The sequence below is a fragment of the Maylandia zebra genome, linkage group LG8, assembly GCF_041146795.1.
Source record: "Maylandia zebra isolate NMK-2024a linkage group LG8, Mzebra_GT3a, whole genome shotgun sequence".
NCBI lineage: Eukaryota > Metazoa > Chordata > Actinopteri > Cichliformes > Cichlidae > Maylandia > Maylandia zebra.
Window position 1 is genome coordinate 22,272,853 of NC_135174.1, and position 103,647 is coordinate 22,376,499.

Genomic DNA, 103,647 nt, shown 5'->3' on the forward strand with positions numbered 1-103,647 from the left:
CACATTTCCCACTCACACGGATGGGCTTACTGTCTTTTCTGATTTTAATCACCTGATAAGGACCCCAGTGTGTGCCATCAGCTCGGCACTGTGCTGTAGTCAAACTTGATAATGCCAGTAACACAGCCAGGTTTTATGAGCCATAACCAGTCATCATTAAAAGTCATTAGCAAACATCAGCCTTGTAAAAAGGCCGCAGTCGGTCTCGAGAGCCCCACAAGAGCCATGAAGAGAGAGAGATAAAGATGCATCAGTAAGCAAGACAAGCAAGCAGTGATGGATAAGTGTGATAAGACAAAGGAAGTGGGAAATGTCCCGAGTTTTTACGGGATCCTTGTTGGCACCGCGCTCTCGCATTCTTCTCTGCGTGTGCGCAGAGCTGCGTGCCTTTCTCTCGTGTTTTGTTTCCCTGCGAGTGCCTTCCAGCATTCCTTGCCTGTGCATGAGGGGGAGAGAGTGGTGTTTTGGATAAAATATTGAATTAGAGAAAAAGAGGCAGAGAGGGAGAAATGAAAGAGAGGGAGAAATATTGACTCCTTCTGGGAAGGAGCGAGACGGCAACGCCTTTCCAATAACCATAAACCCACTGGGCTGAAAATAGATGGGCCGAATGAATAAACGAATGTGTTCATCCCACATGAGCTCTTCTCTTTCACGGACGGCAGAGGAATGGAGGTGACCCCCCTCCCCGACACCACAACAACCGCCACCACCACCACAACAACCTCCTTCCCTCTCTAACTATCTATCTATATCTCTCCTCTTTCATTTATTCACCATGACGAGAGATATTAACTGGAACAAAACAGGTGTTTATGGGAAGCCGTCACTTGAATGATGTCTTTCAAACACACACAGACACACTCTCACTCAACACATACCTCTTTCTGTAAAGGTGTCGACATCAGTGCCTGTGAAACAAGAGTAACATCTGTTTCACATTTCACACTACTCCCCCCCACTTCATATGTCACGGGCCATGTGGACATGCTTTACTTCACACACACACACACACACACACACACACACACACACACACCCTCCTGTTTCCTTGACTTTAGAGGACATTACATTGACTTGCATTCATTTCCTGGAGACTTACCGTAACCAGCACTTTCCTAACCCTTATTACCGAAACACTAACCAAGGCTTAACCCTTAAATCTAATGCTTTCCATCGTGGGACTTTCTTTCTGTCCCCACTGGGGGACTGTGTAAACAACCTCTTGTCCCCACTACGCAATTTAAAAAAGAACATGTTGCTCTTAGGAAGCAGGGGGAGCGTGATGGTGTAAATTCTTTCTTTCCTTTTTGTTTTTTTTTCTAAGCATTTCATCGGGGAGTCCTCTTTTCTTGTTTCTTTTCTTAAAGCGTAGCTTCTCCCATTTCTTCTCTTCTACCTCCCCTCTCCCTGGTGATTTATCACCACACAGTTCCACTCCGTGCTCAAAAATACACAGACAGCTGAATATTACAGCCATATGCGACAGCTGAACATCTCATTCCTGAACTGTGGGCATTAATCTGCTCCTATATCTGGTTTACTTAGAAGGGTTGGATTTGCGGGTTCAGGCACTGATTGTTATGTGGTAAGGTCCGACTTGTAGGTGTTAAATGGACTTGAGGTCAGTGCTCTCTGTGCAGGCCTGCTCCGCTAAACTTGGAAAACACTTTCTTTTAGGGGGCCTGCATCCTATGTGGGCAATGATGTGTTGAAACCTTCCCACAAAGCTGGGAGAACAATATAAAATATTACGGCAGTCTGAAGCAATAAGAGCAAGTCACTGGGCCTGAGGGGCCTAACCCAAACACTGTACAGGGGTGTCTGCATGCTTTAGTCCCATACTGTTTACTTTTGGTTGTATTTGCAAAGTTTTGAGATGTCCTGTCTCCACCCTGGTTCTACTGAGAGAAATGGAATTTAGTTTGCGGCTGAAAAATGACATCTTAAAAACTCAAAGTGCATCACAGTTTATTTCCAGAGAACTCGCTGTGAACAGTTTTCATTGGGAATGTTGTCGTGACCCAATGAGTACCAAAGAAAACCCTTAAAAGTGAAGCCCATTGATTGGATTGTTTCCACCGTAGCTTAAAATTGACATACCTTATCCAGAAATGATGATGTAAAGAAGAAGATATCTTAGATTTTCTGTGTTTTGTCATGGGTGAATAGTCACTTCATGCATTGTGGTGAGGATAGTTTGACAGTGTGAGACGGGGTTAACCAGACCATCAAGATTACCCACTGTAGTAATCAGCTGCAACCACTATCGCCTGTGTGTTCTCATTCATCTGATCCTTCATTCAGCTGCTCGCCGGCTTCTCGTTTCAGTCAGTCATTTCTCACTTTGTTCATTCAGCTGTAATTACAGACCCCGACCAGCCTGCACAGTCTCGCTTCCGAGAACCGTCGCGTCGCTCTCTTTTTTTCCTTCTGCTTTATTCATTTACCAGACCTTCAGCTCACCCCTCGCAGCGATCCTGTCACCCTCCTGACCCTCTTTTCACTCCTCCTTCTCCTCAATCTCCTTTCCCACATTGCCCACTCCTCGCTCTCCACCTCGCTCGCTGGGAAGTCATGTGACTTCTCTGAAGCTGAGCCCTATAAACCAGCAGTACTTGGGGGGCTCAGTGTCTATACTGCTCTGTGATTGGCTCTTGCATTCACACGCTGTTCACACACACATACACACTGCAGACCCCCTGTGTACCTCTTTCAGGAACAAATGTGATCCTTCACATTAAGGAGTGGGGGTGCTGCCGTGCATCTGTGTTTGTGTGTGTGCAACGGTCCCTTTTGATTTTTGGTGTTTAATGAGTGGGAACTTCTCACAAGGTGAAATTAAGTATGCACACACATAAGCCCGAGCAGTGCCATTTGTTTTATGTTGGGGGTGTGCGTGCTGCAGCAGGCCAGTGGCTGAATGGAGTCGATTCAGAGGGCTCGGCATTGGGGCTTTTTTAATCCAATTGGATCCTTGTTGAGACAAAACAGAAGAGCCTGTCAGCTATTGGCAGAAAAGTGCCACTGTTCATATTCAAACTCCTCGGTTTGGATTGAAGGCTCCTGTCGAGTTTAATTTGCAGTGAGAGCCTGTAAAATCTAATGTATACTTTGAAACGAGCCACAGAGTTGTTTTGGGCTTTTCAAGATCCCAGGTTTTTATCCCGCTCTGATATTCCATCTGGCACGGCTGGTGTAGTTTCAGGAAGTGACATGAATGGTTAATGATTTGAATCAGTGTTGAAACAACACTAAAGAGAGCTGATAAAGAAACAAAGGAAATGTCGTTGATGGTTTAATGCCTTATTATGTAACTGACTGACAGCCAGAGGCTGACACCTTTTTGCACACATTTCCTTAAGCTGTCAGTTCATTCTCTGCAGTGCGTGTGTGTGCTGGCAGGTAAGTGCTGGTTGGTCCACTTCTTTTGGTTCAGACTTAAATCTCAACAGCTTTTGGATGGATTCCTTTGAAATCTTCATCGAGAAATTCACAATCACTGGAGGATCAATAACAACTGCTGTGGTGATCCCCCTGCTTTTCCCTCTGTACCACTGAATGAGTCATTTATCCCGTGAAGCGCAATATCTGCATTTACAAAATGAGTTGGCATGCATTTTTGTACAGATGTTCATATGCCTTAGAGGATCGATCCTAATCACTTTGGTGATCCCGCTTTTCTGAGAGAGCTTTAGCAATGACACATTTTTGGCTCCGGTGCTGCATTTAAAAGTCCCTTGCTATTTTCCCATATGCCATCTACTGCTTGCCGCTTTGAGTGACAGAAGAATGAAAACCATAATGTGCATTACATTTTCATTATTTTCTTTGAAAAGTCCCATAAAGAATTCAATATTTTTGTTTGACTACAGATATCAGAACTACGTCTTTGTTCCACCTTAATTTTGGTCTTTTTAATCTCCCAAGTTTTTCGCCAGGGACAAGTGGTCTGTTTTTGTTTGTTCTTTTGTTTTTAACTTTATCCCCATTTAATATAGAGAGCACACTTCCATGAAAGATGAGGACAGGCCAAGTCCATGAGGTTGTCTGTAAAACAAAGCCCACTTAAAAACTGCAGTTCCTGGTATGGCCACTTGAGGCTACCCCAAAAGGAATCCCTTCAGACTCCCCATAAAGAAAACTACTGAAGTTTAAAATTTGATCGACAAGTGTCCTGTCGCAAGCAGCTGTAGTGAATGACTGACTGTGCTCCTGTTGCATTTTAATAATGTTAGCTGATAATTGCTTGCAAAAACTTTGTGCTCCGGTTTTGGCAAATTCGAATCTAGAAAGCGATGCATAACTGGGAAACCACACCTATCTCTTCATGCCTTGTTTATTGTTACGTCCCCTGGCTAGTCTAGGGGGTTGAAGGGACGAACATAAATGTGGATAGAGAAGGAGGAGCCAAGATGGTCAATTTAAAAGGTTTATTTAATACTGGTGATGGGACGTGGGTTCAGACCGAGGTGTAACGTCAGGGAGAGCCAAGGCCAACATAACAAACAAAACATCCCTGATGTAGAAATAAAAGAAACTTACCTAACTCCAAAGAAACAAAATATACAACCTATAACCATAACCTACCTAACAACACATAAACAGGAGAAAACAGGGTGTCAAAACAAAAGGCAGCTCTCCCCTACAAGCAGTCTAAACATGAAACAATAATGCTCACACAAAATACAAAGGCATGCAAGCCTGCACCAGTATGGCAACCAAAATGGCCGGAGGGCCCAGAAGCACAGCTCCACAGGCCTTAAATAGTGCTCTGCTGATTACCAATCAGCCGGACTCTGCACAGCATCCAATCAGGACAGAGGAGGTGGAGCCTGGACAAAACAAAGGGTTAATAGGGAGAAGAGACATCCTCCTGGGGGATGTAACACCCCCACCCAGAAAAACAAACGTATAAGTTTGTTAACCTTACACCATCACATTCTTGAGAGGGCATCGGCCACAATATTTTCACATCCTCTTTTATGCTTTATTTCAATGTTGTAGTTTTGTGAAATTAAAGCCCACCTCATCAGTCGCTGATTGTTGTTATACATACGAGAGAGGAACACGAGAGGATTGTGATCAGTGAAGACCTCTACAGGTTGGGAAGTAGATCCCACATACACGTCAAAATGCTGAAGAGCCAGAAGCATGGCCAGAGTCTCCTTTTCAATTGTCGAGTACCGCCTTTGATGAGTATCGAACTTCTTGCCAAAGAAGCAGACAGGATGACTCACTCCTTGTCCATCATCCTGAAGAAGAACAGCTCCAGCCCCCACCTCACTGGCATCCACTTCAAGCTTGAAAGGTTTAGAAAAGTCTGGAGCGACAAGAACAGGTGAACTCGACAGAAGACCTTTTGCACATTCAAAAGCATGTTGACACTCAGGACTCCAAATGAATGGTACCTTCGGGCTGCACAGGTTTGTCAGTGGTGTTACGACTTCAGAAAAATTCCTACAGAAACACCTGTAGTAACCAACCATCCCCAGAAATCTGCGCAGCTCACGGCGTGTTGTTGGCACAGGAAAGTTAAGAATGGCATTAACCTTTGCACTGATAGGGCGAACCTTGCCCTGCCCAACTTCCTTTCCAAGGTAGGTCACTGTAGCCTTACCAAACTCGCATTTAGCCAAGTTGAGGGTCAAGGAAGCATCAGCTAAACGCTTGAACACAGTGGTTAAGGTGTCAACATGCTCTGACCAGCTGGAAGAATAGATGACCACATCATCAAGATAAACATTACAGTTTGCCACACCAGATAATACAGTTGACATTAACCTCTGAAAGGTAGCAGGAGCATTTCTCATTCCAAATGCCATAACTGTATATTGTAAAAAGTGATCAGGTGTTACGAAAGCTGAGATTTCTGATGCTCTTTCTGTCAGAGGTACTTGCCAATAACCTTTAAGAAGGTCAAGCTTACTCACATAAGCAGCAGATCCGACGCTGTCAATACAGTCCTCAACACGGGGCAGTGGGAAGGAATCAGGTACTGTTACTGCATTTACCTTGCGGAAATCTGTGCAAAAGCGAGGTGTTCCATCTGATTTTGGCGTAACCAGGCACGGAGAACTCCATGGACTATAGCTTGGGATAGCCAATCCATGCTTCAGAAGGTAGTCTACTTCTGTGTTCATCATTTCCCTTTTTGCCATATTCACACGGTAAGCATGCTGCTTAATAGGCACGGCATTCCCAACATCAACGTCGTGCTCTATTACAGTAGTACGGGAAGGCATGTCCCCAAAGAGTGTTAAATGAATGGTGACGAGCCTTTCAATGTCCAACTGTTGCTCACGGGTCAAGTGAGACAGATATATAGACAACTGGGACAGTACCTCAGAATTAAGCATTCTGGCAGCTGGCATCACAAAGTTTGAGCCCGTCTTCATCTAAACTTGACCTCAATCCTGAGGAAGAGTTCAACAAGAGAGGTTCTGGAGATGAGATTGGCTCGGACGGAGATGCCACAGACTTATCTGCAGGACCACAGAGAGAGTCAGCTCTAGAATGAAAAGATTTGAGCATATTGAGATGGCACAAGCGTGTTTTACGCTTCCTGTCTGGAGTTTTAATCACATAGTCAGTGTCATTTACTTTCTTATCCACCTGGTATGGTCCATAGAAGCGGGCAGACAATGCAGAGCTAGCAGTTGGTAGAAGAACCAAAACCTTGTCACCTGGATTGAAAGATCGAGGAACGGCTTTCTTATCATACCAACTCTTCATCTTCCCCTGAGCAGAGGAGAGGGCTTCTGCAGCTGCCAACCTGGCCTTATGGAGGCGCTCTCTGAACTGTGAAACATAATCCAGAACATTAGTTTTCACAACATGGTCTGTTGACAAGAACTGTTCTTTCAACAACTTCAAAGGTCCCCGGACAGAATGACCAAACACTAGTTCATTTGGGCTAAACCCAAGGGACTCTTGCTTAGCTTCGCGCATGGCAAACACCATCAGAGGTACTCCCTCATCCCACTCTTTTGCAGTATCCAAGCAGTATTTCTGCAATGTTGCCTTGAGTGTCTGATGCCAGCGCTCCAATGCTCCTTGAGACTCAGGATGGTATGCACTTGACACAACATGCTTAATCCCCAGAGTCTGCATGACCTGCTTGAAAAGTTTAGACAGAAAGTTAGTTCCTTGGTCTGTCTGGACTTTAATCACCAAAGGTGCAGTTATTCTTCTGAGTGGGACAGCTTCTGGAAAACGAGTCGAAGTACACATTGCAGTCAGTAAAAACTGATTACCATTCTTTGTCTTGGGCAATGGACCAACACAGTCCACAATGACACGTTCAAAAGGTTCACCGAGTACTGGTATAGGATGAAGAGGAGCTATAGGAACGGTCTGGTTTGGCTTTCCTGCAATCTGACATGTTTTACAAGTGCGGCAAAACTCAACTATATCAGCCTTCAATCCTGGCCAAAAGAAATGGTTGAGTATCTTGTTGTACGTTTTTGTAACTCCCAAATGACCAGACAGAGGGTGCTCATGTGCAAGGGAGACTACGTAGTGACGATACTCAAGAGGCACAACAATCTGATAAGTAGTGCTCCAGTCACAGTCATCAGAACAGCTTTCCTCTACGTCTGCTGTTAGACTTGGGTGGGCAGTCCACTTGCGCATCAAGACCCCATCTTCCAAGAAATAAGAAGCCTTTTTATTTCCTGTTTCAGAAAGAGAAGTAAAGCATTTAGTCAATGAGGGATCAGACTTCTGAGCAGCAACAAGGCTTTCACGTGTGACTGGCAAGTCTAACTGTGGAAGATGTAGATCCTTCCACTTCTCAGTAGTATCCTTTGAACCACTTTTAAGATCAATCAGGGTTTGCAAATCATCTGTAGCCAGAGCCTGAGCCAACGAAGAGTCTGACAAATCAATTTCTGCAGCTTTACGTCTTGCTTGAGCCCTGGTGAGAACACAAGCAGGAAAAACAGATGGGAAACATGTTGCTAGGTCGTTGCTCTTCAAGTTTGATTCTGGATCATTTATTACTTCGGGAACAGGTTGCACTTTTCCACCAGCAATATCATTTCCCAAAATGAACTCCACCCCTTTTATGGGAAGTGAGGGGCGTACTGCCACAGAGAAGATGCCATTAACCAACTTTGACTTGATGTGTACATAATGCAAAGGAGCTTCGACATAGCCCATTTCAACTCCTTGAATCAGAATACTACCATGACAAGAGGAATGGTCACTCAGGGGTAATACATCAGATAAAATCACAGATCGTGACCCTCCCGTATCTCTGAGTATTCGAATGGGTTTTTCATCCTCAGGCTTCCCAGTCAATGACACAGTGCCATCTAAGAGGAAGGGTTTGAAGCAGGGATCAACTCCTTCACTTTGGTCCCTTCTCTCAGCACGGATGGTTTTAATTAAGCCTACTCCTTTTGGTGACTGGTTCTTGCGCTTCAAAGCGGGACATTCAACAACAACATGACCAAGTTTATGACAATAGAAACATTCCCTTTCAGTCCTTGGAGCAAAAGTCTGTCGTGGGCTTGAAGGATCCTTTCGTGGGGGAGGTTCTCTGGTGGTAACTTCACGTTTCTGCACAAAAACAGTTTTATGAGTCAGCACAAATTCATCAGCTATCACAGCTGCTTCTTTCAAAGTGGAAACCTTCTGTTCATTAAGGTGTACAACAATGCGTTCTGGCAGGCCATTTTTGAACTCTTCCAGCAGTATCAGTTCACGTAAGGAGTTGTAGTCAGGAACTTTACTTGCTGTTATTCATCTATCAAAAAGAGTAGCTTTTTCACGAGCAAACTCTACAAAAGTCTGATTTGCTGTTCTTTTGTGATTGCGAAAGCGTTGCCTATACGCTTCGGGAACAAGTTCATAAGCAGCAAGGATAGCAGACTTCACTACATCATATTTCAAACTTTCTTCCAAAGACAAAGCAGAACAGACTTCTTGTGCTTTGCCTACCAATTTGCACTGAAGAAGCAATGGCCAAACTTCTCTCGGCCAGTGCAATGAGGCAGCCACACGTTCAAACACATTGAAATATGTATCAACTTCTGATTCACGAAATGGAGGTACCGACACAATGTTTTTACTCACATTGAAACCACCTGGGTTTACAGGGGAGGAGGTTGTTTCACCAACAGATGAATTTGCAGAACTAGGTTGAGTAGTAGTACTTCTTGAAGTCTGTGCCTGTAACTCCAACTGACGCAGTCTGACCTCCCTTTCAATCTGCAACTCCAGCTCCAACTTTTTCCAGCTTTAACACCTTTTCTGTCTCTGCTTCCAACCTGCGAAGTTCCAACTCTGCCTGACGAGCTTGGGCTTTATCCTGAGCCTCAAATTGTAATTTAGCCAAACGTACCTTGAGTAATACTTCTTGTCTTGAACGAGGAGAAGATGGAGTAGCAAAAGAAGGTGAGCCATTAGTGCTTAAATTTTCCACCATTTGTTGCTCCACAGCAGCAGGGTTTTGCCCTTGGTCCTTTAACACAGCAGGCTTCAGTCCTTCATTAGGGGTCCTGTCAAGAGGAACTGGCAAACGAGGTGATTTAGAAACAGGAAGCAGGCCTTCTTCCACAAGTTTGTTTGAAACAGCAGTTTTCAAGTCCTCTTTCACCATTTGCCTTGATACATTTAACTCAAAGTGTGCTGCTATAGCAAACAAATCACGTTTTCTACACGCATTTAGCTCCTCCCAAGAAGGATTACTCAAAAATTCACTCAAAGCGAAAACACCAGTTGCCATACCAACTACCTCTGCCAAATACACCAGCAGAAACAAACAACTCCAAACCTTCACCATCCACAAATGGATTAACCAGGACTTTTATCCCGGACGAGCCGCCAATTTATGTTACGTCCCCTGGCTAGTCTAGGGGGTTGAAGGGACGAACATAAATGTGGATAGAGAAGGAGGAGCCAAGATGGTAAATTTAAAAGGTTTATTTAATACTGGTGATGGGACGTGGGTTCAGACCGAGGTGTAACGTCAGGGAGAGCCAAGGCCAACATAAACAAAACATCCCTGACGTAGAAATAAAAGAAACTTACCTAACTCCAAAGAAACAAAATATACAACCTATAACCATAACCTACCTAACAACACATAAACAGGAGAAAACAGGGTGTCAAAACAAAAGGCAGCTCTCCCCTACAAGCAGTCTGAACATGAAACAATAATGCTCACACAAAATACAAAGGCATGCAAGCCTGCACCAGTATGGCAACCAAAATGGCTGGAGGGCCCAGAAGCACAGCTCCACAGGCCTTAAATAGTGCTCTGCTGATTACCAATCAGCCGGACTCTGCACAGCATCCAATCAGGACAGAGGAGGTGGAGCCTGGACAAAACAAAGGGTTAATAGGGAGAAGAGACATCCTCCTGGGGGATGTAACATTTATATTGGTTATGTGTCATGTCTAAAAAGAAGCATAATTCACTATATGCAAATTGTGATGCCAAGTTTGAGAGACTGCAGAGGCTACGAAGCACTAGAATGGCTAGGGATGAAATTTTCAGGTATAGTAATGATTTGTTTGCCGTATTATCATTCAAATATTCACACGCTAGCGCACCACCTAGGTAAATAACCATTTGCACAACACCCATCGTTTTCCCGTACCAACTGCACTGATGCATATCTGTGCAAACAGCAGTAACTAGTATCTATGTATATTTATCTGTGGTTCACAAAGTCATTGTGCATGTCAACGCAGGAATGTGGCTCAGTGGTTAGCAGTGTTGCTCGACAGCAACAAGGTCCCGAGTTTGGAGCGAGATGAGTGCAACACCTTCTGTTCCGTTGCACAGGTTTGCTCGGAGACTTTTGATACAGTTTTTGTCCCTTCTAAGGTTTTACATGTCAATAAATAAAAAAATAAAAAAAGATCTAGTCCTAACCAAGTCACAACGATGCATGGCATTACTACTCCATGTCATTATGTATTAAGCAAAAACAAAGCCACAATGTAGAAGCAGTGTGTGGAAAAAAAGGATTCACCCCATGATTCATTAGCATGCAAAACTGTTTTTATCAGCAATAACTTGGAAATGTTTTTCTTTACAGCTTTATCAGTCTCTCACATCATTGTGGAGATAAGTTGGCCCACTCTTCTTTACAGCGCTGCTTCAGTTCATTGAGGTTTGCAGGCATTTGTTTATGCACAGCTATCTCAACGTCCCACCAGGACGTTGCAACACCTTTATTCTTTTCTTTTTTTCAGCCATGCTGTTGTATTATTTCTGGTGTTCTTGGGGTCATTCTCCTGTTGCATGACCCATTTTAGCTCAAGCATTAGCTGTTGGATAGATGGCCTCACTCTGACACTAGAATTCGTGTCAGTGACTGCAGGGTGCCCAGATCCTGCAGCTGCAAAACAAACCCAAATTATCCCCACCCCATTATTGTGCTTCACAGCTGGTTGAGCTGTTTGTGCTGATATGCTCTGCTTGCTTTTCACCAAATGTGACTGTGTCTGTGTATGATGGCCAGACATCTATACTTTGGTGTCATCCATCTAAGAGACTTTGTTCTGGAAGTATACTGGTTTGTTCAGATGTGTTTTGCATATCTGGCAACCCTTCTAAATAAGCCATACCTGTTCGGTCATTTTCTAATTGTATTTTCATGAACTTTAATATTTAACTGAGGCCTGTAGAGTCTGAGATGCAGCTCTTGGGGTTTGTTTTGCAGTTCTTTGAGCACTACAGTGATCTTAGGGTGATTCTAGGAAGACTGGAAGACTGGGTGTACTTAGTTTCTCCACACATTCCTTCATTTTGGGTTATTTTTGTTAAATAAATGATGGCACAGTGTCAAACATTGCTGTTCATCTGAGGCGGATTTTACTTGTTTATAAAACCTTGTTTGTAAAAATTACAGATTATAATTATCATGTCTTGATATGTAAAACCTTAAAATTTAAAAAGGGTGTAGTTTTTTCTTCTTCTTCTTTTTTTTTTTTTTTACCATGACTGCAAGGCGTCAGTCCTTCTGCATTTCATGATGGCTGCTGCTTTACTTCAAATACCGCTGATAGTTTCTTTATCACATCTAAAGCCGCCAGTCATGCATGCTGCTCACTGTTGGCATTTTGAATGTGTGTCAGTGCCTACTTAAACATTTCCTACAGTTGTCTTTATCACTCACTCCGTTAATGGCTGGTAAAGTATTACTAGTAGTCACAAGTATTCTGGGAGGCAGAGGCCGCAGGTAAATACTCAAGTATTCCTGTCAGCTTTTCCTACCTTTATATGTATCTTTTGGTGTGTGCTTCCTAAATTCCCTGTAGGCGTAAATGGGAGAGTAAATGGTGTTCTGTCTTTATGTAATAATCCTGCGACTGACTGGTGACCTGTCCAGGATGTACCCTGCCTCTCACCCTATGACAACTGGGATAGGCTCCAGCCCCCTGGGCCCCCCAAGTTAGATGAGCAGAAGAAAATGGATGGATGGATGTTTGCCAGAACTAACAACAAAAACTCTCTTCTTGGAGAGCATCTGGGAGTATAATAGATTGGTTTGTATGCCTTAGGTAAGACTGAAGTTCATAAAGGAGATAGACCAAACGCCCTAGACAAAGAACGACCTCTATACACGATACAGATACAAATATACAGCATTATAAATACTGTGCCACTGCGTGGGGAATGCCTCAACCTTTACAAACTAAACATTAGACATTTTAAGAGGCACAATAGCATTGTCAACAGGAAGTTGAGATTGAAAGCAATGGTGCAAAGGTCTCAGGAGTTATTGGACCCAAAGGGTGCATCCAATAAGCAAAAGAGTCTTATTTAACTGACTGTTACTAGCAGACACACTGAGATTAAATATTCAACTTGACATAAACATAAGAAAATATGAGTCATTTGTCCCCCCCCCCCCCCCCCCCCAAAAAAAAAAACCCTGAACTCAAGCCCAGCTAGCTTTTTTTACAGCCTTCAGCTGCATCTCTACTTTAGCACCATAAAAGCAACTATAATCAATATTTTACAGCAACAGTGAATTAAATGGGAATGTGAAAACAACTCATTGTTTAGCCGCCAAGTGTACTCTTTTAGTTTGCTCTTATATTGGTGTTGTTGGCCACAGCAGTGGGCTGTTTTCAGTGGGAAAAAAATCCTGTTCCACACAAAAGAGAGTCAGTCGAAGGAAGTGAAGCATTTAGCTGCTCAAGAGCCGCATCACATTTTGTCTGCAGCAGAGAAGTTTTATCAAAACACATCACCATAGACACTTTTTGAAATAACCAGGACAAAGGACATGACAGAATTTGTAAAACCTGTTCAGTCCTGCTCATTAAAAGGTTTTTGTGCCATAAGCTAAAATCATAGGAAGAAGATTTGAAGATCTAACTCTAGGCAGATGATTGAGAATCAGTATGTGAACACGTGGCTCAGACTGACAGCTGGTGCAAACATGTGAAACTTTAGCCACGTTAAAATCGATGTAATGAATGCACGAAATGTTTGGGAAGAGATCAAAATAGAGCCAAAGACATTTATTTTTTGTTTGCGTCCAGAGGGAAACACTTAAAAAATGAAATTTTAATGAATGTCACTTATTTTTTGAGGGGGGGAATTTCACAACGTGACACAGAGAGGCAAAGTGAATCCAAATCTAATCAGAAAACAACACAAGGTCATTGACAGAGTGATCAGTCAAGTGGAGCAAACAAATCCGGTAAGGGGCAGGCGTAAGGCAAAAATCCAATAATAACACCATGAGAGAACACGAGGAATCCCACAAACTGCAATGCTCACCTTTAATGCTTGAAATGCAAGAAATACAAAACAAACTGGTAACTGAGGAGTGCATGGCAGGACGTATCGGTACAGGCGAAGGTTATTGGGTAATTGTAAACAAGTTTAAGGAACAACACGGGTGAGGGGGAGGTGTACAATCACAAAGAAAGGAAAACTAACCAAGACAGGAGATAAACATATAGATGAAACTTTACTCTCTGTATGACTTGATTCCTGATTCCATTAATTCCAGCCGTACAGACCTGTACTATAACATTGCCTCCACCATGTTTGACTGATGATGTGGTATGCTTCAGATCATAATCTGTTTCCTTTTCATAATTTTCTCTTCCCATCAATATGTAACAAGTTCATCTTGCTTTCAGAGAATTGTTTTCAGAGCAGTTCGGGCTCTTTTAGATGTTTTCTGGAAAAGTCTAATCTGACCTTCTGGTTTTTAAATGTACCCAGTGGTTTGCACCTTGTTGTAAACTCTCTGGGTTTACATTCAGGAAAGCTTCTTCTGATTGTAGACTTCAACGCCTGCTTCCTCAAGAAGAACCAAGAACCTCCAGAGTGTTCTTGACTCGGTGTTGTGAAGGTATTTTTGTTAACCATGGAAATAATTCTGTGATCATCCACTGTAGTTTCTTTGGTCTTTTCAGGCCTTTTGATGTCACTGAGCTGGTCAGTGCATTCACTCGTTTTAAAGATCTACGAAAGTAAATGATTAAATTACAGATTTAACCACTCCTAACGTTTTTTAATACCTTTCTGATATGTTCATTTAGTTTTTTCAGCTTTTTTTGACATGTATTTGGACGTCATATTGAGAGACGTTGTTCAACACTTATTTTATGGAAATAAAGCAAACAGGACTTACCTGACCATGAAACTGGTCGTCAGGCAGATATTCAGTTACTTTTGAGCCTCTGAAAATGGGGGGCTATTTATAAAAAGCTAAAATCTTCAATTACACCTTAGCTATTTGATTTAAAATCCATTGTGACCATGTACAGAGGCTCTACTACACTAATAGGAAAACAAATGCATCATTGTCCTTAAACTTGGACTTTTTAATTAAAGTTTTTTTTTTAATATTTCTTTAAATAAAAATGATCGTTAGGAGGAAAAAGAAAGAGCTGCATCACTTCTTTCTGGATTTTGTAAAGACCAAAAACACAAGCTAAAAGTGGCCTTAACTACAACAAATTATAGATAATGTTGCTCGATAACCGATGTGTAAATAAGGAACTGCTGGCTAACAAGTCTGTCACATGTTCCACTGCAGAAGAAGGCTTTGATAGATTGTTTAGAAAAGCCTCATAGGAGCTTTTTTTTGTCAGGAATGCTTTCTTCTCCTTAATCATTTCTTAAAATCTTCCTTCCTTCTTGCATGCTTGCTTTTCTTTGTTTGCATTTCCTTTGCATTGTGTCTTTGGCTTTCTTGTGTCGGCAGATCTTAATGAAAACACGAGGCTTTTAAATGACACACACAAAAAAAGAATTCTGCTCTTCCCTTTAACATTTTACTTCCAGTTAAACTGCAAATGCTGGACTTTTATTTTATTGCAGCACTGCAGCGAGTTTGTAGGTAGTTTACAGGCGTTGCCATTCATTCGTGGCCTAAAAAACCCCTTACTCACCACATATGTATGTGCATATGGTAATGTTTGAACTCATGTGCGTGTCTGCTACAGTCTGAAGTTCAAATACTGTGCAGTCCTGTTTGCTGGCTGAAGGGACACGGTGACACCTGAGAGTGTTAGAGGGTTTGGTCCGAGTCCACGCTGTTACAGTAAGCCATTTGGCATCTGAGCTTCTCTGCCGGTACGCTTGTGCAGCTGTGAATGAAGAGAGAGGGGGGAGAAAGTACAAGTTAAACAATGTGCCTAATACAACGTGCCTTTTACAAACAGTTTAGTTACTTTGGGGTAATCTCAGTTAGCCATATGAGTATTTCCAGTCAGTCAGAGACACACCCAGGATTTCCAGGGTGATAAGTGATGATTTATGCGAAAGTAAAGATCATCACTAGAGGTTTTGAGTGCTGCAGAGAGCGTAACTGTACAGCACGGATGATTGGTAGTAGGCTTGGAGGAATATTGTGTTTGTTTGGATGTGTTTGTGATGCGTCACTGTCAGTGAGTACAAGTGAAGGCACTTTGTGCACACACAAACAAAACACATACATGCACTTGTGCATTTAACTGCATGTATTCTTACCCATATGGTTTTTATTGATCCCCATCGCTGTTATACCCCTTCTGCTCCCTCTGCTTCTCTCCGTCTCTGTCTGTGTGCACTGATGGTGAAGGAGTGATGGAATGCTGGAGGGTAAATCTCTGGTTTCCTGGAAGCTGGTCTGGCTTTATCAGAAGCGGCTGTGACAATACTCGAACTGATGGGCCAACCCCAACGCCTTTCCTATAAGCACCGATCAGGCAAGAAAAAGCCTTACTGGAAGAAATAATCAGCAGTCCAAGGGGCCTTTCCTGGAAGATGGTTGTGACTTGCTAGTTGTAGAGTACAGTCCTAACCTTTTAATATTCTTTCCTCCTTCTATGCGTGTTGTGGCTGACTTTGGCAAGAGCGCAAAAATGACATAAAACACAAAAGAAGCTGCAGATAGCACACTTCAATTTTGATCAGGCTCCAGGAGTAAAACTGGCTTACATTTTGAAAAGTATTCCTCTTATTGCTCAACTTGCTTCTCACTTCCTTATGCTGCATTAAAACACAGCATTAAAGTTATGAGAGTGGACAGCTTCAAATACCTCGGAGTTCACATCACGCAGGACCTGTCATGGTCCTGTCACATCAACACCGTGGTGAAAAAGGCCCGACAGCGTCTCTAACACCTCAGACGCTTGAGAGACTTCCAACTGCCCTCCAAGGTGCTCAGGAACTTTTACTCGTGCACCATAGAGAGCATCCTGGCGGGAAACATCTTAACCTGGTTCGGGAACAGCACCATGCAGGACAGACGAGCTCTACAGAGGGTTGTGCGGTCAGCTGAGCGCACCATCCGCTCCGAGCTCCCTGACCTGCACTCAATCTACAGCAGGCGGTGCTGGACCAAGGCCAGGAAGATCGTGAAGGACCTCAGCCATCCCAACAACAGACTGTTCTCTCTGTTGAGGTCAGGAAAGCGATTCCGCTCCCTGAAGACCAACACAGAGAGACTGAGGAGGAGCTTCTTCCCGCAGGCGATACGGTCTCTCAATCACACCACCACACAGTACTGACCCACACATATGGTTCTTACACACACTGGACTTTCTGGACTTTGGTTTTGCACAACACTGGTCACTATATTCTTCATTTCCAGTTAATACTTGTACAGCTGCTGTTATTGTGTATATATTTATTTAGATTTAGATTTCTTCATACATTCTTATATAGTTCTATATTGTGTATTTTGTTGTACAGTTATTTTATTTTCAACTTTAATTTATATATTTTATCTTATTCTTCCCAGTTAAATTTACCCTTCATTCTAATTTGTGTTGTACAGTTATTTCATTTTTAACCTTAATTTATATTTTATTCCTTCCTAGTTAAATTTACCCTTTTTAATTTTTCATATTTATTTCCTATCTTATTCATAGCCTTTTCCTTTTTTGTTTTCTTTAGGTCACGAGCAGTTGTCCAAGCATTTCACTACATATCGTACTGTGTATGACTGTGTACGTGACAAATAAAATTTGAATTTGAATTTGAATTTGAGAGGCAATGCCCGAAACGTTGGTGCGAGTGTTTTGATTGTTGGGTTGGGGGGGGTTCTCCAAATGGAGCTCAGTTGTTTGAGACCCGGGTGTTGTGTTTGGCGGGGACACTGTTGACAACTGTTGAGCTGGACACAGCAAGTCATAACCCGAAAAAAATGAATCACGGTGGAAAGACTTTCTGTGAGTGTGTGAGATTCACGACGCACAGGCAAAATATTCCAGCGCCACTCACTAGGCAACTATGGGGAACATAAGATGAGTCACAGCGAGCTGAGCTGGCTTATTTGAACAATGTGTTGTGTGTAAAACTGGATTGTTCTGGTTGGATTTTGGGAAGAAGGCTCACTCATTTTCTGTTTGTCTCCTAACCTACGTCATCCTTCTCTCCAAGTGCCCACTCAGTTTTCCTCTCATAAACAAATAGTGTCATCTGCACTCGCGCACAGACGCACACCAGCGTCCAAACAGCAACCCTGGATGCGTTTTTTCCTGGAAGTGTCAAGGCAAAAAATGAGGAACCGAGTTTTTGAATCATTGTAATTACCTGTACTGAGGTGAGCTGTAAAAACAGTTATTAAACATTAGCCTGTGATTCCCACAGAGGTCTTAGGTTGGCTCGAGTCCAGAGAGATGTGTGTAGCACTGGCGGCTGGCCCAGTGAGGTAGACGAGGTTACTCCTCTATTTTTTAAGGGATATGAGGGAGATCAAAATATAACTGCTTAATCTCATCTTGAACATAGGAGAGAGGAGATAAGTAGAGAAAAAATAATGTTGGTTTTAACCTTTTGGACTTGACCAGAGTCGCTTTGCATGACTCATAGTTCAAAATAATCCTCGTTTATCTTACACTGGGCTGTGGTGCAGTTCCTTTAAGCCACCTTTCAAACAAAAGGTTTGAACAGGAGAGCAGAAAAGAGTCTGAAGCCTTCAATTTTAGCTCACAAGGCTTAAATGTAGAAACTTTGGCCATATTAAAATGAGGATCCACCATTTTTACAGCACATGTATGACATTAAAAAAAAAAATCAGGAAAATCTCCCAGGTCCTCCTTATCTGATTTTAATATTCTCTCAGCATCTTTTATTTCTTGTTTTAAGCAATTATTTCCTCTTCAGGACTCCCCTACCTCACACACTCCCTCCTTCTGAAACACACATTAACACCAGGCAAGAGCCGTAAAAACTCAACTCAATTAAAGGGCCTCTTTCCTGGAAGCCAGCCTCAGACAGAGCACAAGGTATGCAGGGAATGGGAACCATATCTGTGTGTGTGTGTTCGGGGAAATGAGGGGGGGGGGGGGGGGGGGGGGGGGGGTGTAGAAATGAAGAAACTCACCTCCTGCTTAATTTTACCAACAGGCGCAATCTAGCTTGACCAACCACTTACGCACACACACACTCTGCTTTGGCTGCGCACTAAAAGACAAAAAAACTAAAACCACAGACGATCATAAATCTCCTCCACGTGGACCCTTTCACCTATTTGACCTCAAACACACACACACATATCCATACACACTCCCTGGAGGACACCATCCTCTTTCAGCCCCTCAGGCAGGATGTATAAAACCCCACTGCATTCCTTTCCAGTTAGGTCCAGCCCAAAGTGAGCTCTCCACACAGTGACTGCTGTGTCAAAGTGTGCATGCATGACGTTGACCTAAACCCTCTCCTTCTGGGAAACCCTTTGTTACTGTGCCATGTGCACATCAGCTGTGCCCTCCCTCCATCCTTTCCTTCCATCCTTCCCTATACGTTCTCCAATCCCTGTGGAATTTATCCACAATCCTCTGGCAAAGAAACGGAGAAGCGTGGATCGGAGCAACTTTAACCCGGTGATGAATGTGCGTCCTCCTCGTGTGCTGCTGCTCACTCTTTTTCAAAGTGTGCCGACTGAATAAACACTGCTTTGTTTAACTAGGAAATCCCAATTGTAAGTAAATAGTCTTGCTGTGAGGCCAGGAATTGCTGGAATAAAAACCATTTTACAATTTATTAGAGTAAATTAAAAGTGTGTGCAGTCAATATTGAATTGGTGGAAGTTCAAAAGAAGAAAAACAAAACAAAAACAGTAAATTAAGACACAAGGCAAATGCATTGACTTTTGTAAAAATAGTGCTTTTTAATATAAATTATTGAAATATTTTAGAAATATAAATATGTGCAACGTTCCTTTTCATTTATTTCTGTAATGCTTTGTCATTTCAGGTATTACAGCTTGTATTGCCAGACTAGTGGCCAGCCTGTTGCGAGAGAGTCTTTATAAAAGACAATATGATTCACATACACGTGGTCCACCGGTGCAACACATGTTTTTTAAAAAAAAAAAGAAGAAAGAGTTGGTGTTGATGTGACCCAGATTTGACCAAAAAAAAAAAAAGTGTGCCGCCCTCACCTCGAGTGGCCATGTGAGCTCAAACAGACAAAAACATAAAAGGCTGCCACTCCAATATGGATCACAGGTACGGGTCAAACAGCAAAAGCACTTCCTTTTTTTGATCAAATCTAAGTTTTGAATTCTGGTTTACAAAAGGCTGTTTTCTTTTCTTTTTTAAGAATCACTTGAGGGAAAAGTGTAGTGTATCCTTAACATTCAGACAAGTCCAACTGTTCACTTCTCCTCCTCCAGAGGTTATGATGGAAAAGTAGACAAAAAAGTAAAAAATACAAATCCTTTCTGAAGTTACAGGAGAAGGCAGACAGATATTCAAACACACTGGGGCATTTTAACAAATAGAAATGAGCCGGAGATGATAATCCAAGACAGAAATAAGACTCAGCTAAAATCTTTTTCCCCCTCACACAGGGCAGTTATATTTACAGGAGCGGCGTCCTGTTGTGCTCTATCATTTCCTCTTATCGGAGTTTTTGTTTAGCTGTATACCAGTATGTCTCCTCCCACCTTTCTCCCCCAAGTCTACCCCTCATTTTCAGTTTCCTTCTCCCAATCCCACTCCTCCCTCTGCTTTAAAATCCTCGCCCTCTCCGCATCTTTGGGATCATCACCATTATCATCATTCCCCCAAGGAGCTTTACAGTGTCGCTGACATTTTTCCAGCCAGTCGGGATAAAAATAAGGTCTGCTGTTTTGTTTGGTCCCATGCCAGGGCTTTTGTCCCGGTAAAAAAGCTTTTGTCTCGGCAAGAGCGGCCTGTTTTCTGTCACTGTCAAAGCATACATGCATCTCTGAAACAAAAAGGCAGGGGGAGGGGGGGCTGGGCAGTCAAATGGTTATGGATCAGGAACAAGGAACACATAGGAGAAGAAAATGCTTAGTAATTATTTTTTTAACCTCCCCCCATCCCCCCAAAACTCCCATGCTAACAAAACCTTCATGTGGTCTATATACCTGTGCGTGTGTTTGAGGGTGTGGGTGTGTGTTTGCATATGTGGAGCTAGAGTGCATGACCGTCCCACTCCCCCTCTATGAGGCAACACTTGCGGGAAGCAGCAATGGAAATGTGTGCACCACCACAACACAAACACACACACACTCACGCTCAGACAAACAAATCCTGTGCGTTCTCTGTACAGGGCCCCCCTCGTTTGGACTTTGCCTTTTCTCTGAAACCCCCCACCCCCCACTCTCTCTACCCACTGCCGTTTGTCTGTCCAGTTGTAAATGTCACGCAGACAGCAGCAGCTTTGAAGCACATTAAACCCACCAAAATATCACTGGTGGTGCATTGATCATGCCTTTCGCTGCCATCGTTAATATTGACCAGTCAGGTTAATCTTCTACGAGGCACTGCTCTGCGTCTCAGTCAGTCATAGGAAACGTTGACCTTTGACCTCAGGCTTCATCTGCCACTCACTTGAGTGGTCAGTGTTTTTGTTTTTGTGTGTTTTTGCAAAGCAGGACGGACGAGGTAATCGTCGGTTACCCAAATCACACTCCTCATCCCCAGAAGGTCAGCGGGTGACCCAGAGTAGATCAGTGATCAGCTGATTCTGGAAAACTGACCTCATGTTAGCACTTAAGGCTCAGTCTGGTCAGTTTATGTCCACACAGACAATCTCGCATTCACCGAGAGCTGGTCCGTGCTGTAATCCTGGCACTTGGTCCATGCAGTAGAACCTGTCGCAGTTCCTGTCAGTCATATAGGAGCATCATACTCCTCCAGGTAGTCTCTAAGTGTGTCCGGGAGCTGCTCAGTCCGCTCAGACGCCCCCAAGCCCTGATTGTTCAGCGTCCTCCTGCACATGTGCTGCAGGCTGGAGAGACAAGTCGAGAGGGGTCGACGCAATTCCAGTGGGATTTTCTCCCCACCGGTATGGATCAGATAAACATTGTGTGCCTTTGTTTTTGTCTCTCCTGGATTGTCCCCACTCGCCCGTTCCTTGGTCCCTTCAGTATCTTGCCCCTTCCCCATGTAGTGCGCTACGAGTTTCAGCACACAGTCAAATTGCGGGAGCTCCTGGGTATTTTGGGGGTCTGGCTGTAGGAAGAAGCCTCCTCCCTCACTGTGGATTCGCAGATTCTTGGTTCCCTTAGTTGTCTGGACAGAGAGTGTGAAGAAGTGGTGGTGGTCTGAGGAGTCACGGACCAGGAAAGTGCCAGGGGGTTGAGAGCGTAGCAGGGAGCTGGCTTCCCGGCCTCCGACAGCTCCCCAGTAAAAGCCACTCTGCTGAAGCTTATGCAGTGCACGCATCACCTGAAACGGGTAAAAAAAAAAAGAAAAAAAAAAGCCATGTTGAATTTCCAAGAATGCCAAAGAAACCACACACACAAAACGTAATAGTTTAGCTAACTCCTCAGATGTGACTGACCTGCTGGTAGTGTTCATGCGAGCTGAAGGGCTTGAAATGATGCGGGGTAAAGTTCGACCCCTGAACCCTGCCCTCTGGAGAGGTGATGCTGCTCATGGCAAGGGGGTTGTGTCCTGCAAAGGTTACCATGGCCATGCCATGGCCCCCTGCCTCTCCCTGCTGATCGAGAGGCAGGGGGCCCAGAAAAGGAGCGCGGGATTGGACAGGTGGAAGAGAGTCGGCAGCAGAGCGAGAGGGGAGACGAGGGGGGGAGCGGGGTGAGGATGGCGGGGTCACACACCGGGTCCAGGGCCCCGGGGAAGAGGAGTCTGATGCATCCAGAGAGGGGCTGGTAGAGAGCACCTATACACAGCTGGAGGGAGACAGTGAGCAAAGATTAAGCACTTCCAGCTATATATAACCTCATCTTGGCTTGCAAATATAGAGCCATAGAGCCTCATTTGAATTTCACTCCTGCATAGGCAGTGAGAAATAAATGGCCACTGTGCCACACTGAAGCTCTCAGTTTACCCCCATAAAAATGCAGTTATGGCGACTGTAACAAATGCATATGGCATGAGCGGGCAGCGAGCAGGCAGGTTATATTTAGTTTAAATGAATGCACTGCTTACTCGTGCTGCTGCACCGTGCAGCCAGACAGCAACTGGATCCTGATTGCTTTCAATTGTCTTCGATCGGGCGCACCGCAACAAGGGATTTCTGAATCGGGGTCACTGTGAAAGAGTACAGCCAGCGCAATTTTTTTTCTTCTATTAACCCCCTCCATTTCTCTTTGCTAAATAGCTGTATTCCTGCTCGGAGGCCCCGTTCTCCGGTTTCACGATGACTGAAAAGGTGTCCCGTCTGGTTCTGGTTTCCCAAGATACCCTGCAGGCTCTACGGGAATTGGAAGTCGGCTTCACCGGACAGTGCAGGCGCCATAGCGACTCAGAACTGCTACGGAGCCACTGGCGTTAAACTCGGTCCACTACTGATGATACTGCGAACCCCCCGAGCATTAACACTTTTAGGACCGTCTTCAGCGAGAGCCCGAGCTGCTAAATAAAACCACAGCGCTTTAAAGTGCCCCATACCCCAGTTTTCTGTCATTTTGCCTACTTTAAGACGATGACCAGCGAACCGCTTTTAAATGTTTTAACTTACCTTGTGGATACACTCAGCCCAGCGCCGCAGCCGCTCGTCGCCAAAAGAAAAGATACGCAAACTACCCGAAAGTAGTGCTTGAAAAAATATTAACTCAGGCATTAAAATCCATAAAAAAGTATCCAAAAGAGCGTGTGGGTTTCCTTACCGAGCAGAGGAATGTGTCGGCAGCGGTATCTGCCGGAGAACTCCCCGTGTGTGTGTGTTGGGGGAGGAGGGGAGGGGAGGAGGTTTACTGGAGGTTGTTTCCAGTGAGTAAAGCCGATGTTCGTAAAGCTCCGCCCCCCTCCGTTCAGAGGTTCTTCCAGTAAACACACGAACGCACGCTCACGCACGCAAAAGAACACACGCGCGGGCTCGCGCCCGCTCTTGGCGGATCGCCAATAAATAATCAGCGTGACCTTTACCGGGCTGTTTCCTGGTACTGCTGCTGGATTCCCTTCTCGACAAGGTGAAAAAGTTAAAAGCTCCACATATGGCACAATATAAAACCGCAGCTATGGCTCATGTTTTAGAGACATACTCCACATATTCTCGCTATAATAACTAACCATAATATGCTTGTACATGCACTGCAGGACCCTTCTTTTTTTCTGCATTCATCTAACACTCAGATCTGCCGTTAAAGCATTAAAAATCCTCAGTTCCATATAAAATAATGCATCCAAGTGTTGATATCTATGTAGAAATCAGCATTTCCCCCGAAAATATGGGTTATATAAACATATTCACACCCGTAGAAGACATTTTGTTCTTTCTCCCTAAAGGAAAATCAGCAGGATTGTAATAAAAATCTTATTTACTTTTTTTTGTTTTTAGCAGGGTTACTTTTACTGATGCAGAAGATTGCCAGGATTACCAGGAAAATGCACAGACTTCTGTTAAAGACTTAAACAAAAAATATCTTAATGTATGCAAATATTATTCTTAGTTTTAATACATATCAGGTCTCAGTAATCCCAGATAGGTAGGAGAAGTATTATTATTTTTTTATTTTTAAAAAAGCACCCCTAAATTTGTATCTAGGTGAAAAGTTGTCATAATGCTGTGAATTAAAGTACTCGTATCTATTCAATATTTAATCTGCTGAGGTTGAGTAAAGACTCAAGTATTTTAAAACTGTACCGCAGTGAATGTTACTCTACTATTTATTAAATTTGCTGTAGTTTGTTTGGACAAACACAGAATACAAAAGCACATGTGCACAAATTAAGAAAAAAAGCACAGGTAGAATTTTTTTTTAGGTGTTTCACTGAAATAATCAAGTAACCTACTTTCAAGGTTTATGTCTATTTCCTTGTGCTGTTACAAATCTCTCTGCTGAGTTTCCATAAACAAAGCCTTACCTTAAGGTCAGATATTTTCAAGCTATTCAACATCAACATGGGCTGTCATTGCATTCTCCCTTCTGTTTCTGAACAGCATGAAGGATAAATAGCATCTGACCTACAACAAACTGGCTTATGTTTAAAGATAGGGGTCCCTCAGTCCGCTGTGTCGTGTCCGTGTCAGGAAACATCTGACTTACTGCAAATGCTCTTGAGCAACAGCCTACAGTGTTGCTTGAGCATGCAAATGCCCTATATGTAATGAAAGGTTGAAAGAGTGACTCGTTTTAAATTAAGAGCCAAATCTGTAACTTTAGAGGAGAAAAAGGTTTAAATTTACTCTGAAAAATAGTGAGAATCAATTACAAATGCTATGATTACTGGTCTTTCTTTCTAATATGTTCATTAACAATCCAAGAACAAACATAGGCTGTAAGGCCATAAAAGATATCAACTCATATTTAAAGTGTTTTGAAATCAATAAAGCAGTAAAGTTAGATAGTAGTCCTGATTGTTCTCCATATCATTCTACTGAAACGTACTGCTGCGAGTATTGTTGTTATAAGACAGCAGTAAAGAAGATTCTCATGTGCTATGAGCCTTCCAAATATAAACACATACACACACATTTATCAGTCGGCTGAAACAATGCACGTCATGCATTGCATGACTGAAAATCTTCAAGGCACACCTTTAACAGGTAACTGAACAGGAAGATGTGTTACCAAAAATATATCTTTAAGCTTTTCTGTGGTCACATATGTCTTTTTTAAAGAGTGCCTTGGTGGTTAATTTAAAAATGGAGCATAAATAATTTGCAGGTCATTAAAAGACACTTAAAATCACCCCCAAAATCACAGAAAAACAGATCCCAAACCAGCGATATTTAATTTATTTAATTAAAAGAAAAGCACCTTACCTATTACAGTAGGGTCTTATTATTGTAAGGTCTTTACCTTTCAGTTTAAAGCGCCTTCAGGCAAATGTTGTTGTGCTTTGAAGCAATACAAATACAACTGAATTGAACTGAATTGAAGTTGCTTGGCACGGTTTGAGCTGTTACTACAATCTTGTGTACTGCACAGTGTAGAAAGCGTCTGTGTATGTGAACTGAGAGGGGTGTCTATAAAGTTTTTTCAAACTCGCAGTGCTGCAGCAATGGCGGCTCCCATGTCCTGGAGGAGGCTGGTGTACTCCGTGTACTCACCGGCCATAGCTGGGGTTTTTACCCGGATATCTGACCGGGTGTTCCGTGCACGGGACCGGCGAGGAGGGTAAGACACACGAGGACAAAAGTGCGCTTTTTCTGCCGCTGTAGTGTTACTTCTCTTAGCGCCTTTCTCACCTCTAGCTTGCCTTGCTAGTGTAGCTCTTGCTAATGCACCCATCATCGGACACGAATATTTTGACCCTCTGTTTTCACGAAGTCTTAAAATCCTTTATACGTGAACATGTCTGGCCACCAACCCCGACTTATTTCGAGTGAAAATAACACGTTTACAGCAAATGATAACCATAGTTAGAGTCACATTTAGCGCATCAATATCCAGTAATGAACTTCACGAGACTCAGCAACCATATGGGGAAGTTTTCATAACTGACACGCAGTGCACCATGGGAATGAATAAGAAACCAGCTATGTTTTATTTGTTTTTTTATTTTGGAAATAGCAGTTGAACTTATGATGTAATAATGATAGTCTTTCGGCCTTAGGGGTTGCCACAGCGGATCATTTCCCTTCATCTCACCCTATCTTTAGCATCGACCTCCAGCCCAGCTTTGTCTCCCTGTCTTCACACTGCTCAATCCGAGCTGTCTGTCGGATATACTAATTTCTAATCTTGTCCATCATGGTCAGTGCCAGCTCGGCGTCTTGTCTTCATCTTTTTTTTGGGTCAGTGCCACAGTCTTCAAACCACACATCACAGCAGGTCTCACTACCACCTTCTAATCCTTCCCTTTCACTCTTACTGCTATCCTCCTCAAAAATCACCCCAGGCAATCGTCTCCACCTGCTGCACCTGTCTCATGCACTGACTGTTGCTTTGGATGGTTGACCAACTCATCCACCTTTACCACCTCTACTCCTTGCATCTTCACCTTTCCATCTGTCTCCAACTCTCGAGACACTCTGTCCCCCAGCTGTTCCCTGCTCTCCCTGCATCTCAACATGTTTTGAAGTTCTCCAGAGGCCTGGTAATGAACTCATGTGATACGGGTGTGTTGACCCAGGGTGAGATTTAAAACCTGCAAGGACACCGGCCCTCGTGGACTGGGATTGGGGACCCCAGCTTTAAAGGCTCTGAGCTTTGTGATGAAGTAGAACTAGCTAGTTAGATTTGGGAGTAACAAGACACAGCAAATTATGTCCTCAAAATCCAGTAAGATAAAGTTATCTCGCTTCAGTTATTTTTGCTGTAAAATAAGCTTGTAAAGCATATGAACATTGTCACTAAAACCTGTCATAAATGTTGGCATGAGAGAGTCTGCTATCAGTGTGCGATTGAATGGGGTCTACTTGGTAATTACATGCAATCTGCTTTTGATAATAGAAAAATAAATGGCAGTTGTTTATAAACCTTCAATAATCTGTCAGAAAAACTGCAGTTAGTTACACTGCAACTGTTTGCAGACAGTTGCGTCCGATCGGGCGACCTGTGCAAGTGATCATGAGTGCACAACGTCCTCAAACTCTGGGCAACCATTAGTCACCAAGAGTTGCAATTAGTTGATTGCTGGATAGTTTTTCGGTTCAGTTCATTTAAGTTTCCTTGGCTAACGTTATTGCAGAATGGTTAGCCCTCTAATAAAATAAGTATATCTAGTGTGCCTGTAGTGACACAATATTTCCACACGGAATATTGCAATATTATGTTGTCTTTTTCTTTTTTCTTTTTTGGCACCCACCACTGCTGCTCTTCTCTGTCTTGTTTAGAGCCTCTGTGTTGGGCTTCCAGTTCAGCTTGTTATTGATGTGGAAACCCGGGCGCACAGGTACTCCTCCACCACATCAACAGGATAGACAGGAGTTGTATAGCCGTACTCATCCTTCAGTAGTCTATGTGATTTTATTCACATTCAGAAGCAGATGATTCCTCCCAGAATACTCCACAAAATAATATCCTAGTGTTCTGTGCTCCCACTCTCTCCCATTAGTAATAACATAGTATATTGAGTTTTACTGAAAAGCCTGAGGTGTACAAGGCAATGTGAAAAAGCACAATTCCCTGTGGAGCTCCAGTATGGCACCTCAACAAATCCTAAAGTCTCAGATACTGCAGACTGTGTGTCAGGTAGTATGCAATCCATGAGATGGTGGACATGATTACTTACATTTCCTGTAGCTTCTCTCTCAGCCGCAGTGGATGGATCATGTTAAATGGACTTGAGAAATCCATCTAGATAGTAACCATGCAGCCGTTACTATCTAGATCAGAGGTCGGCAACCCACGGCTCACACGCCCTTCTGCGTCACACGCTAGTACAGAGGGTGAAGCACTGTTTTCACCTGTGGTGTTAGGTTAACTAAGACAAGCCTTGGCTGTGCTGTGGTTGTTTTGTAACGTTGCGTGTGACTAATACTAAACTACTACACCTTTCTGACAACCACCTTCACTCCAGTCTTGTTGTGTGACAGCTAGCACACAGCTGCAACTAAACTCAAGCAGCTGTTGGGGTCTATTCAAATCAACACGTGGAGTGACACGCCTGAGTCGTCTTTAGACTTCAGAAAAAAGAGCTTTTCACTTCAGTCATTTTTCACTTGACAGAACAGGAAAAGCTGAGAAATTAAAAACAACTGTATTCCCTGTAGGGGAGGTAAACAGGTTTTAGGGTGTCCCAGCAGTCATTCATGTTGACTTAGTGGCTTATAAATAGTCTTTGAGGGATGGTTTCAAAAGAAGATAAAAAAGAAAATTGTACCATGTGAAGAATTCAGCCTGATTACTTGGCTGTCATCTTCGTGACGTAAGACATTGACTGAAAAAGTTGGGGACATTCTTCTTTCCATCCTGCTATGATGAGCAGCTTGCCTGTGTACAGTTTTTAGAATAAATCTCTGGATCTGCAGGATTCTCATGGGGAAGACGATTGCGTGGCATATTTGTCACTCTTGTGTACATTATACTGTTCGATTAAATGTGTAAGTGCATTTAAACACCAGATCTATAAGTGCACTTATAGATGCTGCTTGCTTGGCATGCTTAAACTCCACAGCTTACAGATACAGGTACCCAGCTAAGTGCTACAGGGCACCTGTCTATCAAAGCCATGCCTTTAACTTTAAGCCTTAAAATGATACAGCTGTACAGTGATATGAAGGAGTAACTACAACCCCCCAAATCATCTTTTGTGCCAGGCTTTAAATTTATTGTTGTGACTGAAGTTAGAAAATTAGAGCAACTTCTCTGCTGGTTTCATTTTTTTTTAACCCTGAAGGTTTACAACTTGGTGTAGACATTCATTACTTTTTTTTTTGGTGTGAACTGTAGTTCCTGGGTCGAGTCTGCTTCCCAGAAGGAAATAGTTTGTGGAATTTAAAAACGAACATTCCATAGTATATTGCTTTCATGCTTTCTTGGCAGCAGTTTGGGAATGGCTCTTTTATGAATGCTAGAACTTTGGACTTTGTGCACACATGCTGTAACAAGTCCCTAGTATTATAACCAAAACATAGATGGGCTCATTTTTTATTCTTCTACTGGAGTGGCTTTACTTGATTTACAGTTTAAAAAAATAAAAAAATCTCTATTTATCCTATCTGGGTCTGGGTGCTAAATCTCAGTTTATCCTGTTTAAAACGAGCCATTTCAGCACGTATACTTTTAGGGTCAGAGCCTTTCTTCTGATTGGCTGCCCTTCACAAACACAAGGTTTGACAAGAGGGGTGGAGCTCTGTATTCACACAGAGTTGTGTACCTGAGAGATGTTTCTCGCTGTGGTGCAATACAGCGTTAAAAGTAGAAAATAACAAGTGCTTAGGGCATTCTGAAGCCTTCTTGAGACTTTTTCATTCACAGGGATACTCTGACTTCATTATTTGAAACGTTTGGCATGTTCAACATTTTTAGGGATTCTTGAGGACCTACAGGTTATGGTTAAATTTGAATTCTTTTCTTTTTTTTCAGGACTTGTCACTTTTCATAATCACAAGCGTTAAAGCTGGCGATGTGACTGACTTTGACAGGTGTGCCAACAGTGGCAGCTGTCTGCTTGCATCTTTAGTAAGAAGCTTTACCCATGCATCAACTGGACCTCCGCCAAGTTTATGGTGTTGGTGCATTTTGTAAATAAATTTGTGCTTCAGTTTCACTTGGATGTGACGAGGATCTGGCTGTGAAACCGCGTGCTCATTGGCTAAGCATTTATCAAAGCATTTCAGTGTTGGCTTCACTGTTGTGATGTGGAATCCGTGTCTGTCTTCTATACTGTCAAAGTTGTTGAATTCATCTTGCTGGTATCTTACAACCTCTCGACCAGTGGTGTCAAACATAAGACCTGGGGGCCAGTAAGGACTTCAATCTGCCCCACTGGACGGCTTTAAAAAATGTCAAGTAGAGCATAGATTTTGAAGTTTTTACTGCATTTTCATACGTTTTACAGCTTTTCCTACCGATAAACATGTCACCCACGGCCGTTAATACTACAACAAAGTAATTAAGTAATAGATAAACATTTAAATGACCGAAAAGTTCCTTTTTTGACTATTGACTATAGAAATGTCTGGGTTTTTTTTTTTTTTTTTTTTTTTAAAAGGGTCCACATAAACATATCTGTGAATAAATCAGTTTTGTAACTATAGGAGAATCTGGAAAATGATCTACCAGGACCTTTTCTCTAATTTTACAAATCTTTGTTAACCACAGCAGCATTTCTTTATCATGTAGGAAAAAAAAGCTGTGCTATTGACATCGCACTTCTTTTTCTTATATCGAATGTGTGTAGTTAAATGTCTTTACACTTACAGAAAGGGGATTTTCACTGGTCCGACCCACTTAAGAAGTGGGCTGTATGTGGCCCATGATGTGAAATGAGTTTGACACCCCTGCTCTAGACCAGGTTTAAGATATGGAGCCCAAAACCCATGAGTGACATCATAGTGGCTATGTCCATCTTATACTGTCAACTGTGGTTGGTCATCCCACCACGTCCCATTTACGCTAAGTTGGATTAGTATCTGTGGCATCAGTGCTCGGAGCTCTTCGTCTTACTCATCTCTTCACCTTTCAGTACGTTTAGTGTTTTGGCTTCTGCAAGTTCTGGATTTACATCTTACGAGGTCTAAAATATAACAAGTAGCATTTCCTGTTTGCTAAATGAATAGGCTGTGGATCAGTTGACAAGAATGAGGATGTAAGTCCTTTAAAATTACAAGGACTTTTAAGTCACATGCTTTAAATCAAATCAGATGCGGTGCATACACATGACGAACTGAACAGCTCCTCTGTTCATTGAAGTCAACAGCTAAAGCCTTGCATTGCTAGCATAGCCTCTAATTCTGTTAAATCAAAGGGAGTTAACTCCATCGTTTGTTTGCTTGTTTTAATCAATTTTAAACCATGCTTTTTATTTGTTTTTGTTTCTAATGTCTCTGTAAAGCACTTTGAATCACCTTGTTGTTGAATTGTGCTATACAAATAAACTTGCCTTGCCTATAGTCATCAGATGGCTTATGTAATTCTTTTATTTAGAAGACATGCGGTGATTATATGCCCCTCCTATGTCTGCCCTTTAAAATAAATCGACTTTGACTTTGTTTATTTTATTTTTGTAGACTTTTATGTCCCCCTAACATGAGTTGAAAGCTAATATTTTTATATGACGCTGTTGGAACATTAATTGTAAAGTGTGATCTTTATTTCCTCTGTCACACCATTCTGTCTTTTTACAACTTACAGAAAACTGTCAAGGCTTCCTGTCAGCTGAGTCACACAACAGAGCTGAATCACTGAGCTTGATGTGCTCTGTTTGATAACGTTCGTAATTTGCACCGCTGTAAAAGGAGGGAGATAATTTGGAGTAAGATGAGTAGAAATGAGGAAGTTATGTTTCTTGATGTTTTTTATCACTCTTGTGTGTTTATGATTAGACTCTGTGTGACTGTGATGTGACTCTGTAGCTTTTATTGATTATTATTTATTTACATAAAGTCAAATGCCAAAAGCAAGACCGTGTATTTGTATTCTGGTTAATATAAGCTTGTAAACAATGTAAAGGAATGCCAGGACTTCTGACTAGCCGATAAGAGTTGCAAGCATGCCTGAGGTTAACACTCCACCCTGTAATTATTTTAATGTGGTTGCATTGTCAGACTGCATGCTTGTGTGAGAAGCACAAAAGAGCCGCATCTTTGGGATGAATGTAGGATGCAGACAAAAGAAAAAAGCACATGAAGGGTTCCATCTTCCCACAGATCCGTGCTCCTGAATACAACTCTTATTTGAGCAGCCATGAATTATTTTCCGTCATACTCAATATTTTCATCAGATAAGCATCTGACATTTTTCACATGTTTTACGGGTTTTCTCAGATTTTTATCAACAGTCAGTGATTCATTAGGAAAAAAACAATCTTGTTTTTCATTTACAAAAAATCAGACTACTAAGGGTTGTAAAGGGCTTTACAGTCAATCCTGAAATTTAGCTTTGATTAGTCATGTTTGACTGATTTGTTCCTAAATTGAGCTATTCTTAGACACAGTCGTTCACAGAGTGGCCTTTGAGTACCTCTCAAAGACTCTGCCTCCTTTAAAAAAATTTTTTTTTATACACAGTCGTGTTACTAATTTACCAGATTAGATGGTTGATATTGCATGTACTTTCAGTTATGCCAAACATCATAACAATAACATTTTTTAACTTACTTTTATTCATCCATAAAATATATTACCAAATGTAAATAAGTGCAAAGTGTACAGTCAGAAAACTTATTTGAACCCCTGCTGATTTTGTAAGTTTGCCCACTAACAAAAGAAAGTTCAGTCTATAATTTCAATGGTAGGTTTATTGAACAGTGAGACAAAGAACAAAAACCAAAAAATCCATAAAGATGCATTTCAAAAAAGTTATAAATGAATTTTTTATTTCCATGAAGGAAATAAGCATTTGCTCCCCTATCAATGAGGAAGATTTCTGGCTCCCAGGTGTATTTTATACAGGTAACGAGCTGGCAGCCTTCTTAACTTGTTACCTGTGTAAAAGACAACGGTGCGTAGAAGAAACAAATTTCTCCAGATTTAAAACTGTACCATGGCCAAGACCAAAGAGCTTTCCAAGGATGTCCGGGACAAGATTGTGCACAAGGCTGGAATGGGCTAGAAGACCATCGCCAAGCAGCTGGGTGAGATAGTGACAATAGTTGGTGTGATTAATGGCAAATGGAAGAACCATAGAATAACTGCCAAGCTTCCTAGGTCTGGAGCTCCACGCAAAATCTCACCTCATGGAGTTTCAATGATAATGAGAACAGTGTGAAACCAGAAGGAGAACAACTCTGGAGGAACTTGTGAGTGATCTAAAGGCAGCTGAGACTGTAGTCACCTAGAAAAGAGTTGGTAAAGCAGTTGGTAACTGCAGTGCCTGCAAGGTCCCTCTGCTCAACAACTGCTTTTTTTTTTTTTTTTTTTCTTTTTGACCCTATGCGACCTATATCCGATCATGGTATGACAGTGTGAACGGCACAAATCCAATATTTTCAAGTCCGAAGTCTTTATATTAAGGGCCATCAGTCAAACAATGTTGTGTGTTCTGGGTCTAAACAGAGCGTGTTGTGTGTGACGTCTTCTTTTGTGCATGCGGGCCGCTTTGAGCGTTCACAATAGAGCGCGTTTGCTGTCGCATTTTATTTGTAGTGTGAACAAGCAGACAAAAAAATCGGATTTGATCAAAAAATCTGAATTGAGCATTAAGACCTGCAGTGTGAACGTAGCCTAAGACTTCAGAGGGTGAAGCAGATTTCCTTGAACTGGAATTTGCACTCAGCTGATTAAATGGAATAAACAAATGTGAAATGAACTCGTCATTCCCCAGCCTGGCTGGAAGCAAATCTGGACTCTAATGAAGTAGCAAAAGTATAGAAAAGGGATTTTGCTGAGATGAAATGCAAACCAGTATGTATGGCACAATCGTTGTAAGTCCTGGATCCACCAGGTGTGTTTTGACATTACACAAATTTTCCTGTGTGTTGTTCCAACCTTCTTGAAACAAGCTGCTGGCTTCAACTTCAAAATGAGCTCTAGTTTCCAAAAAACACCGACACTGATACGTTTCCTTTTGTGCCGGTTTCAAATGATTCTGGAACTGAAGTGAATTTGAGCCAAAACGTTTATTTTGGCAAGCTGCAAGTTATACTTAAGTATATTCTCTGTTCATATATTCCACATTTTGATGCCATCACTACAAAAAAAATATTTTCTTGGCCCTGAGAATGTTTTAAAAACATTAAATTGTTTTAAAAAAAAAAAATTTTGGCCTTAGAATTGTGGGAGGTGTCCACTGGAAAATAAAATGCTGATTGGTGACCCAGTTTAAATAATAAAGTAGCAGTCCTTCTTACTGACAGGTGTTTCTATGATCTCCTCTCCATATTTTATGGCTGTGAAAAAGGCTAACAGAAATAACTGTCTGTATAATGTGACAGAACCCAAAGACCCTTTCACAAAAGTGATGAAATCAGTGAAAAGTGATTTCAGCACTTCTCTGAAACGGATTAAAAATGTAACTTCTTGTGCTCTTTAATTAGACTTGACCTGGTGTACCTAATAAATGGGGACTTGGGCGTGCTCTGAGTACTTGTAGAAGTGAGTCTTACTACTCAGCAGCCACCTTCATAACAACTTTATGCACTTAATGAGCAATTATTTTGAAGCATTATGTAAATTATCTTTATTTCAAAGGCCACTGGGACATAATAACTCCATGTATAATATCATGAGTTAAACCTGATTTAAAAAAAAAGAAGAAGAAATTTGCTGATTTTGGCTTAAAATAAGATTCTTTGTTAAACTTTTGCTCCCCTGGATCTTATACTTGTACCGCCATCTGTGCTGCTGCAGAATTCTCTGCTAGATTTCAATTAATCATTTATCGAGTGCCATGTCCTCTCTTGTCTCAGGTGTAACATCCTGGTTATTCCTAATTTATAGGAAGTTTTACTGTAGTGTGTTTGTGTGCTTGTAAAAAGCTCTGACGTCATTGACACTTGAGATGCTGAAAGACGGCACAAAAAGACAATACCTCCAAAATGATTCTCTTCCTGTGATCGTCTCCACAAGTAATCTGGGCCACAACAAGTAGATTTTCCTTGAAATCCACATGTAAAGCTCGATTTTCTTACACACTTTTAAAGGGAAGAATGCAAATGGATTGACAAAACTTTTCTAGTGTTGCTGACTAGTCACTTGCTTTAGACTACAAAACATTACACTGAGATTAGCAATTTTAAAGCTTTTAATACAGATTGGGTTAAATAATTTTATAACCTCGATGTTGACACCGTTCTGTAGCTTGATGGAAAATACATGCTGTGTAACTTTCATGATGATTTCAAAGTTCACCGTCATTCCTGGAAGCAGCAGCTTGCATAACAAAGTCACCATAAGGTCCACCTTCAGAGGAAGAGTTTGATAAATGATTGAACGTTTCAGCTGCTGGATGAGATTGTTGCGTCAGCCACTTAACAGAAGAACAATTCATCTTTAACTCATTTTGAAATATAACTTCCTCTGTAATTTTGGCAAGCAGAATTTATATTCACAGTGGTGTTTCTAAAATTTTGTACAACCCAAGTGAATAGTATTCAATTTAAGTACTTATTAAAACACAGATATATTAAGAGTAAATTAATTAATTTCGCTTTACTGGTTGATCCTTTCCCAACCTCAGTTAAGGTCACAAGCTCTGGGTAGTGAACTTAAGAGGTGAGGAGCTCACCTACTCCATCTCCAAGCATGAGCAGCTGATTAGCCTCAGCATCTGACTAGGATGCCTAGGTGTCTCTCACCCCACCTGATGGCCCCCGCGGAGGTTTCTTCCTGTTAAAAGGGATTTTTTTCCTTCTCTCTGTCACCAAAGTGCTTGGTCATAGGGGGTCATGTGATTGTTGGGTTTTTCCTCTGTATGTATTATTGTAGGGTCTACCTTACAATATAAAGCCCCTTGAGGCGACTGTTGTGATTTGGTGCTGTACAAATAAAATTGAATTGAATTGAACTAGGTGGTGAGCTGTTTCAGTTATGTCCTACCAGGAGGAGGCCTTGGAGCAGACATGTTGAGGGATTACATCTCTTGGCTGGTTCGGGAACTTTGGTGTCCCTGCCCAAGAGCTGGAGAGGAAAGACTCGGCGTCTCTTCTTGGATGGATTATATTAATTATAAATCTGTATGTTATTTAATAATCAAATAATTGCTGTCTATCTGTAAAATGGCCGTCAGGTCATTAACATAATCCTTTGAAAGCGATGGGAAATTGTGCAGATTTAATGTTATGTTTAATATACTTTTATGGAAAACAAAATGGTGTCATGAGTTGCCAGCCAAATAATATTCAGTAGGTTTGTTACAGGTTATCATCAAAAGGAAATGATAAATCCTTGGATGTGGGAAACTGTTCTTTTTAAAACTTCTTTACAAACTTTGTGTGTGATTTAGGTTCCCTACGTCACTACAGCTCTCATTATGACGTCATCTATTTAGTTATGGTAAAAACATTACTGCAAATGCAGCCGCCTAATTACAAATCTTTGCTCGAGGGATTCTGCTATTGATGATCACCTGTAATACATAAATGTAATGGAATGTGGTGGAGTGTAAATGGGAGCTGAGTTATTAATTATTGATAAGTTATTATTCGAGTCATATGGATTGCCTTGAACTGCCAGCTGATCGAGGCACCAATTGAAATCATACAAGAGCTCTAAGCTGTTATGGAGCGTCTGTTCTTTGATAACTTGATTTTTATGCCTTTTTTTATTTTTCAGTTTTAACCCGCCCCTGTGGGGTTGAAAGAAAATTGATCAGACTATTTTCTAGTTGCTTTGATTAGATCATTATCAACATGAAATGAGTTTCCTGCTCTACTTTCCGTGTTTCCTGCAGGTCCTCCGTGCTCCTTCTTGCCCCTCTTCTGGCTGAAACCGACCCAGCCCCTCATCGCGTCTCCAGGCCCACCAGCTCAGCCGGAGCCCAGCAAACAGAAGGTCTTTGCAGCCACTTCCGATGGATGGCAGAGCATGTACCAGCCTTCCGGGTGCCAGGTTCCCACATCCACATTCTGACGTCACCTGACCAATTCTACCAGGCAATGAAGGTCTGTCTCAGAGCATGTTAGCTGGTTTGACTACACAGGATTTATTTTAAAAATGAGAACAAAGCTCTAGTCTGTTCAATATGAAACTTGATAGATGTGTGTTGACTTTTAATACACGTATCACTATGAAATTCCACAAGGTAACCAAGGAAGCGTTATTATCACAGTAGACTCTTCTCTGTGTACTCTGCTGCAGTGTCCACATTGCAGGTGACAATGATTAATTGTTCAAACATGTTTTAGTTGATGCTGACGAGAACTTGAGGAGGAAACTGGCATCCAGACATAATTTTTCTGGTATAAACAATCTGGAAAAACAAGGTACTTTTTAAACACTAAAATAAAAACTTGAGGTCACATGTTAATTCCCGTCTTAAGAAGATGATATCAGATTCACGTGTTCCCATAATGTGGTTTAAGTTTCAGTTCTAAATACCTCACATTCAGTGTTCCCTCTAATATTTCACGTGTCTGAGCAAACACACAAACTCCCTGAGCGGTCCCTTGGACCACTGTGAGCAACAGCAGACGTGTACACTGTGGTCACGCCAGCATCAAATCCATCCAAGTTACATGGTTTATTAAAATAATCAAATTACAGCATTTATGTTAGACTACTTTTAAGTGCTTTAGCCCACTTACAATGAAAATTAAAAAAAAATCTTGTTCATGACCTGTGTAGTATGTTAACACTATTGGAAGTAAAAATAACTCCAATTTTGAAAACAAAACTTTTTTAAATTAATTAATTAATTTTTTTTTATAAAGCGTCTGTAGTCTGGGAGAGAGTCCTGTAACTCTGTCTGCAAAATACAGTAAATAATGACCAATGTTGGGCAATTAATTATATAGTTACTTCTTCAAAAAAAGTAACTGAGTTATGCAAACAACAAAGTTTTTTGCAGCTGTTTACCTAAATATTCAGCCAAAGCATTTTCTAAATAAACATTTCAAACTATTTACAGAACAATCAGAATCAGAATCAGAAAGGGTTTTATTGCCAAATGTTGAGCAGGTTTACAACATTAGGAAATTGCTGCGGTGCTTCAGTGCAAACATACTGTCATAAATTGCGCTTAAATAGACATGAAAAAATAAAAGTAAGAATAAGAATTAAAAGTGCTACGTAGAAAGTAGAGATGGACCGATCCGATATTACGTATCGGTATCGGTCCGATACTGACCTAAATTACTGGATCGGATATCGGAGAAAAATAAAAAATGTAATCCGATCCATTAAATATCACGAAAGCACCTCACAAAACTTGCAACACGCCGTAACTCACCTCAGAACGTTAGCAGTCGGAGCAGTATGCGTCACGTGATAGAGCGGCTGTGGCATGCGGGACCTGTCGGTGGTCTGGATAGCATTTGGAGCTTCGCTAGCAACCTGGCATTTCATCTCCGACAAAGTTATCCCCGAGAGAAGTAAAGCAAGTGTGTAAGTCCATCTCTGAATGTTTGTAAAGCATTCCCACGTTAAGCTTAACGAGCGACTGCCTCTCGCTCTCCGGCTGCTACTTCAATCGTGAAACTGCTTAAATGATCAGCTGATCGGCTTTTCTGTCGCGAGTCTGTCTCTCTTGTTTGTTTTTGGTCCACTTTGCACCAGAAAGAGGAAACCAGCGGCTGAACAACAGCAGCATGTTTAAGCTTGATCAGCTGTTGTTAGAATGTATTTAATATTACTTTCTACTCCAGGATCTTTTTCTACGTAGCTGACGGCTGGTAACTGTGCAGGGGCGGATCTAGCAAAGTTTAGCCAGGGGGGCCGATAGGGCATTAACTGGGAAAAGGGGGCACAAAGACATACTTTTCTTTCTTATTCTCATTTAAAATGTCGAGCTTTTAATAAATAATTATCTGACACCCAAAGTTTTAATTTGATGTAAAATGAATAGAAGTCAATTACTGTATATAGTAACTGTTAAGTCTAATATATATACCCTAGTAAGCTATAGTACTTTTTACTTTGGGAAGGTACCATCTGTGCAGTCTGCAATTTTGTTGAAGAAAGATGTTGAATCTATTTAATATTTCTTGAAAAAGAATTGATTTCTGTGCATTTTTTTTCCACACTGCATCAAATTAAGGTTGATTACGTCGATTAAGCATCATGAGGTGGAGCGTGAGGGGTGGTTCCCTATTTTTTATTTATTTATTTTTGTTGTTGCTGGGAGTTGGAACCCTATTAGTTAGGTTGCTTAATATTTACGCTAAGTACTCTTTAAAATACCAGAATAGGGAGGATGGTGTAGGTCTAAGTTTATTAGATTGATCAGTATTGCTGAACTATGAAATATTTTTTTTGTATACAGGTATAACAGAATAGCTTTAGTGTAGTTGTTGTTTTAAACTTGAGTATGAACTTGCAGACTTGCAAAATGCAGCAAGATATTTTAAAAAACAGTTTTGTTGATTAAAAAACACTATATCGGATTCATATCGGTATCGGCAGATATCCAAATTTATGATATCGGTATCGGTATCGGACATAAAAAAAGTGGTATCGTGCCATCTCTAGTAGAAAGATATATGCATGAGTGCAGGTGGTGATCAGTGCCAAACATGGAATGATGCAGTGAACACAGCGTAGGGTCATGTGTTAGTGGTGGGAACAGTCGTACGTTTATTGTTCATGTGTCCAACAGCAGAGGGGAAGAAACTGTTCTTATGGCGAGAGGTTCTGGTGCGAATGGACCGGAGCCTCCTGCCTGAGGGGAGCAGGTCAGCTGTTCTGCATCAAATTTGATGCCACACAAATTATTTGTGCCACTCCAAAAAATTATTTCTGTCCACTATGAGATAAAGGAGGACAACAGCCTGATACCTGCAGGCCTGACAACAGGAGATATATCACTCCTGTAACACCTGTAACATTCAGCAGTCGCCTCATTGTTCTGACACACACAACAAAACTATTGACTACACTACACACTAACTACACAAGATTTGCGCTAAACATCGCAAATCTCTCACATCTCAAAACACCGCCGTCACTCCTAAAACTTCCCTCCTTCCTAAACAACTGGTCATGGCCATATTGTCATATCATTTTTTTGATTGGTCGACATGGTACATTTTTCCACCAATAGGAAAGGCTGCGGAGTTTTTTTTTTGGTTTTGTTTTTGCTCACAGGTGGAGAGTGCTTTCCAGCGTTTTCCTTATGAAACGCCATTTTTACCGTTTCTTCCCGCAGTAAATATAAACAACGATAGTATTCAGGAAGAAAACCAAGCATTTCATATATTTTTATCATAACTCTGATTTTACGTGGCCTATCAACACAATTTAAAAACTGGTATAAAGTCCACACTTTTCCCGTCAATTGTTCCGTCTGTCCTGCTCACATCTCCAATGGTTGTACACGTTGTCATTAACGTGGCTTCACTCCACATCAGCCACGCCGCTTTGCTAGCCAAAACACCGGTGTCGGCACATAAGGACGCTGTCATAGCCTGTCAACGACGTTGATTAGCTGCGTATATACGAATGTGAATCACATTGGCTGGACTATGGGATAAGGTGGCATCGTTCTAATCCCATACGGGAGCAGCCTGTCACTTACTAACACTGCAAAACAGAATTGTTAAAGTATTAATTTTAATTTCAATTCAGGTTGGATTTTTTTTTTGTGCGCAACGCAGATGTGCCAGCAGTGCGCAATTGCGCATGCGCGCAGATTAGAGGGAACATTGCTCACATTGTTCATTTTTTATTCTGGTTTTAACACTCTACAAATGGATTCTTTTAGTTTCAGTAGTTTTAAATGTAGATGTCGACATCTTTCCTTCTGCTGCCGTGTGTAACTTTTTAGAAGTAACTATTTATTACACAGCGTGCTGCGGGGAAAAGCCTGTTCTAACGTTTGAGTCTAAGGTTTATTTTTTAGCACCTAGGCCCTATTTCAGGAAGCCGGTTTAGAAAACTCAGAGTGAAAAACGATACTCAGGGTTGAGTAACCCCGAACTGTCCAACTCGGAATATTCGGTTTCAGAAAGGCTGATAACAATTAGTTCAGTCAACGCGGAGTTGCTTTAACCCCAAGTTAAACGCGCGCACGAGGATACATAAAGCCCTGATTAGTGGAGCACAGATTAAGCGAGTCACCATGGAGACGGAGGGAAAGAAGGCGCGGTCAATGTATTTTACAGCACTTGAGGCCGAAATTCTGATGGCAGCATATGCCGATAACATGCAAATTTTGCGGAAAAAAAGTAACACAGCCTCAGCTGCAAAAGAAAGGGTGCATGCATGGCAAAACATAGCCGACAGAGTCAATGCGTGAGTGTTAATTTAAACATTGATCTAGGGATTTCCACCCATTTAACACGTTATTTTATTATATTTTATACATTTTATTTTGTGATGTGACGTGAGCGCAGGTGCAACCCAACAGGCCCCAAACGTTCCTGGCAGCAAGTAAAAATGAAATATAAAAATATAGTCCAAACAGGTAAGGTGTAATTGTATCATGGGCCATAGTGCTTGGTCTGTTTGTCCGATGTAAATCAATTGCAGTTAGAGGCTACATTAATTTCCCCTCTGTAAGCACTTATTGAAATTATCTGAGCACATTACAAGTACATATTTGCTTACTCTGTATGCTCAAATGTGACCCGTTATAGCCAACAGAAAAAAAAGCGGAGGCCCGAAAAACAGGTGGAGGTCGTCCACCACAGAGGCTGAGCAGTTGGCTTCCATATTTGTGATAATGTTGGCAGCATCACATATGATCTTCACAGTGCAGAGAACACAAATTACCATCCATTACTATGATGAAATAATTTGTTAGTTTGAAATGCTACAGGGAGCTATGTACCTGTACATTAATGCTGTGGAAAGACTTCCTGTTCACATAGTCTCCTTCATTTACTGAAGGAGCAATGATTGGAATGTGAGTGCCATCTATACAGCCAATCACGCCTGGGAACCGTGAAAATAAATGTAAAATTTAAGTAGTAGTTCAAGTATCACCACATCATGAATTAAGTTTCGTTCATCCTGATACCTGCAATTTTGTGGCATCCCTCTTTGATAAATCTTGTGGGTCTATGACCGGGGAACACCACAGACGAGTACAGGAGACGTTTCAGTGTAACTGTAACATTCCTGACTGCCCGACAGACGGTAGCCTTGGAAACGTGCTCAGCGTAACCAATATTATACAGAAAGCTCCCGTTTGCAAAAAACCGAAGTGCAATACAAATAATATGTACAGAACTGAGAGTCCGCGATGTGTCACATGAGCAATATTAGGCCTGAGGATGTTATTCAAATAAATTATAGATTGTGCTGAAAAACGGTAACGTTCACACAGGAAATCATCAGGAAATGATAAAATGTCCAAACGCGCTCTAATCACTCTCTCCCGGCGGAGAGCTCTGCGGAGAATTTGGTCTTCAACATCTACTGGCTCTTCAAGGAAGGGGCACGCCATGTCTGACACTTCCTACAGTCAGGTTTCTGACAAAGAGGCGGAGAAGGTCAGGGTTAGTTGAAGTAAACCTGCTAGGGGGCAGGTTAGCTTCACGGAGTGTGTCGTCATAGTAACTCACTCAGAATTAATCTAAACTCGCTTTGTGAAACCGAAAACCCAGAGTTTTCGTTAACTTAGGGTATACTTACTCAGAGTTTGCACTAAACCCGCTTCCTGAAATCGGGCCCTGGCGGCTCTTTTTTACTTCTCATCCGTAAACGATCTGCTCTCTTTCACGTGATTCAGTTTATTTTGAAAAGTCTCAACAGGATCTTGAGCTTTATTGTGAAAGGTTTATGTGGAACATAAACAAGCGGACACTCGATGGTGTTACCGTCGTTGTTGCTAACCACAACGCATAAAAACAGGCGCTTGTCCGTCAGTAGTGTGGTTATATAAAATATAAGAGAAAGAGAAAACTTTAAGAAATGAATATAGCCACTACAGTGACCATCAAAACGATGAAAAAATATTTTGCCGTAACCAGTTTATTTTGTGACACCACGAAACAAACGATAGCATAAAATGAAACATAGACGTTTTTATATCGTCATCCGATATATATCGTTATATTGAACAGCCCTAGTTGGCTACTTCGCGGGTTTCACCTGTCGTGGGTTATTTTTAGAATGTAACTCCTGCGACAAACCAATCAGCACTGTATGTTTTTTCAGTCTTAAACGAAGGATTACATGCTGGAGTAAATGGTGCCATTCAGTTATAGTGTGAGAAAGACGAGATGTGTGAGTTGAGTTTTTTTTATTTACGGCTATAAGTAGGCTCTGTGCCCAAACTTTATTTACTTCTGAGAAGCTGAGACTCGTCCAGGAAGTATATTTCACACATAAAATCCACAGTTGCAGGCTTTGCGGCTGAAAAATGAAGCTAACATAGAATTGCCAAAAAGCGGTTTCTGGAATTGGTTTCCAAAAGCAAACCGATCCCCACCGATTCTCATCTTAGAATATCCCGACTACAGCTGTAACTAAAACAAACAGTTTACAATCTGGTACAAAAATGTTCTATCTTTTATAACAAATTTACCCGTCCATAAACATTTGATTACTTTATTTTAAATAACTTGTCACTTTACATTTTGTTAAAATTAAAGTTGGTATTGCGAGTGAATTGTCAGCTTAATTAGGAACTCTCCACTGTGTTTGTGGCGTTGGTGCCTTTTTGAAGCATTTTAACATAATTGAAGATAGAAATATTAGGGGTGCAACGATACACAAAATTCAGGGTTCGGTTCGGTTCGATACTTTGGTGTCACGGTTAGATATTTTTTCGAAAAAATGTTCATGCTTTTTTAATTTATTTATTAAAATGATAAATATATATTTTAACTCAAACATAACAGTTTTTTTTTTTTAAATGTAATGTTGCTGAAACAACAAAAGGATAAAATAATAAATCTATCTGATTGAGAAATCACTCATCTTTGGAAAAGAGAGTTTATTACAGAGAAATGGCTCTTTCCAAAATAAAAGCTATACTATACGCTTCTTCTGGGCTATATTCTCAGCAGCATATTAAACATCTCAGGTCCCCATAAGGAGAATCATGTGCTAACGGCTGTCTAAATGACTCTGGTGAAATTTGTAGCATGCATGCTTGTTGTTTTTGTCTGCTTCCACTTGTCTTTGCACTAGGATGATGTCGGCGTAAATGTGCAGTCATATTCGTTGTGTTCCCACTAGTGCTGTCAGCGTTAATCTGAAATGACGTTAACACCACAACACGGCAAATCTCCGTTAACGAGCTACCGCGGAGCGCCCCGTGCGTGGGGCATCAACACGTTAACAAGCAAACTGCGCTAACACACTAGTTCCCACCCATGTAATTGAGCATTGCGTGGCACATCCGACATACTGTTTTACTTTTGTCCATGACGCGCTTACCTTCAGGGTCATACGTCACATGAAGACTAAAATAGTTCCAAAGACTAGATCTGAATGAGGGTGGGGGAGATTCAATTTGCCATGTTGCAACAAGCTTAGCTTCTGTCTTGCTAGCTTGCGCTGCGCTCGACAGTGCAGCTTAGGCGGAGTAGTCGAACGCAGATCCACTGAGCTGTCAACACAGACAGCATCGTCAGAAGAAAAGTTGATAAAATAAATTAAAAATTTTGTATTGTTTGATACATATGCGTACCGAACCGAAAGCACTGTATCAAACGGTTCAATATCGATATCGTTGCACCCCTAAGAAATATAGATTACTGTGCAGAGAAGTTTACTAACAGCACTTTCAAAGTCTGTACTTCAGTTTTAGTGAGTTAGATTGTGCTTGTTACTTAGCACTGATTATCCGGTTTATGTATTTGTTATGTGCAACTATTCAATTTATGGATCCCGTTTGCTTAAGCAAACAGCATTGGTGGCGGTTCTTGCACGTTAACTGATAACTTGGTACTCGTGTTCCAGATGCCCAGTTCCATCTTGTAAAATCAAACTCGGCGACAACCACAATGGCGAAGTTGTAGTTTCAAAACAGGATTTTACAAATCGATGGGTGACATCACAGTGGCTACAGTCTGTACTATATAGTATTTGGTAACATCCCAGTAAGTATAGTTTACTTTGCTCTTAGTTGAGACAGTTTAGAGGGGGAACTGCTTTGAAGAAAATGTGCAGAGATTTCGATGATAGTTGCAGACTATTATTTACCCGATGGTGGATGAGGAATGATAAATTTAAATGCCTCAGTCTCTTAAATAATGAAATAAAATAACTGAAACACCTTTTAAAATGCTGACATTTCTGTATTTCTGATAGGATAATCCTGAAAGAAAGTCTGACTTTTACAGTGTAGTAAATAGATAAACCAAAACTGAAACACTGTGTGCAGAGTCACAGTGAGTAAACGCATCAAAATAAAGCTCAACTATTAAAAAGATGTTTTTTTTTTTTAATGAAATAACTACGCCACCACATTGAAGTCCTTTCATATTTCTTAGAACAAGGGGGCATTTAAAGCTTCAAAGAACAAAAACACATGATTTTCTTCCAAGTTACACATCACCCATGTGACTTTCAGGCAGGATCCTCCTTCATGCAAATCCACAGTTAGACTTGAACAATAAGAGATTTGTTATATGCAAGAAATTGGCTCTTAATTCTACTTAGGAAGAATTTCTGTTTCATTTTATTATCACTTGGAGCTCAGATGCAATCACAGTGCTTCTATAAATATAAATGTATATTAGAAGGTTTGAAAACGGTGCATGAAATATAAAGCATTTTAATGGTCAAACGTGTCATATTTGCATAAGAAAAACTATTGATGTTAAAAGGCTGTTACCGGAATGTGTTGAATGGGTGTGATTATGTTGACTTTTCCTCATTGCTGGGAAGGTTTCACCTGAAAGTATTTTTAGATCACCTCTGGCACAAAATCTACTCTTTCCGGTTTCGTCACTTACGGTCAGAAGACTGTTTTTATCACTTGTAGTTGAATGATCAAGTCGCAACCTTTGTGGCATGAGAAGCCAAAAGAAAGAGGAACTTTTGTGGTTGTCTAACTGGTATTTAAACAAGCAAGAAAATCTTGCTGCATTAAGGTGCAGAAATATTTAAGGATTTTTTTTGTTATTCACTAAGATGTGCGTGCTTTAAAGGGACACTTCCCACAAATTGTAAAACATCGTGGTATTTCTTCTGCCCTGAGTGTTAATAATAATCTCCACAGACGGTAAAAGGAATTTTGTTTTTAATTACGGTTTAGTCTACCTTTTAAAGAAATCATACCTGTTTTAAAATCTGACATTTAAAAAAATATATTTTTAAGCAAAACCAAATAAATGTTAGTTTTACAATTTTTGTGTCTTACAAAAATGTAAATGATTCTTTTGAATTTTAGGGTATCATTCTGGGTTTGAGAAAATCAAACTTAACATTTATCATTGTTTTTTTGTTTTTTTTTAAATCTTCTCATAACCCTTTTATATGGGAATCTAACTAGATGATAACTTGAAGGAGGATTTTTTTATTTTAAGTTCTTTGAATTCCCTGAAAACGTTATTCCCACTCAGGGAAAGGATAAATGATTTGTGACTCCTTAACTTATGTGATATTATTTGTTTACTTAACCAGGAGTTATAGATCAGCATAATTACTCATTTCAGGCAGCGTGTTGGTGCAGCCCAGTTAGCCCTGTCGCCTCATGGCAGGTAGGAGTCTGTGTGGAGTTTGTATGTTCTGCCTTTATGGGTTCTCACAGGTTTTCTGGCTTCCTCCTTCAGTGCAGAGAGATGCATATTAGGTTATTTGGTGCTTGGAGCTAGAAAAATGGTGGTAAAGAATAAGGGGTATAGCACTGTATGGATGTATGGTTAAGTGCTCTGAGTGGTCAGTAAGACTAGAAGACTGCTGTATAAATGCTACTCCATTTCCATTTTGGGTTGTTTTTCTGGACAGCTGATGTTTAGATTCCCGATATTCTCACTGGTTTTGGTCTCTTAATGGCCTCTGAGGGGGAAAAAGTTGATCCTGTAGCTGTCTAGTGGCTCACTGTGTTCAGCAGGTAGTCACTAAGTGTGTGAGTCTGCCATTTAGTGATGAACAGGTAGTTTATACACAGATGGCTCCTTTGGTTTTTGAACAATGATACAGTTTTTGAAGTTTTTGCCTCCGTACACCACCACAGCTGATTTTAAGAAACAGTCAAGATGAGATTCAAGCGCAGGCTTTCAGCTTTACTTCAAGGGTTGTTTTTATTGTTTAGAAATTAAAGTATTTTTTTTCCTCACAACATCTTCTCAAGTCAGTCGAGTTGTGGAGGTGGCCAGAGTCAAGAGATGTTTTGTGAATGTAAATACAAAGGGCTTACAAAAAAGATGCGCACCACTGATTGCATTCAAGAACAGGAATCCCAGATTAGGCTTTACCAGAAATCATCAGAAGGAGCCTGCCCTGTTCTGGGAAAGACATCCTTTGGACAGATGAGGCCCAGATAAACTTATAGTAGAAAGATGAGAAGAGTAAAGTACGAAAGGAAAAGGTATTCATACTTTGCCATAGTCATGTTTCCAGTGACTTCCAGTAGAACCAGGCCACTTACCAGGATGAATGAGGTGTATTGGACTAAATTCTGTGCTCAAAAAAGCAAAGAAATTAGATATTCTTCCATGGCCCCATCAGTCACCTGATCTCAGCCCAATACAGCATCCTTCAGTCTTTAGGATAACCCTGCAGTGTGTGTGTGTGTGTGTGTGTGTGTGTGTGTGTGTGTGTGTGTAAATACCAGTCCATCAGCACTATAAATGATTTCATAATGTCACTAAAATGTAAAACATGAAATTCCTTATGTTTTGTTTTTTTTCTTTTCTTTTTTTAAAATTACTGACAGTTGGGAGATTTTTTTTTTTTTTTCCACCATAAACACTGTTTCCTTTTCTTATTTGTCAGTCTCATGATTGCACTACAACTGCTTTCTTTCCTTGTGCCCCAGGCCAGGTGCCTGCATGTGGCTACAGGAAATGTAACTCCCGTGAATACGTTATCATTTCCTAGTATCAGCTCCCGCCCACATAGACTTACACTCACATTCACTGTTGGGATTCCTTATTTGTATTTTTTTTTCTCTCCTTTTACCGTAGGCTCGCATCAAGACTGCACAGAGGCGGGTGGTGATGGCCTCCCTCTATCTGGGAACCGGTCAGCTGGAGCAGGAGCTGGTGAGAAAAGTGGCATTTACGCAAGCATGTGCGTGTGTGTCTCTATGTTTTCACAACACTAGAGAATTTAGTTCTGGGCAGGTGAGAACAATACCATTACTGGCCAGAGATGCCAGAAAGTATGAGTCAGACTTCTCTTCCAGGACGCCCACTGCGTGGTTTGTTCAGAATGAAAATGTACTCCAGACCAACTACAAGGAATGACCCCAAAATGCAAGGGTTTATGGGTATAAGGAGACCAGCATTGGCATGTGACAGCCTGCTGTGCTTCATGCTTGAAAAGCCTAGCATAACAACATTAACCCAAAGCAAACCACAGTCTGGAATGATGCTCGTATTTGGCGTTTTTTCATGTTTTTTCAATCTGGTACAAGCAGCAGTGGAGAGGGTGAAATACAGCAAAAAGGCACAGACAAGCCAGCATGCTTAATTACAGTTAAAAGCATTGGGATCAGCTGTGAGTGCTGCCAAACTCTGTAACCTCACAGGATGATGGATTACTAGAAATGTGAGTCAATACGATTTTATTTTCAAGCCTGGGTTTGCTTGAAATTGGACTCGATGAACTGAAGTGCATGCAGTGCAAAAATGTGAGTCTGTTCTTTGGTTTAGACAAAGGAATGCAAATATCAGGTGCAGTTTCAACGTAAAGCCTAGATACACCAACGCAGCCCTGATCCCAGGCTCGGCACAGACTAGATGGTATTCGGTCACGCCTGGAGAGCATATTTACTTAAGTTGTGGTGCAGCCAGTGGGAACAATCTGATATTTGAGGGCAAGGCATGTTTATCTTGAATGTGCTATATGCAAAAGTTATGCAGCGTGCTTATAGTTGTAGATTTTAGGCTAGAGTATTTTGCTTCATGCATTTGCACTTGCAGATAAGCTTTCCCGTTATTCTTTTTGTTTATAGGAGGCATTAAAGAGTCAAGCATTGGACAAGAGGATGGCAAACTAGTAAACAGATATAAATAATACAGGGTCCCCTGTCATAGGGGAAAAAACAGGGCACAACTTAGGCAGACGACAACCACACACACACACAAGCAAAGAACATAGTGCCACACAGGCAGGTTTGAATCCAGAACCCTCTTACAGTCAATGCTAACAGCCAGACCAGTGCTGGTCTTCAGTATGATCCCCGCTCCACCAAACGTTACATTGTGCACAAAGCAGTCAGACAAGTACCGTTGGCCAAGCTGCCAGAACTCCCACATGGGGAAGCATGATTCATCACTACAGAGAACTTGTTTCCCAGTGGTTTGGTTGTGTTCAAGTAGCTTTAACCTACTAGTAAAATTAGCCCAGTATCCCCCAGATCCCATAGAATATGAATTAGTACAGTTTTAATGCAGAAAATCACATCTAGTGGTTTGGAAACCGACAGCAAACAAATTGATAAAGACGAATCTTGGTTATTTGTCCGAATATAGAGCTACGGTAGCCTACAGATAGATTACTCCATCAAAAATCAATGCGTGCCCCACCTGACACCCATCAGAATCTGCAGATTTATGTAATATGCAGTAATTTTATTATGTTTAATGAAGCAATGCGAGTTATAGGCCCCTCAAAGGACAGCAAATCCAGGTGTCGCAACCTAAAGCTAGAAGTTTCTGTTCAACACAGGTTTTTACGTTTTTTGCAGCCAACTTTGAGCATCAGTTTCATGGCATATATCAAAGTTTAAACAGCAGAAATAGAGCAATTTAATGTCTATGAAGTAGAGTAACAGAAGCAATCTTTAGTATCCTGAATATTTTATCTGTTTTCACAAGAGAAAACTTGAAAAAGTGCATTTTGGGTCACTGAATAACACTATGAGGGATAGCTGGTTGGTCAACACAACTGTTAACATATAAAAACTCTCCTTTTTTATTTTATTTCCTGGCCATGGTTTCCTCTGTGACAGAAGTCGATGTTAAAAATGCACATTTTGGATTAAGCTTAAGGAACCTTTAGCTCTTAAAAGTCTTCAAATCATAAAGATAAAATTTTTCCAGGTGTCATCAAATGCAGTAAAGCTTCTAGGTTTTTAATTTCCTCATGAGACCCCCCCCCCCCCCCCAATCTCTCTGCTGCCCCTCCTTTATCTGTCAGGTTGAATTGTTTCCTGTGCGAAACATGCACAAAACTTAAGGTTAACTTAAAAAACATAAAAGGAGCAACATCTCCTCCATGGTGTGTGTCTGCAGGCCTGGGCTAAGTGTGCCTGCTTAAGATTGACCGCAATAGAGGACTCTTTGTTTTTGTTTTTAAATCTACATTTAATAGTATTAGGCGTTTGAGGCAGTCTTGCAGAGAATGATAACAAAATGCTGGTTCTCAGCTTCACAGAAATAAACAGTTTTTTCCTTAGAGCTCCCACTCATTGTCAGATTTACGCCTCAAGGAACTTCCAGAGCTGGAAGTGTTGGTGGTCCCTAAAGAGCTCTCTACTGGAAAGGCGAAATGTTTTACTGGCATGTAAACAGACACTGCGGGGTGACGCATTGTGAATGTATTTGGGCACCAGATGCACAATTTAGCAGAAGTAAAACAGCGCTTGTTTCATATCAGTAGGGATCCAAATACCAAGCAGGCCACAAAAAAGACTTCGCTCGCCACCAGTGGCATCCTCTGTCGAGCAGCCGTTTCCTCTTTGTGTGCCGGGGTGAGTCATTTTTTCCCACGCTCAGTAAGCGGACAATAAAACGGAGCTGATGTTTGATAAATACTGAGAATTAATCAATTGTCATTCACCCGTTTCCTTGTACTGTGTCTCCATCTTGGAACTTTCACTGGAAATGACATTAAAAAAGGATGAGAACACAGGGAGGAGAAAAAAATAAGAGCTTTAAATGCCCTTCAAGATGACTAGAAAACTATTCCAGAAGAACACTTAAAGAAATTAAAGGAAAGCTTAACTAATAAAGTTCACATTGTTTTGAAGAATAAAGGTGGTCATACCAAATATTGTACAAACCTTTATTTATTTATTTTTGGCTTATATGCTTCCATGTATGTTTGGACGTTTCATTTTCATTTTGCACATTTCCCGTTATCCTAGAAAAAAAATAGAGAAATAAACTTTAATCTTTACTAATGATTAAACTGTTTTCTGTGCAGTTTTCTTACACTCACTCTAACCTATCATGCCAGATGTCCGCCCCTCTCAGAGCCTGGTTGTGCTGGAGGTTACTTCCTGTTAACAGGGAGTTTTTCCTTCCCACTCTCACTAAGTGCTTGCTCATAGTGGTTTTTGTTGTTGTTGTTTTTTTTTCTTTTTTGCACAGCAAAGGTGTTTAGAATCACCTTCCAATGTCTTCACTCTGTAAGTAATCTGTCGTTATTGTGGCTGTATTTCCCTTTCTTTGTGGTAGCTGGTTTTTCCCATATCAAATACTCTCAGCATGAGAGAGATGATGAGAGGTTACACTGTTTTGAGCCACATTAAAGCTTCCCTCATTTCTTAACATTGTTAAATAAAAGTCAAACTTTCGATTAGTGCCTGTCCTGTAGTGTTAACTTGAACCAGGGAAAAAATAATGTTGTAAATGGCACATAATGAATACCTTTTTCTTTTTCTTTTTTTCTGTGACTTTACAGTAGGTTAAAATATTTTCTGATGTTTCGAGAACTGCATAAAATGGCTGTTTTATATATTTAACCAGAAAATTTCCTTAACCTCCTGAGACCCAAACGCTTTCATGGCATGCATTTTTAATTTCTCTTCGCTATTTGGGCTGATTGGGACCTGATAAATGTAAAAACAAAGGATTATCTTTTTACCTTTATGTAGTTTCTGAGAAGAGGATATCAGGCCCTTGTAGAGCAAAATTTTGTATTGTGGTCAAGACAACCCAAAATGTGATGTCCACATATGTAGATGCCAGGTCCTAAGAGGTTAAATTTAAATCTTTTTCATGGGAGATCTGGGTAAGAAGGCACACCTTAAACATCTTATTTCATCTGTCAAACAGCTGCAAATCCAAAGATAATCCATTTACAATCAAAATGTGATTCAGTTTTATTTATATTGTACGGTAAAGACACTACAATAATACAGAGTAAACCCCAAGAATCAGACAGCCCCCTATGAGCAAGCACTTGGCAACAGTGGGAAGGAAAAACTTCCTTTTAACAGGAAGAAGTCTGCAGCAGGACCAGGCTCGGGGAGGAACAACCATCTGCTGTGATGGTTGGGGGTGAGGGGAGGGAAACGGGACAAAAGACACACTGTGGTGAACCTGTTTATTATCATCACATCTTCTCAGGGAGGACTTTCCCACTATTCCCGTAATTTGTGTGAATACAGCGGCAGATGGGAAGCTTGCAAAATTCTGTAGGTGTTGAGTTAGATGGAAATGGGCTTATCGCTCTTAATCCCACACTTTAAGGGTAGTAGCTCGAGGCTTCGTCAGCGAATTACTGAAACGCACATTACTCAAGTCTCTGACTGAAGTGTCTGCCACAATAACCAAGTCACCCTGGAGAACAATTTTCTGTGCCTTACAGCATCTGTTCTAAAAGTGTGGGTCACAGCACAACGCTTCTGTTGTAGTCAAAACTTTCCTGACACAGACAAATGTAGCAAGTGTGGAGAAATGCACACTCACTAAAGATTAGAAACCGTAAACCACCACTAAAAATAACAGTAATCAGAATCAACTACCGCATGCAACTGACACATGGCAGTCCCTAGGGAAGTCTGGGTTTTTCTGTGCAGCCCTCGATCACATGTTAAACTCTTTCTTAAAGGAATTACATGCTAAGTTGATGCAGAATTCTTTTAATTGGGGTTTGTGTGTGTGTGTGTGTGTGTGTGTGTGTTTGTTTTTGTTTTTTTTAAAGGTGGACTGTATGGAGGAAGCCCTCCAATGTTCCCAGGACAACAGCCAGTCTCCAGACCTGAAAGTCTCCGTATTGCTTGACTACACACGCGGATCACGAGGTTGTTAGCGGTTTCCTGCACTTGGTTAGCACAGAACTCCCCGCTCATCATCCTGATTGTATTTGTGTGACTTGTGTTTCACGTGCAGGAAAGATTAACTCAAGGACCATGCTGCTACCTCTGCTGCAGCGCTTCACATCTCAGATGAGGGTATCTCTGTACCACACTCCAGATTTGAGGGGGCTGCTGCGCTTGCTAGTCCCCCAGCGCTTCAACGAGACCATCGGAGTCCAGCACATCAAAGTCTACCTGTTTGATGACAGCATCATCATCAGTGGGTATGTTGGTGCCAGTATGACCTTTTTCCACACTCCCTGTGTGTTTGTTTGAATTCAGAGTGAAGTTTAAAATAAAGTTGTCCCACCTCCAGGCAACTGTCTGTTTTCACAAGCTGCAGGTGCTTACTGGATTAGCTTAAAAATGTTTTCAGTGCTTGTTTTGACGTGCAGTATTCGGGGAAAACGGAGCTCAGTGGGAGCTGCTCCACAGCCAGTGGGCACAGTGCTGCTGTGGTTTCCAGTCCATTTCTCTTCAGAACATAAAATGGCATGCTGACCTTATTCTGCCAAATTGGTGAAAATATTACAGTTACTTTGATGATACCCTCAAAACGGTAATGCATTAGTGTGCAGGAGGAGCAGGGAGAGCAAGGGGTCCTGATGCCCTTTGTTCTAAAAAATCCAATGTTGTCCTCCTTTGTGCATCATTGTAAACACAGCCGTATAATGTTAACTAATGTATTAATATGCAGGGTTGCAATACTTTGGAATTTTTTTACTATTATTTTCCTTTCCTTTAGTTTAGTTTTTCTTAGTAAGTAAAAACTAGATTAAAAAACTAAAGTAGGGGTTTTAATACGCATTTGGTGAGGTCAATAATAATATCAGAATCAGTGCTAGAGAACATACTTGCTGGGAGTTGACTCACAGTCATGACCTCCCAGTGTCTGCGCCAAAGCCTCCTCACACTAAATGTGTAACTACGGGCATATGTTAAAAGCAGACAATTTAATAAAAAAACATGTTTTTGTTTCAACTGAGTCATTTTTTTTAACCCCGGTTTAATTTTTAGTTTCCTTTTAGTTACCAACAGCAACTGTGACTGTTTGCCAATTATGACTGGAAAGCAAGACGTGTTGGTTTGGCGCACTGCCTGTCAGTGCCTTACTACCTTCACTTAAGTCATTCCAGGAAAATTAAGTCAGTTACATACTTTAGACAGATAGAATAACAATAACTGAACTTTGTTTTTGTTTGTTAAGACATTTCACACCGATCCTGTTAGTCTTTCAAGGATAAACAAGGCCCTTGCTCAACAGAGCGGAACCAGTTTTGTCTAAACATAACCACAGCAAAGAACAAATTTTAAATTGTATATTTAAGCACTTGGTTACTAGCAGCCTGTTTGCAAAAAAACTCAAAAAACCCATAATTGCTCCAATATTTTTTTTTTTAAGCTGAATCAAGGAAAAAGCCAAAGATGAACAGAGGGTGACAGGTACTGACTTTTAAGCTCGTTACAATGGTACAAACTGAATTGTTGCCTTATATATTATACCTCCATGTATATTTTACTAAATCACTCTGCTGTTTTCCTATTAAAATATAAAGAAATGGGTGGTGGCCTAAAGCCTTTGCACAGTGCTGTATGTACAGTGCACTCATTTTTTGTTGTTGTTAAGTACAAAAATGAATCGTGTGTGTGGGTTAACACAGATGTCTTAGCTTTATAATCTGCTGCACCAGTTTAACGTTGGCTAAACAAGACAAGTAGCTGCATATGACAGGGCTCCTTTATAGCTACGTTTTGTTACCAAGGCTCATCTTTTGTCTGGGATGCACTCTGTCAGGATAAGTTTGTAATGTAGTCATGTTTCAGTACATGCAGATGCAACTTACGGCTGTGAAATGGAGAATCAACATCGCTGGGACTTTGGAAACATAACATTAAAACAAATAAAGGATACGCAAAGTGCCGTTCTTTACTTCCACCATGTAAACCGACTAAAACATATTTACAGCTGCGACTGTTGCGTTTTGTTACCACGCAGGTGAATCTTGATGCAGGTCTTTTTTTTTTTTTTTTTCTTCTTTTTTTTTTTTCTTTTAAATAATTTAAGTCGTTATAACCTGTTGATTTCAGACGCATTTCGAGGTGTTTGGCATTTATTTCTGATAGAAGTTTCTCACTTCTTTAAAACAAGAATCCTTGCCCCTTTGAAGATATTTCATGATGATGACCTTTGAAGATATTTCCACTTAAATCCTGAGGAATGTTTCCAAGTATTAGTCTCTGACGAGTCTTGACCCCGAGGGCCTGTCTCTTTCTAGGCACCTCATATTGATGGGATATAAGACGTTTTGGCAGTTTCATATATTTGAACCTGCCCTTCTCCTATCTCCTGTCTGTCGTGTGTGATCTTGTTCAGAGTCCCTAAAGTTTTACTGGAAATAGGAAGATGTGTTTCCCATTTCACAATAACTATGCAGAAAATTTCCAATAAATTTATGGAGGACGTTGGCACTGCGCCAGTGTTGGTGCATTAAAGAAGTCGTGACATGCTTTGTGTTCATTCTAACACGCGGTCTGTTCATTTCCTCCTTGGCAGCAAAGCATGTTCCACAAGATGCTCCTGCAGGTTAAGTTGGGCCCACGAAAAACTTTTACTGAAGATTAACGACATGTTGGGCTGTCACAGTTAATCCTGTGTTAATAACTCATAAAGCCGCACCGGTAATGTTGCATCCTTTAATCAGAACCGGGAGATGTTGTGAATAAGCAGCTGTGTGACTCAGCTCAACTTACAAACTGTTGGCTAAAGGCATGGGTGGAGAGGGCTAAAATGGCTTTGTGATTGGCTGCTCCAAAGCCTGGTACAGAATAATCGAGGATTATTTTGAATTGGGTATCATATGAAATGAATTGGATCCCCCGTTAAGGCTGTGTCTGCCACCTCTTTTTAAAAAAGTTAAAGCTAAGAAGAATACGCAGCTTTAGAGGCTTTTGTCTCAGTTTCCTTTCGTGAGTACATGATAATTGATATGTTGATTTCACTTGAATGGCACCACCCTTCCTCTTGAATAAACACAGTTTCAGAAAAATATTCATATGACGACATTTCAATAAGATCCCCCACCCCTGCACTAGCTTCCTTATTCCTCCTCCTCTACTCTTACTTTTCCCGGATCTTGTGTTTCAGGGCCAACCTGAGCGACTCGTACTTCACCAACAGACAGGACCGGTACGTGCTGCTGGAGAACTGCAGGGAGGTTGCCGACTTCTTCTCCGACCTGGTGGAGGCCGTGGGAGACGTCTCCCTGCAGCTCCAGCCCGACGACTCGGTGACCATGCTCGAGGACATGGTGCACCCGTACAAAGGTAGAAACCGAACACTCCTGTATCCCTGGCCTGTGCACAGAGACAGATGTTTACCCTCAGCATGTTTTGACAGCATGTGACACTCCATGCTCACTTGCAGCCTGTTTTCAACTCCAGGAGTTTGCTAATGGAGCTTGAAAGCTTAGACAAGCCAGATGCAGGCCAGGGAGGAGAGCTCTGTGAGAGTACAGTGAGGAAGATGTAGAGCGAGCTCTTGCGGTTGGCTAGCCATGGAGCCGGATGTGAAACTGTCAGGGTTTTGTCCACACGCACACGCACACATATTTGTACAGTGTGTCCGTAACTGGAGTGCAGGCTGCCAGGATGTTCGTTTGAGGGATGAATGACATCATGTCTGCAGGACTGGACCGCCATGGAAACGAACACCAGGAATAGAGTTGTGATGTCACAGTGTTGCTGGAAGAAGATATGAAATGGGAACTGATACACACACATAATTAATTCACAAACATGCACGTGCGCGCGCACACACACACAGACACTGGAGAAATTCTAGTGAAAGACATTTGTGAAGATGACTGATGAGATTTGTTATTGATCGTAAGAATGGCGTTAAAAGAAAAAGTGCGTTTGTCTGCAGGCAGAAGGTGATAACTGATGATTTAAAGACTGTTTAAAGGCTCACGTCATGCAGGTTGCTCACCTGTAGGGTCATCTGTCCTAACACAAGGATGAGCAACATGCATTTGGTGTTATCAGAGGAATGGCACAAACAGACTGCAGGAGCTTTCCAGCTAATGTGTTCACACGAGTGTGGTTGTTGATATAAGGAACTCCAAAAAGGGGGCCTATTACATTAATTTCCTGCTCCATAATTGTATCCTTGTACTAGAGTAACTTTGCATGATTCACAGTTCAAAATACTCACACTGAGTGCTGCCCCTCAGTTCATCCTCTATCTGAAACAAGCTCTCTTCTGATTGGCTGCCCATAAATGGTTTTAAATAGCAGGTTCTTCTTCAGTGACAGCTGTGTGCCTGTGACTTTTAGCAACTTTTTCTGCGAGGTGCAGCCATACATCCATCCTTTTTCTATCTGCCTCAGGGGAGTAGCAGCCTAAGCAAAGACCTCGAGACCTCCTCCAGCTCATCCAGGGGAACTCAGAGGAGTTCCCAGGCCAGCCGACAGGCATAACCTCTCCAATATGTCCCAGGTCTACCCTGGGGCCTTCCGGGGACATGCTTAGGACACCTTGTCCAAGAGGCATCTCAGTCAGATCCTCAAGCCTCCTTAAATGGCTCCTTTACTCTGAGTACCTCCCAAATATATACATAAATAAATAAATAAATGTATAAACTAAATTAAATATGCAAATTCTCTGATATAAACAATCTCCCTGTAAAATAATAAAAATGATCATACAAATAGTACAATTAAAAAAAAATAGTATAAAACCGTAAGAACAATGTGAACATGGTCAAAATGGATCATTAAAAAAGCTCAGGTTTTGCAGTGTTATGGTTGCAGTGCAAGCTTTTAGAGAGGAAGTGCAAAGCTTCAATGTTTGGACACGTTGTGTCATTTTGCTCTGTGAACTGGCCACGATCTCAGTCCTCCCCTGATGTCCTAAAATGGAATGCAGCCCTCAAAATTAAAAAAGTGTCAGCGTTAAGCTAACGACTCTGTAGGCAAGAGACTGAAATGAGTGCTGTGATTTAACTCAGTTTTAATGAAATCCATTTCAGTGTCTCATATCAGAGAGCTGGAAAGATGTAGGCGAGTTTAAATGTTCTTTTAGGTGGATGTCGGTTTGGAGCTCCATGCCTGTGCTGTAAATTTAATGCAGGAAACCTAAATGGTATAAAAGATGGACTTTCGAGTGCGAAAAGTGAAGTGACTTAAATTTGAATTTTTTTTTTAAATGATCACTGGGTGGCGATCATTTTGGTTGCAGAAAGGTTTTACAGGAAAACAACGCTCGGCCCCAATCTTGGCAAACAGAGATCGTCACAAACCGATGGGTGATGTCTCCAATGTTTTGTGCCGTTCATGACTGTGAATCCATTTTAAAAGGTTGGGATTGCTGATAATGTGGCGTAGCTGGAAGCTCTGCCCACTCGATTTTGAATACTTAGCATGAATATAGCCATCATTTTTAACTCCTTCCGCACTGTTTATTTAAACCAGGGGCCAGAATTGGCCTGGCAAAAACAACAGATGTGTTTTTTAGATTGTGTCCACTAGGGTTGTTCAATATAACGATATATATCGTTATATTGTACTTGTTATATCGTTATATACTATATATTAGAACAGGCTTTTCCCCGCAGCACGCCGTGTAATAATTACTCACAAAGAAAACTGTGGCCTTTACAACTTATGTCTAAAAGTGTATCGTTTCATGCATCGGTTAAAACACTCGACTCCAGCTACCCGTCATGTAGCTGGAGTCACTTCCCGCAAGATGAGCTGCCCGAGATTCACAGAATTGACAGAAAATGTTAAATTTTTGTGATTTATATCGTTATCGGACGATAGAATTCTTATATCGGGATATGAGATTTTGGTCATATCACACAGCCCTAGTGTCCACAGTAAAATATATAAATAAATAAAATAGCAGCTTTTCTCTGAGTTAACAAAAAGTTTCTAAATTTATAATTCAGTCTGGGCAATGAGCTGACAGAACCTTTTCTCTAATTTTAAATATTTATTATTTACAATTTAAGCCTAAAGAGTCGTGCTGACAGATTTCTTTCATTAATTACAGCAGCACTTCTTTATCGTGCAGAAAAACTGAGATGCACTCCTGAAATTTAAGGAGCTTAGAAAGAAAGTGACTGGACATTTCACCTATCCTTTGAGAAGCTTCTTCAGTTCTAAAACCAAATGCGGGAGAATCCCAGGTATTTAATCCCTAGTGGGAGTTGTCCCTTAAGGGAGTTTTTATGACCCTCTATTAATCATGTGCCTCACGACATGAGCCAAGGTGTGACAAAAAGCGTGGGCTGTTATTAGCAGAGGTTTCAGCTGAAACCATTGTGAGGCCTTGCTTCACCCTATAAAGTGACCTATTGAGATCACCTGACGTGAGTGGGGGTTGAGGCGCCTGGGAAGGGATCTTAAAAGTATGTGGCAGAGAGTTGTTGTCGTAAGCCACCTCATCTGTTCAAAGATGGTCGTTCACAGTGGACATAGATGGCTTTTACTCCTTTCTTTAATCCATCTGTGGGACAACTCCCACTCGGGCTTAAATACAAAGAAGCTTCTCGGATATGAGGTGAAACATCTTCATGAAACGTTTAAAAAGTCCACTCGCTTTCTTTCTAAGCTTCTTAGACTGTCATGACCTGGATAACTGAGAACCTACACAGACATACTCATGATATCGCACTTCTTTTTCTTGCATTGAGGATTCGCAGGGATTAAATGTGCAGTTAAACTACTTTACATTGACAGAAAAGGGATTTTCACCTTTCTGGCCCACTTAAAGACAAAGCTGTATGTGACCCATGATGTAAAGTGAGTTTGATATCCCTGATCCAACCTTAAGCATTTTTTAAATGTTATTCGTGAAAAATTGTCATTCAGAAAGGTTGTTGCTGTATCACAGTGTCACTGTATAACTGACTCTATTCCCCTACAACATGAGTACCACGACCACATGACCGAGAACACTGTGACCCAGAGATCAGGCTGACCCGTCTCCCACTTGCAGTCCTCTAGCTCCACACTCACTCCTACTGTATCTCTATGGCAACTAGGCAACCGGCAAGACTTCTCGGCAGTGGCGAGGAAGCGGATTATGGAGGTTGTAAACTCGGCCCATATTAGGCAGCGGCTTCTGAACCAGTCGGAGGACTCTGAGGATGAGGGGATGAGCGAGGTGGAGGAGGACACCTGGGTGTTCCCGCTGGTGCAGATGAAACCTCTTGGCATCAGAGTGGACGAGCAGGTCACACAGGTGAGCCTCAACACCGCATCTGATCTGTACATCTGTAGTTAAAATGAACTTTTTGCCTTTTACGGTTTCAATTCTTCAGGAATTGAAGCCATTTTTGGTTATCGCGTGGTCTGAAATAAAATAAATAAATGCAGATTTCTGTCATTGTAATTACCTGACTCATTGCTTGTTTCTGTAAACGGTGATTATATTTAGACACCACCCAAAGGGCCATTGTGAGCGTGGATGAACCCTTCACTCATTACATGTTTTGTGCAGATGACTAATAAAATGATACATGACTACTAAACCATAAATCAAGGATAATTATTTGTTTCATAGTCACATATTCTGGGAATAAATATAATAAAATGATTGCTAGCGCAATATACTGTAATTTAGCCATCAATAAATTTAAGTAATAATTAAGTCAGAGCTGAACAATAAGGAAACTCTTATCAGGTTCCTGACATTATGAATCCATTACCAGCAATAAAAATGAATTTCATTCTACGAATAATTAGAGAAATCATTGTCTGTCAGCCCGATACACTTCAGGCGTAATGGGTGTATTGATGGAAAGCTGAGAAAGTGCAGTGTTGAATTTGAGGTTGTTTGGATGAGCGGTTTGCATATTTTCAGTACAAAGTTTTTATGGTAGGTTATAAAATAAAATATGCACTACTGTGCAAAAGTCTCGAGCCACTCCTCATGTCGTGATATCTTTATTGCCAGAAGTATTCACTCATCCATCCAAATCATTGAATTCAGCTGTTCCAGTCACTTTCATGGCCACAGGTGTATGAAGTCAAGCACGTAGGCATGAAGGCTGCTTCTACAAACGTTCATGAAGAGTTGGTCTCTCTCAGGAGCTCAGTGAATTCCAACGTGGCGCTGTGATTTTGTGGGAACAGTTGGATGGCGCCTTCCTGTTCCAACATGACTGCGCACCAGTGCACCAACCAAAGGTCATTAAAGAAATGGATCAGTGAGTTTGTGCAGGCCAGTCAACTTCTTCCACACCAGAGTCCTGAACTCACCCTGGCAGAACACCTTTCAGGGACTGCGAGGCAACGTCAGTGTCAGACCTCTTAAACTCCTAAACTTTGTGGAAAGCCTTCCCTGAAGAATTGACTCTGTTAGTTAACTATTGTATTATTATTGTTTGTAGAATAAACAAGAAAGGAAATGACAAGATAACCAGGTTTTCGTCTCATTAACAGACTGTCTATGTAGTCAGCTGAATAAAATAAAGGAAAATTGGGGTTTTCTTCACTTCCTTTCTCTCGTCATCCCTCCAGCGTCTGCTGACCGATGCCGGACCCGAGTCTACTGTGTTTCTCACATCGGGTTACTTCAATCTGACCCGGGCGTACATGCGGCTGGTGCTCAAGGCTGGAGCCAGTTACCGTATCCTCACCGCCTCCCCCGAGGTCAATGGGTTCTTTGGGGCCAAGGGCATCGCTGGAGCAATCCCTGCAGCGTACACTCACATCGCCAGGCAGTTTTACAAACAGGTGTGCCAGGGGGGCCAGCAGGAGAGGGTACACCTGCATGAGTACCACCGACCAGAGTGGACCTTCCACGCTAAAGGTGAGCGACACTAAACTACATATACTTTATACAGTAATGTGCGAACGTCTTAAGCCAAAGAACCTAATTGGTTCTTTGCCAAATTGTTTGTTCTTGGTTGCCTTTTTATGTTTGAATGATTCATAAGTCAGTATTAAGTGACTTAACTTAATTCCTGGGATAACAAAAGGCTTTCAGGAGCCTGGAGAACTGTTGCTCAAGAGCACTTTAAAAATCCCAAGAAAGTCTGGCTCCTTGGAAGAAACATTTCAAGAAATGAGGGTGGATCGAGATTTGTGGACAGTAATGTAGCTTCCCCCAAATTCAGCTGTTCCCAGGAATCTGTAACTAGATGATCCAGCCATTCACACACACACATCTGCTAATTAGTGCTTGAGTGACGCAATATTAGAATTTCAAATCATTATTATTATTTGTTTTTAGATGGGCTGTACATCAATGCAGGCCCTATTTATCTGTTAAATCCATGAAACCGGATTCATTCCGGTGCTGAAATTGGACAGGAACTGCAGTTGAAGGGTTAGCCTCACTTTTATTAGTCCCGAAAAAGGAGCAAACTTAACATCCTGAAGAGATCCTTCCACTTTTTTTTCATTGTTATAAAAGGACAGATCAAGTGCATCTCAAATGTTTGATTGCATTATGAGAACATGCCAGAGTTTGGACTTCATTCAGCCTGTTTTTCTCCTTTTATTTTCCACTAATATGTCCAAAATAAATGTATTTATCCCTTGACAAATGGAAACAACTGTTCAGTATGATTGCAATTTTTTTTCTTTTCCCCCCTCACATGCAAAAAAATACTCGCGGATCAACATCTGATGAGATTTTGCGAGTTGAGCCAGGACTGGACGTCTAGATGAGCTGTATTTGTCTCAATGAAAATAATAAAACACATTACTCTCGCTGTTCTGCCTCCTCTGCTGTTCTTCTTGTGGTCGCAGCGGTATGTAGCGTGAGAGACGAGGACTTGTACAGTCACTGTGTTGTAGCCTCGGGACGAGGATGCACACTCACTCTCTCTCATATTTTAGGGTTTTGGATCTGCTCTGGGGATTTCTGCATGTGGTTTAGGCCGGCAGAAATCTCTGCTGGAAACGGCTCTCTGAAGCATTACCTCCTCGCTGGCTCACTCCTTTTCTCCTCTCTCACAGGTCTGTGGTATTACCTCCAGGGGCAGGATCGGCCTTGCCTCACTCTAATTGGCTCCCCTAATTTCGGTTACCGCTCGGTTCACCGTGACCTGGAGGCCCAGATTGCCATAGTAACGGAGAATGAGGAGCTGCAGAGCCAGCTGCAGGAGGTCGGCTCTTTATTTTCCACAAACCACAGCCAGACATGATGATGAATGAATGTGTAAGTCTGCGTAACTGAACGAACACCTGCGTTTTAAACTCCCAGGAGCAGGAGATGTTGTACCGGCGCTCCGCTGAAGTGTCCACCTCTACGTTCGAGCGGCCCGACCGCCACGTTAAACTGTGGGTGAAACTGGTCACGCCACTCATCAAGAACTTTTTCTGAGGTGCAGCCACACACGTGCACAACTCACTACACATGAAAACTCATTAAAATTTAGTTTTGAGTTCATTATAAGGATGATTTCACTTTATTGCAGCTTATTTTCATTTTTGTGGGAGACAAAAAAAAAAAGAGTCCAATTTGGCTGTGAGAGAACAGGGTAGAGCAAAATATAAATAATAAAAATTTATTGTGGGTGTTAGTCAATATCAAGGAGAGTACTCATGAAAACACATGTTGCTGTCCTTGAAGCCCTTTGTGGGCCAAAAGAAAGTAAGAAAAGGGGCTATTGTGCTCCACAACACTCTTTTAGGATTGACTATTTTTAGGCCTCTCCAAAAGGTTTTTGTAATATGTCACAAAAATCTGCTGTATTAGAGTCATACGGCTAATTACTTTGGGGTTTCTCACTACTCTCTATAAACTTGTTTGCTGTTTTTTGCTGGTGGAGGCCAAAAATGGAGCTAAAAGAGAGAGAATACTGGACTTAAATTCAGCATTTATAGAGGAAGTTGGCTCCGAAGGAAGGAAGGAAGATGATGTTGAAGACTTGGAAATAAACCTCTGTAAATGTTAGAGCTTCAAGCAGATCACTTGATGCGTGATGCTCCACTTCTGGCCTGCGTGACAAATTAACCCTGTCACAGGTTAATGTCACAGGTTGCTTCCTGATCCCTGACCACAGACCTGTAATGTCAGGCCTGAGACCTCTCACTGAGCCTGCAGAGGAAAGCTGCAGCAGCTGAGATGGGCTCTAATGTAACTTCCTGTTCCTGAACGACTTCAAACGCATTCTTCTTGAAGACTCGCTGGAAAAAAAACCTCCGTATTGCAAACTTTCATTTTGAAAAAAAGAAAGTCCTCAGGCAAAACGAGTTGAGTGTTATCTAAACGGTCATGCTTACACCCTGTCTGGTTGGCTAACTGCTTTTTTTGTTGTTGTTTTGATGAGTTAACAGAGGTTATTAGATCTGTGTGCCTCGTTAACTAGCAGCGCACCTCGGGTTTGACTTCATGCTGTCATCTGCAATAACAACGATTACCAAAGCTCATTTTGAGCCTCATATATTTTTCTGCGCGCAGACTAAAGTCTTACATAATCCATATGGCGTCAGTTATAATACATTTGCACACTGGCAAATGCAAGCATTAAATATGATGATTTTTTTTGGGCGATGCATCTAGTTTCCTAAAACGTTTTTACTTTTTTTGCCCACAGTAATTGTTTGTTTTATGTGACAAACTCAAAGATATTTAGCTCACCGTCTTTTCTAACAGAACAGAGGAGGTGTTTGCATTTGAGGAATGGGGAAGCGGAAAGGATGACTTTGTTTGCCTGGAAAAATGACGGTTAAGTACTAAAATATACCAACTTTTGGAACATATGCAAAAATTCAACATCAGTATCATCAGGTTATTAAAGACAACAGAATATTTCCTCGTAGCTGATTTACTTTCTACACCATCTCCAGTATTTTTATTTAGTTTGTCTGCAAATAAAGAGTAGACAAAATATAGGCCCAAACATTATTTACAGACACACACACACAGAGTAAAACAGGCTGCGGCTTCTTCGAAATGCCTGCAGTCATTGCGGTGAGTCCCAAATCGCAGGTCCCGTCCTCGCCTTCCCAGCAGCCCAAATCACCAAAGTGAGAGCAGGGACAGCGTGTCGGCTGATTCACCGCTGAGTGAGTCATCGTGGTGTTATGGTGATGATTTGATACTGAGGTCTGGGTAACCGTGAATCCTGTCAGGACTTGGCGAGAGGTGAACTCTCTTAAGGTTCAGCAGCTCAAAAAAACCCTGAGTGAACAGGCTGCTTCTGCTTAGCAGAAACATTCAGGGGGACGGTTAAAGTTGTGGTCGCATCATAAACTGAAGATCAGCCAGGAGGGAAGCCTGTCAAGATTGCAGCTAAAGATTGATGGAAAGACAGTCAGCATTTTTTTCTTTTCTCTTTTGGTGGTGGTTTCTGAGAACAGGAAGTGTTGCAGACTGGATACTGACGGTAAATGGGTGGTGTCTTATCACTACCTGAATAGAGTTGTGAAAAAAAAAAATGCTGATTGATGTGCTGCCAGAGGGAAATGGACTAAAATAGGTCATCTTTCATTCTCAAACAATGATGTGTGTAAGAGTGTATTCAGGCCTATTGTTGGAGAAACAGTGGAGAGGGAAAAAATAGAAAAAAAAGTTGTATGTCCTCGAGTTACCGACTCTGTGACGCACGCTCAGGTCTGCGAGACTCATCAATGACTCCAGGCTCAAAGTTGGCCTCAACTCTTACATCATATTTAGATAAGAGAAAAGACTCACTGGTGTCTGTGAGCTAAAAATGCAAACAGCTGTGCGATTTGATCCTAATCTCTGTGAATAAGTCTGAGCCACTTCAAGAAAGAAAAAGCTCTCACACGCACATTAAAACTCACACTTTTTGCAGATTTGACATCTGCTATATGTCAGCTGTTTCAAACATCAGCCTCGAGCTATTCAGGCCTCTTTTCCTGTGAAGGCCCAACACTGTGAATGCCGCCTTGAAGAAACTTCCTTTAAAACAAAATAAACATCTTAAGAATGAGTTCTGATTGAGCGTCAGCAAAAATCTGACATACCTTTTTTTAAGAAGTATTCAAACTGTGAGGCTGGCCGTGCTCTTTACTTTTATTTATCAGTAAAAGTAAGCAATGAATGGATCCTGATATTAGTAGTTTTGTGTTTAGCCTGTGTCCCGTGAATCTCATTCTTCTGTAGTTGCAAAAAAAAGAGAAAAAGTAAAGCACTTAAACCACAAAATTACAGGATTCCTGATTAAAATATACACAGCAGACCCTGAAAGTGAAATAATGGAGTCAAATTTAACGTAGTTGCTTTTTTTTAGGTGTTTAAATTTGAGATTAATCATTTAATCTATACATTTATGCAAGCTGGTACGGGTCAGTGCCATTGCAGTGGTTTCGAAAGGTAGTTGGCAGGCAACGCCATCATTTATATCACAGTTTTCTTTTTCTGGATCTAAATCAGGTTTTATTGTTGTGAAATTGCAACGATTTAATGGTTTTGTAGGGTCATATAGGTTCATAAATGCTAAAAATGGCTCATATAGTATTAGCCATTCGACAGGTGTTGCCTGGCAACGTGATTACACAATAATATTTGATATAGATAAGAACCTTCAGGAGCCTAAGATAGGTAACTGTGCTAAGGCTGTCATCAGAGATTCATGCTTTCTAGTAAGATATTAGTAATAATTATTATTTAAGTGCAGTAATGCTGCATTTAGACCTCAAACAGCCAGTATTAAAAACATTTAAGTATTAAAAACAATAGATGGCATTGCAGAGTGACCATTATGTAAAAATATTAAAATAGAAATGAATAAATGAAAAATCTGTTAAACATAAGAGCCATGAAAATACACCGCCTTGCATGTTTTTAATCCTGTAAATTTTTAAATTAATTTCATTTTTAAAAACTGGGATGTTAAATTAATAGTAAGTAAACAAAATAAAAAAGCTTAAATATCAGTTTGTGTATTGTTTTACATACATCAGATTTTTCTGGAAAAAAACAAAACAAAAACAAATCCCACCGATGATGTTGAGGAAAAAAGTGTGTAACAGGGTTAATAGGTTAACTAACCCTACGTGAAGGGAATAAATATGTGAAATATTCCAGCAGGCCCACCTTCTGTCAAACCTTTGTTTCACAGTTTGAAAGCATAGCTGGGGGGAGCTGGATCTGGAAGTCTGGTAATGTTTGACCTTGTGATCGTGTATCTGTAATTATTACAGAATTAACATGTGACTGAAATAAAAGCAGAAAGCCAGGCGTTTGGAAGACACTCTACACAACCCCACTGCAGTCTTCGTGATAACAAGTGTACAACTTCTTTGTTAGAAATCATCACAGCTACAAATGTTTATTAAACTGCTGCTGAAAATAGTCTCCAACATGTTCACTATTTACTCCTCCAGATTCAGGAGAATCAGGCAAGCTGTTTTCCACACTCTTCCTTTTCTCAACAAGTTGCACGAAGAAGGATCAGATCTGTTCACACAGCTGAAAACACTTAGTTTTCACAGATTAGGCCGCCGACGGGTTAAAGACCGCGTCCTGTCCTTGCGTGCACCTACGACGTGTAGGTCCCTGAGCTCAGGAAGCTCAGGGCGACTCTGCATGTGATGAAAGCTGTGTGCTGTCAGGCATTTGTTGAAAGCTGTTTCACTACCTCATCAGGCCATGATATGCGACTTCAGTCAACAGGAAGGCTGTGATGATTTATTCTATGTTTGCATTTGAGAAATACATTTACGCACGAGTGCTCTATATCATTATTATTAAAGGTGAAGCACGTGCTGAGCATACGGGCTGCTGGCATACGTGAAGCTCCTCTGTCAGAGCCTTTGTTCCTTAATGGGATCACACGGCTCTGTTCCTGAAGCAAAGCAGCCTCAGTGACCCCAGCTACACATTCACCTTCAGGTCCAGGAAACCAGATTCATCATATTTACTTATTTGAAATATAAAAGTGCTGTTTTTTTTTTTTTTAAATGTTTTCTTTAAAAATACATTCTGGGTTTTTTATTTAATTTTTTAAAACTTTTTTCTTTGAATTTCAGGCAGACAATAAATAACCTGTTTAGATCAGTTTGTTCGCGCTCGCTCCTGTTTTGTATCCATCTGGCATTTTGATCTGTGTACTTGTACTGCTTATCGCCTCCTTTTTTTCCTGACAGAGGAAAAAACAAAACGCAGCCCTCCAACAATGGCTGTGCCGGTTAAAAAGTTCTTATCAGCAGCGCAGGCTGTCTATTGTTGGAAATTGGTGACAACAAGCTGGAGCCTCTCCAAACCACATGGGGTTAAAACGCAGCTGATGTCCACACAGCATCACCCACTCTAACCCAGCGTGGCGGATTGAGAAGGTCTCCTCTGCCCTCTAGTGGTGAAACTGAGATTTCCCCAATGCAGTGAACTTGCCCCACCGTGACCTTTTTTATATAAAGTAGTCCCAGACCTTTTTACAGCCAAGACACTACAAGACATTTTCCAAGTTAATTTTATTTAGTTAGAGAAATATGACACAAAAACAACCAGAAATATGAACTTTAAAGCTAAGGAAATGTAAACCATCAAAATCAGTTTGAACCTGAACTTCTGCCAGGTAATCGTCTTAAATTCATGTAATCACACCAACTTAAGATTAAAAAAAACCCAACAACATATAAATGTATAGTGATCAGATTCTATTAAATTTAACATTTGAAATTGCACTGACAAAATTATATGGAAAAGTCTATGGAAGAGTCCAGGAAAGGACACAGCAAAGCTTCCACCCTGAACATATAAAATGTAACGCTGCACAAGGGCTCCAAAGTTTGTGCTTTGTGATGGTAATTAACTGACTCATGTAAGCACTGAGAAGATGCATATGTGAATTAATTTCACCGTAATTATCAGACATAAAAGTAGAAGCAACAGGTCTCTTTGTGCCTTAAAGGAAAAGCAAAAAACATGTTTGTTTTTTTTAAGCAGCTGATGAATGCAAATCAAATATACTAATCTAATTTATTATAACAGTTTATAAATGTGAGGTTATGTAACCAAACCTCATATTCCTGTTACTAAAATGCTGAAAATGGCAAAAGTCTTGTTGTTTTGTTGGAAATGATGTAAATATTAAAACAAAGGTGAGTTTAAGATGGATAAAAGTGGAGGCTCTGCTCTTTCTGCGGATCAGGTTTTTATTTTCATGGAATTAAAACAATGTCATTTTTTTAAAGGTAATATAGGTTCTGAAATGCTAAAAATGGGTCATATTAGCCCTTTGATAGTTGGTTGCCATGCAGCGTGATCACATAATACCATATGATATAGATAAGTAATGTACCTGTGAGCCATTTGGTTGCTCAGTGCTCATGCAGTCAAACAGATATATTAATAATAATAATTATCATTTTAGTACAGTAATGCTGCTGTTGTAGGTCAAAGTGCTTAAACATATAAAACAGTCAATATAAAAAAATGTCTAACAGTAGATCACTGCTAAAGACCAGTCAGCAGTCCCCTGGAAACATGCACTTTGTTTGCATGTGAGTAGTTGCTGGGTGAAATCAAGTGCAGAGGATGCTGCACCAAAAACCTGCTTGTGGTTGCTTTGCATGCTGGCAGGTTGCCCCTAGTTTGCTTTCAAGATGCCAACTTGTTTACAAATCCTCACTACCTGCATGAAAGACAGAAACTGAAAAAAGTGTGTTTCAAACCAGAAACGGAGCATTCAGAGTAAAAGTTTGACGTCCCTGTGATAAAGCATTTCATCGCGGGGATGTCAAACTAATTTTACATCACAGGCCACAAACAGCCCACTCTGAGCTTATGTGGGCTGGACTCCAGTTTCTGTCACTGTGAACAAGTTTAACTACACATTTAATCTCTGAGATATCTTAATATAAGATAAAGAAGCGCAATTTAACCAGTGTGTCTCGGGTTTTCTACACGATAAAGAAATGCTGGTGTAGAAAACTGGGCTTAAACCGTAAGGAATAAATTAACACAGGCTCATTTAGCCTGTGTTAATACTGCTGTTAACATGTATTGATACCAGCTAGCAGGTGTTATTAATGCTCCATATTTTCTAATGTTTTATTCCAGCTTAATAAGAGTCTTTTAGATTTTAGAAAAACCTTCAGGTTGTCTTAAAGGACAGAAATCATTTAGAAAACAAACAAAAATGGTGATAATGAGGAAGACCTCGGCAGTGCTGCCAGACTCTCAGCCTTCACATCATGTCCTTTATGATAACCACAAACCACAACTAAAAATCACTCGGGAATCAGCAGATTGAGCTTTTCTTTTTTTTCCGCAGGTGGCAGACAGTCCATTCTGGACATGAATTGAAGGTGGAGGTCGGCCAGCTCCTGTGGAAGAAGCACACTCTGGATGACCTTCAGCACGCTGGGAGCCGGCGTCCTCTGTGTGTCATAGGAAGTGACTGAAACACATGCGCACACACACAGCACATGTATGTGGCGGACTCGGGAGGTAAATCCTGTTTGTTAAAGCTCTGGATCCACCTTCACACCGTTACACTCTTTATGTATTAACACGTGACGTCATAGCACTGTGGGACTCTGGTTTTGTAGTGTTATTAACTACAAGCATAAAAAAAAAACAAAAAAAACGTACTTCTGTTAACATACGTACACGTCCACAGGTATGTGTTGCATGCATGGAGGAAAAAAGCAGGCACTTCATGTGTGAACGTCTCTGATCAGATGAAGGTTGTTTGGTGACGACACCTCGATGAGCGTTTGACGCTGTGTTTACAGCTCTGCCTGCAGTAAAGTTGACTGTACAGTCTGTGTTATTGTTGTAAATTAAAGAGTGAATGTGTGGGGAGTTTTTAAAGTGTCCTCAAGCGTTTGATTTTTCTGATTGAGCTCGAGTTCAGCGATTCGTGTGGAAAAGCTTTAAACGAGAGATGAAACAAAGCTGACGTGAAAGGTTTCCTGAGGTTTGGTGTCTATTAGCTCTTTGTTTTGGTTTTTCTGCTCGACGACCACTCCTGCTGGTTTTTTACATGTTAGATATAAAAGAAAATGTTTTCTGAAGCTGCTCTGTTTGCTTTTGTTGTGTTCCTTATTCTTTGTGTGTTTTCAGTCTTTTTTTTAATCTTTTGTTTTATTTGTTGAATCCTATTCATCACTTCATTATTAAATTAACAATTCAGCCTCGTTTCATTAGTTGTTTCTTTTTAAATGTAAAGATTTTAAAATTTTAGTCTAAATAACAAAAAACAAAACCAAAGCATCCTTTGTGATTCTAAAAGAAAAACTGAATAGAAAATAGAAATCTATTTGACTTTAAAGTCAAATTATTTTGGGAATGACTGACCTTGACAGACAGCTTCAGTGAGGCCAATGCGGAAATGCATTCTTTCTAATGGCCACCAGGGGCAGACTTCTCTGGTTGCAAAAACAAATATGCTTGTATAAAAGTTTACAAGAAAACCTCAAATTCTCACTTGAATACTTTCCTGATGTGTTTTTGATCTTAGTTTCAAGTCATTATACAACATGAAGCTATTTTTGTAAAATAATCCCAATAAAGTTAAAAAGGTTTAAGCAATAAGCCTCCATCTTTCCTGGTGCCTCCACTAAGATCTGGCTTCAGTTTGGAACCATTTCAGCCTCTTGCAGCTTCAGGTACCTGAACCCTGTGGTGTGTTTTCCACTGCATTCAGATCAATCACTTTCGAGTTTCCTTCCTTTTTATGATGTCCCTTTGTTTTGCTTTGTGATGACAGCTCACACAGTGGACTGTAAAGCTCTGACAGCTGTCATAAAAATTTGTTTGTAACCACTTGGAGCCCTGAAAAAAACCTATCATGAATTTTGGAATTATGTGGGTGTTTGACCACAAATCGGCCATCAAGTATGATTCAAATGTTGACTAATCGTCACTAGTGAACACTGCGTGAGCCACTCTTGCCAGTTGAGAAGAACACAGCGAGATCGACTCGTACTAATATTTTGCGGAGTGCGACACATAAGCCGATGTCTGATTAGTCTGCCTTCTGTCACAGCTCTAACACGTACTACTTCAGCCGTACCTTTCGCTGGAAGGGGAATTTCCCAGGTCTGCTTCAGTGCTCGTGCTTTCATCTCCTTGATATGTGCTGTGGTTTTCCAGAGTAATCAGGTCACATCAACATTAGCAGGATGTGGGGAAACTTTACAGAAGATAACGTAGTTTACTGACAGCTCTGCTAGAATGACTGGCTGCTTCATGAGTTACATTAGATAAAGGTGAGATAAGTGCTTAAATGAATGAGAACAGAGTATTGAAACCTGTGTTCGGTAGCTGGCGGCATGCTTTAGATTGAGGTCAAGTGGGACAGGGAGCACTGGAATTAAACCCATACAAAAGTTCATTAAAAAAAAAAAAAGGTTATACAAGATAAAAGGCCGGCTGTGTTTAGTTTATTGCAGCTGTTTGGCAGGATGAGGTTACAGGTGACTGCAGAGGCCACCATGTCCTGCATTAATGACTGTCTAGGTTGCATCAGGACACGTTAGTGTTTACACTACAGAAGAAATGCGGTCGAACAACCTCAGAAGGTGCTTAGAGAAAACTAATCGGAACCATTCTCACTTCATTTTAAATCAAACTTATTCATTACAAATGAACAATAAAACAACTTCAGTAAAATAATGAACTCAAACAGGAGCAGAAGATTCTTTGCAAACTTTTATTGAGACAAAAACAATAAATTACAAGAAATGTGGATAAATAAATATTTGACTATTTCTGTTTTACCTTCCTTTTCATGGACAGAAGATCAACAGTAGTAACAAAACGGGGCAGGGGGGAAATGTATGGCAACAAACTAAACGCTGCTCAGTCTCGACTGAGTCCTGAGCTGAATCTTCGTCAGCTTCAGAAAAGTCAGAATCTCAGATTCTGCTGCTGTGCAGCTTTCACGAGGAGTCGTTTATTTTATCTCAAACTTTTCCGTCCAGAGGAGTGCACTATGAAGCAGACACATTTCAACACAACTAGTCTGCTACAGCTGTGATTAACTTTACTTATTTCTATTAATAGTATTACTGTTTATTTCCTTTGCCACTTCATCATATGAATTCTTATTTTATGAGGGTCAGGACTGCTGTCCTGCAGCGTGAATGTCTTGGGTTTTCTCCAGGTGTGCACGTTAGGTTAACAGGTGCCTGTAGATGTGACTGTGAGTGTAATTAGAATGGCGATGTGTATTTTTTATATGATGGTGAAGAACAATCACGTTTTCTATTTCTGTTATTCTTATTGGCATAATTTTAATATACTTACCAAGGGTCAATAGGTACTGTATTAACAATACTAAATACTAAAAAATATACTAATACTAAAAAAACAAAAACTCCTTACAATGATTTAGGAGCGATCTGGTGACAGTCCATTTCCAGCTTGATGGTGGACCACACCACAGGACAGAAGTGATAACTTCTTGCTGGTTTCCAGATCAGATTTACGTTTTGGATTTGCAGCTAGGAAAACTGCAGACCAATTAAGATCTGCAGAGACAAGCAGGAGCAATGAAACGTATTGTTGGCATCGTTGATTTGAGCGCCTTGAAGCGACTGTTGTGATTTGCCGCTATGTAAATAAAATTGAATTGAATTTGATTGAAGTCACTGTAAACACACAGCTGTTTTTGAGCAGGTTTTCCTGTACTGCCTTATGTGTTGTTAGTTTGTCACTGGGCTGCTTTTTGCTGTTGATTTTAAACCAAAACTCTGAACAACAACAACAAAACAACTTCAGGCTTGCTACCTCGCTAACTCATTAACCTCGCTTCGTAGTTCACTCCTCTGGAGACGTGAACTGACAACATTTCCCGCGCTCTCTCTGTTTTCAGCAGCTGTAGGGACTTGCTGTACTCAAGCAGACCAAACACTGATTGTGCGAAAAGGCTCAGAGGTCATTCAAATGCTTGTCAACAGTCCTTACAGCAGGTTTCAAGATGAGCGGGAGAGCTAACCGGAGGGCACCGCAGCATCGTTACAGTACTGCAGCAGCAGGACTCTAAAAAGGTGACGTTTCAGCAAACAAAAGAGCGGTCTCTGTCTGAATAACATTAGCTGCAGATGGGAAATAAAGTGTCGGCAGGAGGTCAGACCTGTAAAGAAGGGAGCGCTGGTTCTGAAGGTGTGTCTGTTGAAAAGGGGACAAAAGACAAGCCGCTTTAAGAGGTGAATCCTCCGCCAGGTTCAGGTCTGCAGCGGGAATGTCAGGTCCACCTGAAACAGGCCTGCGGTTGTTTTATCCTCAGCAGCTCTACAGCCCCTTCAGGGAGGAGACTTTCTTCTTCCGAGCAGCTAACATCTCATAGAACGGGTCTTTGCTGATGGCAGCCCTGCAGAGAGAAGGACAGCAGTTCCACTTTTTCTTCATCGTCATCATTAGTTTGACCCTCTGCAGGGAGAGAAAACAAAACTGAAACTCACTTGATGCTTTTGATCCATTCGTCCTTCTCCTCCACAGTTGGGGCGGAGATTCTGTAGAAAGTGTGGTTTCCCTCGACGACGCGGCCGTCTGCCTCCGTCTTGCAGGCCTTGATCACCTGATCTTTGTGGTTGGGGATGAACAGCTCGAAGCAGTTCTGAGAGAGATCATGGTTGAGGCAGGAAGGCGAGTAAACAAGTTACATGTGTGATCGGTTGTTTTCGCTGTACTGAACGTGTTCAATGCTGTAATAAAAACTTTATATAAACTTTATATAAACTGTTGATCCATCAGCAGGTTGAGGGTGGACGGTCACGTGTTCATTGTTCATTTGCTGGAGTTATCGTTGGGTACGTTGTGGTTTTTTTTAAATGCTTTTTCAGGCTTGCACCTGTGTAGTATATGTACTTTTTTTTAAAACCCTATTTTTGGATAAAGTCATCAAATATTTGAAGCCAATGGAAAAAGTGGCTAAATCTCTGGCTCCTCCAGGTACGACTTTAGGCTTCCTCCAAAATTAAAAACTTGACGACCACAAGAGCGACCCCACAGCTTGTGAGCAGATGCACGTATGTTACCATTTTGAAACTCCTACGTGACATCGGTCTTGATTTACTGTGTTCACAAGATTTTTATAGAACTTGGCCTCTGACCTTGAGGTCGAGGTCACTCAGATTGAAGCTCGTCCTAACTTTTTATTAGATGCACGGTATGAATTTCAAAATCCCATGTTGCCTCGTTCTCAAGTTGTCACATTCACAAACTTGGTTGTCCATGCTGAAGATTATAACCTTTAGTTTTTAATTATGCGTCCATAAAAATCCTGGGAGTAACTAAGGAAAACATGCAAAATAAGGACTAGTATCACAAGAAAATCAAAGTCATCATTACTTTGGAGACATGGTTACACGGTTTATTTTTGCTTTGCTTTTTGAAATCCTTTGTAAGCTGCTTTCAGCAGCTCCCTTATTAACAGAGGGTCGCCACAGCGGTTAGCTCTGCATGTTTGATTTGGCAGATTTATGTGGGATGCTGTTCCTGACGCAAACCCAAAGAGATTTGTGTCCCCTCCTGTTTTTGCCATCTTTTTCTGATCTCTGAGACTTTGATCTCTTCAATCACAGGACAAAAACAAAGAGAGCAGCGGTTTACCGGCTTCTTTGAGTCCTCGACTTCTCTGATGCTTAGATTTTCCAGTGGAATAATCCCTCTGGGTTCTTTGTCCTTTTAAACAGCAGAAAGAAAAAAAATAGTTCAGGCTGGCCACAGTTACATCCAGTAATCATTTATTTTCACAGTGAAACAAGAAGTACTCACAGTGGTGTATTCAAAGTAGTAGAGACAGTTATCAGTGAGAATAAACCAGCGCCGCTTCCAGGTCTTCACTCTTCCACCTGAGGATGGATTAAAGGTGAGTTATGACATCGGTAAACTGAATGCTGATGTTGACGGCGACACTCTGAAGCACACTGATGACACAATTCAGCAGGTTAAGTAAAGCCTACTGACTGCAACAGCTGAGGTTAAAACGTGAGTCAGTGGGCAGTTCAAGGAGTCCAGCAGTTAGAGGCAGATGTGAAGCGCTAATACCTTCACATCAGGACATGATAGCGAAAAGCAGCAGGTGAACCGGATGTAAAAACTAATTATCACAGTAAAACTGTGATGGGTAGGTGAATGCACACAGCCAGTGGCAGGAAAGAAATGACGGGGTGGTGGGCAGGGGCAGCTCAGAAAGCAAAGCGGTGCATTAAAGCTGGCGAGTGTGAGGATACATACCTCCTGAAGTCAAAACCATGAAACACAAACAGACAAGAAGAGCGTCAACAGGAGAGTAAAACATTTCACTCAACTTTGATTAATGTTTCAATAAAAAGATCTCTCATCGTCTCGTTAAAGCCGCTGTTACATATCTGGTCCACTAGAGGGACGACCTGTTTGTAGAAACTGAACATACCGAGTTTGAGCAACCACCCTTCTCTGTCGGGGTTGAAGAAGGTGTGTGTGAGGTCATTCCCATCATCCTCTGGGATCTTAAAAGGTTCGTTCTTGATGCTGTCGTACAGGTTCTGCATAGATGGTGACATCATTTAGATCATGCGGGTAGCTACTATTTATCCTTACCTTTATCTTAACTTCTACTTATTTACAACACAAACATTTATCAGCAAATTTCAACTCTGGGGTTATGATTTATCAAAATAAACTTAAGTAAAAACAACAAATACACTCAGAGAATACAACAGAATAATGTGTTGGCTACTTCAGCTATGAAATAAATAGAAATGGTGTTTACACGGGTGAAACTGTTGCATAATAACTTATTTAAAAAAACTCAAACACAGGAACATTTTCAAAGTGTATCACTTATACATTTTAGACATGTTCACTTGAGCCTTTGCCAGGAATTTCAAAAAGCTGAAACCACAAGCTGAACCCCCACTTTACTCCTTTAAAAAAGCAGTTTCTTGGTAAATAATTTTTAGTCATTGAGACACCCATTTATGATTAACAGCCTGAGATGTTTTAAAAATAATTGGAATTGAGCTTTTCTGCATTATTTGTTGGAATGTGTTGTAATGAGGGACTTTTACGTGCTGTCTGGACCCTTCAGTTTGAATACACTGACATTTTTGAGAAACCTTCTTCTCGTCTCTACCACAGAACAGAAAAATGAAGCATCTCTAGCTCATTCTTCGTTTGTGGTTTCTGCTCAGACTTTTGGCTCCATTTGTGGTTGAACGTAAGGTGCTAATGTTACACTAATCAGGAATGTAACTTCAATATGACGCTTGGCTTGCAAAACCACAAGGTCACAAACAACAGCTGCAAGTACCTATTATCATATCATATCATGTGTCACGGTTATAATCATAACAATCACAGCTACAGTCATCGGACAGCCGGTGCTTTCCAAGTTGTTTAAATGTCCACCAGAAACTCCACAGCGCATTCATATTTCCACACACATGGACCATCAGATGTGCTGTTCTGTCTGAATTCACAGGGCCTGAACACATAGTGAGTATATCACACAGGGTGCTGTGGACTTCCTGAACTTCACTCACCCTGAGCAGGTCCTCCGGTAGGTCTCCTCCATCATTGATTCCTCTGTTCATTGCTGTGAATTTCTGAACAGAGGGTTTGTCCTTCACGTTGGGGTTGTGTAGACTGGTGTTCAACATGATCACGGCGAACGACAACACGTAACAGGTATCTGCAAACAGACACAGTGTGTGTTTGTATGTTTTCCGAGTCAGGCTGTTAGAAAGACCACAGTGAGTTTAAACGATTAACTGAAAACCACTGAGGTGCTGCTATACCTTTGTGTAGAGTGTTAGTTAAAAGAAATTACATTCCCAGACAACTACAGTCATAGTTGGTTGTATGTATTTGTTCACTATCAGGTCCATCCAGTGCAGACATAGAACACAGTGTGCTAATTATCAAATAACACCTTACGTACAAACCGCATGCTATACTTTTCCAAAAACCTGTGTGCTCTGTCCAGTAAGCAGCACAACCTTCACCTATTTGCACATTCCTCATATTACCCATGTCAGGAAGCAGAAGGGAAGATCCTCGTGTCTGCAAGTCAAAATATCTTTGAACAAGATGGTGAGCTACAAATTTCCCCCAGTGCATCAGTATGAGACTTTGTGTGTGATGTGTAAAAACTGTGTGGTGAGTAGGTGAATGTGGCTGAGTGCTCACTAAGAGTAAGAAACAAAGAACTCTAGAAGTTCCTGAGCTAAAGAGAAGCGAAGATAAGTTAACAACAAACAAAAAACAAACAAACAGGTAAATCTTTATATTAAAGTTAGTTTAATATGCAGGTCCTGGCCTAAAACGATGACATTAAAATTATTGTAACTTTTGCTTTGCTTCGTATTTTAGTTATGTTTCTGTGAGTATTAGATAATACATTTAGATCAACTCGGTCGTTTAAAATGTGCTGAATAAATAAAGGTGACTTGATTTAAACGAAAAACGGAAATGCGCATTAAACTAAATATAAATCATTACTGGTGTGTTTTCCTGCTCAGTGGAAAATTGTAGAGCCCTACATACAGTGTGTGAATGGAATAAATGCTGTAAAAATGAAAAAAAGATGGAAGAAAAATGGTTTTATTATTGAACAACTTCTTTATTTTCACTCTGTAATATGTAAAAACTGTGACCATAAACCGTTTTTTCCTCACGTACCGATGCTCTGAAACACTCCGGGGTTGCAGTGACAGTATCGCCGAGCAAACGCCTCCATCATGCGGTCGATTTTCTGGGCCTCGCCGGGCAGCCTAAAGCTCCACAGAAACTGCCTGAGAGCCTGAACCAGGTTCAAGTCTGTGAACTCGTGAAGCTCCAGGAAGGCGTGCAGGACCTTGATGTTGAATTCATCTCTGCACGACACACGAAATCCCACACACAAACACACACCCACGTGTGCACGCACACAGGAGTAAACAGAAGAGAAACTGTGTCAGCTCTGTTCAACTCAAGAGAATCAAATTAAAGGATGCTCTTGTTGAACTGCTTATGCACCAAAATCTATATCCAGTATACAGCACAATTTCTCCTGTAACACACAGAAGATGTGGTGGTAGTAATAATAATAATAATAATAATAATAATAATAATAATAATAATAATAATAATCTGTTTCTTTTTTAAACTGGCCTTTTATTACTTATAAGGAATAAACTTTTTAAAGAGGAGTGAAGAATAAAATGTGAGATGGTCTGAACTCCTGCTATTGTCCATGTAGGCTCAAGACTGTCCTTTTTTGATAGCACATGTCAAAACTGTCTACTGGAAAGGACATCATTAATACTGCTTACCTCTCGCCCAGATAGTCCCCGATGGCGGTTTTGTTAAGCCCCTCCCCCTTATACAGAAACTGGGCAATGTCTTCACTGGTGTTTTTCAGCAGCGAACAGTCGATCAAGAAGCGAATGCCCTGAGGAAGAAAATCAAAACACACACCCCAGAACGAACATCACACACTGAATGAAAACAAGCAGTTCAGAGAAGTTTGTAGTTCATTTTAGTAATTTTGTATGGGGGAGTTTTGGTTGTTTTTTTTCTTCTTTCTACCCATTCAAGACCAATAATCCATAAAATATCTCCTTTTAGAAAAACACCTGTTACAGTATCACCTGGTTGTTCAGGGGTAGCGTCAAACTGTGGGTGCGAACAACCAGGAGTAAAAAAAGTACACAGAGTACATGGCTTTAATAAAAACAAACAAACAAACAAACAAACAAACAAACAAACAAACAAACAAACAACCAAAACAGAGTCAGGGTGTCAAATTTAAAGACCAATCACACTAATGGTGTTTCAGGAAAAGGCTGGAGTTACATTTTAATACATGATGCAAATGCAAAAAACAAGGTTTGTGTATTTTATATCCTTGTCAGCTGAAAGAGGACACTTTTCCTAAACTAAACTAAAACAGACTGATAATCAGTTGCTGAACTCACATGAAAGAAGAAAGCACTGCTGCATAAATGTATTTACCTTCGCAGGATCCATGTTGAACTTTTTTCGGCCCATGGCCATCTGTCTATTCCTTTGCATGTTTTTCCTAAAATAACATTTTAAAAAACATAAACCATTAGTGTGTAAATCATATTTATTCATCACCAGTGAATTTAAATTTTCAATGCCAGCCCAGCTCTCTGTTACAACAGCCTGGCTTTTATCACCTAGAATGGAAAATATTGGATGGATTTTTTTTTTTGTTTTCTTAGTCAAAGGAAATGTCTGTTAGACCTGCCTGCGTAGCACCGATGTTCTAAAAACAACCTCAGTAACAGTCATGCTGCCCATGTTGTGCAGAAAGTTATTTCAGCATATATGCAAGTTCACTTCCCGCCTGGGGGCGTCTGTATTCAGTAACGGTCGTAAGCTAGACTCCCCATGCTAGGGACCTATGGGATCTTCGATATCGAATATCTTCGATATTGATGCCGAAACATCTAGTAGTTCAGAGTTCCAACATTCGGAAGAAGGGACTGCTCTCATAGCTAGAGACTGACGAGGTACAACATACATGCTACAGCAAGGGGGAGCCAGGACGACAGGTCAGGGGGGAGATATCATCATCTCCATATGAGATTGGCCCCAAGTGTGATAGAAATTGAGTGTGACAGGAACTGACCTGAAAGACAGGATCATGGTGAAGCTTAAAACCCAGATCCTCCATGAGAGTACATGAAGTACTCTCAGATACAAGATCAAGGGAGGTGCCTAAGCCTTGCTCTTGGAAACTGCCAAGCAAAAACTCACAGCCTTGTGGTCTGCGTCTGGCAGTAGAAAAGAACAAAATGAACATTGCAGACATCGAGGACAGCTACAAGTACCTGGGGATCCCAGGCAAATGGGAACTACTAAGAGGCTGCTAGGAAAGCTGCAACTACTTGCAGAAGGTCCTGAGGAGTCAGCTCAACGGTAAGATCAGGTGATGCCCTGCCCATGACCCTGCGGCACTAATCATGGCAGTACAGGAACAAGCTCTGAGCACAAGATCCATAAAGGCTGGGGTCTATCACACCAGGCAAGACCCCAGGTACAGGCTGTGTAAAGACGCCCCTGAGACAATGCAGCACATAACAGCAGGGTGGAAGATGCTAGCAGGCAGGGCATACATGGAACACCATAACCAAGTAGCTGGCATAGATCCTGTGGGACTTCCAGATACAGACAGACAAAATGGTGGTGGCTAACCAACTAGGCATAGTGGTGGTAGACAAACAGAAGAAGACGGCCATAGTGACAGATGTAGCGATACTGAATGACAGCAACATCAGGAAGAAGGAACACGAGAAGCTGGAGAAGTATCCAGGGCTCAAAGAAGAGCTGGTAAAGATGTATAGGGTGAAGGTAACAGTGGTCCCAGTAGTACTCGGAGCACTAGGTGCAGTGGCTCCCAAGCTAGGCGAGTGGCTCCGGCAGATCCCAGGAACAATATCCAAGATCTCTGTCCAGAAGAGTGCAGTCCTAGGAACAGCTAAGATACTGCGCAGGAGCCTCAAGCTCCCAGACCTCTGGTAGAGGACCTGACAAGCTTGAAGGATAAAGGATGAGAGGGGAATTATATGATAAATATAGAAAAGAAAGACATTTTCCAAACATAACTGCCAGTGTTGTCATGTTTCTTTGTGAAATAAAGCCAAACTTCAGGATGTTCTTCCACCATGATTTCTTTATCTTCTAAGTTTCTAGTGGTCCAGACAAATCCTCTTTATGTTATTGTTATGCAATATGCAGCTCTCAATAAACATGTCAAACTATTTTGACAACAGTTGACTGAAACCAGTTTGTGATTCATATCCTTAGTGAATATCTGCCTTGAATGTCAAAATAAGCAGTCTGAAGACTTTTCATGTCCCACTGGCAACCTTAATTGGGCTTATATTCTGCTAATTATCTGATGGATTAATCAATAATCCCATAAGGCAGTGCTCTAATGGTTGGACAGATTTTTTTGGTCTTTTCTCTGACTAGAAATCCTCCAAAACAAAGGCTGAGGAGAGTGCTGCTGCCTACGCACAAGCACAGAAATGGTAGTTGAGAGATAGTTTACCTCTCTTCAGTCAGGCCCAGGTTTTCAATCTCGCTGGTCACCTCTGCTATCTCATCCTTCAGCCTCTGAGTGCAGACAGAAAGAGAAGGGAAAGAAGTGATGAAACAGAAGGGGGAAGGAGAAGGGATCATTATTTTGATTGTTTTTTTTGAGTACAGAAGCTGAAGGGAAACAGCAGCAGACATCTACATGTGCCATTTGTGTGATATCTAACCCTTCAGAGGAGCCCTCTGGAGATGCTTTGATCTTGCTGTCACAATGAATTACACATGGTGGTCTGTTCCACCTACATCTCACTGACCAACATCCATACAAGCACTTCCCACTAAAGAGATGACCCACTAAAACCCCTAAAAATGCAGATATGACTCACACACTTGCAGACAGACTCATCATTTTTCTCTGCTGGGTTACATGCAACAGCCACCCTTTAAAAGAAACCTCTCTGGGATCTGTAACACCTGTTCCGGGGTCAGAGCCTACAACCCCTCCTGTCCCCTCTTTCCCCCTTCATACCACTCCCCTCCCCGCTGCTGACCCAAATTTACCAGACTATACCCCCACACCCAATGTCAACATTGGTGGGGAGACAGGAATACGCAGGATCAAAGACTTTTGATTGCCAATGGTCCTGAGAAGAGAAAGAAATAAAGACACAATAATAACAACAAAAGGCTAAGATAATTACAGAAAATGGACAGAAGCAGATGAATCGGTTCTTAGACATATGAGGTTGTGAAAACAAGGCTACATCACCATCAGCTAAGGTAAATAAGAACTGTGTCCTCTGTCTCCACTACTGGAATATTTCATGGCTCATTACCCATCAGGCCCTGAGGGAAAGACAGGGCGGGGCTTAGTGAAGAGAGACGCTAAACGAGTCGACCTTGATAATAAACTCCATCCATCAGTTTACACAGTGCTGTTGCCTGGAGGCTGTGTGTTTGAGTGTTTCTTTGTGTGTGTTGTGGATGCCCACCACACTGACAGCTCTCTGCTATAGATCAGGCTCAAAATATTTTTTTGGCTTACCTTATTAAATATCAGTTTAAAAGAAAATGGGCCTAATGTCACTTTTGTTTGAGTCATCTCTTGCTGCTGATATCATTCAGCAACTACCAGCAGATACATTTCTCATTCTTCTGTGTGCTTGAGCAGGCCTCATCAAAAACCTTAAAGTATCAAATTCTTCCAGCGGATCACTTCCCTCTCAAAAGTAGAATGGGAGGGCTGAGCCCTCAGCAACCAGGTCCCAGATTGGGTTAAGAACAGAGACACACTTGCTTGGGTTCATTTTCAGATTTGGCTTTTTGATAAAGACATGAGATATGCAAAGTGGTTAGGGTTGGTTCAGCTGACCCTGAACCATCTTTTGGTTAGGCTGCTGGAGGCGCAGGCTCTAGGGGGACATCCCATGATGTACTGGGAATTTCTTGACTTCTTTTCACATCCCACGTGTTTATATATTTCAGAACTGTGTATACAGTTTGCATTAATGTCCTTGTCTCTCATCCCTCAAAGTCTTCGTTAAAAAATATGTTGCTAATTTTTATAAATGAGTAAACAGACAATAAAGCAGGGCATGGTTTCTCAGTCCAATCAAAACTCTATATGTCTGGTTTGAAAAGATGGTGATCGTCAAAATGCTCAGACTTCCAAATGGAACTACACAAATAGGGATGGGTATTGATAAGATTTTAACGATTCCGATTCCATTTTCGATTCTGTTTAACGATTCGATTCTTTATCGATTCTCTTATCGATTCTTTTTTTTTTTTAAAAAAAGGAGAACACTAAGGTCGATTAGCTCAGAGTTTTGTTTTATATCTTCTCTTTGAACAAGATAGAAATTTAGGAGTAACATGGCCTTACAAACCCAACAGTGAGATCTTGAGAGATCCAGCCTACGGCTCTTCAATGGGGTGTCACAGGGTCCCCAGGAAAAAAAATTGTAAATGTAAAATAATAAAATAAATATTCTTGTGAGACATATCACATATTGACGGGGTCGGGTTATGTTAAAAAGTATAAATTGTTATACTTTGTTCATTGGTTCAAAGGTACCCCACACTTCTTTTTTTTGTTTGCTTGTTTGTTCTGGTGTATTTTTCATTTGAACTGTTACTCTGCCAGAGTACTCATATTTACAAGATGGCATTGAACGCCCCATTGGTGTATCAGGAAAACTATTTTGTACGTATGTTCCTTGAAGGGGATTGAAGTCGTTCTTTTTTCCACCGCAGCGAAGGGCTAGGAGTAGGAGAGGAGCTGCTGTATGTTTTTGTTATCGAATCGATCTGATTGTGAAATAAAGCATATGCAGTGAGAAAGCAACTCCAGGAGTCATCCCTGCCTTAAAGCTGCAACATTCTTCTGTAGCAATAACAAAGTATAACATAAATTGTTCTGTGGCAATTACACAAGAATATCCAGTAATGTCCCTGCCCACAATTAAACACATTCACTTACCAAAAATCGGGGGCATCTGCTGTGGCAAATGGGTGCAAGCCTTTGACCACAAACTTAGACACTGCTCGGTGACATTCGTCTATCCTGGCCTGAAAGGAGACGCTACCGGTAGACTGCAGCGAGAACTACCAGCGAGCGCCAGCCAGACTCTGTCTGTCTCTCTCATCATGGTCACCTACATGTACAGTAATGGCCTTGGTCTTGTAATAAGGCAGATTGCGCTAACATAATATGCACTGTTAGTTGATTATTTACCTGCCGCATTAACGGGAGAGGACGTGCAAACGTTAGCACTGCTGCTGGGTTGAGAGTCACGAGTCCGGAGCGGAATTAAAAACGCGTGTCATCGCGTGTTTTGTGAGCAAATGCTTTTGCATATTCGTAGTGTTTCCTCCCTTAAATGAAATATCTACTTTGCAAGTTGCCCTGTTGTCATCGGTTCTCATAAAGTATAATCAAACTTTTGAGCGTTTGAGCCGCTTAGGCGCCATGTTTCCTGCCAGGTAAATGACGCTCCGCAACGTGGTGACGTCATTCGGGGCGACTGGAATCGATAAGGGAATCGTTTGCAAAAATGGCAAACGATTCCAAGGAATTGAAACAGTGGGAACCGGTTCTCAACAAGAACCGGTTTTCGATACCCATCCCTATACACAAACCAATAAAGTACATTACATTGCACTGGCTATGTCCATCTTTTATATACAGTCCATTAGGGTTATGGTGATGGATTCTGATGTCGGTGGTCGACGATAGTGACAACTTGCCAATAAAGCTGATCTTTATGTCATTTTCCCAACAAGGCACGATAATCTAAATAATCTTACAAGAGACACAAACTGAAACCAACAAGTTACTCCTGAGTCAAATTCATTGGAGATTAATTTGTTTCAGTTCTAAATGAGTTGCAATGACACTTGCATGTCCAACTTTATGCAAACAAGCATATAAAACTAAAACACTGTTTTAACAAACAATCTGACATATGGAAATGGACGGTGAGTCCTTGTTGTGTGTTGTGTAATTTTCTGATTGACTTTTATCCTTCAAGTAGGTTGAATTTACATTAAAGTCACAAGGCCAGCTTTATCCTCTATCTCACGTAACAAATTTCTCCACATCAAGAACTGACACAGGCAGTCCTGCTAATTTATTTAAGCTTGTAGAGGGAACTAAAGCAGGGGGTTAATGTGTCTCTCCAGGCTGAGAGAGCCAGAGGACACATGCATATTAGAGGTACATCCCCCTCAGACAAAGACGATCATCTGTCTTCAGTGTATACAGTAACGCTCTGGTGGTCATAGCCGTATACACCCTACCCTCCAAACACACACACACCTCCCCAGACACAGTGGTCTAGACTTGGAGGTGAAAAATCTTCTCAAGGACACACAGAGAGAAAAGAATTAAAGACAAAGACAAAACAACACAAAGCAGGGTTTGTAACTCCTGTGTGTCTCTGCTCTGGGGAAAAAAAAAGTTTTGAAAAATAAAATGTTCCAGACAACCACAGGGTGCAGAGCAAGGACAAAAACAAAATCCTGTTTCATTGCTGCTCAGTTAAGAAAGCATTTTATCCAGGCAGTAATTAAGACAGAAAACAGAGACAGGATAAAAGAGTAAACATCCACTAGTACTTTCACAGAAGAATGGGAATGTGATTCCCCTATAATTATGAAATGACGTACAGGGACTAGTGGGGCAGGAACTCAAACACTTTACCAAACTAAGTTTCATCATGATTTTTAAAAGACTGTTAATTAATTCAGTGATAGCTGCCAGAGCAATGAATAGAGAGCTAAAAGAAATACTCTTAATGCAGTGTAACATCACTGATAACTGGTTCACATTACTATTAAAACTTAACAACCAGTTTTCCAAAATACTGTGTTGGGAAAAACACATATATATCCATAATTAAGGAAATTATCATTACATTAAATCTAGATTTCCCAACAGGTAAATGTGGGACACAGCTTTTACTCTAGTAAACCAGCTCCCAGTTTGGGTTCAGGGGACAAAGCCTCTCTACCTTTCTGATAAAGCTAATATAAGGGCTGGATAAATGATACCTACTTTATGCTGCTACAGACCCCATGTTAATGTGGACCTGGATTATTTACAACTCAGTATTTTTATTCTTTGGATTCTAGTGCGGTAACTTGACAGGGTTTACAGTTCAAAATAATCCTCATTCATTTTATAAATAAATGGTACAGGTCCTTGGTTCATCCTCTGTCCAAAACAAGCAGTTTTAGCTCTTCTCCATTTAAACCATTTTTCTGCCGATTGGCTGTCACTTGCAAACAGATGGTTTGAACAACACACTTAAGATCACTAACATCATATAGAATCAAGAGCAAACTCTCCTTGTAGACCAGGTCTACAAGGAGAAACTGTGCCAAACAAAAACAAATGTTTGACTTTAGACCATGACATTTAAAGTGGTGCAAAATAGATTTGCTTTTTAGCAGACCTCAAGGATCAGATCTTTAAGGGATGCTGAAATGCTGAAAGAAATAAGAGAACTTAATTTCAAACCAACCCTATGTACTTCAAGGGTCAGTAATTCAGTCGGTTTTCATTATGTGAAGGTAGAATTTTGCACAACTTTTTAAAGTTATTAGAGAAAGAAAGCAGCTGATTCGGAGGAGGTCAGGCAGGGACTTTTATCAGGTTTGACTGAATTTTAAAGTCACACCAGCACCACCTGCCCTACTCATCATGAGAGTTAAGAGTTTCTCGACTCTGATTAAATACAAAGCAAGCTGAAAGATAACTATCTAGCTATCAGAACACAAGGAGATGACTTTAAAGGTCAGTCAAATTTAAATCTGGTTTAAGTGTTTTTCAGGGGCGGAGGGGGTTCCATGGACCAATTCCTGAAACCTTTTGATCACATCTTTTTGGCACCAGAATTGGCCCAACCAGTGGAGGTAAACAGGTGCCAACAAAGGATCTGGTTCTGCTGGAAGATTACTCTTCCAACTTTAATAATAATGATTGAAATATTATGGATGGATGCTTAGTAAATGAAATTATATTGGGACAAAGAGTGGTTGAGTTTCTGATGCACATACAAGTGACTTTATTTACATCCATCTGGTCAAGTGGACGTACCTATGTGCATCCAGTTCCACAATAAATTAGATTAGATAATTATAAAACAAGACATATTTCAGACTTTCATGCTTTAAACCCCAGATGAGCTCAGCTTGGAAAGGACATCAACTGGCTCGGACAAAGAATGTGAGTGTACTCTTACCTGTATGTCCTGCAGCAGCTCTTGTTTTCTGCGCCGGATGCTCTCCAGCTCCTGACGCTCCTCTGGACTCAGGTCATCAGGCACTGAGGACAGAAGTATACGCAACACTAAATAAGAGACCAAATACTCTCCCTCAGATAGAGAAGAAATACAAATGTGAAAATCCCCTCTGGAATCAAACTGAAATTAAACAAAAACTACAAGAAAACCATACACACAAATGAAGAACAGAGATCTGAAATTCCCACTGCTCAGGGTCACTATGGCAACACAATCTTTGATCCGTCATATACCCACCACACCACCCCACCACCACCCAAAATTCAGTCCTGAACTAGAGGAAGAAAGAAAACCTCTCTGTCTTATATAAACACACAAACACACACAATCATTTTCATATCTTAGTGACGACATCTCAGTGACATAATGCTTTCCCTAGCTGCTGACCCTAACCATCAAAAATGAATGCCTAACTCTAACCCAAAACTTAACCATAACCTAACTTTAACTTTGACACTAAAACCACATTTTGAGCCTCAAAAATGCCTTCAGACTCATGGGACAGGCAATTTGTCCCCATAAGTATAGTAGCATGCCAATCTTCTGTCCTCACATGTATACACACACGCACTCACTCACGCACACACACACTCTTGGTGAGGTTATATTACTGCAGTGGTTGAGAAACTTTTTCTGGCATGTCCCTTTCAGAGGTCAAAAAAGCCCAAGCACCATAGTTGTTACCAGCAAAAGGGAATAAAAAGTGAAATTAAGATCAACATGATAACATCGGTAGTAACTTTGTCCCAAACCATATTCTTCCTCTGGTCATCCACACAAGTAAAAACAAAAAAATAAAAAAACAATAATACTATTTGCTATTTACTACAAGATAATAAGAGACTATAGTGTGAATGATTTATTCACATGAGCTCAGTACTTAAATCTCAGCATGTATTTAAATTACAAAAACTGCACCAACACTCACAGCTCCTGGATAATTAATCTTAATAACTGATGATTCTTGCTTTTAAGGAAGGCCTTGGTGAACTTTAGAGAAAACTCTGCACTGACAGGTATAACAGCAAATTAAAACAGAAAAAAAAACCCTAAAACAAAACAAAAACCAAGTGTGTATTAATAATGTAATTATGAAAGCACAACTATACACAACTAGAGGAAAGAATTTTAATGTTGGTCTGGTTTGATTAATTCTGTGATCACACCTTTCCCAAGGAGCCTTTATGACACTGTGATGAGTCTGTATGATGTATGTGTACTTCCTAAATTTTATAATCTGACACATACAATCCATATCATAATAATAAAAACTGAAACTAATAGAAGACAAAATAAAGTAAAACAATAGATCTATCAGATCAGATTTCATGTACTATCATGAACTTTATAACATGAGCTGAAGGTTTGTTTGTTTTTGGTCTATAAAGAAAAGAAAAAAAAACAGTCAGACCTCACATACAAACCTCAAAGAAAACATCTGATGACTAACAGTTGGCACATTAGACTTGATATATTAGTGTACCTATCAAAGTTGAATGGTGTTCCTCCTTATGAGAAACACCCCAACCGTACATGAACGAATGTGTACGCTGATAGAAGGGAGGTTCATGTACCCACAGACACCCAATATATCTGCAGAACAACGATAACACAGGAACAGACAAGAGCTGCTGATACACGTACTTGTGGTTTTTCTTAAGAAAGCTTGAGTGGAAAGAAAAGGAAAGAAAAAAAAAGTGTAAAAACAACACATCGGGTTGGCTCAGGACAGGATTTTGTAGGTTCGCTATGATTATAATGTTATCTTTTTTTGACAGAAATCTCAATTTCCTGTTAATTTTGAGCATTGTTTAAACAAAAACTTCCATTTTGATTGAACAAACGAATCCCCAGATAAGAAACCTGGTTGAAAATATATGAACATTTTCATGATTTTCCTCTGGGACTCAGGCTCAGGGACCACAGCACCATTGTGCTGATGTGGAATATTTCTTGTTTCACACATACATATTTGCACACAGCTCACCTCTACATTGTCAATTGTGAATCTTCCTCTTGTCTGTGCTTCACAATGAAACTACTGTATGAAATGCTCTAACCTAAGAAAAAGTGGAAGAAAGGTCACAATTGACGTTGAAAAACAAGCAGCCAGAGAGGACAAATCACGCTGTGCTGCTGCTGTCTGTCGGCCTCATTAGAGAAGTCCTGCTGAGAGATTCAAGTCAACTGTTCACTTCACTTTGCCATTGTGACCATGTTACTGAGTGTCAACCTCTGCAGAAACATTTATCAAATGTTTAACACATAAGGTACTCTAGGCTCGTGTTAGTATGTTGTACAATATAACTAAAATACAAATTGTTAATCAGGGAGTTTTTACAACTTCTTGGAGTCTAAACGTTTTCACAGCCTTTTGGGATGCCCACCACTTTAAAGACTGGCGTGTGAAGGTTAGCTTTGAAAACCAAACTTGCTTTTTTTCTTATTTTCTGATCGGTGGTAAGGTTGGCTTGAACAGGAAAGGAAGCTAGCTCCCTGCAAAGGTGTACAAGAAACTGATCAAAGAACAAAAAATAGAAACAGACAGTGGCTGCACTTAACAGCTTCCCTTGTTTTTAATTGCTTGGGCTCCCCTAACTCTGAGGGCTTCTCTATTACAACTTCTGTCCTTTAAACGACAGGACCGAAACAGGCAACAAAATCCAGAAGTAGCCCAGAGACTACTTGTTCCACATATTTTTCACACTGCCCCCTGGTGACAGCACACAGGTACAACATGTAGCTGTTTTATATACGGTAGGCTGTGCGTAGGACATCATGACATAACATCAGACACATAGTTTTGACTGTATTTGTGAGGGGCAGCCAATCTGCAGAGAGATGGCTTAAAGAGTGGGGGGGGTTACGTGGCTTTGTGATGGCTGTACTGGAGTAATGTTTACTTTGGGTTCCTTCGCTTCTTTTACAGTATCGTTCAACTTCACAGTGGCACACATAGTTTACTGGTCTCAAACCTGCTAGTCAGTAGCACACTGTATTATTTTTTTAGCGGTTGATAAACAGCTTGTAGGTGCACTGCCTCTTTCAGGTGGTAGATGCACATTACTAACAGACACTGGTAAATTAAGAGAAAATATTTTTTTCGCTTAACATCTTAATGAGTAAAGCTTAACAACTTTATACAAGATGTAATCTAGCTGAGGACAAATCTTACAGATCATTTCTATATTATCAGTTAATACCAGACTGGACTATGAAATGTAAGTAAATTCTCACCAAAAGTTCTCATAGAAAACAAAAGTATGACAATCTAAGCAAACTTGTAATTACAGTACGTTTTTGTCAAACCATTTAAAAGACTTGGGACCTCCAGACATCTGTGATTCTGTCAAAATCCAAAAATGGCACCGAAGGATTTAATATAATTTGTATTTGTCAGACTTATAAACAGTGATGAACTGGCTAGTCACGCACACCCCTGACCCACAAAAGGAGGTTTAAGTAGGCTGCAGCAGCTCTTATTATAAACCTGAGGGCATAAACAACAAACTATGTGAGTATCGAGTCAGTGAAACTGGCATTCACACTGACTTCCCCTCTATGCTAAGAGAGGAAATAAAACAAACGATTTATGACAGCTTGTGAAAGAAAATATCGTCCTTTTCTCAAACTGACACACACACGCACACACACACGCACACACAGACACACACACAGACACACACACACAGTCTGGCATAAATACCAAGACACCTCATCTCACTCTGCAAACCAGCTGCTCTGCATAGTCTCAAGGGCACTGAGTGTGTATTAGTGTCTCTGCTAGGACCAGCTGCTTGGCACATCCAACCATCAAACCTAGGCCTAAAGTTTGCTCTATAACCTGCTTCCACCGTCTGCACCACATCACATCCTCCTGAAGCAGAGAGACAAAAAAACCGCATCAGTCAAGCTACAGTTAGCATCTGTTCTGGTTTCCGTTCTCAAAAAGTTTCACAAGAGGACATGCACTCATTCAGGATAACTGAACACCTACACATTTGCGTCATAATTCTAATACTCATACCCAAGAAAGCTTCTGTCTGCCGAGAGACGCCACCGGCAGCAAGAATGGTCCCAGTACAACCAGCTCAGGCCAGTTTATAGCTCTGAAGTCCACACAGCTTTAGGTTTATCATCACTTCCAGTAAAAGAAAAAGCGTGTTTCTTTCAAATAAACCAGCTTTGACCAAACTTTCCAATCCCTAACCCAAATCCTGTGGTCCTCCAGTCTAACCTCTGTAGTCCTTATAACCTCATTCCAGCAAAGGAGGGAGGGCAGCAAATGAGGATAAGGACAAATGTGTGTTTAAGAGGGGGGGAAACCCTTGAACTCTCATCTCTCTCCCCCTCCTCTTCCTTCTGTCCATCTTGACTCCTCCCTTGCTCATTTACTCCATCAATGAACGGACTCCCCCACGTGGAGACTGGGGACCAGGAGGAAATTTTTAAAAAAGGATGGGGGGTACAGCTTCACATGAGCAAGGACATTGTTTGCCTTCCAGCCCAATGAAGCAGTTTTAGCCAGTAAAAAACAAACAAGCAAGCATTTCAAACTCTCTTTCAAAGACTGTATTAAGCTTATTTGCTGTTTATTTAGTGTCTTTGACCTCCAGAAAGCAGTTTTCCTTTCATCCACAGCCACTGAATCAGCTGACTGAGCTGCAACATTCTTGCTTTAACTTGCACAAAAGCGATGAATGAGTGATTCCCATAAAGAGGCAAATTAAAATCCCTAAAATATTCCTTAAAAAAAGGAAAAGGTTGCTGGATGGTGGGGCTCATGACAGCTTGACAAGCAGGAAGACTAGACAAAATATAATCACAACTAACCACGGCTCCACTGCTTAAAGAAAATAAGAGAAAATGTCAAAAGGTACCACTGCAAAAGGAACCTGGACAGTATAATCTGTTGGGAGATGTTAGCTAATGTTACAAAGGCACCTTCGAAACAAAGACCTCTCCTGAAATAAACCCCAGATAGAAAGACTTCTTGTTTCACTCTGTCAAAAAAAAGTGTGGGAGGCAAAGAGGATGACAGAATCTATAAATATACTGTGTTTTAATGGTTAACACGGAAATGTATAGATCTTTGTTAAGTGATGCAACTCAGGCTCCATGCAGTTAATACCACGTGTAGCCATGAACCGAAGGCCTGTTCAGAGCTGGAAATAACCCTTGTGCGTCTCCAAAACAAAGCCATACCAAAATATATGGTAAAGCAATGAGAAGGCTGACTCACTTCTCCTGGGGATGGAAAATGCAGCCAATATCAAAAACAACAGTTTATTCTTCTTTCTCTGCTCATCACATGTGTTTGCCACCAGAAAGTACCATGACCCAGGACCTAAGGCAAAGCAGTTTGGTTACGACAAGAAAAATATCTGTACTTTGAGCTCTCAGCGTCTCGTAATGCTCACAAGGCAGTAATTGTCTGTTTCAGTGTTCACAAGCCCATAATTGTCCATTTCAAGGATAACTGGCTCAACAGTAAGGATATAATCCTCCCTGGTTGCATTTGTACAGCCTTAAGACTAAGTCCAATAAGCAATGAGGCTAAAACCGATAAAATGAGAAAAGAACATGAGGGGGAACACGATGTGCCCCGGAGAAGAAATACTTAAATTACAGAGAAATAAAGTGCGGGCATTATAAAATGTCAGCTGCAGTGCACAGAAAGTGGAAGAAACACACTACTAAAATGATGCTCCAAAGTAAGGTGAAATAAAGCTTTTAATGCAGTTCATATTACAGGAAGTTCATTTTGATAGCTTTCCCTTGCTCTTATGAACATTAAGCCATCTATTTTTCAGAATAAGGTGGGGCACCATCCTGTATGAGATTCTGTATGTATCCTGTCTGTCATTTTCACAGGAAACAGCAGCGGTGCTGCGAAGACGCTGATTTATAATCCAAATTCATAACTATACGTGTGCGTGTGTTTACAGCCTCCTGTGTTGTTGACAACTCTTTGCAGTTTTGAGTGCAGTTCATTCACTTCCGAACCAATAAATGGTTGCATTGATTGTATTTATAGACTCATCTGGTGCTGCACAATAAGTATAGCCCCCCAGAAGGTCTGGCACCGACCCAGATTAATAATAATAGATCTCTTGTGCCAGTTAATAAAGACTGCCAAAGAGCATTAATAAGTCAGACACATGAGGACTTGTTGCTTTCGCTCTGAGTACAGGATATTAAATGCCAAAACACATACTAAAAAAGTACCTGCTACTGGAGCGAGCTCGCCTCGCTTACCTATCCATAACTATGCACAAAGTTATGCTAGTGCGCTAGCTATCCGTGTTAGCCTCTAGGTTAACGCTGTTTAACTAAACCGCGTCAGGTAACTTACCAACTTCGTCTTCCATTTCCAGAACCATGTTCCACTGTTGGTCAGCGCTGTCCCCAGGAAACCACGCTAAAGGTGACACTTTTTAAGTAACTTTAAAGCCCAAATGAGTGGCTATAGTGTGTCTAGTTTTTCAGTCAGTTACCGTTAGACTGGCAGTTGATGACAACTGACTACGAAGAGACAGCCGGTGTCTGGCAGGATGATGGGGGGCGTGGCTTAAGCGGCAACAGCCAATCAAAGACCTATCTATGTGTCTATCTGTCTGTCTGTCTTCAGAAATTAAAAATAAAAATAGGTATGGGTTATTGTATTCATATCCTTTATACTTCATATCCTTTACTTTCTGGTGCTCACTTACGCAGAAGGGGTCGCCAAGGGAGTTTTTACACCGGATGTCTTTTCTTACGCAAACTCAAAGGATCTGTGTCTCCTCCCGGGATCACTTCGTGGAGCTGCTGGTTATCAGGTAAATCTACACTGTGAAAATATAAATTCACAAGCAGACAATTTCTTTATTTCATTTAGGTATACAACTATAGAGGCCTCAACTATAGTATACAGTGTATAGAATAGGATATATGTTTGTGTATGTACTGCATAGTATATATGCATATGCATATACTATATGCATAGTATACACACACTTATGAACTTCATTAGGTACACCTTGCTAGTACTGGGAATGTTGGCCAGAGACTTTGGTCCATAGTGACATGATAGCATCAGATTTGTTGGTTCTATGTCCTTCATGTGACTCCAGTTCCATAACATCCTAAATGTGCTCTATTCGACTGAGATCTGGTGAATGTGGAGGTCATTTGAGTACAGTGACCACATTGTCACGTTCAAAAAACCTAACTAAGCTTTTTTGATGAGTTACGTTATCCCGTTGCAAGCAGCCATCAGAAGATTGGTCATTGTGGTCATAAAGGTACTCGGGTAGATTGTTGTGTTTCATTGATGGTGAGTTGGTACTAAGGGGCCCAAAGTGTGCAAAGAAAATATCTCTCACATCATTATATTTTGCTTAAGGGACATTCTGACCCTGCCATCCAAATGTCCGAGCAGAAATCATTACTCATCAGACCAGGCAACATTTTTGCAATCTTCTGCTGTCAAAATGTGGTGATTCTGTGTGAATTGTAGCCTCAATTTCCTGTTATTAGCTGACAGCAGTGGCAAATGGTGGTATCTTCTACTGACGTAGCCCATCTGCTTCAAGGTTTCCGGTGCTGTGTGTTCAGAGATGGTCTTGTCTATACCTTGGTTGTAACAACTTGTTAAGTAAGTTATACCGTTGCCCTCCTATCAGAGCAATGGTTTAAGGTTTCCCCCCCAAACCTCAGACCTCAGCAAGAAATTTGCCCATTTTTTCTCCAGAGAACTGTGGCTCACAGGATAATTTCTCTTTTTCTCTGCAAATCCTAGAGATTATTATGCTAGAAAATCCTAGCAGATGAGATCTTTCTGAATTATGCAGACCAGCATATCTGACTCCAACTATGTACAGAGAGATAGATAGATAATTTTGTGTAGTAAAAAACTGAAAATTACAGCAACATTATATGTTTGCAACTTCAGATTTGTATGTTTTTATGTCTATACTGATTAATGTGTGAGCTAAAATCACCTTTAATGGCTTTTGGGCTGGGGATTTTGACAAAGTGACATACTTGTCTCTACATTTAATGTTATAATAATAGTACCCACCCGCTGGAAAAGAGAAATATATTTAACAACGAGGGTGTGAAGCCAGAGGAAGCTGGGTTTGATATCAGAGATAGCCTGCCTGTGTGAAAAAGGAAGGGAGAGGAGAGGGTGTAGTGAAGGACGGAGGAAAGGAGGGAAAAGGATTGCAGCTGTGCGCCTGAATTGGTGCTTTATTCAGAGTTCGGACACGTCAAAACAGGATATGTTGGGGTGGGGTAAGGAAGAGCTGCTGCTGTTTAACAGCTTAAAGGGTCAGCTCGGAAAACATTAAAAACAGTTTGCTTTAAGGGGGACTTTTTCTGGTTATGATACAAACAGCTCACAGTGAGGTCAGTCCGTTATCAAGAGTGAAAAAAGGACTTTTAGAGAAGCGGCTGCTAATTTTCACACTGAGATAGAGGGCTAGCATATTTAAAAGCTTGGATGCACTGAACTAAACTGTCTGCACAAGTTGAGGTAACTGAACCAGTAAGTCTTCAATCAGGGCTGACAAAGCAGGCCTTAAAAAAAGTCCACTTCTCATTTGAACTTCATAAATCATAAATATCAACAAGTTTGTGAAGTTTGTCAGCAAAATCACATCAATTTCTGTTAATATTATAGAATTGTGCTGTTACAATGTTTGTCTTTATCAGCCTCATTCCTCTTTTTCTGCACACCAAGTAACTTTAAACGAAGAACAGCTCTCTTAATTTAACAGCAAACTAGAAAACATGAAAACATTTCAAGAGGAGGGTGCTAAAATCGTAATGTCAAAGCAGGCTACAGTTTACCTGATCGACTAAAGGGTTTAGGAACAAAATAAAGAAAGAGAAGCTATAAGAAGCTGCTGGAAAGTCATAAAAGCTCAAGGTAAATGGATGTAACCTGTGTGCTGCTTTCATGGCGTTATAACGGCTTCTGAATGAGCACCCTGACACAACATGAAAGCACCTGCACAGAGGGAGAGCAGTGGGCAGCGATGGAGATTATGTCACTCTGTGCAGCACCCACTGGAGAGGAGGATCCTGGACAAGACCGTGATGGGTGTGCGTCATGTTCTCGAATCGAGCCCACCATCTCACACAAACACATACACACTGACTCATGTATGTACACAGAAATGTCACACACACACACACACACGCACACTACAGAGTGCTCTGTGTCTTGATAGCCTAACTGAAAATCACCAAGGCAACTGAACACTGATAGCACTTTGTGCCAGTCTTGCACTCCACGTCGCTCTGAGCAACATAAAACCAACAAAAAGCTGCGATAACAACAATAATGTTTCATTTTTAAGCACTTTTTTCAAACTCATGAACACCTTGTAATCCTTGAAATCTGCTCACAAATACCCGACAACACATTTTCTATCCAAACCAAGAAGACGGGGTTCCTAAAAAGCTCTCACCTGCAGCAGGTGGCCCCGGGCGGACTGTAGGGCAGAGAAATGCCTGGAAACTGGACGCACAAAGCTCACTTACAGTCCCCATCACACCAGTCAGGAGTTTCAGTGTTTCAGTATCCTCTTTGCAGCATCTTCTTTTTACTCGTCCTTAAGCCTGCGTCATGTTTTACTAAAAGCAACTCTGGACTCCTTGGAAAAAAAAAAAGGCGGTTTTTGCTCCTGACGGCTACCAGACTCTGACGAACTCTCTGAAAAATACTCTCCACTCGCTCTCCCCCTCTCTCTCTCCCTCTCTCACGCTCTCTCCTCGCTTTTGATCACACACTTGACCTCACTCGCGTATGAAAACCCATCCACCTTTACCACCACACACACACACAAAGGAATCTCGCACTTTAGGGTTTTGAAGAAGTACAAAAGGATACCTATACTGATTATGAAAACTGAAGCAGGCGGTGTCCCTAAAACAGTTGTTGAAGTATTCTTGGAGCTGATGACAAATGTACACACACATGCAAACAGCCTCATATCATCCTGCGTTACTCCCCCACACACACATCAGAGCCCAGTTTAGTTTAGTCAGAGCTGAGTGAACGTACACATATAAAGATAGAGCTGGAAGAAAGATTGCAATAGTGTATGAAGTCCTATGTGTTAAGCAGTTGGGGGGGGGGGGGGGGGGGGTATGTGAGCATCCGAAAAGTATTTGAGTCTCATTTAGATAACCTTGACTAACCCATTTGGAGGTCTCGTGACATAGTTCTCATTGACTTATGGTGGAAAAAATGATCACAAAGTCATTTGTGCAGAATAATGCTTATTACTATGTACTAATCATTTTTGCCCTTGGGCCCCTTATCAGATTCATTCAGCCATAGCTTTAGTGTATGAGTTTTTTTTAGCAGCAAATTATTCAGCTCTAAGAGTGGTGTCTGAAGCTGGTAACTGTCAAATGACAGTCAAATGAGTAAGCTTTTGGTTATGGGATATTGTGGAGTGTTTATTACACCATTAATCCTCTGGATTAAGGGTCAGAGATGTTTTATTTGGTATCACATAATAGAGCCCTTTAGAAAAGAATGACTAATGGACAAAAAAGAATGTTTTGTTTTTGTCAATGAAGGTCTGAAGGATAAGTTTTAATAAGTGTAGTATCAGTAGAAAGGTGGCGACACTGAAGTTCACAGAATTAACGTCAGCAGCGTTTAAATAGCAGTGTCGGCAGTAATAGAAGCACCAGGCTGAATCAAAACCACTTCCTAGCAGATTGAAAAAGCCAGACAAAACAACATTGTGCAAAGAGGTGTGAAAAATGTCAGCAGTTGTTGTAGCACTCCTTGCATGAGGTTCCTGTATAGACCAAATACTTAAAGCTAAATATAAACTGCATCTGCCATAGAGGCCCAGTGCCACCACTTAGACAAACAATGGCTGAGCTGGCGAGTCTTTTAATTCATAGCATCTCTCCTCTTTCTTTGATTTTCTCTCACACCATTTCCTAGACCTCTATTTCTCTCTTTCACCCCCTTCACTCATTAAATTTGTTCGATCCTGTTCTCTCCCGTTTGTCTCCCTGTAGAGCCGACCTTTTGTGTTGCACTTGACCTCATCCACTCTTGAACTTTTTGTGCCACTTATCGCTCCACGATGTGTCCCTCTTTTTCTCTCCCAGAGCTTCTGTCCTCTCTCTCTGTGCAGATGAACAACCAGAATTAGTTTCTCTGTTCGACTTTGTTAACCATACTTATAAATGCATGTATATGCATATACATACATACATACATACATACATACATACATACATATATACATATCTATCTATCTATCTATATATATATATATATATATATATATATATATATATATATATATATATATATATATATATATACGCAACTAACTCTTAGAAACCAGGCACCAGAGGTGGCACTTAAAGCAGAAAAAGAGTGGGCGGTGTAATGTAAGCAGCTGCAGTGAACCTTTAGGTGATTTGCATATCAAATTAAAAAAATACAACACAGCATCAGGCTTTGTTGGTCAGTGAACCACAGTCTGCATATTAATCAGCATTTCAGATGATGAATCCTATTCTGTTAAAACTTCTTCTGTTTATCATTCAAACTATTTCAAATATAAAAACAATAAACAGAGTCTGATAGGTGGGTGATGCATCGGGGCTCACTGCACGTCTTTCCCCCGTTTTTTTGGTTTGCACACACGAGTTTATGCAAAAATATTAAAACAACATTGTTCACGTGACAGACATGACATTAAAGTTCATTAAAGCAAAATCAAAGAAGTAGTGAGAAGTAAAAGTTATATTTAAGTAAAAGTAACAATGGATACTATGTGCAAATTATCCACCATATCCTTCAGGCCATTAGGTCGGACTTTTACTGGCTTTTTTTATGTCTCAAATGGAGACATGCAAAGTTCACATTGCATCTTTCTGATGGCTTTGTTACTGTGAATGCATCTCTCATCTTCACCTTTTCAGGGCATCTCAAACACAACAACTTCGTCAGTGAGCCGGGGGAGTCGTACCCTTGATTGGGTGTCTGAGTCGAGTTTGGCCACAGCCTTCATCCTCAGCTCAGTAGATGCATCTATCACTGCAGGGGACTGGGCATCATCTGGTTGACTTAAACTGCTCTTTCCTACAAGGGTCGGCTTAGTATGTCTGTACTGGTCTCTACTGCTCCCATGGCGTTGTAGCCTCAGGATCTCCAGCTTTGATAGAAGAATAGAATAGAATAGAATAATTTGTCCCACAAGGGGAAATTTGGGTGTAACAGCAGCAGGAAAGACACATATACAAACAAACAGTACACAAGACACAGAACAGAAACATACACAATTTTTACATATTTACATATTTACATCAAGGAAAGTAACATAGTGATACAAGCACCATCCTTCTCACGGAAAGTAGGAAAGACTGGACTCGTTATCGTTGATCTATTTATTGAGTTTTTGGTTCCTGTTGTATTTTTTTGCTTTCTAGTTTCTTTCTGCCTTGTTTATGTTGTAGTGCTTTCTATGTTCCCTCCATTTCAACTATTATTAAAATCTGACTTCTGTTTTTTGTTTTTCCCCAACTTCTATCACTGTCGTCATGTTGCTTCTGAATGGAGCAGGCAGTTGTATTCAGAAAGGTTAAAAAGGCTGTACGCCACCTCATCACTAAGAAGGTGACACATCAGGCTAGCTTCTAGACCTTTTAAGACACTCTCGGGTTGATTGTTGTTGTAGTGCAGAGACGGAGATGAATTTATTTCATTTGCGAGTTGTTATCATGGAAACGCTGGTTTGCTGTTGAAGCATAGACGATGCTCTGAGCAAAAGTGCACTGATGCAACACCGAACGACAGTTGCACAGAGACAAGTTTCAGTGAGCTCAACAGTTATCTGGAAATGATGAACTATGTGAAACCTTTTTTTTCCCTCCTCCTTTGTCAGCTGCTGTCATCATTCACATTTGTACTGTCACACAGCTCAATTAAAGTATGTCAACAGCTGTTAGACAGTTACTGTGAAATTAGCACAGACAGTCATGGTTCTGATTACAATTTATCTTGTAATGACTTTAGTCTGCCTCACTTTTCCCCAAGAGCCTCCAGCGATTTCTCAAATTTGTCAACACGCAGAGTAAAACTCGCAGTTTCTGTTGCAACGAGAGAATTTCCTTTGGGATGAATAAAGCTTTCTCTTTCCTGCTTGGTGTAACACTTTGATAGTCCTCTCACTTTTTTATTTGTTTTGTTTTGTTTTTTAACTGGAATATCTCACTGAACTCTATACATTACTGTGATATTTGGCTCGCTGTCTCCAGAGGATGACTTGTAAAAACTTTTTTCCCAGACTTTTGTTTATGATGAAATCTCAAGAAAACGTATAGCGTAGCATTATTCACATAAGCCTTGGGGAAACGAAAATGAGAAATGCTGAAAGAAAATGCCGGCTTGTACATTTTAAAAATGAACCTGATCAAATTGGGAATGTGTTATATCCTCAAAAGTGTGGTTACCTTCAGATTTAAAATAAGAACAGGGAACAGTTAAAGATAACAGATAACTGCTGGCAGTCTGATGTATGTATGTAGGGACCTGGTGCCAAAGAAAGGAGGTAAGAACTTGGCGTTTTTCCTCTTGTTCCATGTTCTGTTGTCTTACTCTGAATGACCTACACTCTACTGTGTACATCTTAGTATAAAATCCTGTTATTAAATCTCATAGATATTCTCAGTCCTATGTGTTTTGAAGAGGCAGCTGTGCTTGAACTGAAGGCACCTGGATTTATTTTTAAGGTTTGTTTCATCTTCTTGCCTTCAGCTCGAGCACTTAAACACCATCATGACCTGGATGGATGAGAACCTACACAGATGCTATGTCTCCTGATGGCCACTGGGTGGCATTATAACTACACAATTACAGCAGCCTGTGTGGAAACACGAGCGTGCAGTGCAACTATATGATCAAAAATTTAATGATGATGGACAAAACTGATACGACTTTTGTTTCACTGGGCAAAAAGACATCAGCTGTAAGAGTTTACTATGAGAGTGTGACACCACGTGACTGCAGAGGTTGTGGCTCAGAAGGTAGAGCAGGTTGTCTACCTCCTAAGAAGTGAAAGGCCAGACAGTTGATCCCCGGCTCCAGTCTGCACGTTCATGTATCCTCGAGGAAGATGCTAAACCCTGAGATGCATCTGGGCTACAACTGGGATCATCACGATGATCAGCCCTTACGCGGTTAAAGGCGGGATCTTCTATCATCATCTTTATTGTCACTGAGTATATTAGCAAAATCACACAATAACACATCTCCATTTTTCATCAAACACGCTGCTTTTGCAACACTGATTTGAAATCACCACAAAGTTGCACTTATGAAACTTTACTTGTGAGCTGTTGTTGCTCTAAAATGTTACACAGTAACACTTCTTGTTTTCCTGTAAGCTCTGGATTTGCTTCATGAAAGGATGTCAACACTCGGTGACGCAACTTCATTGTCACCTTGTCTCCTCATTTGATCCATCAGGGGGAAAAAAAGATTATAATATGTAAAATAATAATTTTATTTTGCATTTGAGGATGAAAATGTATTTTACCTCTGAAGAAAGCAACATGCAACAGAAGGTTTAATCTTTGATTTGATATTTCATGTGTACACTTCTAATGGTTTAGTTCTTCCTTGTGTCTTCACCGAGTTTACCGACCACAATTGCAAAGCAGAGGGTGCCGCAATAACGCGCCAACCTCACACACTCCAGACTTACTCAACAGGTTCCGACACAAAGAGGAACAGCAAATGTATTGAAGAGAAATGACATGAACGTTCATATACATAAACATTCCCTTAAATATATACCAAGTTGACCTTAGAGAGAAAGCTCAGAGTAGGAAGAAGTGAAATCCTCTCTGGCACGGGATGATTTATACAATCCTGTTGAAATTACCAAGAAGAGAATGAACAGAGATGACAAAACCGCCCAATCTGGGCTCTGCCTGCACATTTCTCAAATAGTTTCCTAGCTGAGTCGACCACCGCATCTACTCGCCCTTCTCTGTCCAGCCTCGCTACTCACTCCACTCTCACATTTGGAGGACGTCCCTCACACACAGAGTACATCGGTGGGAAATTAGCAAAAGCCAAATGAAGGCAGAGACTGACTGCTTAACACCAGTTTTAAAAATCTTTGGATATCACCAGTACTAGAATTAAAATATACATGAGTGCGGCAACAAAGCAACCATTTTAATTTATATCTGAAGGAATTTTCCAAGAATGTGAGAAGTGCATTGTTTACCTTTGTTTTGACCCCCAAACGTCCCCAGGCATCCTGAGGACCTTCTGGAGGTTTCAGGTGGCACCAAATATGATTGAGAGGAGGCTGAAATATGTACATCAACCTTTATTTTAGATTATAGTTTGCATGTCAGGAGGTTATTTTAAATAAAGTTATTCATTTTTATAGTATTAATCTTATGTCAATAAAGTCTATTGTGTCTTTTTGCTTAAGTCCAAGTTTAGTTGACAAGGTTAGCCCATTCTGAGGTACAAGCTTGTAGCTTCTAGTTAATTTCAGAGGCAGCTGCTGAAACCAAGTGCCAGCTGTGGTCTTTTCTTTTTTGGTTATGCTTTGAGTATCTTTAGATTTGGTGAAGAAACCTCTGGCTCATTGGTAATCCAGCCACTTTGGGGCATTCTAACACTGCCATTTACACTCACTGACCCTCTGTTAGCTACACCTGCTCATTCATACAAATATCATGCGGCAGCAACTTAATGCATTCAGGCATT

At 40.9% G+C, this 103,647-nt stretch overlaps 3 protein-coding genes across 9 annotated transcripts; 1 reads left to right on the plus strand and 2 right to left on the minus strand.

The window, feature by feature from the left end:
* Nucleotides 1–19,564: 19,564 nt before the first annotated feature.
* On the minus strand, nucleotides 19,565–28,064 carry socs3b (suppressor of cytokine signaling 3b). Of its 4 annotated transcripts, none has more exons than XM_004556631.6 (3): nucleotides 28,042–28,064; nucleotides 22,238–22,589; nucleotides 19,565–22,122 (listed from the first exon to the last, which is right to left on the minus strand). In XM_004556631.6, exons 2-3 carry the CDS (start codon nucleotides 22,370–22,372, stop codon nucleotides 21,565–21,567), a joined length of 693 nt encoding a protein of 230 aa, XP_004556688.1. In that variant the 5' UTR covers nucleotides 22,373–22,589; nucleotides 28,042–28,064; the 3' UTR covers nucleotides 19,565–21,564. The 4 variants fall into 4 exon arrangements, with proteins under 4 accessions (XP_004556688.1, XP_004556687.1, XP_004556686.1 ...); XM_004556630.4 differs by lacking the exon at nucleotides 28,042–28,064 and adding an exon at nucleotides 24,727–24,808; XM_004556629.6 differs by lacking the exon at nucleotides 28,042–28,064 and adding an exon at nucleotides 23,529–23,634.
* pgs1 (phosphatidylglycerophosphate synthase 1) lies at nucleotides 25,839–71,631 on the plus strand. Of its 2 annotated transcripts, XR_191332.3 has the most exons (12): nucleotides 25,839–25,982; nucleotides 36,804–37,014; nucleotides 48,094–48,171; nucleotides 53,006–53,105; nucleotides 53,194–53,383; nucleotides 56,305–56,483; nucleotides 60,209–60,408; nucleotides 61,689–61,980; nucleotides 63,135–63,283; nucleotides 63,382–63,502; nucleotides 70,367–70,542; nucleotides 70,715–71,631. XR_191332.3 is itself a non-coding variant. In XM_004556627.3 (11 exons), exons 1-10 carry the CDS (start codon nucleotides 25,867–25,869, stop codon nucleotides 63,499–63,501), a joined length of 1,635 nt encoding a protein of 544 aa, XP_004556684.1. In that variant the 5' UTR covers nucleotides 25,839–25,866; the 3' UTR covers nucleotide 63,502; nucleotides 70,367–71,631. The 2 variants fall into 2 exon arrangements, 1 of the variants encoding a protein (XP_004556684.1); XM_004556627.3 differs by having other exon boundaries at nucleotides 70,367–71,631.
* A 1,106-nt stretch (nucleotides 71,632–72,737) lies between these two features.
* Nucleotides 72,738–94,444, minus strand: cyth1b (cytohesin 1b). Of its 3 annotated transcripts, none has more exons than XM_004556632.3 (12): nucleotides 94,240–94,442; nucleotides 87,825–87,907; nucleotides 82,091–82,155; nucleotides 80,023–80,089; nucleotides 79,341–79,459; nucleotides 78,709–78,902; nucleotides 77,571–77,719; nucleotides 76,460–76,571; nucleotides 75,820–75,896; nucleotides 75,655–75,726; nucleotides 74,505–74,659; nucleotides 72,738–74,413 (listed from the first exon to the last, which is right to left on the minus strand). In XM_004556632.3, exons 1-12 carry the CDS (start codon nucleotides 94,265–94,267, stop codon nucleotides 74,335–74,337), a joined length of 1,200 nt encoding a protein of 399 aa, XP_004556689.1. In that variant the 5' UTR covers nucleotides 94,268–94,442; the 3' UTR covers nucleotides 72,738–74,334. The 3 variants fall into 3 exon arrangements, with proteins under 3 accessions (XP_004556689.1, XP_024659250.1, XP_004556690.1); XM_024803482.2 differs by lacking the exon at nucleotides 94,240–94,442 and adding an exon at nucleotides 91,912–92,131 and having other exon boundaries at nucleotides 75,820–75,898; nucleotides 76,459–76,571; XM_004556633.4 differs by lacking the exons at nucleotides 72,738–74,413; nucleotides 74,505–74,659 and having other exon boundaries at nucleotides 75,390–75,726; nucleotides 75,820–75,898; nucleotides 76,459–76,571; nucleotides 94,240–94,444.
* Nucleotides 94,445–103,647: the final 9,203 nt, after the last annotated feature.

Coding starts and splice junctions, on each gene's coding strand:
- socs3b (XM_004556631.6), bottom strand. CDS start 22,372: ATGGCCATGGTAACCTTTGCAGGACACAACCCCCTTGCCATGAGCAGC. Junction 22,123..22,237: donor CGCATGAACACTACCAGCAG/GTCAGTCACATC, acceptor TACCCGTTTCAG/GTGATGCGTGCACTGCATAA.
- pgs1 (XM_004556627.3), top strand. CDS start 25,867: ATGGCGGCTCCCATGTCCTGGAGGAGGCTGGTGTACTCCGTGTACTCA. Junction 37,015..48,093: donor AATTCTACCAGGCAATGAAG/GTCTGTCTCAGA, acceptor CTTTTACCGTAG/GCTCGCATCAAGACTGCACA. Junction 48,172..53,005: donor GTCAGCTGGAGCAGGAGCTG/GTGAGAAAAGTG, acceptor TTTTTTTTAAAG/GTGGACTGTATGGAGGAAGC.
- cyth1b (XM_004556632.3), bottom strand. CDS start 94,267: ATGGTTCTGGAAATGGAAGACGAAGTTG. Junction 80,090..82,090: donor CTGGGCCTGACTGAAGAGAG/GTAAACTATCTC, acceptor ATGTTATTTTAG/GAAAAACATGCAAAGGAATA. Junction 77,720..78,708: donor CGGAGTGTTTCAGAGCATCG/GTACGTGAGGAA, acceptor GTCTGTTTGCAG/ATACCTGTTACGTGTTGTCG.